Raw genomic sequence first — 144,179 nt, 5'->3', positions numbered from 1 at the left:
CATATTCGATCCTCTTTGGATGCAAAGGCTTGCATATTTAGCTGACATCTTTTCAAAATTAAATGAATTAAATCTATCCTTGCAAGGTGCAGTTGTTAATATTTTCGTTGTATATGATAAAATTGAAGCTATGGTAAAAAAATTGAATTTCTGGATCCAATGCCTGGAAATGGGTGAGTTTTCTTGTTTCACTTCTCTTAGTAGTTTTTTATCAGAAAACTCAATGAAACTTGATGAAAGCGTTAAAAGAAATGTATGTGAACATCTGCAACATCTTGAACTAACTTTTGACGAGTATTTTCCTAATAGGCGTAACGTTACTCTCTCAAACAACTGGATACGCAATCCTTTTGAAGGAAATCCATGCTTCCCTGACATTACCTGAAAAGGAAATGCTCATCGAGTTATCCTGTGATAATTCATTGAAAACTACCTTTAAAGAGCTCTCATTAATTGACTTCTGGCTCAGTGTAAGAAATGACAATACCGTTTTGTCCAAAAAAGCAATTCGAATTTTATTACCATTTTGTACAACATATCTGTGCGAGAAAGGATTTTCCTCCTATACTTATCTCAAAGATAAATACCGAAGCATATTGAATGCAGAGCCTGATTTAAGACTCAAACTGTCAGACATTGAACCAAACTTTCAGTTTCTTTGTTCCGTCAAACAGCCACAAATATCGCATTAAGGATTTTTTCCCCAATTTAAAGTATACTTAAAAAAATAGTTGGTTTATAAAACTTCTTGTTTATAATTTTTCTTGTAGATGTAGTTTTAACTTTTTATTAATGTTTGCACTTAATGATATTTTACAATTATATTTTTGTTTATTGCAATCAAATGCTGCAAAAAATGGAAAGCAAACATGCTGTTTTTTTTATTGTTTCTTACATGTTACTAATTTCAACATCAGGGGGTTCGCGAACTTTTTTGCCTGTTCCAAGGGGTCCGCAAAGAGAAAAAGGTTGGGAACCGCTGCTTTAGGCCAACGGTAGCATGCATTAAAATTAGTAAATTCAGGTCTATTAAAAAAACGTTATTCAGTTTGTTTATTTATTTTTTGGAATTATAATAAGTTATTTAAGCTATCTTACTAATTGCCTCATGCATTACATTTAAACTGCTGTACGGTTTACTAAAAGTAAATGATTCATTCGTACTTTAATTTTATATTTTCAGGAGAGAAATTTTTTTGTTAATATAAATGCTTGACCGCCCCTCCATTTTGCATTATAACAAATAAAAAATGTTTAAAAAACATCCTTACTCATAAATATTATTAGGGGTTTAAATACTTCTCAAAATGCAGTTTATCAAGATAATTAAAGTAAACTTTCAACATTTTATTTTGAATGTCTTTTTAGGGCAGGGTTTTTTTTTAAAATTTCAATTTGAAAATTAGACCTTTGGCCATTAAAAAGCAGATTACATATCTCTTAGTGTTAACATGGTATTTAAAATTGCAAAACACAAATTTTTAAAAATCTTCAATTGGGGCAAAGGCTATTATAAAATAAAGATAATTAAATCATTCTAAAATTTGCAGAACAGCCCAAGTTCTTGTTCATTGTTGTTGGTCAGATATTTTTTAAGATAAATAAGTGTTTGTGTTAAACATACGGTGAGATTATTGTAATCAAATGTTTTAGCCTTTGGTTTTTGAACAATTTGTTTATGTATGAAGGAAAAAGGAAATAAATATATTTTCACTATCAATAGTATTGTCCTGTATTTTTGCCTCATTTACATGCATATAACTTTCTAGCTATTTATTACTGAATGTGAGTTACTACAGAATACCATTAATTACGTGTATTTTTAATTAGTTTCAGAAAAAAATGGGTCAATATTCAAAGTTAACGTTTGTTTCTAAGATCATATCCATCTTCCATTATTATCATTCCGATTTGGAGGGGGGGGTGGCTCTGTTTAAATAACTTTTAGTATGCTAAAAATCACGAAATACAAGAGAATTCGCTAAGGCGAAGGAAAGTGACTGTAGAACAGCGGTTCCCAACCTTTTTCTCTTTGCGGACCCCTTGGAACAGGCAAAAAAGTTCGCGAACCCCCTGATGTTGAAATTAGTAACATGTAAGAAACAATAAAAAAAACAGCATGTTTGCTTTCCATTTTTTGCAGCATTTGATTGCAATAAACAAAAATATAATTGTAAAATATCATTAAGTGCAAACATTAATAAAAAGTTAAAACTACATCTACAAGAAAAATTATAAACAAGAAGTTTTATAAACCAACTATTTTTTTAAGTATACTTTAAATTGGGGAAAAAATCCTTAATGCGATATTTGTGGCTGTTTGACGGAACAAAGAAACTGAAAGTTTGGTTCAATGTCTGACAGTTTGAGTCTTAAATCAGGCTCTGCATTCAATCTGCTTCGGTATTTATCTTTGAGATAAGTATAGGAGGAAAATCCTTTCTCGCACAGATATGTTGTACAAAATGGTAATAAAATTCGAATTGCTTTTTTGGACAAAACGGTATTGTCATTTCTTACACTGAGCCAGAAGTCAATTAACGAGAGCTCTTTAAAGGTAGTTTTCAATGAATTATCACAGGATAACTCGATGAGCATTTCCTTTTCAGGTAATGTCAGGGAAGCATGGATTTCCTTCATAAGGATTGCGTATCCAGTTGTTTGAGAGAGTAACGTTACGCCTATTAGGAAAATACTCGTCAAAAGTTAGTTCAAGATGTTGCAGATGTTCACATACATTTCTTTTAACGCTTTCATCAAGTTTCATTGAGTTTTCTGATAAAAAACTACTAAGAGAAGTGAAACAAGAAAACTCACCCATTTCCAGGCATTGGATCCAGAAATTCAATTTTTTTACCATAGCTTCAATTTTATCATATACAACGAAAATATTAACAACTGCACCTTGCAAGGATAGATTTAATTCATTTAATTTTGAAAAGATGTCAGCTAAATATGCAAGCCTTTGCATCCAAAGAGGATCGAATATGCAAGTGGACAAGTGAAATGGATGATCAACAAAAAATGCTTGGACTTCTGACTTCAATTCAAATAAGCGTGTCAAAATTTTGCCACGGGAAAGCCATCTAACTTCTGGGTGAAGCAGAGCCTGATCACCCTGACATTGAACATGGGGCACATTTCTATTTCAGGGCCCCCCTAAGATTTTTGAAGACACTGGGAACGAAATTCATTTTGTGCCCCCCCCCCCCCATTCCAGCTTTTTTTACATGTTGAATCAATAAAATATTTCAATACTTGCGTTTTTACACAACCATACTAAATTTGGTGGTACCTCATATCACAATGTAATAAATACATTTAAAAAGTAGAAGAGATATAGTAGTATACGATAAATATAAAAATGTGGTTAAACTTTGCCCATTGCAGTAAACCGTAAATACCAAAATTATCTATGATATAAATGTACTACAGTAAACGTTGACTAAATTTGGAGTAGTTTTCTGATTTGCAAAGAGATCATATTTTTAAAGGGAATTTTTATCAACAAATAGATTTTTTCCTTGTTTTGACATTTGCAAAACTATCAATGATATCATTGTACTCTAGATTCTGATTTAAATCATCATTTATTTTTAATTAACATGATAAATTAAGGGGATTTTGGGCCCCCCTGAAATCTAAGAGGAGGGGCCTTTGCCCCACGTGCCCCTGCGGTAATCAGGGCTCTGGGGTGAAGAAGTAAAGTAACATGAAGGCTTCTCAATTCCTCACAAAGCGCGTGAAATAGACGGCAGTTTGTGGCACGTGATTGTATAAAATTTACAATTTTTACCGCATCATTCAAAGTAGCGGATAATTCTGCAGGAATACGCTTACATGCTAATGCTTGTCTATGAATGCAGCAATGAGTCCATTCAATTTTCTCGTTGATCTTCTTTACTCGCACCACAAAGCCAACAAATTTTCCTGTCATTGATTTTGCACCATCCGTGCCCACACCCACACACAAAGACCAATCTATTCAATTTTCTTCAAAGTAACTGTTGACCAGTTCGAAAATTGATTCTTCAGTTGTGTTGGTTTTCAAAGGTTTTGCAAATAGTACATCTTCTTTAATTGTATCGTTAAAAATATACCTAACATAGACAAGTAATATTGCAGCGTTTGCTACATCAGTCGACTCATCAAGCTGGATCGCAAAATTATTCTCTTTTATTCTATTCACAAGTTCTTTCTCCACATTACTTGCCAAATCAGTAATTCTGCGTGATACTGTGTTGTTTGATAGCGGAACCAGGTCAATTTTTTTTGCTGACTTTTCTCTCAGCATACACTTGGCAATATCTTTAGCACACGGTCCAATTAAATTTTCTGCAATTGTATGTGGCTGTCCAGATCTTGCAATTCTATAACTGACTCGATATGAAGCTTCAAGGGCCATTTTACTATCTTCGTTGGATTCTAACAGGAACGTAGAGACGCTACACTTTTTATTATATTCCAATTTTCTTTTAAAATATTCGATAGGTTTGTCCTTGTGTGTCGGATGCTTTGTTTCGAGGTGTCTTCTCAGAAGTGACGGTTTCAAACTGCTGTTCGCTAGAACTTCGTTGCAGAGAAGACAAAGCGGTCTAGGTTCAGACTCTTCTCCAGTAAAATAAAGCCCATTTGTAAATAGTCACTGTCATATTTTCGCTTTTTTTCTTTTTTCTCCCCTAGTTCACTTTTCTGTTTAGTCGGGGGAGGCGGCAGTTCATTACAGCTATCTATTTCAATATCCTGTGTTGATTCGAAAGTTACTGCTGATGTTGAGGGTTGATCGATTGACTGCTTGTCCATTTGTCGCTCAACCAAACTACCAGTTTTCAACCATCGATCCATAACAGCAGAAAGTCATTAAATCATAAAAATTACCAACACGATTATAGCTTCACAAACAGAGTAGCAAGTTCACGTAGCAAAACCAATTGCAAACAAAATCACTTGTTTTCAAGCATCTCTAAAGTATCTCTAAATACGTCTGTTAACAACTATTTCCCCAGAACTATGAGCATGCTGATGTTATATATTTTTGAAAACGAACAGATGGGTAAAATCCAGAAATAAATTTTAAGTTTGGAGCCTTTTGCTGTCATGTCTGCTATTCGATGACTGAATTCGACGGAAATTCCCGAGTTATATTTCAACCAGATTAGAAATAATACCCCTATGATGCATTGTTTGAGAATTCTTTATTTTTTTTCGACATATGTGTATTATGCATATTGTTTGATTGACTGCACGCGATGGCGCCTTTTTAAGGTCATCGTGATCCCCGCTACAGCTTAATACAACGTTTCTGCATGGCGCCTCGCAATAAAGAAGGAAGGATATCTCTTTTTGTTGGTCTATCGAAAAAAAAAAATGAGAAAATTTCTTTTTAACCAAGATTATAAAACCGCTGAATGATTTTTTTTTTTTTTTTTTTTTGAGCTTAATACAAGAGTCTGGCGCGTTTTCAAATTAAAAAAAAAAGGAACTATGTGTGCAAATTGAATATTTTATAATTTTTTACCAAACTAGGAAAAATCCGCCATTGCACCGAAATTTTCGCGAACCCCCTTCCTGCACCTCGCGAACCCCTGGGGGTTCGCGAACCACCGGTTGGGAACCTCTGCTGTAGAAGAAGCAGCTCTCCCCACTAGAGGTGACTTACCATCTAAGCAAGCAGGCCTTCCCTAGCGACGGTCACGGTCGAACCCACCGCCTCAAGTGTGAGAAGCAATCGCTTAGACCATTTGGCCACTGAAGCCTCAATTAGTAGACTTCTATTCTATTCTATTCTATTCAAGAGTCACAACTGACTTCAACTGTATTTATGTCGAGGACTGCATACTAAGTGCCTTGCCTCCATTATTTTATATACCGATAGATGGCAGCACCATCACCGGATCGAACAGTTAGTGAGAATTTTGAACTAGTCCAGGAGCTAATAGCTACCTAGTACTAGCACCCCCAGAGGTATCGTTTCACTTGGAGGACATTGAGACCACGAGCCTATTTAACGTCGCCCAGTCCCCATTAATGACGACGGTGGGTCTTCGACCAGCGAGGATCGAACCCGAGGCCCTCCGGTCCCGAGTCCAATGCCTTACCGATCAGGCTACCACGGCCCCATTAGTAGACTTAGTAAACAAAAAATTCAGGCAGCGAAAGCTACCTGCATTTGTCGCACGCTGTGTCGCACGCAGGTAGCGTGCGACACGATTCCGAACTGGCAAAACGGCAACTGGTTGTTCCTAAGGTTAGTTTTGATTACTTTCATGTGTTTAGTGACACTCCCAAGGTTAAGACAAATCGATTTACGTAAGAATGATTAAAATTGGCCAAGGCATTTAGCCTCTACAAAGCCACATAGGAACAAACATACATACATAGACTTATAAACTCATTACCTTCCTTTGCGTCGCGCACGCGCAGTTGAGTAAAAAGACAAATTTTATAGCTAGGCGGTATGCGTATTAGCTGAGAAAAATTTCCGAATCATTTTCCTAAACAATTCTCTAAAAAAGAGAGAGAGAGGGAGAAACTCAAGAAACTGGACAGTTTCCCGATTTTAGTCCAGACTTTTTAAATAAACGAAAAGTAAAGAAATAATTTTGACACGTTCTGATATCCTCATTTATATATATAATAACCAATGATCAAGCAACGCTCCTGACGTCATCAACAATGAAACCTGCGCCACGACATGATAATTTGATAATGTTTAACATGCAGGGAAAGGCTTTATTGGGACAAGGCTGATCCGGATCCCGTAACTTAAGTGTTTTGCTAGAAAGACTGTCATTTCAGGGGAATGAAGATACGAAAAAGGGGTCAACAATGAACGATATCTACTGGAGTTTAGGGTTAATCATAGAGTAAAGAAATATACATAGAGATGCCTCGTCTATGGTAAAAAGGAGATGAAATTGAAGCCGGAATTATGGGAAACAGCGGTGCAATGATGAGCGGGGTTATGATAACATGATTGCTTCGCGAGAATAGCGTTTACCAATCTCGCAAAGGGACCGTATTAAGTAGCTCGCGGATTGGTTTTCATTTTAATTCATGTTTTAATGCAATTTCGAAAACGTGCTTCATAAACTTGCAACGATATCTAAGATTAAATTAACAACCAATTGAGATTCAGTAATAGAGTGTTTTGAATCAACATGTATCTCAGAAAGCTAAGGATCTTGGGATACAGCGGTGCAACTTCCGGCTTCAATTTCTTAGTATAGCAGGGCCTCTCTATGTAATTTCTTTACTTTATGGGTTTAATACAGCGGATTTAGTGTTGAAATGTCAACTATAAAAATATCAATCGAACAAAAATCATGGCCTACTTAAAGCGTCAGTCTAACATCCCTGCAATTGAATTGTAAATGATTAAGAGCCATTGTCTGTAAGAATCAGGCAGTTTAAAGCATTTGTGATTGTTGACATTTTTAATTTTTTTTTATTTTTACATATGTTGTTCCTTATCATAAATGTAAAGTAAATCCGAAGTTTGAGCTTTGTCTGACTCACCATTTTTGAGAAAACAATTTTTTTTTGTTTAGGGGGCGCGGCACATTTTTGCCGGTTTTTCAAATTTGCAGATTTTAATGTGCTTGTTGCTTGAAGCGCCCTTATAATGACATGGAGTTTTTAATTCCATATTACTATATGGTCTTGTTAGATACTGTTACAGCTGTCAAATCGGTGACACTACGAGGGCGACGCCCACAAACTCCGTTTAAAAATGACCGAAAATGAATTTTTTTCCATATTCAAGGCCAATTTTCTCAAAGCGCCTTTATAATGACACCAACATTTTTAGATCATTTTCTAGCCACCCTTACATACATCAAAAATATGTATCAAAATCGGTGTCACTATAAGGGCGCCAGCAGATATTGGAACTTTTATTCAATAAATTTCACAAAAACACAAATATTTAAAATCTAACTACAGCTGTCGCCCTCATAGCAGAGATCTGATACTACATTAGGTTGATAACCAACATGTTTGTCTAACATTTGCACAAAAAAAATCGGTGTCACTCCTATTATTTTTGGAAATATAATCGTTTCAAGTTAGTACGTTATGGCGTTTTTTTTATATTTATTTATTTAATATTTTCACACCCAGATTTTTTTTTTTGTACATATTTATTTTTAATTTAATGCAAAGAAGTGTACCTTATAACATAAACAGCTTTGGGCAGCAAGAGAGTCTTTTTCTTGAATAGAAAATGCCCGTTTTGATATAGGTACCAGGTAGATCTATTGTGCATAACATGTCTAGACTATTATACCAATACTCGTCTTGTTTTTTCCGGCCAAACAAATTTATTTATTCCAATTGTTCTTGACATGCATTTGACATAAACTTGCAAATGGCCCACTTCTACTCTTTTTCTGGGATACCATGTTTTTCCATGCTTTAGTGCTACAAAATTAGCAGTTTTCAATAAGAGATGACCGTCTTTCTGAAATTGGTTTGACTTGATTCTTAATGTTTTCTTCGTTTTGGTCTACGTTATCCTCAAATTCAGTTTCAGACTCTGAATGTTCGCTTTCTTCAATATTCTCATTTGATGTATTGAGAATGCATTCGTTTTTTTTGTTTCTTCCATCGAAAAAAAAGATAGGATTTGTTTCATAGTACAATACTCTGAAGCAACGAACAGTTTTTCCCCCGTTACGAACTGCATTTCTCATCTAGTGTGAAACTTGACAGGGATGTTGTTTTTTCCCAGTATTTTCACCAATCGTACATTGTTCTTATAAATACTCCTTCTGCTTTGAAGTGAACTTGAACTGAGCTCGTAAAGATAGGGACCATCCAATTTCATTAAATTGAACTTTTGGCAATGCAGGGGTATTTATTAGTTGAAAATTTGAAGCATTTATATAAGATGTTTGTAAGAGCTTCTCTCTATACATCTTTCGTATAAAATCCATTTGCAAGTTGAGGTCAAATGTATGTCAAGAACAATTGGAATAAATAGATTTGTTTGGCCGAAAAAACAAGATGAGTATTGGTATGATACTCTAGACATATTATGCACAATACATCTGCCTGTACCTATGTCAAAACGGGCATTTTGTATTCAAAAAAAAGACACTCTTACTGCCCAAAGCTATTTATGTTAAAAGATACACATTTTTGTATTAAATTAAAAATAAATATGTTCAAAAAAACTATCTGGGGGTGAAAAGATTAAACAAATAAATATAAAAAAACGCCATAACGTACTAACTTCGAACGATTATATTTCCAAAAATAATAGGAGTGACACCGATTTTTTTTGTGCAAATGTTAGACAAACATGTTGGTTATCAACCTAATTTAGTATCAGATCTCTGCTATGAGGGCGACAGCTGTAGTTAGATTTTAAATATTTGTGTTTTTGTGAAATTTATCGAATAAAAGTTCCAATATCTTCTGGCGCCCTTATAGTGACATCGATTTTGATACATATTTTTGATGTATGTAAGTGTGGCTAGAAAATGATCTAAAAATGTTGGTGTCATCATGAAGGCGCTTTGAGAAAATTCGCCTTGAATATAGAAAAAAATTCATTTTCGGTCATTTTTAAACGGAGTTCGTGGCCGTCGCCCTCGTAGTGACACCGATTTGACAGCTGTAATAGTATCTAAGGAGACCATATAATAGTATAGAATTTAAAAATCCATGTCATTATAGGGGCGCTTAAAGCAACAAGAACTTTAAATCTGCAAATTTGAAAAACACGCAAAAATGTGCCACGCCCCCTAAATTTAAAAATTTAATTTCCCAAAAACGGTAAGGCAGACAAAGCTCATATTTTGCACAAACATTACATTCATGATAAGGAACAACATTTGCAAAAATGAAGAAAATTAAAAATGTCAACAATCACAACCTGCCTGATCCTTACAGACAATGGCTCTTAAGCGCTTGCGTGAAAAAATCCTAAGTAATTTTGTTACATAGCATTGTTTCTTTTGGGGTAATAAAAGGTACGCCTGTTTATTTTAGAATTTGATTTGCTTATTACCCACATTACCTGGATTTTTGTTTTTCTGGATTGCGTTTGGTCCTCGTTGGTCCGGATAAACGGATATTTATCTAAAATGATCTTTTGAAATAGGATATCCAATAAGTACTTGGAATCAAAGAAAATCGTCAGTATGAAGGATAATATCAAAATATAAGTTTAAAAATTACAAGAAAATCGAATTTTCAAATACAAAACTAATATGTGTTTGTGCATAAATCTTGAAATCTGTAAAATTTTTGAACTCCTATGCAATCTGAGATGTGCAGTTTGAACTGTGTGTATAAGTCAGTAGTTTCCAATCTGTGGGACGCTCTTCCTGGGGGCATAGAATTGCTGCAAGAACGTAACAGCTGCTATCAAAATTTTTGAACAAAAATAAATACGTAGAAATAAAAATAAGACTAAATAAAATAATAATAAAAATTAGTATCGAAAAAAAAAATCAGCAATATCATTGCTATTGCATTAGGGTTTGAGAACCCGAATCTTTTGGTGTAGAGTTGGAAGCTTTGTTATATGTAGTGAAACTATTAATCCAAATGATATAATACAGGGTATTCGAACAGTCCTTGACACATTTTTAAAAATTTATAGAAAAGCAACAAATTGTCTTATAAATATGCACCAAGCGTCATGTGAGGTATTTAATAATTTTATTAAACAGAAAGCAATATCTTTCATTACTAGAGTTCAATGTGTACACCGTATGTTGCTCGCACTATATCTAAACGGTACTCAAGTTTATCTCATGTCCACAAACGGTGCACACATTCAACTTCAGTCATGAAAGGTTTGGTTTCTGTTTAATGAAAGGACTAAACAGCTCACATAACGTTTGTTTTTATTAACACGCTTTTATTAGCTTCACCTGTATGTATGTATGTATGTATCTTGTAATGGAATCTTGCAGCTCATTGGATTCTTTTGAAATTTGGCCCGCGACATCAGACCCGATGACAATGCGATATTCTATAATCAAATTAATTAATTAACTCTTTTAATTGTGAGTTTCCTCCAATTTTAATCAATATTTTGGCATAAATCAAACAATGTGAAAAAGGAAAAATTTTTAAAAATATATTAAAAAATGCTTGCAAAAATTATTTAAAAATATCTATAAAAACCTTTAACTTTTCTGCACCAGATAAAATTTGTTCCTATGTTCCAAGGTAATTAGAACATGAACTATAATTGTTTTGATCTAATTTCACGCCAAAATTTAGGTGAGCCTTCAATTAGAAATTCATTGCTGATCAGATCATTGTTGAACAAAACTTTTATTCAAAAGCATCTCAAATTTTCAAAGTAATATAAATATGATTTCCACAAACATACATCGATGACTCACAATAGCTTTCCATCGGGGTGCCCTTGTCTTAATTTTAAGATATTGCCTCGCACTCGTTTTATAAATAATTTCAATTCAACTTTTACGAAAAAAAGTAATTGCAGTTTTGCCTGATAATTTTTCAACATAAGACTAAAAAACAGAAAAATAAAATAATAGTTTAAAAAACTAAAAAAACACCCTTTCGTAGCAAAATGAACTAAAAAGTGAAAAATAATCTTTGGATGATAGTAGTTGACCATTGACCAATCACTTAATTTTAATGTAATACAAAAAAGCGTGGGGTGCTTCTTATCAGTTGTCTTGAATTTCTGCCATTTGTTGTCCAAGCAAAAATGTAAATAGACAGCAAGCACCCCACGCTTTTTGTATTACATTAAAATTAAGTGATTGGCCAACTACCATCATCCAAAGACTATATTTCACTTTTAAGTTCATTTTGCTACGAAAGCGTGTTTTTTTAGTTTTTTAAACTATTATTTTATTTATTTCTTACTGTGACAAAACAGTCGTCAATGTAAATTACATATAATTACATTTTTTCTTCTTCTTCTTCTTTTTTTTTTTTTTTTTGTTACGATGTCATAAAAAAAATCTTGAACCTGTGAAGTGTTATGGCGTAAAACCACACATTCATAAGCCAATTTGTTGCTGTTTTAGGAATTTTTGAAATATGTCAAGGAATTAAAATGTGCCAATGTATGACTTTTCGGACACCCTGTATAATAATAAAGTATGCTTTGGTGCATAAAAATTACTGTATATAACAAATAGTAATTTTTTTTAACCCATTAAATGTACTGCAACACCAGGATAGCATTTACGAAATCGGATCATTACGATAGTTGAAGGGAAGGAGGAGCAGAACACTTTTTGTGCAATAAAAAGGAAGTGTAAAAAAGTTCGGGAACCACTGAGTGCAAGTTATGGCTTTTCAATAAATATTCTAAGACACGGATCACAAATGACTTACAAATAAATATACATCTTTATTAGTCAACAATATTTTACAGTAACTTTTCTATGACTGGGTGGGAAAGGTAAACATTCATTTCATGAATATTGAGTATGTGCGTACTGAAATACTGAATCAATTGTGGAATAGAATCAAACGACTGCGTTTGCTGTTTTATCACATATTTTCCGTTTGGCAATTGTACTATCTTCACATGCATCACTCCTCTGGAACTCCTGTGGGAATAATTGCATTTAGTCAACTCTAAAATATGTACTGTCATCAATAATATGTACATTCATTGCGGCAAAAATTTGGGAGGAAATACAAAGGCTGGTACTGTCTGACCACTGATTGCATGGAAAGACAAACATCCTTTTTACAGTCGGAAATGGACGAATCTATTATTTTTTACCGAAGTCAGCTTTTGCAGAAGCGGAGTCTCATTCAAATGAGCGGAATACGGGCATCAAATTTTTACTTTCCCCCCTTATTCACATTGATTCGTCTTATCTGGACGTTTGAAAATTCCATGCAACCCGTGGTTGGACAGTAACGCCGTAAATTCTCAGATGCAGTTACGTATATTTTTCAAGTGAAAAATAAAACTGAAATTCAAGATGCAGTGTTTTTATTTTCTCTGGGATGAAAACAACCTTCGAATTGATTTAAAATTTTACCAAGTGCAAGTTTACTTACACGTACAAGTATAAATTAAACATAAAAAAAGTTTTAAAAGAATTTTGTTAGCTTTATTCAGGATATTTTATCCATCCTGTTATGTAACTTATAGGCTGTAGAACGCAAGGCTCCCACTTCATGGGATCGAATTTCGAATTGGGTATACCTACATGTTAGTGATCAATATTATCTTTCGATCATATTCTATAACATTTTAAGAAATAAGTTCATGGGCCGTGGGCAGCCAAGTGGAAAAGATACTGAACTCAGAAACGAAAGTCTCTGCAGGGCCGTCTTTTCGGATGGTCAGGGCTCAATCCCCCCCCCCCCTTACGCCCCCCCGGCTTTGAGGAATTTGTGTATTTACTTACATGTTGGCACGGTTTTTTTGTTCTTTGATTTTATATGCATTTACCTTTTCTCCTTCCCTCCACCTTCGGGAAAATTTTTAAATGACGGGCCTGGGGCTCTGGTTGTGGAGTTCGAAGCAGAAAAATACCTATCGAGTACATGCGCAGTACGTACTCGTACAATCTGTGCGTTCGAAGTCCTGGGCTACCTTGGGTCCAGTAGACTCTACTTCCCCTTCAGTACTATTCCGAACTTGTGGAGGTCTCAGTGACCCACTTGCAATGGTTTGCCACCGCATTTAAACCCGATAAAAACAATTAAAATTCGTGAGTGCAGGGGGTCACTGGGACTTTATCCACAGATTGAGACAGACGCTGATAATTGATTATCACTTACTTACTTACTGCCAGGACTTAGTTTCTAACAGAAGAGCCCCAGCCTTATAGTCGCGTTGCCATTTGGCAACATACCCGTTAGTCCTCGAAAATACAAAAAGAGCAAATTGAAACTTTGCAGTTGCTGATGACCAAGAAAATACTCACTGAAGATGTTACTAAACCAATTTTAAACTTGTAAATGTACCCATCTGATGGAAAACAGAAATAGATTTCTTTTTTTTTTTTTTTTTTTGGCATTCGCAAATGTAAAACTTTTTTTTTTTTTTTTTTTTTTTCAGTTCGCTTAAAAACTGCTACTTCTTTTATTTCTATGACGAGTAAAGCTTTACTAACTCAAATAGTAAGGCAATTTTACAATATTTTGGGACATTTGATGGTACTTTTTTTTTTTTTTTTTTAAGTTAAAGCCCAATGTTGCCAAGAAGTTGTTTAACCACAAACCTTATCTAATTCAAACTCTGATATTTAAAAGTATTCTCATGATTTGAACAGGAGTTTAAAGCCAAAGAACATATTCTTATTGCTGTTGTTGTCTTGTGCGAGCAGAGCTGGCAATTTGGGAAGTGTTGCTTCACTTTTCCAGCTGAACCGTCATTTGGTAGGAAGTCTGGCTTCCACAATACAAACATGCCATGAGGACCCGTTTATAGGGTAGGCAATCATTCACATAAAGAAAGTACAAGGACAGGAGAGAGAAAGTACATCCATGCCCTAGCAGGGATTCGAATTCAGAACTTCCCCATCCGCAGTCAGACTTCTCCGACCACTACGACCTACCACTAGACAAGGCGTTCAACAAAGAACATATTTAAAGTGTTTTTAAAATATCAGGCATTTAAGGGTTAATGACACATACATTTAATATTTTTCGGAGATATTGTGAAATAATAAGAATAAAATAAAACCTTATTCAAATTTATTAACAGTTCCATTTGCCGCAAAATTAAAAAGTGAATTTGATTTTGCCCTTCCCTGAGGATGTTTGTGATGGTTGTGTGGAGGTCCTGGGTTAATAATCTTTTTTTTCCTTACTAAAATCTTACGAAGAATTTCGCTTTGGTTAAGGCCCCGATATATACGAGCCGACGCATCAGCAAGTTCAGCTATTTTGGATCGGAGAGCGTGTTTGAGTGGTTGTCTTTTCAAGTTATTGCGTTTTGTGAATTCTCACTGCGAGCAATTATTAGCGGCACGTGAATTGTTTATTAAATAAAGTATTGTTTTTGGCTAATTTGGCAAAACCCGAAACTTTGCTCTGGTAACCCTAGCTCCGCAACAATGAAAAATCCGATCCAAAATGGCTAAACTTAAGTTGATGCCTCGGGCTTTGGTTTACCTTCTGACGCACAGTAGCCTCAAACGAAGTCAAAATGCTTCAAATAGTTCACGAGTTTTGTTAGCATTGTGGCTGCGCTAGGATGAATGACCGTTATTAATCTAAGTACTACGTACAACGAACCATACGTACAGCTAATCACCTTGATACTTACTTGAGCGATAGTAGATACTGTCTTTTTAATTTCTCACTGCAGCGGACAAGAAAACTGCCTTTCGTCATCAATCGAAGAAGATTCTCAGCGTCAGCGCGGCTGATGGAACCATGATACCATCTACAAAACGTAAAGTAAATATGTTTATACTCGGCATGGGAATTTCATGAAAATTGAAAATATATTGTGAAATCAATAATTTCAAAAGTTTTGAAGGGTGCCCCCCCCCCCCTGAACGCAGCATTCTGAGCATTTTTTTTTTTTTTTTCAATGCTTTATTAATTGGAAAGAGTATTTATAATAGTAAAAAATCTAAGTACTTTCTACGGACTTAAGTTTTATTTTGAAATTGCTAGTTTAAAACTTAATGACTTTTAAAAGAAAATATGAATTGCAGTCAAAAAGTAAAGTACTTCAAAAATATGTTTATGAATGATTTGGTGTAAAAATTTCGTTAAAACTATCAATCAATAAAAATCTGTTAGCTCTTAAGCGTTTTATAAATCGTGGTTCTGCAGCATAATTGCAAGTTGATACACTGCAGCTTATAAAAAGATAAAATATTTTATTAATTTTGTAATTGAGAACCTGTTTTTGTTATAAAGATGTAAGTCAACACTGTTCGTAAGTTGATTTACGCCCTTTCAGCAAAAACTGATTAAATTTGTCATTGGCGGAAAGTGGTCGACTTCACTCGACGTTAAATCCCGGTTATCACAAATTTGCCATTTCAACTGCGCTTGCGCTCGGACTTAGCTGATTTCCAAAATATTGCTAAAATTAATTAAACATTTAAAATTTGTTAATAAATATGAGATAGCAACAGAAAAAAATTAGAAATCACAAAGCTTTCTCTGATTTAGTTTTTAGGTCTCGTTAAAGATTGAGTTTTGAGTCTTAATTATTAATGGATTTGGAGTCTGATTTTTCTATCAAAGGCCTTTTTCAGGGCCAAATTTTCAACCTCAGAAGAGCGTATTAGAATTGCAGCATCACTTCTAATACAAAGTCGAACCATCAACCTAAATAGAATGTATAATACTGCTGTTTACGCTAACATAAAATACCCGCAAAAGACAGACATCTGTACTCATATTCCAATCATTTTTGAAGTACACAACGTGTTTTACGTTTACGTTAAGTAAATATTTTCAAACCAATAAATATTGAAGTGTCATTTTTCCCTTTACATTATAAAGATTATCAGGTATTCATATCCGTAGTTTCATATAATATATCACGAAATCGCTGTGAAAATATTCTAATCGCATTCATTAATTTGTTGGGACTCTACCTAAATATAAGCAAGCAACACAAAATCTTAAAACAGAAAGCCCAAAAAGCCAAGTTCGCGCGTAAGCGCAGTTGAAATGGCAAATTTGTGAAAACCGGGATTTAACGTATACTGTCGACTTCTGCACACTTTGTGGTTGCTCACTTTGTTGCAGTGAAGCAGTATGTGCTGCTGTTTATATTAGAAATATAAAAATTTCTAAAAATGAAATGTTTATAATGTTTAAAGATAAGGTGCCCCCTTCTCCCTTGGATTAATGCTATATGGAAAAGTGGTCAAATTCTTCGCACTGAACTTCACAGAGCTGTAGTAATAATTTAAATATCACCCCGATCTGACTAATTTTTTCAACATCCGAAACATTATATCCAAAATATGCTTCACAAAGCATCTGATTAGTAACATTTTTTTTAAATAAATTTAGAAGGTTACAACTAAAAACTTGCATCACACAGAATTACCCTACCCAATCGGGTAATTCTATGCACCTCATCCTTGGAAGAAAATATATGAGACTGAAATGTAATTGCAATTATTAACTATGTGGAAAATCGCCCGATAAGGTATGACGGGTGAAAATTGCTTCTACATTTGAACGAAGCAATTGCCTGTTTGGTGATATTTTGATAGTGGAAATTTTAACCCTACCAAAAGTGGATTCACCCTTAAGTCCAGTAGATAGCGTTTATTATTGATTACTTTTTCGTTTCTTCATTCCCCTGAAATGAGTCTTACCATTAAAACAGTCAAGTTACCGGTTCCAGTTCAGCCTTGTTAAGTAAAGCATTTCTTTGCCTATCAAACATTACCAAAACATATTATCAAATTATCATGCCGTGGCGCAAGTTTCATTTTTGATGGCGTCAGGAGCGTTACTCGATCAGTGAAATCGCTATTATACATATGAGGATATAAATGCCGGAATTTACGTTTACTCTCTACTTTTAAAAACACAAAATACGTCTTTTAATTTATTGCAATTCATTAGTCTAGTTTATACTGAGTGATTCTATTTACTTCATTTGAGGTGAAGGCCTTCAGAGGACCAAAACGTTCAAATCTAGTAGATTGAGTTTATGATTTGTGCTTGGTGCCAGGTAGAAGAGCTAACAGGGTTATTCCTCTTACTAAGCATTTGTTAATTTTTACGGAAGTGTGGTTAGAGTGATTGTTCAAGATCAGTGGAATAGGATCATCTTTCTTTCACTAAGAATCTTACGACTATAATATATGCGAAAGTTTGTCTGAATGGATGTATGGATGTATGGATGTATAGATGTATGGATGTTTGTTACTCTTTCACGCAAAAACTACTGAATGGATTTTGATGAAACTTTACAATAATATAGCTTATGCATCAGAATAACACATAGAGTAGTTTTCGTCCCATTATGGGGGGCAAAACCCCCTTAGGGGGGCAATAAAACACAATTTTCGTATAAATTCTCTAATATGGGGGTGAAAAAATATTTGTACATATTAACATTATATGTCCATCGAAAGCTCTGATTTTTCTGCTGAAGATGACACCTGTTCGAAATTTCTAAGTAGAATAAAAAACGAGTTATGAGCTTTTTAGTTCCATGTTCGAAGGCTTTCCTTAACTCAATACAATATTTAGTGTATCATCTCAACTCCCTGTCGATAACGACTATTGTTGTATTGTTGACTATCTTTGCTTTTCGTGACTGTTCAAGGCTTTTCTCAAGTCAAATCTTGAAGTAAGATTTTTGCACAAGATTGGCAAATAATACATGGATTTGGCTGATTTTTTTCCATTTTAATGCAACTTTGAGGCAATTAATGTTTTTTTTTATTTATTTGTATTGACTGGGTCGATCAGCTGGAATCTAGCCAAACTTTTTTGTGGAATCATTTCAATAGCTAAGGCATTTGGCATTTTTTTCAACTGTCGCTGTTTTTGAAGCTTAAGACTACGCAATACTGTTTCTCGGTTTTCACCATGTAACCAAATATCGCCATTTCTTTGACATTTCTTTTTTTTAAATTGTTAACACGTAAAATAATTCGCCAACTAATTCGCAAATTCATAAACAGCACAAAAACTTCCATTACTTTGTCTTTGCACACACTTTCAAACAATTGCCAAATTTTTACTGTTTATTGGAAACATTTCGGGTAGCATCATTGTTGACCCTATTTTGGGACGATTTTTACAGTAAGAAGTTACACATTATACAATAATTTAGATTGCCGGTGTAGCGCTGGCGATTATGTATTTGATGGAGATCGGGATTATAAGGGAACTGTTTCACATTATTTAAGAATAGTTGACCTCACTCGAATTGGATTTTTTGGGAATTACCCAAACTGACTTCCTTACAACTCCTGAACGTTTTCGTGATTTATTTTTGTGATTTTTGGGTTTCTTCTCAGTTTTGCCAACATTTCATTTACTCCCTTTCCCCATAATTTTCAGTTTTAATCATACCTTTTGATGCATTTAAGGTGGCAGGCAATTTGAAATGTTGGCGAAACTAGAGACAAACAATGTTTTAGTAACTATTTGACCTCTGCCTGTAATGACCATTAACTTGAATCAGTTGAAAAAAAAACTACATCAACGTAAGCGAAGCCGCGGGCAAAAGCTAGTAGTTGCCATAATGTTGAAGCCAATCATAAATCAAACCTCATTTTACCATCCAATCTTGGTTAGAACAGCTATAAACTGCTACGATTTTATCTCTATGCTGAAGAGATGTTCTCAAGCTCAGACACAAGAACTTAGGAGAAACGAGTGATTGTGGAAACAAATTGTCATTTATTTAAATAAATGTCATTAACGGTTTTTGAAAATGTATGCAGTACATTAATTACCGATTCAATTATAAAACTCTTAATTAAAATATCAGTGTTACTAAAAAGTTAAATGTTTTGTGAATGGGGTTGTTTCCTTCAGCCAAAAGTAGTACTTTTAGTCACTAAAATTGATAGAATAAGCAAAAAAAAAATAATAATAATAATAATAATAACATGAACCCAGAAAATTCTTTCATTTTCCCAACAGTTACTTTTTAATTAATTTTTCAAAATGTCTTTTAAACAAGGCGTGGTCTAGATGACGTCAAAAATTATGCTTTTTGGTGTATCTTTGTACCACGTTTCCACGTTATGATAATCAAGAAGCGAATTAAAATTGCGCTCTACGCTTGCTCTCAACCATATCGTTGCCAATACACGTGAGTAAAGATGCGAATTAAATATTTTGCTCTGTGAATAGCATTTCATCATTCGTGATGTCATCGGCAAGAAATGTAAACAATGAAAGATCACCGATTTAAGTAATTTTTTAAAAATATTAAATTTAAATTATTTAAAAAATGGTTAGATCTAATGTTTTTAAGCATATTCTTTCAGAAAAAAATACTTTTAAAATATTGGAAACGACCCCATTATTTCTGCGCAGAATTACTCCACAAGGACTACGCAGAATTATCTGCAAGAAATTTTTCTATGCTGCTATTTGGTTGAAAATGCGTTTGGTTCGAGAATATTTGCTATGAAAATGCAAAACCGTCAATACCTAATTGCAACATTTAAAAAACCTTTTAAAATCCAAATTCTTAATGTATCTTATTATATAAATTTTCGAGGTTATGATTGCTCAAAAGTTATTTTATTTAGGTGGAATTATCAATTTCAGCGGAAAAGAATTTATACTCTTTCATAAACCACGAAAGCACGAATAAGGATGGTACTTTTGGTTTTTCGGTATATCACCGCTCTTGCCCAACTGATCAAAACAAAGCGTTTAGTGACAGGGCGTCTAGTGCACTTGTAGCTGGTTCATTAAATTTTCGTTCGTATTTTTTTTTTTTAACCCTAGAAATGCTATATGCCACAACAAAGTATCAAGCTTTAGCAGTAACTTTAATATGTATGGGATTAAGGAGGCTGGGGGAGGGACAGTGTCAATTCTGGCTGAAGATGGTGTAGGTATTTTTTCAATCCCCAAGAGATAATGTTTTTTTCTTCTAATTTTCATCGAATGTCTTAGCATGTATTATTCTCCAACCCCCCCCCCCCCCCCCCGTTCACTTTCTTGACTTCTCAATTCACTAAATGGCGTGTTAATAACTTTATTTTGGGGTTATCCCTTTAATTTTTTTTTAGTTATGTCTAAATTTATCATTTTTTATAAAAATTTTTGTGAAAGAAATGGAGGTTGTATAAATTTAATGCTCAACTTGGATCAAAGTCTTATTTTTGAAAAATCTTATTATAATAGGTACGTTTTCTAGCAGCAATTGCATTAAACTATAGAATATATCGTTTTGAAGAAACGATAGTTTTTTGGGAAGGTGCTCCAATCAGGTGTCATGTAGTCTACGATTTGTTTCAAGTTAAGAAAATGCCACTGGATGTTAGGGATAGCTTCCATCCATCATAGAAACCCTAATTATTTTTATTTAATCTTCATCAACTTGTTCTAAGAATGGGTAAGCTATTAACTAGTAAGTTATATAGATATTCAGTTTATCAAAATTTGCTATAAATTTACTCACAAACTGTTTAATTTTATGAACGTACAAACTTGGAAGATAAAAAGTCTTGGTAAATATAATGTGCTGGCATTGCCCCAAATAAAACGTAAAAAATCCCTCTTCCAAATCGGCACATGCATGGTTGTACCACAATGAGGTCGACAGGAATCTATAGTCGTAGTGGGTTGCAGAGGGGAAGGTCCAACACGGGGCGTCAGCCCAGCTTGGAGTTTACCTCTTAATGTGTGGATGAATAGGAGGAACTAGACTACTCTGGCTTGGTTAACCTCTGGCCATTTGAGGACTCTCATATTCTTAGGTGGCATTAAAACTTTCCCAGCTTATACCAAGTGTGGTAACAACGGAGCCACACAGTAGCGTACATAGACTTAGATGCATCCCCACCCTTCGCAAGACTTGTAAGTGCTTCCCCCCCCCCTTTCCGCAAATAAAAAGATTTATAAGTGCGCCCTATCTTAGATTTATCGCAAAAAATTAAAAGCTATACAATAAGAAACCGAAAGAATACGATGAAGAGTATTCTATGAAATTAATAATCATCAAGTTTTTGAATTGTAACATAGTGTTATTGTTACAAATTCTGTAAATAGTAATTATTTTTGTGATTAATTTGTCGTAATCTAGCTAAATTCGGCGTTTACTAAATTATCTCTCATCTAAAATTATTGTAGCAACGTAACCTGTCAATAGTTTCCTGTAATGAATATACAGCTCCTATACATTCGGCTGAAGTATACGGATCCCTCATTTCTGAATGATAAAATTTGTGAATGACAGAAATAAAATAACGGTCTACGATTTTCGGGAATCTTTTAGAATAGTGTTTAAACTGTTCGATGTGTATAAATAGCGGCCCGCATGATAAAAAGTTCAGTTTCTAGTTAGTTTTTGCTTGTGAATCGTTGCAGCGGAGAGCATTTATAGCTCTGTTTTGTGAAGCTTTTTGAGCTGTATTTTTGCGTATTTGGAAGTGAATATGTGTGTAACCGTTGAGTTAACGGTGTTGAGTGATATTTACTTAGTTGCTGATGATTAATTTAGCAGTTGTTGACGATCTTTCCTGTACATAGTGTAAATAAATATCCTGTGTGTTTCTCAAGAACTGTATCGTCCTTTCAAGAAAGTTGAAGTCACACCGGGTCCGTTACATTATTTTTCCAGAGCGACCACCCTCATACCTTTTGCGCACCCCCCTCCCCGCCCCCCAGTGCCGCGAGAGTTACGGGCGTGCTGTGTACTCTACTCTGAGTTACAGCACAACATCTTAGTTGTGTTAGTTTAAGCAGAGAGGACATGCTTTGAAAATATAAATGTGTTTTGGAGGTCATGAAGACGAATTAACACATGGATCTGATCTGATTCAGAACTGAACTGAAGGGTTAGTACGAAGAAGAAGAAAATAAATGATATTACTCTTTTATGAAGTACAGATATTGCAACTATCTATTGAAATATTCTATCAATTAAACTGATTATTACACCTAAAATCTTAACGGGATATATTTCACCACGATTCAAATGTAAATAGAAAAAAAAAATCTTTCGAATCCATTCAGACTCTTACCCTTGCTTCAGCAGGTGAGCCGTTGGTTCCAAATTGTCGTCATCTTGCTGGCCATTTATTTCTAGACGTAAGTGACGTCTTGGACGTTTGGGAGCTCTACTGAAATCGAGCCACAGGTTGTTCCTGGTAGCTAGAAGACACCACAGATTAACATTACAACTAGAAATGATGATCGTATATATAGGACGGAGACGGAGAGACATGAACATAGGAATTACCGTATACGCTGGCATAAAAGTGTTGAATTTTAGTACAAGAAATGAAGTTACTAGTATAATAGTTGAGGACAGAGCCGATCCTAGGGTGTCGGCCGCCCGTGTGCAAAGCCCTAATGTGCAGTCCCTCAAGAGTAATTTGCATATTTTGACTAATCTTAAATGTTTATATAAATCTTTCTTTAAATTTAAATGCCAAGTTCGAATTTAAAAAGGGGGGGGGGACAGAAGAATAATATTATAAAAAGGAAGAAATTTTTTATAGCAAGAAACTCCTTAGCTACAATTAATATCTTTGAAGAAAGTAATAGATAGCAAAATTTACTAGTCGTAAAAACGCATTTTATAGTCTTTCTTCGGTGACATCAGAGAAGGGACGGAGGAAGGGGAGGTGTCAGAGGTTCAGGGGAGGAGGATTGCTCCAAGAAAATTATCGAAATTGGCGTATGAAAAATATTTTTAGTTAATCTTTAGTTGTGTTTGGTTGCCAGAACAAAAGAGTCAAGTATGTTCAAGGTGCATGGAGAAATTTTCGAAATTGACGTCAAATATCGCAATTTTAGGAACTTTTTCGAGACTTTAGGTGAAAGTAATGTTGCAGTTCTTTCCTAAAGTTCTTTCAAAATTGAAATCAATTTGAAGCTATTTTTTAAGACCGTAGCTTAGCAAGGATCGGGGTTCTTCCCGAAAAATCTCCGAAACTGAAATTTTAAATCCGCAATTTTGGGTTACCTTTGTTGACGTTGCAAGAGGGAGGGAGATTCAATCGTCTCCCATCGAAAGATTTCGAAATATAAGTTTAAAACGCAAATTTAGGCCATCTTTGGTGACGGTAGGGGATCTGGCGGCTATCCTCCGAAAATTTCTCGGAACTATTTTTTCAAAACCCGTTTTTGGATAGATTTGAAAACAATAGGGGAAACGTGAAAATATTCTGAACCAAAATATTTTTCGGAACTGAAATCCATCATAGGCTATTTTTAAGAAGGAAGGATTTGGGGGCTCTTAAGCGGATATTTCTAAAATCGCAATTTTATATTATCTTTGGTGACGTTAACAAAACTGGGAAACTTCTACGGATCTTTCGGATATTTTTCAACATTAATATCTGAAAAATATAACTATAGACTTTTGTCCACCTCACCTCGACGATTGATGGATATGCTCTAGCGCCGTAAAAAGTTACATAAACCTGGCAGTTCTCCTCCGGAATTCTGTAGAAATATAAGTCCCAAAAACGTATTTTAAACATTGTTTGATAACGATGGGACTAAGAGCGGGTGGGGGTTCAATGTGCCTTCACGAACTATGTTTTTGAAACTGAAGTCAATTTCAGGCTAGTTTAGGCAGGAAGCTATATGGCGCCACGGAACCGTCTAAAAACGAAATTTTTAGGTATAGTGCTTGCGTTGGAGAAAAGGGGGATTCGGGGTCTTTCCCCAAAAGTTCCTGAAACTGTTGTTTGAAAAACGCAATTTTAGTTTGTTTTTCAATACGTTAAGTGAGAGGGGATGGAATTAGAGGCTTCTCTAAAGACGCTAATTGAGACTGTCTTTGGTAGTAATGTTTGCAAATGGATTTCGGGGTCCTCCACTGCAAACATTTCGAAAAATGTCAAAGCAATTTTATGACGTTTGATGATAGGAAGAGCTGTCGTCTGAAAACACGTTTTGGATTTTAGAGCCAACATTTTTAGGCTATGTTTGATTAAGTCAAGGTGGAAGAGGTGAATCAGAGACTTAATTGGGTCCTTAAGATCGATGGTTCAACCAGTGAAATTTTCCGAAAATAAAGTCCTAGAAACGCAATTTTAAACGTTCTTTAGTTTCGTCAAGGAGGTCATGGCATCCTTTTGGATCTTCGTTTTGGAGTTACATTTAAATTTGCTTCCCGGGGCAAGGGTCCTGTCCTCCTACGTAATTTGAAAACGGGCTGTTCATTCAAGATTTTAATCAGAAAAATTGTCGTAAAGGGGGAAAAGTACAACATTTTAGCTCGTCATTCATATATGTTACTCTCAAGGGAGTCGTAATTTTCCACTTTCTCTCCACGCATCCACGATTGTTAAAAGCAGAGTTTGTTACATAGTTTGTTGTTTGAAATGCTTGCGAGAGTATCTAATCAGTATAGCTTTTTTATAATAAATAAAATATGTCTTCATTGTTTAGGTCTATAAAAGCTTTGGGGGTAAACATTAGTGGCCGCCCTCGGTGCTCCTTTTAGACGGCACCATTTCATACATCAGAAGGGGGCCTTTCCCCTCCCCTGTATCCATGCCTGATTACCGGTTCTGTCACAAAATTTGCAACCAAATGAAGCATATGTGTTAAGAGTAGATATTAATGGACAATAAACCAACACAATGTTCTCTAACATTCTATTTTTCTTAAACTATGTATGCTATGCTGTCGGGAAATCGACATACTTTGACAATTGAACATTTAAAAATCAGCATATTTATTCTACTTATTATAAGTTATCTTGTGAGAAATTCTTGAGGAATTTTGCTTGATTATAATAATGATATGATGCGGCCTGCGGCCGCCCCTTGCTTTGGCCGCCCTTGTACGGCGCACACTCTGCACACCTGCTAGGATCGGCCCTGGTTGAGAATCGACGTGTACGCGGGGAAAATTTTCCGCAGATTTTCGCCGAAGAATTTTTCAAAAAGGCACCTGAAAACGAGAACATTTTCCGCTTTAAGTCACACTCTTTTAAATAAACGCTAAAAAAGTGAATACTCACACATTCTGTTATAATTTTCCATGGATTTCGTTCCATTGAGTGTGAAATGAGACTAAAAAATTACAGTAAAAGGTCGACTTTGCGAAAAGTTCGGGAACTGCCAACTGCCATATTCAAGAATTTCCCCAATAATTGGCTACGTGAAAATTAACACTCGTTTTTTTAAAATTATTATTTATATTTTATTTTTTTAAGAAGTTAATGTGACTACATCGCAAAACTTTTTTGATATCAATTCAAAATAAGAGCAACAAGTAACAAAAATCGTAACCGCGAGAACGAGCCCTTTAAAAAATCCCAATCGCAGAAATGAACACCTTTTGTATACAAAAAATCGCGCTTTATCCATCAGAAGCATGTTCATTACATTTTATTTTCCTTTTATTTAAAACGTTTATCTTCAAAAAATCGCTGCAGAAAGCTCACAATATTTTTCAGAAAATATCTTGTGTGCGGGTTTTCCATTTTCTCTATTCTAAGTAGAGGGGGTCATAAGTCGACCCCTCTACTTTATCTATCCACTTACTACGCGAGATCGACCAAAACGCGAGAAATATATACGACAGGTGCACAGCTTAAAAAGTCATGTATTACGTTCTTTAATATTTTTACATTTGTCTCAATCTCTTGTTTCTCTCGTTGCAAAATCGTTACATAAAATGATTGAGTAGTATGTAATAGCGTTTTTGGGGTAGTGCATTAATTCAAAGCATTTTTTAGACATAATTAAAATTTTATTTTATGTTAAAATGTTAATGCCATTTGCAAAAACAAAGATAGTCTTTCCGATAAGAATGTTTAACGATGACATTCATTAAACTGTATCAATGAAATTCCAAAACTCTTGAAAGCGTTTGAATTTAATATATGGTGGTTTTGTGGAGGTGACTTTGCCTCCTATAAATTCAATCATTTTGGGGTAACTTTAAATGTCTCCATTATTACGAGTAATTAATACTGATGTAGTTATAAAAAAATGATCCTGCAGTAAACTAGAGCAGCATTTGAGACCAAGAGTTCTGCATTCATGCTGGATGAATAATCACAAGAGATTCCAATTGCAACTTCAAGATCAGGACAGAAAAAGTTCTGCGTGATCAGGTGCTGATCCAGGATTTGGCTCAGGAGGGGGCAATTTTTTCTCCAATTTTGACACCCCTCTCCGCCTAGCACCCTTCCACCCGCTCCACCAAAATATGATAAATTCATAAAGAGGAAAAACCACATTTTTGCTATCCACATTGTCTTTTCTTTTGAACATTCAGCTATTTTTCCGTGTGGTAAAAAAAAAAAACTATATTAAGTAAAAATATATTGTTATTGGAAACGAAAAACAATTTGAATAAATTAATGTAGAACATAACGTGATTTTATAGTGGAGTTCCCAGAACGGGCAACACCTAGAACGTTAATTTGTGGTGAAACCCTCCCCCCAGCAGAAAAAAAAAATGTAGAACATCGTATTGTGATTCATTATTGCAATAAAAGTAATTGATGTGTATAACACTTTCAGTGTAAGAATTGTTTAAAAAATTGCTTTAATAACAAAATTCAAAATCAGAAAGGGCAAGCGCGGATGCAAGGGAGAAGCGATGGGCGTAATCCTTGAGAGACTCTCCGCCGGCCATCTTTCGAAATTGTAATTCAAAAAATGCAACTTGAGACGATCTTCGATGATGTTAGTTAGGGGAAGCAGGATGAGGACTTTCCAAAAATGTTTCGGAATTGTAGTCCTAAAAACGCGATTGTATTCCATCTTTTTTGACGTAAGGGGAAAATAGAGGGTTCAAAACTCTTTCCAGAAAATTTAAGTTCCGAGAAGAGCAGTGGCGCAACCTGAAAATAGTTTTTCTTTTTATTCCGGGGGGGGGGGGGGCGGAGCCTTTAAAAATTTTTCCCTCAGACATACACTGGTGTCCAAAAGTTAAGCATAATTGTTATTTATGTGAGTAATGTGAGAAATATACATCGAAATAGGGGGAAACGTGATATGCGAGTGCAACACGGTTACAAAATAAGTAAACTACTCAAAAAAAAGCGGTAATATTTACTTTTATCATCCCAAAAAATAGTTTTAATGAAAATTAGGCATATGAGGAGTTTACTCTTTGCACAAAAATTTTTCTTTAAAAGATGATGCTGCAGTTCAATAGTGTGTATGGCCACCGCTGACTGCCAGGCACGCTGCACAACGATTACTCATACTTTCTATGAGGTGGTGGATGAGTTGTGGGCTTAAAAAGTTCCAAGCATGCTGGAGAGCTCTTTTTAGCTCCGGAGCGGAGCTTGGCGGGTTCGAACGGGCTGCAAGTTGTCTCCCAAGCATATCCCAGACATGTTCGATAGGGTTCAGATCAGGGGAGTTCGCAGGCCACGTCATTCGCTGGATATTTTCTGATTCGCGGAAGTCATCGACCACATCTGTTCGGTGACATGGCGCGTTATTGTCCATGAATATGAACTCAGGACCAACAGCACCTCGAAACAAGCGAACATAAGGCTCAAGAACCTCGTCTCTGTATCTTTGACCAGTGACTGAGCCTGTTTCAAAAATATGGAGGTCGGTGCGGCCATCCAACATAATGCCCGCCCATACCATTACTCCTGCTGACGCAGTGATGTCTTTCTCTTATGCTTTGCGGTTGGAAACGAGTCCCCTTTTCTCTCCAGATTGTTACCTGACGAGAATCACTCTGTAGAGTAAAGCGGGACTCATCACTGAACATCACATTAGCCCACTGTCCCGGACTCCAATGCCGATGTTGCAAGCTTCAGTTTAAACGAGCGCGTTTATGCGCTGATGTGACAGGAATGCAAACTGCTGGTCTTCTGGAATACAGACCGACATGATTGAGTCTCTTGTGAACAGTTTGCCTCGAAATTGTTACTCCTGTGACGGCACTGAGCGCCGAACCCAGTTCTCTGGCACAGCTGTCCCTATGACGTCGTGCAGAAATTGCCAGAAAACGATCTTGACTTGCGATTGTGACTCTTGGTCGACCTGGCACTGGTCGGAGAGTAACATCTCCCGTATTTGAAAACCTCTGCCAGTCTCGAGATTACACACTGACGCACATTAAGAATACGAGACACTTCAGTTTGTGATCGTCCAGATTCTAGCATTCCAACGATTCTTCCTTTCGCAAACAGGTCCAATTGGCGTCTTTGTGCCATTATTAGTTCTGTTTCACCAGATTCAATGTTTCTTGGTACAGCAATTGCATGAAACGCGCTTGAACTCTCTAAAGCGTGCTAGCTGTTTTATCCACATTCCGAAACGCGCACCTAATTCGCGCATGACACCATCGACTATACTATTTTGCATAAACATATTGTGTCTTCTTCAACCAATGAATCGCCATAAGTTATATAATTTTACGAAAATTTAGATTTTTCTCGCATTTTATGAATTATGCTTAACTTTTGGACACCAGTGTATATATGAAGAAATACACACACATAGACACATACAAAAACTAACAGGAACGTTTTGAGGTTAAAACTGTTAGACGATCTTTGGTAATGTTAAGGGAAACAAAGGTTCTGCTCCCCCCCCCCGTAGAAATTTTTTAAAATTTATGTCTTGAAAAGGTGATTATAGACTGCGTTTGTTGACGATAAAGAAAAAAATGAAGCTTAGGAAATGTCCCCAATCAATTTTTTGAATCGATTTACCACCCGCACCCAATGCTTCAAAATTAAAGCTCCAGAAATTAAATTTTAGACAATCTGAAGACATAAGGAAAGGGGAGTTCCGGATGGGAGGAGGATTCTCCTCTGGAAGTTTTTCGAAATTGAAGTACTTAAAACAAAGTTTTTAGACGTTCTTCAATGGTGTTAGAGGGAGAAATTCAGAGGTTCTTCCCCTTAAAACTAACAAAATTGTAGTTTTAAAAACACAATTTTCGTCATTGTTTATTGATATTCAAGGAGACGGATTTCGAGATCCCCTGCCCAGGAATTTTTCGAAATTGAAGATTCAAAATCGCTACTTAGACGATCTTCCGTGTTGTTAGATGGCGGAGTGTTCGGGGGCTCTTTTCTCTTAAATAATCTACAAAATTCAAGACCAGGAAACAAAATTTGCGACTATCTGTAATGATTTTAGATGGGGGGCTTCGCCCACAGTATTCTTATTTTCATAAAGGAGGCGGAACAAATTAGCTGACCAAGAATCTACAACTGTTCAAGAATTTTAATTTAAATATTTCTTTTTAAAATAATGAAGGTTTTTTTCTTAACATTTCTTTTTTCTTTTCCTTGTTAAAATAACGTTGCTTTCTCCAAGACATGTTCATTTTTTCTCTTCAGTAAGAAAGAATACTTCTGGGAAAAAAATCAACTCAGCATGTAATTTTGAAGGAAAGAATGGGCTTTAGTGTTTTTTTTTTTTTTTTTTTTTAAGTTCCATGAACAATTTTAGACGATCTTCGATGACGCTTCGCAAAGAGATGTTAGGAGAAAGGAGACTCTCTCTTGGAAATCTTGTCAAAATTGATAATCTAAATACATAATTGCAGCATCTCTTTGATGACGTTAGGTCTTAGGGGAAGGGTTTGGATCTGAAAATTTCTCCCTGAAATTTTTCAACCTTAGGGAGACGCAGACACGCCCCACTTCACATTGGTTAAAAAACGGTGAATGAAACAAAACATTTTTTAAATGTCTTTCTTTTGTACCTAGTTCCAAAATTTTCTTTCAATTTAGAGAGAAACTCATAAGTTACAGATATTGTGCCCCCTAGGGGTCACGGGGGCGTCCCACAGATTGAGAATCGGTAAATGAATCAAATTTTCCGAATGACTTTCTTTCTTTTGCACGCAATTCAAAAACTTTCCCAGTAAATTCAGAGGGAAAACTTACGAGTTGCGGATATTGCGCTCTCTAGAGGAGTGCGAAAGCGGCCCACTTCCCACAGGTTGAGAACCGGTGAATGAGACAAATAAATTTTCCAAGTGTCTTTCTTTCTTTTGTACCTAATTCCAAAACTTCCCCCTAAATTTGAAAGGAAAACTAATTAGTTGCGGATATTGCACTCCACTCCCCACAGATTGAGAACTGGTGAATGAACCAAATAAATTTTCCAAATGTCTTTTTTTCTTTTGAACCTAATTCCAAAACTTTCCCCCTAAATTTAGAGAGAAAACTCAAAGGTTACAGATATTGCGCCCCCTTGAGGTGCACGGAAGCGCCCTACTCCATACAGGTTGAGAACTGGTGAATGAGACAAAGTTTCCAAATATCTTTATTTCTTTCTTTTTGATGTTTAATTATTCAGTTACAACTGTGAATAATGTTCTGAGTTTTTCAGGCTCCCCTGATTTGTCCAGGGAGGGGCAGTTGCCTCCATTGCCCCCTTCCCCTTTGGATCCACGCCTGTGCGTGATCGACATTACTAACTATATAAGGAAGATAACTATACATTCTGCCCAACACTTATGGACATAAGAAGCATTTTTCAACAATTATTTTGGACAAATTACTTTAATTTGGGTTCATCTCTTTTGTGTTCCAATTTTTCTACGTCGTTTACTTCGGTTACTTTTTAGTTGGTTAGTCCTACTATATTCCTTTAAAATTTTGCGTACCATAGATTATAAAAGGTTCATTTGTATTGAGTTGGATAGTTTTTTTCTAACTTTAAGAAATGATACACTATGTAACTTCGTTTTTTTCCTATTGATCACCTTGACGATTCATTTTGAGCAGTAAAAGACTTTTAAAAGAGCGTGAAATTATCCGAGCGCCAAACTCCATACTTGTGACAAACTATAGGGTAACAGGCATGCAAATATTTTCGCTACTTTTTAAAATTTACATTGAATGAATAGATTATTCTAATTTTTTGACCCATATAAAAAATCTATCAGTTTTTTTAATGTGTTAATGATCCATAAATTAATAAAATAATATCTGAAAAGTTGTTTAAATTGATTTACCCATTCATGAATAATGAGTTTTAGTCTTTTTAATTTGCATGCGTTCATTTTTCCCGACTCAGGGACAAGTGTCTCACAGTGAAGCGAAATCGATTGAAAAACATCAATGTTTTAAAACATTGATCTACAAAATTAAAAAAAAAAAAAAAAAACAATGGTGTCTATAAATTGACCCAAAAACATTGAACTTTCGGAAACATCGACATCACTTTCATACCCCTTATACCATATACAAAAAAAAAATTAATGCCTGACAAAAAAAAGAAAAAAGAAAAAAAACTGAATCCCTATAGTTCTCAAATGCAGACCTCATTTTCACATGTTTATTGCGAACTTATTCTTATTAAATTGTATTCATGGTTTGAGGTTCAGTATTTTCAATATATTCGTCGGGTACGTATTCTTTTGTATTGCTTAAATTAATATTTATATATATATATATATATATATATATATATATATATATATATATATATATATATATATATATAATTTATTATTGACTTTGCTTAGACATTTCTGAAATAATAGCTATAATTCAGCGAATTGACGCAATGCGAAAAGAATTCACAGATCCTCTAAGAAACATTCGTTAGAGATTATCATGTCTGTATGTATGTAAGTCTGTAGTGGTGTAGTATACTCGAAAATATATGAGATACCTGTATATTGATAAAAAAAATCGATGTTTTTAAACATCGATGTTTTTTGGTTGATGTATCAAACACATCGCTGTTTTAATTTCTTGCATCGATGTTTTGCTATCGATGTCACACCTCTACTTTTGACTGAAAGAAACAACCCATTGACGCGTCTATTAAAATGGAATTGCATATTCTAAAATAACCTACCAGCAGAACATTCAAAATTGCTGCGTTTCATATCTTCCCTGGAGATTCTGCTGGCCGGTTGAAAAGTACTCGTTGTTGTAGGGAAGTCTATGCCGTTCTCGTTTTCACGAGATAGTTTATTGTTCTCAAGGACAACTACTTCTGGACCTAAGTGAAAAGAAGAAATTTTAGCACATAGGGGTCAAAGGTACGTGACGCTGGTACTTGTAAGAATTTTATGCCTGAAAATGAAACAGCAAAATTTATAACAAAATAATGATTTAAAAAGAATCTTACTCGTATTTAAAACAACTGCTTCGATGAATATTGTTTGAATTATTTATGCAAATTAACTCTGCTCTTGAATATTTCTATGTAACTGTAACCGCTCTTGCTGCGATACAGTCTTTTCCATTCAAATGAGGAAGTTTTGAACCATGATTAGGGATGTAGGCTAAAATTTTAATGTTAAAAAATAACGAATCTTGAATTTAAAGACTTGTGATTTAACTTTATTGAAATTTGAATTCTGAACTATTGAAAGAAATTTATCAAATATGATCGATCATTTTCATCAATTTTGAAGTTTTATTAGATTTTCAAAAATTTAATAATGAACATTTTACCCAACTGGTGTTCTTGTTCGTGGGATTCAATATATCGAACATCTTAATTTCTTAATTCAGAGTTGCCTTTTCTTTTTTTTTTTTTTTTTGTTTGATAGGTTTGTTGGATATTTGATGAAACTAATGCTCGCATCGATGATGCGAGCATCCGTGATATGGGGAGAACGGGGGTCATATTTGGATTTATGGGATTATTTTACATAAGAATCAGCAAGCATGGCGTCAGAAGCCATTTGAGATTTATTCATTTATTTTATTATTATTAATTTATTTTATTATTTATTTATTTGCTGTGCAGTGCTATCAGTTCACTCCACATCATAGCTCTAACGCTTTGTAGATTTATCTTTTCTGCATCTGCATGGCAAATTTTAAGCCCGAAAGTTTTGTGAACTCCTTTATTTTTTCTTCTCGCTCTTTTTTAGGAATTGTTTTTCTTCTTTTCTTTTTCTTGGCAAATGAGTGTAAATAGGTGATCATAGTTGGGACAAAACTAACCTAGCAGTATTGTGAATGGTACGCAGATCTTTATCGCAGCATTACGTTGTTGTCAAGTTAAGTTTGCCCCAACTTAGAATATTCCAAACCGTATCTGTGAATGTAAAACGTTATTCTGCGCTGTAACACTGAAGATGTTTTTTTTTTTTTTTTCACCCTTTTCCCCTTGGATGTCTATGTATCACTACAGAACTTTTCTATAAGCTTGTCGATTTTTAGCGGTGACTAGCGGATACTCCTTGTTAAAAATACGTTAAGCTGATTCTGCCAGATTTAATGACGCAAGAGTTTTGATAGGTTACGCTGCACCTTAATACATTAGCTGAAAGTTTAGAAAGAGTAAAGACTGAACTAAGTAGGGTTTGAGTTGGAATGAAAGTTCGATCGCAAAGACGCACTACAACAAACTCAAAATCCTAGAAAATGGGTTTCGTTCTGGATAGCAACCGGCTAGGATCACAGACGGAGATCGTTCTCCTTTAGGTGCGGGAAGAACATTCTTTTTCTGTATTCTTTTCCCACAGGCACCAAACTGTGGTAATTAGCAATTTCATTGAAAATTTATCGCTATATAATGTTAAAAAAAATAACGTCAAATAAATTGGGAAGTTCTATCTGTGGCGGCCCTGCGTCCAGGAGATCCCATAACATCTACAGCCATGAAATTTTGTGTAAAACTAGGGGGTTCCGCCCCTGCTGTTGGGTTCGCGAAGATTTAAAGTGCCTAATAAGAAGAATCGGATTAAAACACACGTAACGATTAGAACAAAATAAAAATCTTGGTCCCTTTCCCGTAGAAAATAACGTTTCAATAATGAGCTCATCCAAGCCGAAGACAAAAAGAACTTGATAAGAATACGCATTAAAAAATTATTTTTTAAAGAACGCTTCAAACACTTCAACACACTTCAACACACACAAAACAACAGCACCCTTCTCAGGGTCCAATTTTGCTCTTTTGCTGCGGACTTGAATTGAGTTGAGCTTAGGACTTTCGCTTCCATCAATTTTAGAAATCCTCCTATCTGATGTTCTAACTAATTGAGAAAATTGGAACACGCTCAATCTAAAGTCCTAGATCGCAGCTTAAGTAGCGACACGTCCGCCATCTTGGGGCTAAACGATGCTTTCTTCTATGTCTGCTACGGTGAAGTAGCGCGTGTTTTGCTCCTTGAATGTGTTGTTTCTTAATTGTGAATTAACATGGAGTTAATAAGAAACGACAATTAAGAGGCAAAACACGCCACTTCACCATAGCAGACATAGAAGAAAGCATCGTTTAGCCCCAAGAAAGGCGGACGTGTCGCTACTTAAGCTGCTATTTAGGGCTTTAGCTCAATCTGATGCAGATAAAAAAGCTTTTTCGAATGACTTAGGATGTTAATGGGCGTGAGAAAATTTTCATCTCTTCGATAAGCAATTCATGTAAAATTTAGCTTAAAAAATAATTACAAGAAAACTAATTCGAAATTTAAAAAATAAAACGCCAGGTGAAAGCCCCTGGGTCTTGAAAAACATTTTGCACAAAATTTCAGGACTGAAGGTGCTATGGAGTCTCCTGGACCCAGGCCAATCACAGACATAATTTCACAATTTCTTGGATGTTATTTTGTTTCCATATATAGAGATTACTTCGAGCTTCGGGTTTTGCACCTGTTTTTTTTTTATTATTATTAGTATTATTATTTTAAATTTCGAATTAGTTTCTTTGTAATTAATTTTTTAAGCCAAAATTTCACTTTAATTGCCTATCAAAGGGATGAAAGGTTTCCCACATCCTTTAACATTCTATGTCATTTGAAAGAAATGTTATTTCTGCATCAAATAAAGCTTATTCCAAGTTTCGCAATTAATCAGAACATATATATAACGTTCGGATTTTTGCGAAAAGTCTTACCAGGAAACATCACGATCAAGGAAATTCAAAAAAATTCCAAATTGGTGGCATTCGAAAGAGCATTGGAAAACATATTTATGGCACTGAAACTACGTGCCCTCGTGACCACGTTATCGAAATATGATGTCTTAAAAATTGCCGAAATTTTTAGTAAAGTCGCCAAATTTAGCGAGTTTTGTTCAGAAATGGAAGGTACGGCGCGAATTCAACATCTGCATCTGACAAGACATTTCACTTCCATATTTGGTCACCACCAAAGCGCGTGAGAAATATCGCATTAATTCTTTTGACTACCATGGCGCGGGGTGTCGTGGCACAGATTGCGGCATTGAAATTTTTAGGGGCTTGTGTTCCGGGATATTAACGTGCAACTGTATAGGGGAAAACGCCACAGCCCGAAATATTTGTTTTATTTTATTGTAAAAAACAATGCAATTTTTTGTTATTCTTAAGACTGTCTGTTAAAAAACTGATGTTTAAAACTTTTATGCTTCTGCGGGTGAAATATTTCCACTGAAAGAGTTTATTCGATGATGAAGCTGTTTCGAAAAAAATATGATAACCGTAGAGAAACGGTAAACACACTTTAAAGTCTTTTTTTTTTTTTTTTTGAAAAGTCGTAAATCTGAAGTCTTCAACAGTATCTAAATACGAAGAAAACGACATTTTTAAAGATTTCAAACCATGTTCTCAAATTAAAGAAAAAAACGATTTCTGTCAGTTATTTCCAGTGTGTTTTTCGTTACGTGTATCGTTTTCAAGTTATGTGTAAACCCTCTAACAAGTCAAATAAAAAAAAGAAACTGTATTGATTTTTATTTTGCTCGTATTTGAATTCCCTTTTAACGTAAAACATAATTGGTAAAAGTGACTTCAGTATTTTTAAAAATGACTAAATAAAATGCAATATGATGTGCATTTACGTTATAGCGACTTTCAGTTGCAGTGACAGACTTTTTCGAACTACAGGGGTTGTTGTAATGAACGTCGACTAAAAAATTTTTGATAAGAATCTGTTATGAAGTAATTTCCGACATCGTTAGTTTTGCTGTGCAAATTTTTGACATTTACTATCCGTTGTTTTCTTTTTTTTAATTAATTTTTTTTTTCGATTTTAAATTAAACATTTTCGCTAGCAGTGGTCAGACAATAAAACTTCATGAATGATAATAACTTTTGAAAAAATAAATAAGAGCTGGGATACTACAATCCATGATCGTGTTCTTTCAACATCAAAAACTATCCATTTTATTTTCAATATATAAGCTTTAAAAAGCATGTTTTTTTTTTACTTATTCATATTAATTCTCGTACATAATTATTAATTACTTACAACACATTTCATTACAAGAGTACAAACTTAAATTAGTTAAGTAAAACACACTTGAAATGCACTTAAATTCTGAAATGCATTATTATCACGATTACAAAGTTAAATCCTACGTTCGATTTCGTTATAAAGTTGTAGCTCCTCTGGATAAAGCTCACTAGTTTCCATTTCACAGGCTTCATAGTTACTTTTTAATTTTACCCACAGAAGTAAAGGGTTAATTCGAAACATCGTTTACGCGCTTTGCAGATGACCAGAAATGGAAATGAGAGTCTTGCTAGACGCAGGCGATGAAATCACGTGGTATTTTCCATTTCTTGCCAAGTCTTTAAATTTGGCGAATTTTCGTAAGATTTCGACAGACTTTGACCCCCCATATCTCAAAAACAAAAGGACGAGGGCACACAATATTTGGGTCAAATTTTTTTCTAAAGATACTCTTTCGAATGCGACCATTTTTAACTTTTTTCATGATTACTGAACTCGTGATGTTTCCTGGTTAGACTCGATTCAATTCAAGCCCCGAGCTAAAGAGCAAAGTATATTACTAGAGACCGCGAATTTGAAAGCTACTTTCCTAGCGTACAAAACTATCCTTTTGCAATGCTCAGGAGCCCCTTAGAGCCAACAGCTGTGCAAGTTGGTACAAGCTAGTTTGGAACAAGGAAAATGGGTGCTCTTCAAAGTTTTTTCTTTTTTTTTTCTTTTGAATATCTCATGTATGCATTTTCCTTTCAAGTTCTTGTCTGCGGGTGGGAGCGGGATTGTACTCTAATTATGAGCTCTTCATTTAAATTCTATTTTCTACGGGAGGGAGAGGGGGATTTTCATTTCGTACGAAACGGAACTTATAACGTGTTTTTACTCGGATTCTTTCTAATGGACGACTTAAATCTTTGCAAATCAAATAAGATTTACGAAACAATCTTCTGGGATTGCTAAGCATCAGCGAGCAGGGTGCGAAGTAGTGTTGTGAACAGGGTCCGACTATGGTTTTGGCAGACACTGGGCACGAAATTTATTTGGTGATCCCCCTCCCCCTCCCCACTTATTCTATATAGCGAAGCAACAAAATATTTCGATATTCGCATGTTAATACAGCCATGCGAAATTTGGTGGTACAACATTTTACAATTCTATTCATTATAAAAAGTGGAAGTGTTATAGTATACGATAGTTACACATAATATAAGGTATCGTCAAACTTTGCCCATTGCTGTAAGCAGTAAATATCAAAATTATCTATGATATAACTATTTAAATATCGACTAAACTTGGAGTGGTTTTTTGATTTGCGAAAGAGATTAAAATTAAGGGGATTTTTTTTTTCAGACTTAATATTTACTTCTTGCTATAGTGCAAAATGAAATATCCAATTTCAAGTGCTAATGAAAACTTTGCTCACAGATTTGGTGCCCACCAAATGTTGGTGCCCTGGGCCCGTGCCTCATGTGCCCATGCCTTAATCTGGCCCTGGTTGTGAATTACATTTAGCGTGCATTATTATCAACATAGTTTTGTTTTTCTATGCTTGGATTTTGGCTTACTAGTACTAGCAAGCTTCAATTTTAACAGTGTATGTTTTGTGACACAGTGCATAATCAGTAAATTGGAATTTAAAACAATTTGGAAATTATGCTTACAGAAGGATGGATGGAATCCGTCTTCCTTTTTCTTCAAACTAAGTGCAAACGAAGGCAGGCTCTCTGGCAAAACATCTTCACTGTGCTGCGTGTTTTTGGAAGCCCTAACAATGGTATTGGCTGTAGAAGGGGAACGGTCATTAGTTGAAATAGTCTTTTTATTCTCATCGGCAACATCAAGCTTTTTGAATTCTACGGAGGGAGAGAAAGTTTTGGACTTTTCTTCTGCCGGATCTTTCTGGGCTGCAGGACTCTCAGTGGGTGGGTCTGGCTCCCTGTAAAAGATTCCAATGCGATGTATTGGTTACAGGATTTAACGATTTTTTCGAATTAGTTAAATATGTATTATTATGTATTCATATTGCCTTGAAGAACCATTTGCAAAAGCTTAAGTTGAAAAAAATAAATAAATAAAACAATACTATTTATTGAGAAATGACAGTCAGAGCAGTTATTTTGCCGAAGAATGTTTAATACTATTCACTTCTAATTTCACGAATGTTTTAACTTTTGTTTCAATTCAATTTGTATGTATGAATATTTTACAATAGAATTGTTTACAATTCTCATACATTCTATATTAATTTTATAAACCTTAATAATCTCTACGCTTGAATAATAACTATCAAGTGATGAAATTGCTGGCATACGTTTAAAAAAAAAAAATCTTGAATTTTCTTTCTTTTTTTTCGAAAATCAAAGAGGTCTTTTGAAAGTTGAGCATTTTGTTCCAGCATGCCAAAGCCTAGTAAGTGAATGGTAAGGGACTATACACAAATATTCTGTTTCATCTCAAATCACACCATAGCAACTCTGAAGAATTAAGAAAAAGTACAGTAGAAACTCTTTAATATGAACCCCCGTAGTCTGAACGTTCACTTATCCGAATGCTATGGAGATGAAATACATGTACAGTGATTTGCCGACTATTAGAGAATAATTGTTTTTTCTTTACTTAAAATGCTTGAAAAAATTTCCCTCGTCAATTAATAGTTTCCGTTCTTTTTCACCGTAGGTAGAAACTTTTCTAAAAGGGTATTTTTTCCACTCTTTCGAATAAAACCAAAATATAAAAGATGCAATATATTTTTCGAGTAGAAAGATCCATTTTGGGTCAAACAATGAAATTAAAAAAAAAAAGAACTATTCATCAAATTTTTTTTGAAATCTTTACTAATAAAATAAAGCTCAAAGTTTGTCTTCAAGGATGTCTGGATCTCTGTCCGGATCTCTGTCCGGATCTCTGTGACGCACATAACGCCAAAACCGTTCTGCCGATTTTCACGAAATTTGTCACAGAATTAGTTTTTAGCATGGGGGTGTGCACCTCGAAGCGATTTTTTGAAAATTCGATTTTTTTCTTTTTCTATTCCAATTTTAAGAAAATTTTACCGAGCAAACTATCATAACGTGGACTAGCGCCAATTAGCATAGCGTGTGACCGAGAAAATTATCATAACGTGGAACATGGGTGAGCAAATGAACATAACAAATTGGCGAGAAATTCATCATCTATTATTTATAAATATACAAGCTAACTAGCTAACCAAATGACCTCTTAATTTTCTACTACGGGCGGGTATCGCTAGTGGTCTATAAAGCTTCAGAGCATTCACTAACCTAGGCTACTGTGAAAATTTCAACGACGTCGGTCTGTTCGTTTCCGAGTTTTCCCCCGGACATTCAAATGTGGAGTTCGTGTTTTATTTATATAAAGGTAAGACATGGAACTGAATTTTTTCAATAAGTTGCCACATACACTTGGCCGCAAAATTATTTTCATTTTTGAATTCGATATCATGTTTTTCTTGTATACTGTCAGGTTTCCTGAACATTAGGTGAAATGTATGGGGAATCACCGTCTGGTAGTAAAACACTTGCAAATAAAATAGATATTTTTGAAAGAAATGATTATATTTTCGCGAATATAAGTGATACTTTTTCGAAACTTCATAGAATAATTGTACAATGTACGTAGTTATTGCAACTGAATTGTACAGCGTTTTTCCAGCATTCTACGATGCAGGATGACCAAAAAAACTTTTGTTCTTCAATTCAGCTGGTTCCTTAAAATGTGAGAGTGATTGAATTTTTACTGGAGAATGACAGATGAAGCATTTTCTTTATATGACAAAATTTACAGAATACTTCGTTAGGTATCTAAAAATGCGGAGAAAAAAAAATTTTAATTTCAAAAATGTCAGGAAAGTTTTGACTGTTTAATGTAGAGGCCGACAAGTAATTTTAGTATGGTTCAGATAATTTTGAATTTTATCAAGGACCAGAAAAAACTCTCATATTTTACAATCACCATTAAAAACTTAAAATAAGTCTCACAATTACACCCAAAATGATAGAAAACGTGATAAAAGTGGAGCCTAAAGATATTGGTTCTTACATAAAAATATTTTTAAATAGTTTATTTGAGTAATAATACTTTCAAAATATTTTTGGCTTTCCACGGTCCGAATCGATCTGGACCGCCGTCCGTCAGTTGCCAACCGCTGATACAGTGCACGAGGAATCATGAAGACATGTAAATAAATTTCTTACTTGGCTGCTTTCTTATCCACTCCACAGATCCAGGGGGAGAATATTTTTTTGAGCGGTAGGGCGGGGCTTCGGGGTGACGATTTCCAGATCACCCCTTTTCGGGAGCTGCTGCGGTCCGAGTCCGTGCTGGACCGCGAGGACGCTGGAGAGGGCTTGTACACTGTTGCGGGATCCGGACTGCAAAGTCGCCGGCTGGTTTCCAGAATTTCATCTTCCTGGTCTTCGTCGACTCCACTGGGGCTAGCCGTGCTGTCGAAGGCAGTTTCGTAAATCTGACGAACCGCCATCGCAGCATGGAAGACTCCCTGTTAATTTCGAAAGCTATTGAGCAGTTCACGATCTGAAATTGTGGAAATTCAATAATGAGTGCCGATTACACGAACTCCTATTAACCGAACAGTCTAATTATCCGAAATCGAAAAAAATTCTTTAATGCATTAGAGAAATCAAAGACAATTAAGTGCTCTATGTCTCAATAAAGAGTGAAGAAAAGTTGTACGAGTTGCCATTCCCAATATTTTAAAAACCTATTTGTTCAGTATCGACCTTTATTAAAATATTTACCTGCTACGTTGCAAATATATTTCACTCACATAGGCGGCTAGTGCTTCAGAAAAGAGGGAATCAGAGGAAATGACGTAGGGGGAGGGGGGATGTTAAGTTAGATAGGCTGCTCTCATAAAGTTATTCATGAATTGGTGCCAGTCCACCAAACGAGTGAATTAAGAAGCCTTGCACTAGTTTAATTTATAAAATTCGGTCTGATTGAGGGACCGGTCAAAGTTTTCCGAGGTTGAACCAGCGCTTGAGAATCTCTGCATTATTCCATTTTATAAAAATTAGCCTGCTTGTTATTAAAAGCTAAACGCTTCAGCTGATGGTATTGATGAAAAATAGAACGCATACAATAGGGGTACCTACGTAGGGGGGAGGGGTCATGGCGCAGACTGCGCCATTCAAATTTTTTGAGAGGGTGTTTTGAAGGGTATTTTTTACTTTTTTGGGGGGCTCTTGATTTGGGGGGTGCCCTTGCTCTTAGGGGGAGCACCCCTACATACAAAATATTTCCGATCAGGTCTATGTTGAAACTGAACATTCTAAAGTCAAATCAACAAATGTTTTTATCTTAATGTTTATTCGCCGGATCCTAAAACAAAGTATGTAACTAATTGTCCGCTTGAGTTGAAATTTCATACAACAAAATTAATAAAGGTATAATTCATGCCGAGTGAAATTGAGGGATATGCAGTTGCATGCTTCTGAAAAAGTTTAGTTATTTAATTAAAATGTTAGTGTGAAGTCTTACTATAACACGAAAGAAATTATATTTACCCAAGCGTATTTCAAAAGGAAAGTTTTTTAATTGAACGAGACAGTTCCGGTTGAGGACTGGCGTAGCTGGAAAACGTGTTGCATTTTACAAATAAAACATTCCAACCTATTTTTAGAAATACGCTCCTGAATTCTTCCACGCAAGTCTTTCATCATTTTCTTACAAATGAGAGCGAACTTAGAGCTTAAAATTTTTTCTTTCGATGACATTTCTTTTACATTTATGCATAGTTTTCCTCTTTTATATCATCTTGAAAAATCTCTCTGTTAAAAGTCTTCTTTTGATGAGTAATTTAGTTACTTGAATTTCCTTTAGAATTTTTATCGTGGAAAAAAAATCCTGCCTCTATGGAATCACTTCAAATAATGAGGCAGACAATTAATATTTTAAAAAAATATTAAAGATGAGCACTAAAAAGGAATAAAAGTTCATACATTTTTTATTCATTACTAAATCCTGTCATTCTCTATTCTTATAATTTTAATTTCCTTACAACAGTTAGAAAAAAAATTGTAAAAATATTAACTTTTATTCACATTGTGCGTATTAAATAAATGAATGAAATACAAAACCTGAAGACAATCGTCATATTAAAAAAAATTTCAGGTTGATTCAGTTCATTCAAACTATAAATCAGTTACTGAAACAGTAAAACTTTAATACATACTATTTTTTCTCTTTTTTTTTATTTTGATATTTGTTGCACTTTTTTTGGGGGGGGGGGGGGGAGTAATGTCTCTATATTGTGCAAATCTTAATATTTTTAAATATTAAACATTAAAATTATCAATTTATAAATGATTTATTATTAAAATGAATTAACCAGGCTGCACTGTATCGGCGAAATATGACCTGTCAACATGTCATCATATGAAACTACCTAAATTAAATGTTTTAGATGCTTCTAACCACACCTACACATATTCTTTTAGACAGGGGGTACTCAATTAGTAAAGAGAAAAATGATTTGTTAGATACGTATAAATTAGAACCTTTTTAAGCTGAAGAGGGAACTTTGTCATGGTATGATTTTCTATGATTTTTAAGGATGAGTACATTAAATGTCTGCAGTGAGCTTATAGAAATATTTGACGTGCTGTATCTCAGCCCAGAATTTTTTGGGAAAAACAAAAATATGACTTTTTTTTTCAGAGACTATGAAAGTAACCACCCACCTCCACCTCCCCCGGCCTGGATTGGAATGAACTATACTAAAGGAAAATTGAATAACATGCTTATGCACATATATTTACTGCGCTGTCAATAATCTGAAATTAAAAATAAATTAGAATGGTATTCTTAATGTATCAAACGTTGAGAAACAGGTTGTCGCTTCCCTCCACGAGCATCGAAACCGCGTCAGCCGCCAAAACTGAATATGAGACGTATTAATTGTTCTTTAATTATACATTTTATTAGTTTTGAATCCTACAGTAAACGCATAAAATTGTCTTAGTGTTTTGTTTATTGAATAAAAACCTGATTAGGGAGCAAACAAAGTTGCATTAAAAGACGTTCGTAAAGACGGTAACGATTCTCGGGTGATTTATTTTGTTCTTAGTAGATAGTTTAGGATATTTTGGATCGTATGAATAATTTTCTACAGGTATTACATATCGTAATTTTACTACGAATCGATGGTTAAAAATTTCGTATCAATATTCTGGACAAGCAGCCAATTAGTTGTTTATTTTTCAACTTAAGCATATAATTTTGAAACAGAGATCAGTGTTAAGTTTTTAATACGCTTGTTTGCCTATTTGAGTTGAAGTCTAAAGCTCAAGCACTTTTTTTTTTATTTTTATCATTTGTCGATGTATATTTAATAAAAACTTGGAGGCAAATAATTGTACTCTTAAAACTTAACACATCTCGTAAATTAAAAAAGTTAAAACTGTTGGTGTGGGTTTTACCACTTTCATTGCGCATGATCAAGTTCAAGATATGACAGAAAAAATTTTCAAACTTTGAATCCAATGTCAGCAGGTGAATATGTAGTAGGGCGCCTAGAACTATAAAATTTTTGGGAAAGCGGAAAGTCTCAATCTGCCGAATGGAACTCCAAATTTCGCCGACTGATGATAGTTTTGAAAATAACTCCAAATTCTGCAGAAGGGTGATAATTTTGCCGAACCATCAGACAAAATTTGCAGAATTAGAAAATTTCTGTTAGGGCACATCCGGTACGCCCCTGAATGAGTGCAATTATTTTGGTTTTCCTAGTAACTTTTCATCAAAAAATACAATTACACTTGGCGATATCATTACACGGAGTATATGGAAATGCCTGAAAAATCAATCGTTAACTTTTAATTCATTTTATTTAGAGACGCAATATATCCCTATCAATAAACTAAGTACGTGGTCAATTTCTAGAAGATTTAAATTTAGAAACTCCTCTAACTTTAATGGAGGAAGAAAACCTTATTTTATTATCCTGTGGTAGTTTTCCTAAAGTTGTCGCAATAAAATTTCTAATTTGTTCGAAAACATGACTTGTTCTCTAACTAAACTTGTATCCGTAATGCTTATACACTCCTCAACAATATACCACACTGACAGAATCATCAATGATACATAGAGTAACAAAAAATATGATTCCAGATTTCAAAATATGGTGGTAGGAGTTAAAAAAAAATAGTATCAAATTGCACAAAAACAAAAAAAGTAAAAACGCAATTTCGGGTATCTTAATACTACAGTTTTACTTTTAAATGTTTGACTCCTGGTGAAGTATCACAACTCATTGATGGTTTAAGCAAATTATAATTTGCTTTGTCAAAAAAAAAAAAAAAAAAACCATAACAGTGGCTCCATTACCAGTAAAGGAAGCTTATTCTGTTCAAGTCGCAATATGCTACTAAGAGAATGTCAGACATTAAGTAAGTGTTAAAAGACGTACCAAAAGATTTTTTTTTTGGGGGGGGGGGGCTTTATGAAGAATTTTGTTTTATAGATTAATGATCCAGCCGAGGATTTCTGAATTCATAGATTTTAGCATTTAATTTACTTCGTTATCTGTTAATACTCTTTCAGTGATAGAAATTCCATATCCATTTAATTTGAAGTTATATGTAATTCATTTTATTTCAAGTTTTCAATAAATAACACAGGCTTACATGTTTTTTGGTGTTTTGAACTTGATAAGTGTCCTTAGCTAATACGAGTGCGCTGATTTTGAATATGAATTTGGTGACCCCATCACATCAAGATTTTCAACAAAATTTTAAAAGCTTTTGAGATATTTTGTACTAATGCAAAGAAGTAGTTTATTGATATTTCCTAAATTGCATTAAAATTATTTCTTTAAAATGTTCTAATACCAAGAAAACCAAATGTCGGCCACCAACAAAACCAACTATCTACCGCCAAGAAAGACGAAAGAAAATAAACACACGACTAAGGACAGCCAACATGACAGAACAAGTTGGGTTTTTCACTCTTCTGTATCTCAGCCTCATGGCAGTTTCTATGAAAAATTTCAAACACACTTTTCTTGAAAACCTGACGTGTAGGGAAAAAAACTAAGCTCCGATTCGTGATCAGCACACCCCATTTACTATAGGGCACCTATTAAACTTGAAACACTTTTTCAGGAAGAAAAAAAAGATGTAACCCTGTGTAATCATTCATATTTTTCCTTGTTAAAGACGGAAAGTATGTTTCAGTTCTTTTGTCCGAAAAAAGTCATCCCCAGGTTTTTAATCATTTTAAAAAAAAATGAAACAAGATGTGTTGTAATCCCATACAGGTGATGGAATCTTAGGTTCTATTTTAGTTTAGCCATGTTCTTCTATAAAATAAAATTAAAAAAAAAAAGTGATTAAAAAAAATCCCTATATATCATATTAATATTGAATAATTTAGTTTTTTGTCTCTCCTATAAAATTAATTTTGATGGAGATAAATGGTTTTTGAACTCATCGATTCAAATTTATCTAATTAACAAGTCGCTTGATTTCCTTTTTTCTTTTTTTTTATGACATTGCTTAATTTTTTTTTATATACGTATAACCCTTTTATTATTTATTTTTAGTTTTTATTTATTCATTTTGTTCTTTTTCTTTCTTTTTTTTTTTAAATTTTTACTTTATTTATCTCGCATTCTTTATTTTCGTTAAAATTTGCCTAAAATTTTTTTCTAATTAAAGATTTGTTCTTTTTCATTTCTTTAAAGGCAGATAATTTAAAAATAACAGTAATCACGAGAAATGGATGACAATAAAAATAACAATATCAATAATAATAATTAACAATTAATAATATCAAAAAAAATTAATAATATCAAAAAAATCTTTCTCAATCTCTCTCCCTATGTCTTACTATAAATATGTCTTCAAAAACTTACTTTTCTCTCAAAAAAAGTACCCGTCTAAATCTATGACTTCATAAAAAAATATATTGATCAAAGATATTATCTAGAATGGTTTGGGGAAAGAAAAATTAAGTTTCAATCAAGAATTATTTTAATTAAATTACTGCTTTTAAAAAATATTATATAATATTTACCTTTCATCTTAAAGTTCTGGTCGTCGAATTTCAAGGTGAACAAAACCGTGGGAAAGACATGGGCCGGCTTGAAACAATATCGATTTTAGTTAAGAATCGATAGGTTTCGAGATGCATATTTCACACATGTTTTGCCTTTGAGAGGCCGAGTAGGTAGCTCAATCTCTGTGTCAAGTGTCGAGATGGATGATGTCATCAGAGATGAAGTCATTTACGATAACTGAAAACTGCCTGCGGACATCGTGGATGCAGGACTAGCATATGCGCGGATTTTGGGAAGCGTCCAATTTGGCTACTTTATCGCCGCACTTTCCTTTTTGGTTACAACATGTTCTCAGTAGCAGCCCTTTTCTTAATGTAAATTTATTTAAGTTATCGATTCCGATCTTAATAGAGCCTAATTACTGTAGAATAGTTGTTATGGTCTCTTATTAGATCCTCAAAATGTTCTCAAAAGGTGCATTTAATAGAAAAAAAGTTTTTAATTGGAAAGCAGTAAATTTTAAGTTGAGAATTGACAGTTTTGATGTGTAAGATATCGACTCGATTGTTAACAGAGTCTAATTTTTGCCGGATAGTTGTCCTAATCCTATATAAGATCCCCAAAATGTTCTCTAAAGATCTATTTAATGGAAAACAGAACGTTGTAAGTAGGCCCGTCATTTCGAATTTTTCTACGGCAAGCTGTGCAAATTTTATCGGAAAACAGCAAAAACCACTCCCACTTATGTATTTATATTTCCAAGCCCGGGGGGGGGGGGGGGGACATTAATCGCCCCTTGCCCAAAATGATGGGCCCTGGTTGTGAGGTGAGAATCGACAGTTGATTTTGTTCCGAGGCACTAAATAAAGTTATGATATATAGTGTTAAAGTCAGAAATAGGTTAATTCAGAAACAGTAGTCATAACAACGTATGTATGTTTTAGGGGTGCATTTGAAATGTTTTTAGAACCAGAACGCTAGTCAGAAATAATTAAATCCTAACAGTGGGTACATCCAATGTCAGGGGATCTAACCCCCTTGCCTCTTGCTAAGACTCTGATTTTATGCCATGTTGCCTATTTAAATATTCTAATTTAGAGGCAGTTCACAAATGATGTCACGCTTTTAGTAGGAGGGGTCTTCCTGTTATTGTGACAGGTTGTCACAGAGGGGGGTAACAAGCAGTGTGACATCAAGCCTTTTCATAATGCATTTATGAAAAATAGCTTGACATGTGACAAAAAAGGGGGGTAAGGTGAAATGTGACACTTTGTGACAAAGGTGCGAGGAGTCAAAAATGTTGAAAAACAGTTTGACATCATTTATGAACAGCCTCTTATCGAAATGTAAGAACTACCATGAATCGACTCTTACCCGACTGGAAGAAAATTCTAGTTGCTTCACTCAGTCTTTCGTCGGCAACGGTTAAATCTTGGGCGGTATTCAGGACCTAATTATAGCATGGACACTAGGGTGGGCCGAAAAAAGAAAATTTTCGAAAAGCAACTTCTAATAGCAAGAAAAAGTTGTGTATTGCCATCCTAAACATAGGAAAATTATTTTAAAAATTAATATTTATGTTTTCAAATCGCGCATTGGCAGCAAAATTTGAAAAAAATGTAAAAAATTGTCAATTTTCAAATATTTTTAAAAAATCTAAACTTTAAAATCTTTTGTTCTAATACCATTTAAATGCTTTCTTTTAATAATCTTTTCATATATCTTTCAAAATATTTGCATTCCTTTGCAGTTTCTAATTTGCGCATAAGCCTCAAATTTACGTGAAATTACCAGAAATCGACATTTTTAGCTTATTTTGTACATTGCAGTATTTATTCTTTTAGATCCCACTCCTTTTTTTTTTACTATATTGTACTGTACACATCTCTTTGCTGGAAATGTAATCATATTTTGTTCCATTAACAACTCAGAACTAACCCCAAGTGGGGGGTTGTACTTTGTTTCACCCTGCAATGCCTAAGAAGAGTAGTTACTACAGGACCTATATATTTGTAAAGTAACTTACACTCACAATAACTATGCTACTTTAAATACGTTTCTACATTTAAATCAAGGTTTGAAGTTGGACTGGTGACTAAATTTTCACATTGATGATTGCAAGCATAAAATTGTTCACATTAATAGATATCTTGTCTCATGCCAAAATACCCAACCTACCGACTCACTAACCAATATAATATCCCTTTCTGCAGCCAGAGTGTAAAAGAAGAACATTAACTGAATTATGCGTAAGACATCAACTGTTTTTGTATAATTATAGAGTATTAACTTCGATAGAACTCGGTTGGAAGAAATCGAACTTGTAAAAACTGTTTTAAAAAGCGAGCAAAAGTATATTTTACTAACATTGTCAATGTAATACAGAAATGCAAGCGCAAAATTGATCTCGCTCTACCAAAACCAAGACCATTCAGTCATTAGCATTCCTTAACACATGCTAACGGAGTACTAAAGCTGTACATTTTTCAAACTAAATTACAATCTACAAAGCTCGTAAATTATATCTTTACAAATTATGCTTCTATGGTTCGATAAAATTAAAATATAAAGAAGAGAACCAACTTCCGTGGACCCATGTACAGTTATTTAAAGTTACAAAATCTACAAGTCAGGCATCTGATGATCTTTTAAACATCGCGGGTCCAGTGATACAAAGAAATGCTTACTTTGCCATTTTTGAGGAATTTCTATTGGTTATGGCAGTGGACTAGAGACGAAATGCAAGGGAATTGGGATTGAACTACGATGTACAGTACAACGCAAAATATTATTTATTTGGAAACGCTTCTATAGCTGTGAGAGAATTTCTGCCACTAATATCAAGAGATAAAGCATAACTGTTTAACTTAACAGTTAAACAGTTAATTGATTGACCAACGTGTTTACTTACTTCCACTTCAGCGATGAAATTGAAAACAAGGATATTTTATCATTTTTAGGAACTATACATTTGCTTAAGTTTGCATTCTTAAAATTCCCATATCAAACTCGGGGAGTTGAAAGGACTGTGGAACTGAGTAGTGTATTTTCAGAAATTCACTTGAGACATTAAGACGCAAGAGATGGATGTATATATATATATATATATATATATATATATATATATATATATATATATATATATATATATATATATATATATATATATGAAAAACTTTATATTCGAAAGCATCAATGCATCAATGCCAAAGCTGAGTCTATGTCCAACTTCAAGTCTAAATCGAAATGTAGAAACTTGTTCAAAATAATATAGTTATTGTGATATTGTGAGAGTAAGTTGCGTTACAAATTTTATTACTTGACATTGCAAACATTGTATTACTTGAATATATTACCATTAAAGTTATATACGAGTAAATTTAATAATTGACATTACATATATGCTGACTCGTTTAATAATAAAAAGTAATATGTGACACACGCTCAATTATTATTTACTCGTGTGTAGTTGAGTTATTTCTTAGAATAACTAGGTATTTCATCAAATAAATAGACAAATCAGTTAAAGTAGTATATAACAGTGATACATTCCTAATTGAAAACGCATGAGATGTGCTAAAGCTGCAGCAAATATTGTCCCAAAGTTTTCTTTTTTTTAAATGAAAAGGATTTTTTTTCTCATTGGGAATGCAATAAGCGTAATATTGAAAACCAGAGATTTGATTTAAAAAAAAAAAAACTCGAAACTTTCGTGGGAAACAAAAGACAGCTAATGGGCTGACATTTCTGACAATAGCATATCTAGCAAAAAAAGCAGGAAAATTTCCCGCTAATATTCCGTAATCTTCCTAATATTAGCCTTTAAAGTTTCTGAAGAATTTGGAAACCTTCCTAATAAAAGCCGCTCATGTTTCTAAAATAAATCAGAAACCTCCAGAAAAAACTTAGGTATGTTTGCAGTAATAACTTGGCATTTAGATTTTTGTTGATTAATTTTGTCTCAAATGCATTTTTCATCCTGGAAACAAAGATATCGGTGTACTTACCGTAGTCACATAAGGTCTATTTACTGTCCGATAGTTGTTGTCGATTTCATTTTCCGCCAGCTTCTGGAATATTCATGTCAACTTAATGTTTTATATTCTTTTAACTCCCCAATTATAAGATCCTCGGCAGAAAAAAAAAAACAGGGGGGGGGGGAATAAGTATAAATGTCTAGCGATTTCGCAATTTACTTTAACACTATCCAACTAGATACGCATGAAACTTCTTTTTTCTAGAGCATGACTCAGGATAACTTCTGCATCGTGTGATTGCAGAACAGGATTTGAAGGGGAGAAACGATATGACTCATTGTATCTATCAATTCTGTGCTCAAGAGTTACAAAAATGTGTAATTTTTAATGATAGAAACGTTGTTCTGATGGGTTTTATTGACATTATGAGTGAAACATTTTCAATGAAATCTCTCTTTTCCTACTCTAAACATAGATTTTTTTTTTTTTTTTTTTTTTTTTTTTTTTTGTAGTTGAACTGAAAATTTATCGTCGATCAGAGAACATTCGAGTTCGAATCCTAAATTTATTTCTGGGAGACAGTAGTTACATCGTGAAATTGTAAACAATAGTTTGCAAAAACAGAAGCTGTGCCTTGATATTTTATAATTTAATGATGATTCTTAAATCCATAAAAAGCAGTATGCTTTCATTTAAAACCAACAGGGCTACTTCACTTTGGCAGAGCGCCAACGTTTGGCGCTTTGGCTGCCAACTTGGCGATCGTCCAAAAGTTGACCAACATCGGGAGCGGATCGTGACTCATCTTGGGCATCTCTGTCGGAATTCGAAACGATCGATCTCCAGTTCCACCCCCGCATCCTCTTCCCGCCACCTTCTTCCACCCCTTTCGTCACGGTTACTGTAGAGATCGTCAGGAGTGAAAGAAAAATGTGCCCATAACTTGCTCCGCTTTGCGACACGTCATTACGGGAATGACATTTTTTTTCCTTCTTTCTTATCGGAATCTCCCCCCCCCCCCCATCCTTTTTGAAAGGTTTGCCACAGTTTTCGCAGCCAACGAAAGTATGTGGATCGTACTCGACCAGAAAAGTAGAAGGAAAAGTTGTTACGGCTTCGTTTTTAAAATATCATTCTCAGTTCAACTTCATTTACAGTGAAGCATCGTTAATACGTTTTTTAAGGGACTGTATGGAAAAAAACGCACAATAGGTATTCGTTAGTATTTATAGAACTCTGTCGGAAGGATTTAAAAACGTGTAAGCGATAAAAACGTATTAACGGTGTTTCTTAAATGACGGTTCTAAGAAGAAATGCAACATAGCTTCAGATAGCCAGTATTTTTTACCGTAACTTTTCATGTTTTTTGTTTTTAAATCGGCGAATAGATAAAAGTAGTTTTTTTACTTTAAAAACTAAAATAAATAATTCGAAGTTGTCGAAAATGAAGTGTTTCTTATCTGAAAAAAAAAAAAAAAAAAAAAAAACAATGTTATGCTAGGCAGCGGTTCCTAACCTTTTCCTCTTTGTGAACCCCTTCCAAAATCCGAAAGAAGTTGGGGAACCACTTGGGTACAAAGTAATAAGTAACTAGCAAAAAAAAAAAAAAAACATACACAGACGCACTATAAAATTTGGGAGTTTTTTTTTTTTTTTTTTTTAGTTTGATGCTGCTCTATAGTTTATAACAAGAATGAAAACATAACTGCAAAATAAATATTTAAATATTGCTACGAATTAAAATGATAGCTAAGAAATGAATGCAAAACAAATTCACCACAAAATAAAAATACTTATTATTCTTTGTTGACCCTCAGTCAACTTTGGAAAAATTTTTATATTTGTGCAACAAAGAGGCTCGAAGTTTGGCTCAAATATCTGACAATTTCAACCTTACATTAGGTACAGTATTTAATAAGGTTCAGTATTTAATTTGCTTCGGTATTTAGAAAATTCTTCTTCACAAAAAAACGTAGTCCAAAGGGTAACAAAATTTAACGTGTTTTTTTTTTTTTTTTTAAGTGTACAGGGTTTTATTTATCTCTATCATTAAATCCGAAGTCAATTAAAGAATGACCTTTCAAAATAATACCTTTCAGGGTCTGGCTGTCTCCGATTAACTAAATTATCCTTTTTTTTTTTATTCTTGTAAAATGTGAAAAGTCTCAAAACTTATGTCTTCTTGAAAATCACTGCGAGTTCTGCTGTTTGATATGGATATACTGCCAACATTAATCGCTTGGTTGCTGAAGAATTTTCTTGTCCTTATGTTACGAGTTCGGAATAAAATACGTACACTTAAAAATAATGTAAACGCCTACAATTAGGTTTAAATTGAGGTGATTTGGTAGCAAAAGGTGATTGTTACTAAAACATACATTTTTAAGCTCACTTATTGCAAGAGAAATTTTCTGCACAAGTTTCATGAATTTTATATCTTACACTGCCAATCTTCACCCACGAAAATTTTCTGAAGTAATTTCTTTTTTTATATTTCCTGTGGTATTTTTGGGTTGCCAGCAATTCCTATTCTTTCTCGTGGACAAAAATCGAAATAAATTGAAGTCTACGTTGTGTGAAAATTATAGCAATAAACAGTGCGATCGCATTTCTACTCATTTTCTGCACACCACAAGGAAGTGCGATAGCTCTTCAATGCTCAGAAATGTTTAAGAAACTAAACGTTGATTAAAGATACTTGAGACGCTCGCATAGGCTCCATGTGATGTTTTGACAAATTTAATCGATTTTTCAGATTAAAATCTACTAGGAAAACCAACGCCTTCCTATTCTTTCATTTGAGGACATTGTATTCAAAAGTGGAGCTTTTTCGGCATGGCTTCAGTGCCATTCCCAATGAAAGTGGTACAGCCGGCACTTTGTAAAAATATATAGACTCAATTCTTTAAACGTAAAATATGTCCGCTATGTATGTTAAGATTTTCATGCTAAGAGCATCGAATGTGCGAGAGACAAATGAATAAATGATGAACAAAATTTGCTGGAAACCGCTTGAGCTTGAGACTTCATCGCAAAATTCTGCCATTACAATAATATTTTCGCGAACCACCAGTTGGGAATCAATGTGCTAGAGTTTGCTTTCAGTCATATTAGAAATTAGTTTTTTTTATTTTTTTAATGAATTAGTAAGTAGTTTTTTAATGAATTAGTAAGTTTGTGCTTTAAAAACTTCAAATGACGCCTCCTCCCCCCCCCCCCCCCGGATTTTGGACTCAAAGAGGAAAATCTTACAACGAGGAACTCAGGAAAACGACTTTTTGAAAAATTTAGACGTTAACGTTATTTAAATACAACTAGGGATCGACCAGCGGTCGAAATTCGACCATATTCATTACTGAATATTTGAGAAAACTTATATGAATTTCCCTGTTTCTAATAGTTTTATATTTACTCTTATACATTTGTTTAGTGTACATCTGGGAACATATAATTTTTGCATGGACTCACAATATATACCAAACAATAATAATTTATTTCGAGTTTACTTTCTGTATGTGGTTCAGCATAGCCTATTAATAACGCTTTTGCGCCAAAAAAAAAAAAAAAAAAAAAACAATCAAAGTTTTTTGTATGTTAATCTCTAGATAAATGAATGAAAGGAGGTATTTTGATGATTGAGAAATTGGTGTGGTCGTCAAATTCTTGACGTGAATAATTTCATCTCGGATAATATATGTTCCCTTGTGATAACAGTAAGCAACAGTGGCGTAGCCATGGGGGGATAGGGGGGTTAGAACCCCCCCATGAGCCCCAAAAAATTATATATATATATATATATATATGTGTGTGTGTGTGTGTGTGTGTGTGTGTGTGTGTGTGTGTGTGTATAAACTTGAGGGCATAGCTTTCCTTTAAACTTCAGAAAAAATTAACCCCCCCCCCCAAGGATTTTTTCTCGCTACGCCACTGGTAAGCAAATATATATTTCTCGACTCTTTGTTTACGTATGCGAAGGGAAAACATTTCTTGCTGTGGCATTGGTGCCAAAAAATTGACGGCAATGGATAAAGATTGCCAATATCCCAATTATCGAAATCTTCTCGCATGAAATGATACCGCAAAACTCAGTTTATACATAAAACTTCTGTACAAAAAAACTTCTTATAAAAAGTCGACTATCATTGAATAAAATACCTTGATCTTTGGCATTTGAGGTATAAAATTTCAAATGGTCAAATGAACCAACCTAACTTGCTGCATTAAAAATTGTCCATTCGAAAACACTGGACATCGCAATAATAATACAATTTTAAAAAGTTTGTCTTTGTGATTTTTTTTATGGTTAAGGGGTGTGCATAGCTAATGTCACAACTTTTTTTTCGACATATTTGACCCCCTTCCCCCTTTGTCACAAAGTTTCGCACTTCACCATACCACTCCTTTCTTTGTTTATGAAAAACAGCGTGACAAATGACATTTTCATTAAAAATTCTTGCGATGTCACATTCTCCCCACTGTATTTCTCTCTCATCGTTAATTTCTCTCTCTCTAATCTCCCTTGTCACAAACTTACAATTTCATGAATCCCACCTTAAAGCGTGACTTCATTCTTGAACAGCAACCTGCTTTGCGATAACCCTGTGCAAATAGATATTTCCCTACTATTTGTTTGCGTATGCAAAGGAAAAACAATTGTCGCGCTGACATTGCTGCCAAAAGTTTGACATCAATGGATAAAGATCGCCGAATTCCCAGAAAAACCAAAATCTTACTAAATGAAATGATACCGCAAAACTCAATTTATACGTGAAATTTTTGTATAAACGAATTTCATTTCTTAAAACTAAAGCAAGAAATGACAACACGTTATATTATCCAGCAATTTCTTCACCCTAACTATGTCGCGTGAAAAAGCAGATAAAAATAAATTATCACCAACTTTTAATTTCTTCTAGCGCTTGTAGCGGGCTGGTGTTTTCGCATTGTAAAACCGAGTGGAACGTGTTTCAAAAAAATTTTCACGAGCTTTCCAACAATACCAAGCTCGAAGCATTAAAATGCATTTTTCATGTAGAAAAAGCAGTTTAAAAAATGAATTAAAACTTAATGTTTTATTCTTCCAACAATGAACTTCTACAATGGAAAAGAGGTAAAATTATAATTTTTGAGTTTCGCTTGCTAAAAAACCTTATAACTTTTTTTTCTAGTGGATTTAGGTTATTGGACCTTGGGCGCCCTGAAAATTTCTTCGTTAGGAGTATTTTTTAAAGACCTTTCCAACCATATGAAATTCGAAAAAAATGGACCATCCGTTCGCGTAGAAAGAGCCCTTTAGGACGAAAATGCGTTTTCAATTAATATCTCCGTTAATTAGCGTTCGATTTCAAAAATTTTTCTTGATGCGGCAATAGCTACTGAACAAAAAAAAAAAAAAAGAGAGAGAGAGAGAGAGAGAGAAGGAAATCGGTTCACTGACAGAAGAGAAATCGGTACCGAAAGAAAACGGCTTGCCTATTAATATATAAAGATTTGTGCAAAGACCATGCAAATAAACCGAACGATACGGAAAAACAATAGATACCGGAACGATAGATTGGAGTTTCACCGTACCAACTAAAAGATATGTGATTAAAATAGTGACCAACTTTAGCTAGTAGCATATTTCTGTTTTTTTACAAGCTACTTCCATTCAGAACTAGCTCTCAATTTATTCCCCCCCCCCCCCCCGGTGTTTTTGATGCTCTCCGATTTAAGCCTTCCTTAGAATTTCTTCTTCTTTTGAAAATATGGAAGTTTCTGTTAGGAATTCACAGTAAATGTTTGCGTGTATGTTTATTAAACGTGAGTTTTAGTACTTAAATTAAACAATTATGTTCATGTTCACTAATTTTATGAATACTTGTTATATGAAATGAAGAAATTTTGTAGATAACAGGTAAATCTATCCTAATATTATAAAGATATAAAGAGAGAGGGCGGATTTTTGTGTGTTTATATGTTCGAGGTAATCTCCGGAACCAATGCACCTATTTGAAAAATTCACTCACTATATGAAAGGTGCTTTCTTATTGACTGACATAGGCTAGAATTCGAAAAATCCAATAAATAGTTCTTTTTTTATTCCAATTTAGGCCCAAATTTCACATTAATTCCCGAATATTGGAGTGAAAAACTACTTGAACATATTAATATTATGTATCATTGAAAAGGGTAGAATTTTCCGCGTTCTAAACAATTTGTTTCAATGCTCTAACTTAATTACGACGGGAGTAATTTGCGTTTTTAGCTCGAACTTTTTAGGCTTAGCTGAAATTTAGGCACTACTTTCTTCATTTATCTATCAATAAAAATGAAGAAATTGTCCCATAGTTTTCTTTTTGACACCATTGGAAAAAGCGACATTTTTACCTCCAGATCTCTCTTGACCTATGGTTGAAAAACTTAGCTTCTATTTTCAAAGGAAAAAAAGTTAGAAGCGTTTTTCAATCAAGTTCGGAAAATCATTTTGATTCAGGTTGTCAACCATTTTATTTTCGCGTTTCCACTAATACGCTTTTTGAATCCATTGTTTCTTTCCTTATTTTGCATTTAATTTCTTGAACTTATTTCATTTCGTGTTTCCATGGTTATGCTTTTAAAATCCATCTTTCGCATTTTAATTTCTTAATAGTATTTTAATATCTGTCGTCATTGTTTGAAAGGGTAATTTTGCATGGTGTTTTTTTTTTTTTTTTAAACCTGATTGTTGAATATATGTCACTTGACACAATTTTTATTCTCAAGGTAGACCGGGCAAAGCCGTTCAACGCAGCTCTTAATATATAAAGATTTGAAATACTGTTAATGTGATTTTATACTTTTTTGTTTGGCGAAACATTTATTATTGCCAAAGAAAAAATATCCGCTTCACTCGCAAAAGGGCTGGGTTCCGGTTGCGTAGTCGCTTGGCGCGTTAGGCGCTGAGCAGTTCAGTCTAGGATTATTGTTTTAAAGCAACCGTAAATGTAATTCATTGTTTTGGCGATTTGTTTTGAAAGAAAAGAAACTTTTGATTTGTTTTTATCCGAGTGAAATGTACGACATTTTTTTCTTTTTTTCTGTCGATGATTGTTGAATGTCCCACTGGATGTTTTTTTTTTTTTTTTTTTTTTCGTTAAACGGATGGAATATGATAGCGTGGTTGCTGGGCGAGTTTGGAGATAAAAAATAGAGTTGCGGAACTATTTTTAGATTTGAAACATATTATTTGATGACTTTTTTCGTTCATTTGGCAACATATTTTAAATTGCAGTAAAAACCGCTTCTCTCGCTGAATAGAATTTTAAAGCAACTGTGAATCTAATTTAATGATTTGACGAAAGGTTTTAAATTCCAAAGAAACTTTAATAGGATTTTTTTTTTTTGAAAAGGTGTGTACGCATTTTATACAAAGAAAGATTATCATTTCACATCAGAGTGGGAGTGGGCGTCAATATTTTTATTCAACGAACTTCCATTAAATTTTTAGCATGGGCAACGCTGTGCGGGTACTGCACAGCGTTGGATATAAGGAAGTTATAGATGGGCAATTCCACGAGTAACTGACTGATATTTTTAAAGCAAAACAGTAAGTATTTTGTAATGTTGAATGCAAAATATACGTTGCGCAAACAATCTTTTCTCTTGGATTATTGTATTTTTTAAGCTGAATTTAATGATTTAGTTGAATTCTTGAAATATATTTTGGCTGATTTTGAAAAATTCGCTAAAAACACAGTAACAGATTGACATTTTAAACAGTAGCATAATGATCAGTTACCATGCTCTTGATTTTTTTTTTAATCATCCAAAATGTGTTTCGAGAATTCCATTAAATACCATTAAATTCAGCTTAAAAAATACAATAATAAAGGAAAAAAGATGGTTTGCACAACGTATATTTTGCATTCAACATTACAAAATACTTCCTTTTTAGCCTACTTTCCCAGTAAAAGTCAGAAAAAGAAGAAAAAATCACGAAAGATGGCTTAATGCATCTTAAAAATATCGCGAAAAACAAAAAAAAAAAAAAAAAGTCAAAAATGAATATAATAATGAAATAAATATCGAAAAATTAAAAATTGGAAAGTAGGGTATTGAGATGGGGAAAAATGTCTGTCGGTCTGTCTGTCTGTCCCCCCCCCCCCCACTTTTTAATGAATAGTCCGATTCGAACAAGCTTTTTTTTTTGTTCGAAAGATCTCGGCGAGGACACTTCTTTCCCATATTTCACTTTTTGATTTGAACTATTTTTTGTTCAATTTTCAACAGTTCAAAAAAGTTTAAAATTAGTGCCTACGGGGAAATTCAAGGCAATTCCGAACTGTGAAGCGAATTCGCTTCAAACAAACTTTGTAGGAAAAAGCTTTCGATGAAAAATTTGTATATAAAATATCTTTTTGATTTGAACAATTTTCCGTTCAATTTTGAACAGTTCAAATCCCTTAACATTAGCGCCTACAGGGAAACTGAAAGTCAATGTAGATTCCGTACTTGAAGGCAGATTTATTTCAAACAAATTTTGTTAGAAATAGCTCTTGACGCCAAACTCTAGACCCCGACTCCGAAAATTTAGGGGCACCTGACTCCGACTCCGACTCTCCGACTTCGACTCTGACTTCGTAGCTTTGACAAAAATTTATACACGGAGGACAAATGACTGACTCCGATTCTTGGATATTCGTTTCCGACTCCTTTATCCCAAAATGAGATTGACTCCGACTCCGAATCCACAGCTATGGTTTTAACTGTGACATGATTATTGTTAATATGATTTGTTTTTATTTTCTCGCTAAAGTTTTAATTTAGGTATTCAGTTTTCGGCTTTTTTTTTATTTTTTGACAATGAAAAGTATTTCTTTAAGTTGACATTTTATTGTTTTTATTCATTTTGGCAAGTGCATTAATTCATTTAAAAAATTATTTTTGGCAACAGGGAAAAAAGAAACGATATATATATATTTTTTTTTTGATATGATGTATTTATTTTAATAAGCTTATTAATTTTAATTATTATTATTTCGCTTTGAAAGCTGTTAAAGATTTTTTTTAATGGAAAAAAAGTGCATTAGCTGCGTTGTTTAAAAGGTGCTGCTATTTTATTTGCATCTATTTTTTTAGATGAGTGAGGAATATTTTGTTCCAAGAAATTAGCTTAAAATATTAAAAATATGTTTGAAATAATTTGCGATTTTAGCTATTTTTGAGAATACTGATCAGGTACTAGAAAGTAGTATGGGTATACGGGAAAGTAGGCTCGTATAGTTCTAGACAGAACTTCTTGTTCGCTCTAAAAATGTCAGTCAGTTACCCGTGGAATTGCCCAGATACAGTTTATGAAAAGTGTTTTTTAAAATCAAGATAGCGCTAGTTTAAATAAAAATGCATCTCATACAGACTATCAACCTAATTTAAAGTTTTAACGTTATTAGCTTCTTTAAAAATGAAGCAAAGGATTTTGTATACGTGCCAGAAATAAATAATGTTTCTTCTTTTTTCCCTGTAAAACCCCGATTTTACGTTTGTCAAGGGACTGGGTTGAAAACGTAAAACACAGGAAAACGTAAAATGCGGGAAAACGTAGATTCGAAGGACATAAAATCAAGGTTTCAATGCATACACAGTACCTCAATTTTTCTATGTTTTACAGTTCCAATTTAAATGCCTTCCTTTTCCCATTCAGGAAAAAACGAGGTCATCTTGTAATGCAGGGGTTTCAACCCTATGCCGCGGGCACCACAGTGCTTGCCAAGCATTTCACGTGGGCTTGCCGCGTATGATCCGGAATTTAAAAAAATAATAATAATTTCAAATAAACTGTCATGCAAATTTTTCTTCATTTTTAATCAATCACAGTTATAAATTGAGTACTACGCAAATAAAAGCATAGATTTCAGAGCTCGTTTCTATAAGAACAGAAGAACTGGAAGTATAGAAAGAATGTGGAGCAAAGCTAAGATAACTTACTTTTTCAAAATGAACAAATTGGAAATTTGTTCTGAAAATTACGGTACATAAAGAAAAACAATATATTTTTTGATAAAACTTGCATTGAAACATTATTTTTTATTTTTGCAGTAAATTTGTACTTCCAAATAAAAGTGGAAAATTTTCACTTCTTTTCTTCATGGAGCAAAGCGAAAGATAAGATATTTTTTAATGGAATATCTTCCATTCGACTATTAAAGATATTTTTGATCAAAAAAAAAAAAAAAAAAAATGAGTAAATAAATGAATGAATAAATGAAAAAGATATGAAAAAATAAAGGAATAAATAAATAAATAAGTGAATATATGAGAAGAAATAAATGAGTGAGTAAAATAGTGAATGAATAATGAAATAAGTGAAAGAATGAAGAAACAGGGTATGTTTCAAAAGCAGGAATGCAAATGAAATAATTAATAAATGAATGCGTAAGTGATTCCATAAAGAATTCAATAAGTAAATGAACAATTTCACTTTGGCATTCGACTAACTGTACAAAACATTTAAAATACAAAAAAGCTTAATATTAAACAAATAATGAGCGAATATTAGTAGGTCTCAATTAATATTTCTTTATCATTTAATATCTAGAAAATCGCCCATCAAGATATGACGGGTGAAAATTGCTTTTATATTTGAATGAAGCAGTTGCCTGTTTGGTGATATTTTGATAGTTGAAATTTTAACCCTCACTCCAGTGGACCAACCCTAAACTTCAGTAGATAGATTTTGTTGATCATTTTTTCGTTTCCTCATTCCCCTGGGATGACAGTCTTACCAGCAAAACAATTAAGCTATCGGATCCAGTTCAGTCTTGTCACAATAAAGATTTTTCTTGAATTTTAAACATTACAAAGCATATTACCAAATTATCATGTCGTGGCGCGAGTTGCATTTTTGATGACGTCAGGAGCGTTACTCGATCATTGACTATTATATATATGAGGATAACAAAAGTAATTATTGATTTACATCGACATATTACAATATAAGTATCAATTTTTGAAAGTATTTTGCTTGTATTATCATATTCTTTGATTTATAGAGGGAACTTTTCTTTGACTAGAGTAAAATACATGTGTTACTACATAGTCAAAATATTACTAGATAGGTGGCGCTAAAAGCAGAGTAAATATTTTATTTTTTCACTTCGCCCCACATATCACGACTTACACTACCGTAGGAAGGAAAAGCGCAGCGTCTGCAATTTTTTTCATTAAAATGACCAATACATAGTACTGAAAATCATGTTGACTTTGAACTTCATAGATTTTATATTTCGAACTTAGTACAATTTGCTCTCATTATTTAGCATTTCTTTACTTTATATGTAAGATTTTTTTAAAATCATTTTGTTAAAATTACCCCATTCATTGATTTTTTTTCCCATTGTGTGTACGTATTTTTACTTTTTTCACCTCTTTAATAACATTTTAAGAAAATTATTGGTGCCACAAGATTAGGGCAAGGATGGTTAGGGACCGCTGTTGTAATGAAAATCTTTAAATGAGTTTTCACTACAAATATGTTACAAATGTAAAGAAACAAACTTACAGGCAGCGATAATGTTGGCGTTTTCGGCAACTTTTTTTGAGCAATCACGATCAGGGCTGCGGAGTCGAAAGGAAAATGGCCGACTCCGATTCCTGGATTTTGAAACTCCCGACTCCGACTCCCGATTTATTTTTATTTTTTTTAATTGTATTTTTCCAACTCCCTTTCTCCTTTCAGGGGAAGGGGGAAACCTCTAAATAGAGATTGAAATATTAATTCCTTTTTATGAAAATTTCGCACAACTGCAGTTTTGCAATGCGCAGGAGTCTCCTAACTAGAGAAGTGTCGGATCGTCAAAAAAGTAGATCCGCGGATCCGGATCATTAGTGTCAAGATCCACGGATACGGATCTCAATTTGTTTTACCCAATTCAACTATCCAAGTGCTTAATTTGTTACGGAAGGTATTCCCGTCAGAATAATAACACCGCTTCTTCAAAAAATGTCATCAAGGGCGAAAATATAATCAAGACTATGATTTACTCTTTAAAGAAATCTCCATTAAAATTGAGGGAGAGTTGGAAGGAACGGGTCAACGCTGCATTAATGCCTAAATAGAATGTGAAGAATTATTTCTAGCTTCCTCGGTAAATGTAGGATACAGGAGCAAGAGTGTAAAGCTGCTACTGGACAGGCTAGAAATAATTTTTTGCATTTTATTTCAGCATAAATGCAGCACTGATCCATTCCACTCAACTTACTCCGACTGACAGAATAACAGAGCCGAGAAAACCTTTACAAACAGTTAATAGAGAATTTAGTTTCACTTTTTTTGAAGAATGCCGAGAAAAACCAAAATGAAGAATAACAGAAACTAATGTTAAACTAAAAATTAAAAAAAAAAAACATTTCCTGTAGGGCCAACCCGATATTAAGATGGATTTTGCGAATCAAAACACACATTGTTAATAAGTATGAACTGACAGCGGATAGAAATTTTAAATCATTGAACTTTTTCTCCTTATCGACTATAAAATAGCTACCGATCACGCGTATAAAGGCTTTGAATTGCATTTAAAATTTCCTTAACAAGATTATAGCTTTTACTGTATATAACTTGGAAGTTTCAAACAAATATCAAGTGCAGAAAAACTTAGTTCTTTCAATTTGAGGCAAATATTTTTAACGTACGGGTAAGTTTTTACTACCATAATTCTGAAAAACGTTAAGTCGGTTTTTATAAATATCTCTGGTTTTGCAACGGGTGGTACAAATTGGCTTCTGAAATAATACCTTATAATTTAAAAAGGGAATAAAACCTAATTTTACCGGAATTTAAGAGTCTTTTATTCAAATATTTAAGAATTTTTAGAATAGAAAAGATGCGTCAAAAAGTAGCGGATACGGATACAGATCTTTACCTTCCCTTGGATATCCGCGGATACGGATATCCGGAACACCACTACTCCTAACCCTTATTGCTCTGCAATTTAGTACAAATTATTTTGAAACCCGGGGAAGGGATGCTTTTTGTTCCAAAGAGAGCTCATAATGCATTTTTAACCTGTTTCTTTATAACTGACGTTTTAAATCGTTGCGAATCAAATAAGATTGCGAAGCAACCTTCGGGGCTTGGTCAGCGTTATCGAGCGGGGGGGCAGAGCTCCCTAGTATATTGAAAAATAGTTAATGGTATTGTTAAATTATTCCCGGGAGGGGGAGGCTCGGAACCCTGTGCCCCCACCCTAAAGTCCCTAAATGTTATAAAGTTAAAGTTTTGTCAAAAACATTTCATTACTTATGGGTCATTTTAAAAATTTTAAATAATGCAGGTTTTCGAGCATTCTGTGATTTAGTTTATAAGCACTTTTGCAAGCTTTTTTCTTTTTCACTAGCATTTGAAATTCGAACACAAAAACTTTTAGAGCAGATAATGGTACACAATCTTCTCTTTAAGCGAAATTCTTTTATTCAAACAAAAATAGGATAAGTAGCAAGTAAATATGTTTTAAATTTCAAACAGTTTCATCTTAAATAGGTTAGACTGAATAAATGATACGTCCGTCATTTTGAAATCGTAGTAACTGAACACACGTGCTTTTTTTTTTCTCTCTTTTCTTTTCACACACCCCTGCTTAAGAGTGGGCAACCCTTTAAGACGCCAAGAATTTGCCAACTTCATTTTCAATAGTAGAAACTTTTTAAAGAGTGGGACTTAATGAGAAAAGAACAGCAAAAACAGCTTGGTATTTTCAAACTTCTTTCACCCCTCAAACCCCACAGGAGGTATGGCTGGAGCTCTTCGACTGCGATAAGCGCTATTATTTGCTCCCCCTAGTCCCTCGGGTATACCAGAAGTGTGGAAGAATTTGGACGACACCGGGCAGGCTGACCACCGTGGGGAGAGACATGTTTTCATAATCACTACAGTGCGTGAAACAATAATCAGAAATAATTTTGCATCAGGTTTTGCATGCATGCTCAAAACCTCCCCTTCAGATCCTAAACTATATTACGAATCGTGTTTGAGCTTGCTACTGTCACTTTGTTTTTCAACGTGTTAACAATACTTAAACAGTTTTAACAGACTGAATAACGATATTTAGGGTTTATGATTAAACAATTTTGATTCAGAATTTATCGTAATTGAAAGAAATAAGTTTGTTTTGCGTATTTCATTCAAAAAATTGACTTGTTTGCGAAAAATGGAATTTTACTCAGAAACCAACAAAGATAGGACCATAATCATATTTAGCTTTTATAAAGTCCTTGTTTTGTTGCGTCGATTGTCACTTTTTTCAGTGTTTTATCTCAAATAGTTTGCGAGTTATGAGAGTTTTAGCAAACGCCCCCCCCCCACTGCGTCCCCCCCGGGTTGTCGACCACCCAGGGGGCGATGACATGTGGTTTCATAATCACTATCGTGCCTGTAACAATAATCAGAAATAATATTGCCTCAGCCTTTTTCCATGCATACTCAACCCCCTTCAGATTCTGGACTGTATAGAGCACTGAACTGTTTTTCTCAAACAAGATTTTTTTTTGAAAGACTGATATCTATATTTTACTCCACTGTTGTAATTAAATGTAAGTTGGAAAGGATAATATGATAAGTTTATTTTTAAATGAAAAATTAAATAGCTTAAATCCTAACAGAAAAATATCCAATCTAATTTATTCTGCTTAAATTCATTGAAAAGAAACATTTTGTTTCATTTATCCTTTGCAAGTTCTTGTCTTACTAAATTTTATTACTTTTTTCTGATTTTTAAAATTTTTTCTTCAGCTTCAATTTACTTCATTCAACAACAAAATGAATCATTCTTTTTTCTTTAGGTAAGATTGTTAATAATGAATAGCTGTTTGTTTGTTTGTTTTTTGTAATAAAAAATACTCAGAACTTCATGCCTATCAAATTTATTTTTCTGAACTTTTAAAATTTTTATCTTTAAAAACCATGATTTAAATCAAGGTTCTTTTTCTTAAAATCAACTACAGTAAAATCCCTCCTAATGGACACCCTTCAAAGGCGGACACCCCTCTTATGCAGACAATTTTTAATTCCCCAGTTCCAATGCAATTAACAATATTAAACCCCTGTCCTGCGGACACCTCTCTATTGTGGACAACAAAATTTGTCCCGTTAGTGTCCACATTAGAAGGATCGCTCAACCCTGAACCTTTTCTAAGAAAAATTAAGCAATTATATCAAAAGGACTTTTTTGTTGTTTTTTTTTTGGTATTGCTTAGTTAAGTTTGAAGAAAAGAAAAGGCCACTAACTGAAAATTTGAACTTTCGGGTCTACCTGACAACAAATTTTAAGTTACGTACACGAAATGGTAACTCAAAATTTTTTATTCCATGGTGCAAAAAAATTAGAAAAGTTTTAAAAAACATTACATGAAATAACACTACAATTGCTATTCATCTTAATAATGTTCAAAACATTTTGATACATTTCTTGTATTCACAATTGTTCTCCCCAATTCTTTTCTCCATTTTCATAAAACAAGAGCAAAGCATGCAATTTAAAAGAACAAAATATTCCAAAAATAAAATATTTTTATTTAGCATAAAGCTACAACACATTAATGTATCTTCTGAGAGAGAATCCATGGCTTATACGCCTCAAAAGTTAAATCCAAATGACCCTGGTTTATATACTGATGTGGCATACACAATAAAAAAATAGTATTAAATATTTCATTTTTGATTAATTTTAAATGTCACTGAAGCAGAAAAAGAAAAATTTGACATTTTTTCATTCTTTTTTAATATGCATGGTGAAAATCGTTTACATTTAGAATAGTGTAGGAATAAAACTGAATGTATTTTTATTTAAAGTTTTGCAGTTTACTAATTATCGAAATTTGTCAAAAAAAAAAAGGTAAGTCTACATACAGTATAACTTTGATTTAACGATACCAGATTTCCTCAATTTAATGATACATGTTACTGGTCCAGATTTGAATGCATTGAATGTCTATGCTCCTCGATTTAACAATATCCCTGATTTAATGATAACTTTTTCCAGTCCCTCGACAATCGTTAAATCGGGGTTATACTGTATCAAAAAATCTATTTGTTTATTTGATTAAATTAACGTATTTAATTACATTACTTTAGAACAATGTTCAAATCTGAAGAGGAAAAAAAGGTTTTAATTCTGGTAGGCACCTTAATAAACCAGTGTCAGGTTTATCTCCCAGAAAATACAGTACTCCACTTTTGAAGAACTATTTTTAAAGGCTGGTTGTATGGTAACTGCAAACAATGTTTAAAGAGTTTTGCAAGTCTTTCTGGATGAATATGTAAACAACTGCTGGTTAATGCAACTTCTACACACATGGCAAATCTATCTAATGATGTGTCTAAACGATCTTTGGATAAGTAGCTCATTTTCTTTAAAGTCTCAGCAATAACAATTATGCTAGTGGCAGAAACAGCTTCACACCAAGAAGGATCTCGTATACTTGTCGATTTTGTCATGCACTGAAGTAATGCTAATAGTAACGAGGAAAACGTTTTTTCATTCGAATTGGCCTTCCCAGTGTTTTCAGAGTACTCTTTGTATAAAGGGGACAAAATACACCAAAACATTAGTCCAGGAATTGGTGTCTGAGGACCAGGAAAGTTAAAGGAACTTGGTATGCTAAGTTTGAATGGAGAAAAACACAAGAAAGGAGTAGTATTGATCCAATCCAATATTACTTTGATGATATGGTCAGGTGGACAAGTCGTTAGATGCATGTTTGTAATAGCCGATATTAAACTAGCGCAAAACACCGGAGATATACTAGGCAAATTTTTCATTCTATCACTTTTACAATTGGGTTTGATGTGTTCACGAACAACAGCTTTTGCGATAAACGCAGCATAGTCTGACACACATGTACACAATTGCATCCAAGTCCCAATATAAGTTAAGACATTACCATTTTCTGTGGCGATTGCTAAGGAAAGTAACTTTCCTAAAACTGGCAAACGATTTTCTAAAATTTTAGAGCCGAAAGGAAATAGGAATTGAAATGTAGCCATTTTTTGATCATTATCGGGTTGCTGAAAATAACAAGCGATCCTTTCAACAATTTGAAGCTCTTTGATAGGAGGTAGCTTTTGATTCCTTGTGTTTCCCCACTTGTCTACTTCAAAAAACACAAACTCTTCGGACAATTCTTTCATCAGTCCTACTTGTTGAGAAGAGCAATCTGGAAGCCAAAGTTTTTGAATATGTTCTAAAGCTTTGGGTAAAACGCTTGGAAAATCCATTTTTCGCAAGTAACATTTTACATCACCCATCTTGAATTCTTGATATCCTTAAAAATATTTAACAACAGTTTGCAGAAATTTCTGTTTAAAGTTCAGGACAGGTTCTCCGTGCTGATCATTTTTCAACAAAAATCAACAACAAAGTTGCTATCTCTCTATTCACTTCTGTTCAGAACAAAACCAACTTAAACACAGGGTAAAAATCGAAGCCATGGAAGAAGTTCCCCCTATTCAATATTTATCTATAAAATCTTTATTATTTTTTTTAATTTGAAAACTGCTCATTTTTAATGACAGTAAGAGAAGTAATTAGTTTTTGGCATCTCATCTAATAATTTCACAGGATTTAGTAAAATAGTTGGCAATACTTTCTTTTCCCATTGACAAGATGTAGTTTCGGTCTTGTGACTAAAAGCTTGAAAGCTTTATAATGGATTTTGTTTTCATTACTTATTGGCTGAGAAATTAAAAAACGTTAAAATTTTCATATCGTAGTATTTAAAAATGAAAACATTAGGTCAAAAATATAACGAAATGCGCAATTTGAAAAAAGGGTCTCGTATGACGCTGTCAGAAGGTAAACAAGTATCTTTTTTTCCTGATATTTGAAGAATAATTGACGGAGTTGGTGTGTTAAAATTTTTTAGATAAAATAAAGCTTCTCTTGTAATCTATTTACTTCATTTTAACTGTATGTGTTTTAATCTCTGGTTTCAGTCTTCGAACGTATGGCACTTGTTTGTAAAAAGCAATATTGTATACTTGAGTGCCTTTCTTCTCTTTGAGGAAGTGAAATAAATTTGAATTGCCTGTATATTTTCAGAATGTAAATTTTGTCGATTCTGGGTAAATATTTTTGATTGTTTCTTCACAGCATTATAATCTTCCCAAATTCTAATATGTTTTCTAAGAATGCAATCTCTTGTAGCTACTTGTAAATGTTAACAGCATAATTAATGTTAAGTACTACTGGAGTCGGATTGTTTCCTGATTCAAGCTCCTTGAGCTCATTTACCAGTTACATCATTATCATCTAGCAGATATTTGAGTTCAACATTATATTACACTCAGGGTCCCCTGTACCTACTACTATATGTGATTTAACTAGTTAAATAGGGCCCTGAAGAGAGCTCTGCTTTTTTTAATCCTAGCCAAGGAACCCCTGATTCAGCACCCCAGAGGCATAGGCGTGCGCACAGGGGTCACCAGAGGTACCATGGTACCCCCATTACTGGAGCTCTGTGCACGACTCTGCCCACATTTATTGATTTCGAATGGGAGCTTGGAGGACTTTGTGACCACTAACTTATTTAATATGCTCCAGTCACTGTTAAAAAACACGATCTTCGACCAGCTGGCATTGAAGCCAGGACCCTCCAGTTAAGAGTATAACGCCTTACCAAGTGGGCCATTGTGGGTTCAACAGGAATCATATATTGTGCTAAATTATCTGGCCTTAAGCATTCAGTACCTGGCCTACACACAAACTGACAACTTTAATTTCTTTGAAAATAAATCTATAACTTTTTAAGATCTATATTACACAATGAAAAGAAAAGAAAATCTATTGCAAAAGTGCATCTCGGGTCTTAAAAATTTTCTCCCTGCCCCCTCCAAAAAAAAAAAAAAAAGGAAAACTTTGTCCTCTTGAAAATTATTTTTAGTTGCAGGTAAACTGAATTGGCTTTAAATATAAATTCAAAATTGTCTTCGCTAAAAAGACGAATGGGCGTATCTCAAAAAAATAGAAAAATGAATTATGACCACCACAGAAATGTCCAAAGTCGATTTTATAATATGACCGATGGGCATATCTGTACAATAAATTGTCGAAAAGTTAGTCCCTCACACTGGTGGCAGTTCTCAAGCGATACAGTAAACTGGAAATCATTTAATCGGTTTTCTGAAAAATGCTTGAAAGTGAAATACCTTCATTCGTCTTTTTAGCTAGGTATAATAGTTCAATGTAAATTTTGCAATTGGCTGTCTCTTTTATTTTCACTAAACTTAATATATTCTTCTACCCTTGGCTAAAGTACGATAAGAAATTTTGCTACAATTAAATGATACAGTAAAACCTGTAAAGTTGACCACCCTTGTAAGTTGACCACCTGTCTATGTTGACCGCTTTTGTCAGGAACGGAATTAGTCCTATCTCATATAATGCAGGAAAACCTCTGTAACTTGACCACCTCTCTATCTTGACCACCTGTCTATCTTGACCACTAATGTTAATCAAATTTGGTTTGAACTACTCTAAAAAACCCTTTGTAAGTTGACCACTTGGTTTATTTTTTTTTTTTTTTTACTTTCTTCAGCAAATTATTTTATTTTATTATTTATTTATTTATTTTTTTTTTCATAGCTTTCCAAGAATGTTTTTAATACTTTGATGACAGAACAGTATTTTACTAACTAAACAGCAGCATAAAGCTTAATGCTGCTCTTTATTCTCCAAACTTGTTTTTCATTTGTTGTTCTATTTGAGATTGCTTTTTGTACTCTGTTCAATGAAAATAGGTGTCAGTAGAAAAGTTCAGTCTTTCCTTTCAGTTGCAATATGTTGTGACAAAACAGGAATTGTGCTAAAAAGAGATCTTGTACATTTTGATTCCCCTGCAACAAAATATGTAGGGCCTCTCCCTAGTGACCAGCAGTGTCTATTAGTAAAGTAAATAAGTCTTAGTGCTAGTTTTTTTTCTATTTTTTTCTTCAATTTCTAGGGCCGTTAGCCCCTTTAAGGACGCGGGCCTATCGCACTGCGGGTACGCAGATCTGGGCTTGCTAATGAGTAAAGTTACATGTTTCTGGTGCAAGGGATAAGAGACAGGATATTTTGATTTTGCCTTTATGAACTGGGAGAGTCGAGCTTGTTGCTCTCTGTGCTATAAGTTTTACATAAAAAAGCTTCAAAAAGAAAGTTAGCTGAACTTGAGATTAATAAAAAGTATGAAATATTAAAATTAACTGAAAATGGAAAAAGCCAGAGAATATTAGCTGGCATATATGGAATTTCTAAAACTAAAGTGTCTAATATAGTTACGAACAAGGAAAAACTAACAAAATTATTTGAATAGTATTTTTAATTATTGTTTCACTTTCAATAATGTTAAACAATGAAAGTGAGTTGAACAGAAAGAGTAAGGGTGAATTCCTCAAAAAATGAATACATGGTGCAAGAAATGACCAAAAAAAAAGTAAAATAAAATAAATTATTGCCGCCCTTTATAAGCTGACCACCTGTCTAAGTTGACCGCCAAAGTACTGCACCGCGAGTGGTCAACTTACACAGGTTTCACTGTACTAATATAATCCTATTACACATTAGATTTGCATTCACTTTCTTTTTTACAGCTGGTAGATTATTGCGTAAGAGGATATCGGTCTCTCGCCAACTTTTAGCTGCTGGACAGATATGGAAAAATAGTCTACCAAGCCATGATTGTGATGTTGTTGTTACGTTTCCTCAATCAACAACAGAAGAAACACTGGTTTGGTTATTGACTCAGTTGAAAACAAATGTTCCTGAGTTATTAGTAGAAGTTAGACATCACAGGCATACAAATGTATATGGATTTTATTTAACAACTTCATTTGAAAAGTAAGTATTTCAAGCTTTAAAAGTTTCGTGTATGTCAATCCCTTTTTATTTATTTTTTCTAATCAAGGAATTGTTTTTGAAATTATTGATGTAGTATGTTTATCATAACATTATATTTTAAAATAATACTTCTTCTTCTGTTTTTTTCCTCTCTCTCTCCACCCTTCCTCCATTATGATAGCTCTCATTTCAGCTGTTAGCAACAACTTTTTTTTGTTAAATTTATCTACCAACTTATACTTAGACAACAGAATAAACTTCACTATAAATTTCTACTCATGAACAGAAAATTTTGGTTAAAAGCTGGAAAAAAAAAAGAAAAAGAAAAACTATCAAATTATAAGCAAAGAAATTACTTCTTGTAAAGGGACACTTGTCCACATGCTTACCTCCAGGGCCATCATCATTTTTCTGACTCACACATTTCATGTCTTGCTATTTATATAATTCTGAATACAGTATTTTGGAAATTCTTTCGTTATTGTTTGCTTTTAGCTCACTTCTTCTGCATATTGTCAATCTGTTTATTGTGGGGCAAGGGCGGATCCAGAAACTTCTCAAGCGGAAGGGGGGGGGGGGCGATTGATTTTTATTATTTACCCCATATATATATAAAAACGAATACAAATGTGATAAAAATTGATCGAGTTGTTTTAATTCATTGATAATATTAGAACAAGCTGAATCTGATTCAGAAAAAAAATGTCTTTCGAACGACATCGAATGCTAAGGGGTATGGGAAATATTTCATCCCGGTAATAGGCAATTAATGTGAAATTTCTGCCTTAAAATTTAATTACAAAAAATCTAATTTGAAGTTTAAAACATAAAACCCCATGTGCAAACAATGGGGGGAGGGGCTCGAAGTAATTTTGTACAAAATTTCAAGGTTGTAGGTGCTATGGGGTCTCCTGGACGCAAGCCCACCTCAGACTTCCTTTCATTATTTCTTTGATCTAACTTTTTTTTAATACATAGAGAAAATATAAAACTGACCCCAACTAATGTGGCCCTAGTGAATTTATTCAATTTTATTTTTTCTAATTTATTAAATTTTTGATAAATATTATCATCCTGGAACTTAGGTTTTGTGTTTTCAAAGGCTACAACAAGGTTTTCAAAGGCTTAAAACAGAAACCGTCAATTACAATTCACAATATTTTTGAGCCGTCTTTTCTTTTTTAATGCATGTGTTTATGAGGCGTTAAAAATATCTATGCATGCACACTCACATACCGACCAAAACTTGTCAAATCAGAAAAAGAAAAAAACGAAAAGAAAATACAAAATACATAAACGTACCTTGTCTAACAACATCTGGTATCTCTCCAGTTTCATGGGTTTTATCTTTGTCTTCTTGAAAAATCCTAATAAATTGATTTGTTTTCTTTTGGACTTATAGTCGACTTTTGGAAGTTAGATGTAACCAGTATTCAAGAGAGACAATGACTGAACATTTCCCTGTTTCCTAGAGTGATGCTCTACAGACAGAATGACTGGCGTCATCAAAAAATCGGCGGCTCTGAATGTTTGATTGAGAAGGTTGTTTCCCCCTTTCCCCTTTATGATTTGCATTTTAGCCTGTTAGACTTTTTCTTTCTCAGTGAAGATCTTGAGGTTTCTGCTTCATCATATTTTCAAGCCAAAATTCAATCCCAACATAGAAGAAAAAAATGTTATAAATTCTTATTCCTATAAAGGCAAGAAATAATGTTCTTTTGCCTCTGAAGAATATTTTGTTTTGCGAATATTCTTTAGTTGTTTTTTTTTTTTTGGTTAATTTCGGTAGGTGCCCGGTTATTTATCTCTTGGCTCAAGGGGGGCGATCGCCCTCCCCCCCCCCCTTGTATCCGCCTTGCGGTGGGGGAAAAAAATACAATACCTCTATTCCTTTTCATTTTCTGCTCAACTTGCAACTGAAGACAAGTGGTTGTCATGAGAAATCTATAGTTTCCTTTTTCTTTTAAATTTAAAATAGCTGTTTCTTACAAAGTTAGAACAGGACAGTGAAATTTTACAATCAAGTACTAAAATATCAGACTGGAGAGTACAAATGAAGTGCGTTAACTCATTTTAACTGTTCTTGAGTTTTTGAAATAATTAGATAAGTCTTTGAAAATCCTTAGCAAAGTGGGCTCCAATTTTATTTATCAAGTGTATAAATTATGAATTGTTTAAATGGGCAGTATGTTACTCTCTTGTTACCTATTTTCTAAATATGTACACCATTTTTTTTTTTTTTTTTTTGAAGCAGTTTTTACTATTGATCATTTTACATTCAATTCATTGTTGTGTTTGTCCGTGGGTTGGAGGGGTGATTAAAAACTAATTGTACCGAAAAGCCAATGTGAGCAAGTAACAATGTGTTGTCCTTTCTTTTCCCGCGCTCTTTCTCTCTGATAACTGCTATCATTGATTTGTCGAACCAAAAACAATTTTTACTGTGTATTATCTTAATTTGCAAAAGAGTAGATAACTTTAAAGAAGTTTTGTTTGCCTATTTCTGTCCTGATATTTTTGTAGTTCCAACTACATCTTATAAGGCTTCTAAATGCAGAATTTTATTTCTATTTTTCGAAAATTTCTCCGGGGAAGAAATCTCCTGTCCCCCTACAATTTGGAATATTCTATACTCCACTTAAAGGGCTGTTTTGAGTCACTCTCTCGATACCATTCCTTCTCTTAAGGCCAATTCAAAAAGGACATCAGAAAAAAAATTAAACACTATTAAAAAAGTAAAAATATTGCTGTATGTATCAGAGGAGAGAGACAAACATAGTAAAGGGGAAAGAAAATTTTGTCTCTTGAACCACTGAGAGAAATGTTGTTCAAACTACAAAAGGGGCCCCATACCCAAATAGCTTAGGGCCCTAATTGGTCTAAATCCGGCCATGTATATATACATATATATATATATATATATATATATATATATATGTATATATACATGGCATGTGTGTGTGTGTGTGTGTGTGTGTGTGTGTGTGTGTGTGTGTGTGCTTGGGCATTGTGTGAAACCGGGCTCCTCCTAAAAAAAATTTCTGGATACAGCCTTGCTTACCTAGTTTGTGCTCATAACCATATATTGAAATTAGAGCAGTACTTTCCAAATCATTTGTCACAAGTTGCAAAAAATTACGTAACTTATGTTCAGGGGAATCTTTTGAAGCTGCATTGATGATATATTTGGATCAAGGTAGCCGGAGAGGTAATGCAATTTATATCTGAAGCAAAATCCACCTGTAGTGGTAATTCCAAACAATTTGTTTTAACAATAAAGCATGGAATTTCAATAAAAGTTTGAACAATTTTTTTCCATTGTTTTAATAACTCAAATCAAATAAAAATTATTCAACTCTTAGTCAGACAGATAACTGTCTAGAAAAAAGGAGTTGAATCTGATTCAGTATTTACTAGCATTGTCTGTTGTTGGGAGAAGTAGGTGAAAAGTAAAATGTATTTTGTTAATTATTATTAGTTTAAAAAAAAATTATTAGTTAAAAATTATCATAAATTCTACAGACTTTGAACATTTCCATGTGTAAGACTTCAACTCATTTTATTTCGCATTATTTTAATAATAAAGAAAATCACTAATTATTATTTATTTTCATTGTCAAGAAATGTGTGCCTTTAGGAGTGTGTTTCAATGTGTGATTTAGGTGGCTATGGATACTTAACTTTGCTTAATTAAACTTTGATAAAAACCATAATCTTTTGCTTGGAAACTTTTTGAATTTTGATACATGTTACCTTGTATTTAATACATTTCATAATTTAAGTTGAATTGTAATTAAAGTTTTGGCTATTTTTCCTAAATTGGCAAGTTTTCATGAATTGAGTAAACAGGGGTCGATCCAGCGCGAAATTAGGGTCGCTTTGCGGCCCCTTCACAAAATTCCGCATGGCAAAAGCGACCCCTTTCACAAAATTCTGCGTCGCAAAAGCGGCCCCATTCACAAAATTCCCCATCGCAAAAACGGCCCCATTCACAAAATTCCGCGTCGTAAAAGCAGCCCCTTCACAAAAATTTATAAAAAGGCAGCCTTTTCACAATATTTTTTAACCGCAAATGTGTACGCATCTACGCGGAAGCCTACCCCTCTTCCACCTTCCCCCATCTTATCTTTTTGCCTGCTGCGTGAGGTGTTTTTGCTTGAGAGCGTCAGAGGGGGGGGGGGGACGAGAGAGGGACGCTTGTGATTGGTGGCTAGCGAAAATCCAAGAAAAATAATGAGCACGTGATAAAGAATTGATTCGATGATTTTCTGCTGTTCCACGAGTGCGAATTGAAGACTGACTCATTTCACGCCACGGCAAATTAATCGCCTATATTCTGTTGGTTTGATTTGCTTCAATGACCAAATACTTCTGAATTAAATATTCCTTTAAATCATTGTAACTTTTAATTGTGTCTTAGTTACACGCATCCTTCCTTTATCCATATTATTTTGCCAAATTATGCACTTTTAATTCTCAAAAGTAGTTTCAAATTGAAACCTTGCCAGTTGCAGATCTTCTAGTTTTTTTCCTCTTTCTTTTTTTTTTTAAATTTTTTTAAAAACATTCACCCGTTTTTTTTCAATTTGTTCCTATTTTCTTCAGTTTATTTTGAAAAAGTTTAAGGTTCATACTTGGGGGGGGGGGGGGGTTATGTTACGGAACGAACGAGCAAAATTTCTGAAAATTATTCCCGAACGAAGGTTAAAAAGAACACTCGAAAATCTTATATTTTCCTTTATTAATCAATTGCATAGAAATTCGCATTGAATACTGACGCATGCTGATGCAAATCGTATTGTCTGGCAATTAATTAAATCCTGTTAGAGTATGAGTGACTACGCGGGAAACGCCGAACAACCGATTGGCGAAAATCCCTGTAGTTTGTAGTTGATACTGTTCGTTCTCGAAAGCTCATTTGACACGATTGCATTTAACGAAAAAAAAAGGTGTGATTAGGCCAGGGGTACCCACTTTTTCTCATATTCTTTAGTTTAAAGCAGCGTTTCTTGATCTTTTTTTGAATCTCGGACCGGTAGAACTTCGTCAAAAAATTTCACGGACCGGTAGAAATTTTTATTTTTTTTTCACTAAACTAATATGTTTTGTCTTTTTTTTTTTTTAAACAGAAAACCCAGAAAGAAAACCCTTCTACTTAAAGTAAACTTACAAAAGTTAATTGTAAGATTTTTTTAAATAACTTACACACTTTGAATGTAAAAATAAGCGCAGCTAATTTGTGTAAATTTTCATAAGCGAATGAATCTTATAGAGAAACCACAAAACGTATGCAAAGTAATGGATATATTAATGCATAAAATATCGTATAAAATTAGGAATAAAATTAAAATAAGGAAATTTTATTTTATTGGAAACGGGTATAATTCTTCGAAGACCGGTCAAATTTTTTCGCGGACCGGTGCCTACGGAGAATTGCTGGTTTAAAATGCATTATTCATTTTTTCTTTCCTGCTATTTTTCTTGTAGACTGTACGCGTAAGAGCAAAAGATAACTTCCAAAGTCATGCTAGTTTGAGCGTACAGCATACAGTAAACCAAAAGAATAACGGTATTATTTTTTTGTAGTTTAATTCCTAGATTCCTTCTTTTATTGATAAAATACAATGCCAGCTGAAAAATATCGTCGGTCATTCTATTTAATCTTGCTGTCTTCTTAAAATAAATATGAAACTTCCAGATGAGCAATTTCGCAATTTTTTAACGCATGTCCGCTAATGGTGAGCAACGGGAACAGCGCGCAAAGGAAGTTTTATTGAGTGGGATTTTATTAAAAAGTGGCGGGAATCCCGTAATCTGCAGACGATAAATTAAAAAAATGTGGTAATTGTATATTATTCCAGTTCGTTTTCTTTCTCGGTATTAATTTTTCTTTTGCAACAGATCGTCTGCGATCCTGGAGCGCAGACGATATTTTTCGTAGTTAGCTTGTTTGCGCCTTCGCGTGTTTAAGAGGACATTTTTTAGGCGCATCAAAGAATAAATTGATATTCTATTCAATTATAATTTGTGTGCGAGCGGATAATAGATAATTTTAGCGGATAATGGAGCGCTGGAGATAGCAGCCGCAATAATCTCAGTTTGGAGAGATTGCTTGTTCGTTGAAAATTATTCTTCAAGAAATTAAAATATGAAACGAGGACGTCTGCAACGGGAGGTACCTCCCGAAATTGTGCGTATTATGTTAAAAAATTTCGCTCTTCGAACGTTCGGTCCCAAAATATTGTGAATTTCTTCAAGTCAGCAATTAACAACCCCGATAAAATTGCTACCACCGCTTCATCATGCAGTAACAATAACGCAAATGTTCCCGTTTTGGAGGGCTCGGGAAATGCGGTAAAAGATAGTACATCAAATGACAGTGAGGCAGTTCGCGAAAGTATAACGATTTTTGAGCAGAAAATACTGGAAGTGAATCTGGAGCAACTTCAACTGATGATGATATTGAGATTGAGCCATCAAATAATGATTCAAGCATCATATTTGAGAGTACAAATGGAAATAAGAAGCATGCAATAAATAAAAAGTACATTGCAAATTATGAAAAGGTGTATAGCTGGCTTTACTATAGTTATTCAGCTAAGGGTTTTTTGTGCAAAATATGTTCATCTTTCATGAATGTTAGTGATTTGAACAAACCTTGAGTAAATATTGGAGTTGATATCAAGAAGAGCTGTCACCCTATAGAGTTTTAAAAAAAACATGAGTGCAGCAAAAATCACAGAGAGGCTGTCAATATACAAAAATCTAGTGCTAAAGAAGGAATTCTCAAAAAAATCTGAAAGTGAAGAGATTGGAAATGAAGCAAAAAAAAAAAACAAAACAGAAAATTGATTGGTAAGTTTATTCAAATTTTGTATTTATAATCATGAAGCAATGGGCCATTTTTGAGAATTTTGAATCTCTAGTTAGATTTTTGGGGGTAAATTTAGATGACAATGAAATGAAAAAACATTTGCTAACTTGTGGTAAGAATGCCACGTATTTATCCCACATTTCAGTTCAAAACATTTATCTTTGAAAATACCAAAATTCCGTTGTTTTCAGGAAAATCCTAAATTTTACTTTGATTACGCAATATATATTTAGTATTAATTTGTGTTGAGTTTCGAAATCCAATTCTAAAATAACTTTACTAAAAATAAAATTCTTTTATATGCTGTTTTTATATTTCTATTTCTTTCGAAGATCTTGATTTCCTTACATGCGCCATGGTAAATGAATTTTTCGCATTTTTGATGTTGACTGTACCTTGTTAAGTGGCAAACAAATAAAATTTCATTATATATTTATTAACATCATTAAATTGCAAAGTTTTAAACGAAATACCTACTCTGTAAGAACGTCAAATGTCAAAAAATTAAACGCTGAATGCTGGTGCAGTATTATTTTGGGTTTTAATTACTTTTAAGTTTTTCAAACACATACATTCTTCTGTGTTAAGAAATATGTGATATCTTTGAGTCTGTTCATATTGTATTTATTGGGAGTTATCATTACGTTCAGCAGCATGTGCAATTTTCATTGATCTAAAAGTATTTGAGAGGGGCAAACAGTAAATCTGTTATGAGACTTTCACCTTAAGAAAGTGTGCCTTGCATATGTATATTTGTAAAAAACAATAAATGTAATGTGCGTCAAATTACGAATAAAATGTTAAGGGTCTTACTTCCCCCCTCCCCCAGCGCATTTTTTCTAGACGGCTTTCAGGTATTCTTCAAGAACTTGCAATCACCCCTGAAACCTGTCTAATGCTTTTCTATAACGATACGACAGCTAAAAATGCTTTTATATAATCTTTTCCAAGAAAAAAATCACAAGAAGTTCTTTTTTACAAAAATAAAGAAAATTCACAAAAATATTTTGCTTTTTCACAAAATGGGGACCCAAAAAATAAAACCTGGATCGACCCCTGGTAAAATAAGCTTAAAATCTTTTCTTCTGAAACTTTTTTAAAATAAGATTTCCTATTATTTTTTTTTACTCAAAAGTAAAATATATGAATGCAGTGAACCCTCCCTGGGGGTTAGTTCTGTTAAATGATCAAAATTTGATGGAAAATGGTTCCTTCTCATGATTTTTTGTTAAATTTACCCTATATTAGGAAACCACTTCCCATCATGGGTGCTCATATGCAAAATCGTAAGGGGGGGGGGCTGAGATATTTTCCCCATGGTTTAGCAGGATATTTTCCTCATGAAAACCAATTTCAGTACAGAAACAGATTAGAGTTATTAAAGTTTGACATTTTCAACATTTTATTCATTAATGGCTGGAGAAGAAGTGTTTTTACATTTTTGCAAAGAAAAAAATACTAAAAGCACGGACATTCTAATTTCTGAGGGGGGCTTGAGCCCCTACTTACCTCCCTATATAGATGACCATGCTTCCCATATTCCCTCTTTCAACAACCATTTTCTTTGAACAGAAATATCCTAATTTCTGTCACTTTTATTCTTTACTACCATCACAAAATCTGTGCATTAATCTTGGTAGAAATAATACACTATAAGTAAAACCTTTTATTATCAAACTGATATTTAGCTAACATTTGTCTCACAAATTTAGCATATGTAATTTTCAAACTGCTTAGATTACAGTTAAATAATGTAGTAAACAATAAATCATAATTAACTGTTTATGAAAAAAATATTTTTGAGACCTGGTGTTAAGTTCTCTGCACAGTAAATCTGATGAGGAGCCTATTTTAAATAAAATTTTAGAAGTTTAAAAAGGTGTAAAGGAAAAAAATTTAAATAAAGCACAAACAATAAAGTTGACTGCTTTCCTTATTAATTAGTTGCTATGAATGTAAATTTAATTCTTAGTTCTTAAAAACTAAAAGGAAAAGTGTAATTAATTTCAAAGCCTTACTTGATATATGAGACAGTGAGAAACAAAGAGATGTAAGTGGCAAAATTAACAAGTTGTAGACAACTAGTACAAATGGTAGGTGACCTTCTCCTCTGTGGGAAGGGGGCAAGAGATAGTACTAGTAGCCCGAGTAGGTGCTGTTTTTCAGCATGATTTAGAAAAGCTTCCCAATGAAAGTCTACCTAGGACCTTATCTTTAACTCGTTTTACTCAAAACTGCAAAATGTCTACTTACATCCCTTTGCTTCTCACTTCCTCATATAACCATGTTACTCCACCAACCCCATGCATTAAAGGTATTTTCAAAATAAGAACCTGTATACAGTGATGCCAGTGTTTTATGAAAAATAGTGTTTTTATAAATTTTTTATTAATGTCCTCAGTTTAGTTCAGATTTTTAAGTATTGAAATCCTTAAGGAATGTTTTTCTGAAGTTTACTTAAAGGTGCCGAGGAGGAGAGATTGCGTAAACCATTAAAGCAACAATTTGGAGGTGGTATGAAAGAATTCGTTTATGAAGAAAGGGAATGTTTCGAACAGTCTGAAAATAAAGATGTATTTTTAAGCAGTCAAGAAAGACAGAGCATCATATTAAATTTATTATATGGATTGCGTGCCTCTGATAAAGATGAAGTGTTAAATATTAAGTTCATTGAAGGACAACCCATAGGTTGGTATAGTTTCATATAATATATTTGTTTATTTCTTGATTCATTTGAATATTTTAATGATATCTAAAAATTTCTTTAAATTTCAGTTCCGAAGTGTCTTGCTGAAGGCGTAATATCACAGGTTTTACCATTACATAGTTGTGATGATTTAAATAAGCTAAAAAGAACATGGATGCAAGCTTTCCTGAAACATCAGCCCTTGAGTAAATATTTTTATTTTTAGTTTGTTGTAATGAATGTCAGTAACAAGTACAATATAAGTTGGTGATGCTCAAAGGGTGATCCGGCAAACCGTCACCAGTCCACAGAAATATTTCATCGTTTCTCAGAGATATTTGCTCGTCTAGAAGTAAAATCCTCCACCCTAAAAAAAAAAGGGATTTCTTCTATTTTGTGAATAGTTTTTTTGCTTTTGTATAATTTTTAGCAATTTTTATTGCTTCTGTAGAATCCTTACTAATAGTATAAATGCAAAGAAGAGTTTAATTTTGTATTTGTTTGTTTCTTTATAATGTTCTCACACCTTAACTACTCATCAATCATCATGAAATTTTGTATACATGTTATCAGGGGTGCTGGGGGTACCATAGGGCACCTTTCATTTTGAAAAAAAAAATTCCATGATTTTTACTTCAATTTTAAAGAAAATCATAAATTTGCAAGTATCTCATCGAAAAAATCTTTGTTTGATTTTTTTTAGCATGTTAAAGCCCTTAAAAAGCTGCACGATGTGAACTTTAATTGAAATTCGAGGGATTAGAGCATCCTTTACTTTAAGTCTGTTTCATATTCTATAACAAGACTTATCTTTATTTTTGAAGCATCGTCTGTGGTTTCTGGACACAGATTTGAAACTAATTAAAATTCTATTTCTGTTTCATAGCAGACGATATTTTCATGAAAAAGGTAAGAAATAACAATCATAAAGGATTCAAAAAAAAGAGTGAAGGTTATCTCTCTTGTTAAAATATAGCATTTTTTGTAATTATAGTTATTTGGAAAAATTAATGAATTTTTTATATATATTTTTTAAAAAATGGTTTAGTTTTCATGGGTTTTTTAATTTTTTTAAAAAATGTCTGCGCTTTCTGCCAGTTTTAATAGCTTTTGTGGAACACAATAGATTGGCAAAGTTCGGTTATATTATGTTGATGTACGTTAGTTTTAGCATTACTTTTGTCTAGGTCTTTAAATATTTTTTCTGAAAATTTCAGAACTTAATTCATTATATACATACTACTGTCAACATTAAAAGATCGTGCCGGATGCTGGTTAATATATAAAAATCACAGAAGTTTTGGTATTTAAAAAAAATTCATTTACAATTTTTTTACAAGTATTTAATGGTCCTTGAGTCGAAAAAGTTTTTTTCTTTGCTATAAGAAATAATGAAAGAAAGGAAAAACCTCAGCAGTTCCTTTAAAAAAGTAGCGTGTTTTTAACAAACTGCAATGCAAGTTTTTTTTTTTTTTTTTTTTAATAGAAAAGATGAAGAAAAAAATCACTGGTTTGCAAATTCTTTTCTTAAGCTCTTGCCTCAATAGCAGTTTTTAATTACCAAAGCAGATTTTATTTTTTTTTAAAATTTATTATATAACCCACTTGTGGCTTCAATGAAATTTTCAAACCTCACAAAACAGTTATTATGCATCTTACATCAATTTAGACTTAGAGGCTTGAATTCAGCAATTTTTTAATGTTTGTGTTTTGTAATTACACGCATTTTTGCTTTTCAGATGATATATGTGATTACTTTGGAGTTAAGATAGCTATATATTTTGCTTGGCTAGGACATTACACTAAAGCATTAACTGTTCCTGCCTTCTTTGGACTTTTCATGTGGCTTTGTTACTATGGAAAGGATCAAGTATGTTCCTTTTTCTTCAACTTTGAAGCAGTGCGTCATATTTAAAATATGTTTTTATTGTTCTATTATTTAATGTGCCATTCAACCAGAGTATTTATGTGTAGATAAGTGTTATGGTAGTTTCAGTAATCCAGCAGTTTCGTGTATGTTCGATCTTATCAAAACTAATGTAATTATATCAGGGTGTGCAATACTTATCTTTTTTTGTATTAAAGCTACAAGCCGTTCCAAACATGAATAATTTTTAAATTTTTCCTCGTTTCAACATTTTAAAAATTTTCCAGGAATGTCATTACAGTTAAAATAAATCTCTATTTTTTAAATATTCTTTTGTATACATTTTGCTGAAATTAATTCTGGTTTGTGTGAAAAAAAAAATTTGTTCTTTTAAAAATGTGTATGAAGAATAATTGGCATTAAAAATTGCATGAGTTGTTTCACTGAACTCAATACCCAGCAGCCTTTGGAAACCATTTTGACAGTAGTTTTCAAACTTTTTTTAGTCTTCCTCCTTTTCTCATGTAGAAATTATTATGACTGCACTCTTCCCAACCTCCCCCTTGTGCCTGTTTATAGCGAAGACAAAGGTACTAAATAAAAGTTCATTGTAGCCATTTCGTTATGAACAGTTAAATGTTCCCAGTAATTCACAATAAAATATAAAGGGGGAATTTAAGCTATTAAATAGGCTATAAATTCGCTGTATACGTCTTCACCATAAGTGGGCATGACTGTATGTACTAACAGCAGGGGGGGGGGGCAAGAGGGGGTGGTTGCACCCCCAAATTTTTTGAGCAGAATGATAAAAAATGGGTAAAATCAATTTTTGCAAATTGCAAATCAATGTTCATTTAAAAAAAACTCTCTTGTTCTCAGTAATATTTGAGGAAACTCGACACATTTCCAGGCACAAGCAAGTGTTTTCCGTTACTGAAAAGCTGACTTAGGAATTCATGAAGCATTTTCTCGCCTTTTCACGACGGTGCTCACAGAAAACGAAGGTAAACTTAACCTGAAGAAGTAATTTTTGAAAAAGGCTAACTATTTCATTTTGTGTGTCCAGTGTAACGATCTGGCCAGGATCTATGAATTTTGGGCCCCCTGCAACAAAATCCATTGGGCCTCTCCCCAGAGGCCAGCAGTGTGTGTTTGCAACGTTAATAAACCTGAGTGCTAGTTCCCCCCGCCTTTTTTTTTTTTTTCAATTCTTGGACCGTTGGGCCCTTTAAGGACGAACCCACTGAAGGATTTATAGGAACTCAGATCCAGGCCAGAAACTGGAACAATGGTATCTACAGTATGAGAGGCCTGTGCAAGCAAGTGGTATGCATGATTTTCAAAAGAAAATTGCTTGGTACTTTACATTGATTGTTACGCCCATATGGTCTTCAATAGATAAAACTGGTAAAACCATAAAGCATTTCTTGACAATTTCAAAGCAGTGATTTGACACCAGGCAGAATTATTGCAAAACGATTCTTTTAACAGTGAAAAAGCTGGTGCCCTTTATGAATGGCTTCATTTGGATTTTATTTGATTTGTTTATATTGTGGAAAGTTTTTGAACCGTTTTGCTCAATCAAAACATCTTCAATCCGTTACCTTTATTTTTAGACTATTCAAGCTTTAGTTCAGTTTACAGTTGAAACTGTTAATGGTTTTAACTTGGATATTTATTTAAACCAAGCGTGCAACTTTCCAAAAAAAAAAAAAAAATCAATTTAGAATGTGACAGAAATTCACATGATGATGAAAAGTCAAACATTGATTTAATATCTTGTATAAAACAAAAGATTTAGTTTTTAATGAAATTAACCCAAGATTTGATGATGATATATTTCTGTATTGTGGCTTTATATTATCTGTATTGGATGTTGAAAATGAAAAATAAAATATTTCAATGAGACAGTAAGCATTGTTTTGTAGATAGTGACTAGATTATTCAATGATGAAAAATGAAGCTACTCACAATTTTTAAAGTTGTCCGGGTGATTTTGAAAAGCAAGATTTGAAAAGTGTATTTTCATGCGTAACTTTGTTTCCTCACTTATTTTTTTTTAATTATTCCAACCAGTTCAGATAGTCAAAAAAGATCATTTTTACACCTCAGGTGGTTAGAGAATTGTTTTTGAGGCACAATGTGTCAAAAATTTTTTAAGTCTTTAGCTGTACTGGCAATAGAGCAATGCCCTGGGCATTGATGGATTAGTGCATGATTTTCTGTTCTTCTGAATTCCGAAAAGCATGCATTAAAAAGTCACTAAAAAGTAAAAAGTGTAGTTTTAATGTGTTTAATATAAAATGAACTAAAATTTTGTCATAAATTTTGATTCATATTATAATAAATTATCATGTTTTTAAACATTGTTTTTTGTTAATATTAAGCCCGTTTTATGACCATCTCTTGTTAGCCAATGTGTATTTTGTACCATACTGAGTTAACTCATATTTAAGAAACTCAACACTCAACACCCAAATGAAATGCCGCCCCTGACTAACGGTTAGAGTAGTTACTTTTGAAATAATCAAGCTTACGTTTGAAATAGATTTTTTTCCCCACCTGTCTAGCTTTCATTTGACTACCTTGTATAATATGGAAAGTTTATGTTCGGACAAACTAATTGCCAATATTGGCAAATATTACATAGTTGGGGATTTCATTGGCATATGTATTTGTAACCCTGATTGGTTGATTTTCATATTTTATCTTTTCACAGAAACTTTTCTCTTTTCTATAGGCTACAGAAGATGTATGTTTTGTAGTATTTGCATTGTTTAATGTTTTGTGGGCTACACTGTACTTAGAATCTTGGAAACGGAATTGTGCTGAACTGGCATATCGATGGGGTACACTAGATATCCAGAATGAATTGCTAGCTGAACCAAGGCCTCTTTTTACCGTATGTTACCTTTTTATATGCAATAATTATGTATATGTATCATATATTCAGGTAAATATGAGTAAATATGAGTGAGAAGGGACATAAGTGGACATTTTCAAGTTTTGAGTAAAACGTGTTAAATGCTGCAGGGCTCGGTAGGCTTTCGTTGATTTTTTTTTAAAATCATGCTATACAGCACCTTTCAGAGCTATTATTACTATATCTTACCCTAAGACAAAGGAAGGGTTCACCTACCATTTGTACTGGTTATCTCCAAATTGTTAATTTTTTCACTTACATCCCTTTACTTTTTACTGCCTCATATGTATGTATGCAGTTCTGGTGGAAGACTTTTTTGCACTACGGGCATACTTGGAACAGCCACCTAAACATAATGTCAAAAAAGGAATCTGATTAGAAAATAGAAATCTCTATTAACATATTTTCTTGTAGAGTTGCTGGAATAGTGTGTTTTTAACGTTGTGATGCTTATGATTTTTTCTATTATTGTATGTAAAACTACTTTTTTTTTTAAAGTTCAGTTTATGATATTGCTTTCTATACAGGGTAAGTTAAAATGAATATAGCGGTTACAAACAGCTATAACTATTTAATGAAAAATAAATTGATCGGTAAGGTTTTTACAGAGTTTAGACGGAACTTCAAAATTTTGTATACATACGTCAGAGATTTTCTATGTGACTTCCTTTAGTTTCACAGACAACATCTAAGCGGTAGTCCATTTCACTCCATACATTCTGAGGCATTCGTTAAGTAATCGATGCAAGCACATTAAAAATGTGTACGTTCAGTTCTTCAATTGTGCTGAGCAAGGGAAGCACAAACAACTTGTCGAAAATAAATTTTGAAGTTCTGTCTACATTCTGTGAAAATCTTACTGATCAATTTTTTCTCATTAAATAGTTGTAGCCATTTGTAATTGCTATATTCATTTTGACTCGCCCTGTATTTTAAAATGCAATATTTCCATCAGAAAATTATAAATTCTGTATTAGCTTTAACTTTTAATTAACTAAACATATCAATTATAAATAGCAATAATGTATTCATGATTAAGAAGCAATGTATTCTGATTCATTGAAGCTGTTAGTTCAATTAATCAGAATGTCATCTCCAACTATTCTAGAAGAAAAATTTTAGGTGCATTTTTTAAAGATGATAATCTTTTATTGCATACAAATATGAACACATGAAAATTATTATTATTTGTTACTTAAACACAGGCAAACAATTCTATGAAATCTTTGAAATCAAATTTTTGTTTTACTCTTGAAGCAAATTAGAGCTGAAGAATTTCATTAGTCTAGGGGGTGTGATGATAGTGAAGATTCCTACCTTGCTTATATTATTCAAAATAGCTTGAGGCTTGCTGCAATTTCAAGGCATTTTAGAAATAAAATCAAATATTCTACTCTCATTTTTTTTCTTAACTTTCTTTCAAAGACTGGAGTGTCAATCTTAGTGAAAAACATGAAGTGCAATGAAGAATATACAAATGTGGTTCATTCTTTTAACATTAAATTGTCCTATTTTTGAATTTATGTTTTAAATAGGGACAGCTTTTGCACCTGCCTTGTCTAGTGGTCAGACAAGGTTCGTACGGGTCATGGAAATCCTGGAAAGTCACGGAAAAAAAATAAACAAATTTCAGACCTGGAAAAGTCATGGAAAATTAATATTTTCATGAAAGTCATGGAAATTTATTTCAAGTCATGGAAAAATGTCTTGGGCAGTAAGAAAGCAACAATTACCAAAAGAGCGCTAGAAAATTGAATGATTTAGTAATATTGCATATAAATTGAACGATCTCAAAAACAAATCCGAGTTTTGGAATCCAATTTCATCCGTTTTAAAATGAAGACTTTAGTCAGGCAATAGAACATAGAAATAGGGGAATTCTAATACTCTAAAACAGTAGTGCCCAACATATAGCTCACAAAACGGATCCTTTTAGCCAGCTGGAATAGCTGGTTTGGAAAAATGCATTTACTGTAAAAAGTGGCTTTACTTTAATGAACGAATAGGCTGTCCAGTTACATGAGTGATTAGATGCACTATTGACATCAAAGGGCAGTGATTTTATGAAGTAAATTTATTATTTTAAACTTATTCAATTTTTATCCCATTCATTACTATTCTGTCCTATTTATTAAATATTTATTAGACATTTAAACATCAGTGTATTGCATTCATTATATTTTTATTTTACTTAAATTTATATGATGAAGACAAATAAGAATAATTTATTACTTTCAGCAGTATGCACTGATATTTTTTTCAGTCACAAGTAAGTGCTCCAATTAGGTAATGGCACTCATGTAAAAGGTTTTCTAATGCCCATTTCCGAAAAAATTGGCAAGTTTGACATTAAATAGTACTATTGTCTTCATGTAACAAGGTCATGAAAATTTTTATGAAGTTATGAAAAAGTCTTGGAAAAGTCATGGAATTTTTTTTATCCAAATTGGGTATGAACCCTGTCAGAGAAGTCTGCCTGTGACAGGAAGGTCCAAGTTCGAATCCCGACTCAGACATACTTTCTCTCTCCTGTCCTTGTCCTTTCTTAGTGTGAATGTGTTATGCTATGAATGGTTGCCTACCCTATGAGCGGGTCCTTATGGCATGTGTGTACTGTGGACTTTACACCAAATTATGGTATAGTTGGGAAAGTGAAGCAGCACACTCCAAATTGCCAGCCTAGCTGGCACACAACAACAATTGATTTCTTCAATTTTTGGGACTGATTGTTAAACTGAAAACAACATTTCATGCTTCTGAACATATTAATTTAAGAAGAAAAAAAACCTTTGTGCATAAAAAGTAAAATAAAAAATAACGTCAAAAAGCACAAATTGCAGATTACTGCAGACAAGTGTTTCGGCGTTATAAGAAATGCCTTTTTCAATGCAAATGTAATGAGCTTATGGATGGAAAGACATCCAACAAAAGCTAAGAGCCTGATAAACAGCTTGAAAAGTAAAAATAGCAGATTAACCAAACAACAATGAGAAAATTATAAACCAATAAAGAACCTATAGGGATGCAAACAAATAGCGAGAGCTTTCTTACAGGTAGGATACGAGAGAAAGAAGAAATTCGATTGGACGTAGGTTAAACCTCAAAAAGTTGAAACAAAAAAAAGTTGACTGTGGGTAACCGTGAATAAGAGAAGAAAAAGCTGAATGGAAGAAAAAATACCAAGAAATGGAACAAACCAAAAACAAAAATGTTCAAAAAAAGAAAAAATAATAGAAGAGAAGGGGGAAATGTCACTGGCATTAGACAAACAAGGTTAAAATTTAAAAAAAAAAGCAAGGAAGATAGAATTGAGTGGGAAAAAAAATGTGCAAAATAAAAAAAATGAATGTGAAAGGGACAATACTATAAATATGGAAACCAGACAGTATAAAAAAATGGAATAGCTTTAATATCATTAACTAAGTTTGAAACTGTTCCTCAAACTTTGGAAGTATTCCGAAAATTCCAAAATAAGAATGAGTAATCATAGTTTGATAAAATTTTAAAATATAAATAATTAGTATTCTCTAAAATCAGTCTAAGAATTATTTATATGACTCAGGTATTTTTATTTATTTATTATAAACTGATTAAATGTTCCTAAATATTTCACTGTTTGTTAACTTTATTTTGGAAGTAACAGTATAATACTGTTCTGTGATTGTATGCATTGTTTTTTATTCTGTTCATATATAATTTTAGGGGCCATTGGCTATTAGTCCAATTACTGGAAGAATGGAGCCAACATATCCAGCTTGGAAACGTAATTTATTCAGATACTGTGTCAGCTTGCCTGTTATTGCTTTTTGTTTACTAATCGTTTTCCTAGTTATGTTTCTAATATTTGAGTTACAAGTAAGTAATGTTATTTGTTTGCTATTTTATATTTTCTTGGTTTTCTTATAAAAAATCAATCTATAAGTAATTTTTATATAACATTTTTAAAACAAAATAAGAGCTGAAAACAAAGTTTATCGACAACATCAGTTCTAAAGTATAGTAGAAAAGGAAAAGTTTTAAGCATGTAAAAAAATACTTTTTTTTTTTTCCAAAAAGAAATTCTTCTTTGTCCTTTAAATATAACCTACAAGTTGGAAATCATAGTAAAAGAAATTAACGTTATTTTATGAAACCATATCCTTGCCTCAGAGCAACAGTAAGATATCTCAGTGTTATTTCTGGGATTAGATATCTTACTGTTGCTCTGAGGCGATGATATGTGAATCATATTGTGCACAAGTTTATAGAGAAACTGGGCATAAGAAGGCATTGCTCTTTCAAAAGGTTTTTTTGTTTTTGGATGACTTTAAATAGCAATAATTAATATTACTCAAAACAAAAACTTATCCTCACAAGATCTCTGTTCTAAAACCCTCTGAATTAATTTTAATAATTTCCAACTACTAATTATATTTTTTAAATTGATTTACCATTTATTTGAGTAAAATAAAGCATCCATGTTTTGTACCTAAGAAACTCATGAAGGATTTATGTATACATTTTGACGCTTTCATGTAACAAGCCTTTAAAAAAGTTGTTCTAATCATAAAGAAAAGAAAAGTTACAATTACAGAACAAGAATAAAATTAAATATCTATTTTGAAACTTATTATGTCTACAATATAAAGAAAATAAAACCTTTCTTTGAATCATTAATATAAATAGAACTGAGTGGACACTCAACTATCAGTAGAAAAGAATGAGACACAACCTTTTTATCTACTGTAAAGATCAAATGACCAACCAAGCACAAACGTTATACTACTTAAACTTTTTGAAAATATTGTCATATTTAATATAATTGTTTATTTTTCAAATTGCTGTAACAGATCGCATGGATAGTATGAGCCCCTCCTCCCCCCCAAAAAAATGTTGGGGCACAAACAAAACACATTTTTTCATGAAAAGTTGAAATGGTATAATTATTTTTATGTGAAATATATCAATATAATGTGAAAGAGATATAATAATTTAACTGAAGTTATATATTTTTGTTAGATTTAAATTTTTTCTATTAAAGTGTTGGATGGTTAGGTGCACTATATGGCAGAAAAGTAAATTTTCAAAGTTTTCTTTTTTTTTTTTTTGTAGTTGTAAAAACATTAACCTTGCACGTTTCAAACTTTCTTAAATGTTTTCTGTAGACATGGTGGGATAGAATGATTGATTCCAGAGGCTTTCCATTTTGGATGACTCTATTTCCAAAGGTTCTTCTTGCTTTAGTCATCAATGTGTTCGATGGGGTGTATCATAGGATTGCTGTTTGGTTAAATGACAAAGGTAATTAATAAAAATATTTTTTGCTTTTAACTTAATCTTTTTTCTTTTTTTTTGCTTCCTTTTACAAAAAGGAAGTATTGTATTTGCGAGCAAATTTTCACCCCAAAATTGACCTTAATTTCCATTTTGCTCACCCCCAAATGAATGTTGAGTATTTTTTCAACCCGACCACACTGGATATGTGCCTAGGAACGTACAGACACCCGAAATATCCATTTTTTTCGGGTGTCTGTACGTTCCTAGGCACATATCCAGTGTGTTCGGAAGTCATGTGATGCACAACTTGTTTTTTTTTTCCAAGTTTCTAACTAACAGCATGGTAAACATAAAACTAAAGTTAACTTGCTGCAAGCTGTTAAGCCCAACTAGAACCAAAGTTAGTGTGTGTTTTTTAGTATTAGGTATGTATTTATGTTCTTTATTTATTTATTTATATTTTTTTATTTTATTTTATTTTATTTATTTCTTTGTAGTGATTAATTTTTGTTGAATTTTTTTAAGTTTAAATTGAAATGTTGGTGAATTGGACAGTGACAGCTTTAAATTAAATTTAAAGAAATAATACTATGTCTCATCTTAGTTTGAAAAAACAGGCTATTAATCATGTTTTTGTTTCTGCAACATTTATCTTATTAAAAAAGCGAAATGGAAAAAAAAAAGTTTTAATACCAAATTGCATCCACACTAGGGCTGAAGGATATACCGATATATCGTAATATATTGATACATATTTATTACCGTGGTAACAATATTCAGATTTCAATCTGTCTGATATAGCAAAGAACCGGAATTAACTAAGAACTAATTCAAATAGCGACTTAAATACATATTCATTCATTATTTTTTATTCTTAATGAATGAATAGAAGTTTTACGGATTTTCATGCCTTTTTGCGTTGAGCTGATCACGAGCAAAATTTTCGAGTATTTTCGTGCTTTGCAGAACAAAAAAATTGTATCTCACCAATTTTGGTTTTGTGGATCTGGAAAGCAGCACCGTGAGGTGTTGAAAGCCAACAGGGTTGCTGTTAGAGAATTCACTCGTTGCATTCAGATACTCAGAGAGAATCCAAAATAGACCTTTCTATGGGATGCATGGAGCTAAACTCGACCCTGAAGATTCTACAAGTACTTAATTTTTTTTTTTTTGGGAAGCTTGAACATAATAAAATTAATAACACTATCATAAATGTTTCTGAACACATAAATGCTTTTGAATGAAAATATCTGCAAATAATCCAGACCCACATGAAAGATGATTAAGTTTTTCTATATATTAATGTTTATGACTAACCAAACCTTTCTGAATGGTACAGAATTAATATATTAAAGAACAATATCACTTAATGTCAATAAAATATGTCAATCATGATATTAGCATGCTAACGTTCTTTTATTTTAAGTGTGCAAACAATTTTTTTTTTTTTTTTTTTGACATCTGCAACCTAGTCAAGAGAATGGATTTTTGAAATGTTTATGATATTTTATAATTTTTCTGCAATTTTTTCCCATAATTGATATCAATGAAAATAAATTTAGAGTAGTGTTTGTATGTTATTTGGAGTAGTGTTTATATGTTAAAAATAGGTTGGGAAAAGAAAGAACTCTTTTCCTTCTCACATTTTTAATGTTTTCAACTTAGACACGTAGTTGAAATTTTTCAAAAATTTTGTAATTTTTAGCGATTTAATTATTATTTTCTTTTTTCAATTTTTAAATCTTGTTTTTTACATTATTATTATGTTTTTTATATTATTCATTTCATATCTTCAAGATTGTATTTCGCCTAATACAGCAAAATTTGTTTTATCAGTTGAAATTATGGGGGGGGGGGAATCATGAATTAGTGTGGCAGATATTGCAAAGTTTAGGCCTCTTGCTGTTACTGTAGATGATGTAAAAAATAATAGGTTACAAGAGAATGTTTATAGAGGTTAGTCACAACTATTTAGATATATCCATTTTTGGTGCACTGGTTATCGCTCCAATGTAACTTACTGGTTTTCTGATGTTCAAGCGCTCATAGGACATTATTCTATCCAATCATGTAACACCATTCTAATTTTCTAGTTGTTTGTGAATCACCCGCCACAATTTTCATTTGTTGGGAAAGCTAATTGTGTGTTGCTTCATTCTGTATAATTTTTGCAAAAAAAAAATTATTTCTCCCAGCAAGTCATTCTAAAGTATTATTTTAAACATACAGTTGACTCTCTGAAAAATCGTCCTTAAGTAGAAATCGTCCTTAAATAGAATGCTTTTAAAACTAAAGTGGACCCTTTTGGACCTTGAAAAGCCGTTGTTTAATAGAGTGTCGTTAAACAGAGAGCCAACTGTAGTTGTGAAACTTCTTGTTTTTGAAACAACAAGTTATTTCTTTTGCAAACATAAATTTTCAGATATATTTGAAAGTTTTCTGTGGTAAGATAATGTTTTTGTTCTAAATATATGAATATTATTAGAACGAAAGTATTTGAAAAGTATGTATAAACTTTTTATTTTTTTAATGAATGACTACTATTTTAAAATGTATGTTTTGCATTTGTAATGGAATTAAATATATTATTGGATAAATTACAAGCCACAAATTAAGTCTTCATATCTTTTTTCTTGAAGAAAAAATACAAAGAAAGCAGAATATGATAAAAAATATATATATTTATATATAAGTTAACTAATTAAAATTTCCAATTTTACACGATTCTGAATTCCACTTTTAGCAGGTTAATTTTAATGCTTCTTTTATGTGTTAAGAAAGTCCCCCCCTCCCCCTTCTCATTCTAAAGATTATAAAACATTTCATTATTTCACTGTTATATATCTAAAACTGAAAATGCATTAAAATTTTTTTATTTCAATTAATTTCATTCATTACCTTGTTATATGCCAAGTAAATTAGGGGTATTTTTTATTGCTTCAATGTTTTCCTGCCCTTTCATTCATTATTCTCTTGACTGCAAATAAAATCAGTGTTGGTTGTAAAATTGTAAAAGGAATGCTCAAAACTGAATTATCTTGTTTTACAGAAAACTATAGACTGGAAGAAACTTTTCAAAATCACCTGATTATCAAATTAGTTCTGGTTGGTACTTAAGATAAAGCATTTATCAATTTTATCGCTTCTTAACGGTTAGCTAAACATTACTTTGAATTTTACCAGAATATTGCACTTTCCCCCCTATTATATATCTCTATATCCTCATCAAGCAAATAATAGAGCTTTCCTTCATGTACTGCTTTATTTTATACTGCATGTATTTATGCTTTCTGCTTTGGTGCATTTGGCTACATTTCCAATTCCTACTTTTGGTCTGAGCTGCAGCTTTAAGCATTTACATAATAGAATATATGTTTGCAACTAGCTGCCTACAGCGTCGGCCTCACACTGTGGTGCCGTCATGCTTACAGTCTATGAACTTGGCGAGCAATTGAAGAGATTCTGTTGCAATCAAGGCCTGATTACTGAATAGGCCAACTAGGCCTTGCCTAGGGGCCCCCAAATGGCTGAAATATTTTTAGTCAATGGCTAAAATTGTTTCAGTCAACGGAGGAAGTTAAAATGTGAATAAAGGGTTGCCCCAAAAAAGTATTTGGCCTAGGGTCCCTCGATATCTTAACTGGGCCCTGGGTGGCATCATTTTTGGCCAAGTTTGGTGAGAAGTTCTTCAATGATGCCAAGTTTCTGATATGTGGTGGAACTCAAGCCTTAGGTCAGGTGACATCTGTCATTTTTGGCCAAGTTTGGTGAGAAGTTCTTCAATGATGCCAAGTTTTTCTGATATGTGGTGGAACTCAAGCCTTAGGTCAGGTGACATCTGTGATGACATCATCCACCCAACAGCCAATCAAAACTAACCTATAGGCGGACATAGATGCACACACACATTACATACACATGATCAAATTTTAACTGTGTAGATATTAGTCATTGAGCAGAACTCTGTTTTAATTTATTTAATATTTTACATATTTTTTGCTTGACTGTAACATAAACATACATTTAAGTTAAAGTCACAAATAAAATAGTTATAAAACTCTCAATGTACATTTTTTATACAGTATAACTTTGATTTAATGATACCCAATTTAATGATTTTCTCAACGTAATGATACATTTCACTGGTCCGGGTTCGACTGTATTAAATGTTTATACTCCTTGATTTAATGATAACCTTTTCCAATCCCTTGACAGTTATACTGTACATGTATTTTTTGGCAAAATCTTTTATATTTACAGGGGGAAACTTTGGAACATATGTGCCATTCAAAAAGTAACCTTTTGAAATGAGTAATGTTTGATAAGCAAGCAAAAAATAACTATCTTTTAAATGTTAAACATTTCTGAGAAATTTAATTTAACTTAAAAAATATCTTTATAGATAAGCATTTTATGCTTGTACTGTTGCATGTGTTTCGCAGCTAAGCAAAATCAAAATTTATGTCCTTTTTTCTTTTTCACTATACTTTAATGTCAAAGAAGTTTTGAATGAAAGCTCTATCACTGCATAAAATGTTTCTTTTAATCAGCTAAAACCATTTTTTCAAGGTTTGGGTATTTTATTCACTATTTTGAGGCATGACTCTAAGCATTAAAGTCTTGCATTTTGGACCATATCTAGCAACAAAATCTTTCTATAAGTTTCTTTTTGCCTCTTTTTCTATGGCTTTCCAGAGAACTATAGGGGAGAAGAAGAATATGAAAACCATCTTGTAGCTAAAGAGTTATTGGTTAGTATCGTGTTTTAATTTTTGCTTGAGAACATATGTTTTGAACTGATGAATAGCTGCCTTGCTGCATGATTCCTGCAGTTTGAAGCCTTGGGTATAACCGTGCTTTTCTTTTTGTTCCTGGTTTTTTTCCTCCCATTTTTAAAGTTGATATTTCAGTACAGGAAAAGAGGGCACATATGAACTTTTTTTTAAAATTATTATTTCATTGTTTCACAAAAAGTATTTATTTCACTAAGTAAAAGTATCCAATTGTTTAAACAGTATTTTCTTCGTCTTATGCAGTTTCTTTTGAGATCATTTCTTTTCTTAATGGTATTTTTTAAAAACCTCTTCAATTGTTCACCTGTGCTCTCTTTAGGGGGCACATGTGAACTAGTTTGAAGAAAGTACAATCATCATATTTTCAAAGAAAAATAACTTTAATATGAAACAAATACATAGATACCAATTGCACATTGAAAGGTTTGTAGCATATGCTATGTAAATTCAAATTGTACGATAGTCAATAACAAAACAATTTTTCTCCAAATAACACTTCTGACAGAAAAGTTTTAAAGTTTGGCAACATTTTCTGATTTGCAGGGTATGGCGAAATAATTTTAGCAAAAAATTCAACATACACTATACAATACACTACATTGATGATATACAATAGAAAAAAGTAGACAGACAAAAAAAAAAAAAAAAAGCTACGCAGTACAGCAAATGTTTTTTTATATGAAAATCATCATTATTATTTACTGTTTTTAAGTTTTATTTCAAGTATAATTATGCTATTTTAAAAATGATTTTTAGCTTAAATTTTACTTAAAATAGTTTGCTTTTTTTATTTCATGTAATGTAACAATTCTATAATATAAAGTTGTTGACCAATCAAGGTAAAACACCAGTAGTGGCCAGTGCTTCAGTAGTGGCCACTTCAAGTTTACTTTTGTACTGGGGAGAAAAAAACGAACAATTATAATGTGTGTGTTTTTTTTGAAACTCAATGTAACTATCATATTGAATCCATTCTATTCATCAGTTATTTGAATTTAAAGTAAGTATTGTCAATACTTTGGATGGAGGAATGTCAGATGGCCACTACTGAAATTTTCAGATTTTGGAGTAGCCACTGCTGGATCAAATTGAGGTTTGAGGAAAAAAAGTAATTTAAATTGAACAAATTGAAATTCTGGTATTTTTAGAAATTGGGAAGATTTAGAAAGCTTTGAGCTATAAAACGCTCATTGAGTTTCAAGAGAGGCAATTAATATTGTAGACCGACAGTTTAAAAATAGACTTCAATGTGGCCACCTCTAGTGCGTTTTACGCCTTGAAGTGGCCACTACTGGTGTTTTACCTTATGTAGTTAAAAAAACTTTAAAAAATTATTTAAAGATTGACTATACAAAAAAGAAACTAGCAAAAATACTAGGGCTCGACCGATGGCATTTTTTGGCCGATGGGGCGATGCCGATTGTTGGCCGATTGTTCAAAGATGGCGGATGGCTGATTGCCCATTGTTTTTCTCCAAATGGCCGATGGCTAAAAAAAAAAATCTAACGAAAATAAATTGATAAGATTGTCAGGGATTTAAAGGATCATTTATTCATTTCACTTTACTTATTTTCTACGAATAAGGAATTGCAATCACAAAAAAAAAATCAGATTTCGACCTAAATTTCTATTTTACAATTACCCAATTTAAACTTCACAAGTTTTTTCGGCACATCTCTACATGCATATGTACCTAAGAACATATACATGATCGAAATATCCATTTTGAATACCTCCTCAGTTAATTATCGCCAGTTCTCTTGTGATGTCTTCATGCGCGTAAACTTGCGTCACTCAAAAACGTTATGAAATAGTAAGTTGAAAACTCATACGTACGTAGTATGATCTAAAAGTTCGAGAACAAGCTGTACGAAACCTTACCCTGAATAATTAACATTACCAAAACAGATCTATCTACAAAATAGTCACCTTGAACTACTATGTACTTCTGTCAACGTTCGTATAGCTCTTAGAAGCACTCTTGGCAGCCATTTTTCCTGACCTCCTGTAAGGCCTCTTGCGCTGTTGCTTTAACTTCATCGTGAGGAAGAAGGCGACTTTCATATTGAGGATGCACGGTTTGATTGGTCAATACCCTGATATGACAAACAAATAACATAATGTTTCGTCGGACGTCGCTCCGTGTGGCTTTTACCTGTTTACAGCAAAAGAGAAAAAAAACATTTCTGCATGGACGCCGCTTTCTTCCGTCAGTAGAAGATAAAGCTGCATCACAGATGGGTGCGAAAAATGGCTTCCAGGAGTGTTTCCAAAAGTTATATGAACACTGGCAGAAGTATATAGTCCCTCAAGTTGACAGTTTGAAGGTTGATGTGAATAAGTAATGTGAACTATCCTGGGTAAGGTTTTATACAGCTTGTCCCCGAACTTTTGGGCCGTACTACGTACAATCTGTATATGGTGTAGTTATACTTCTCCTTTTTTGACTGTTGTATGATGATAGAGAAAGAACAACAACCAAAAAAAAATGAAAGAAAGAAAAAAAAAGGAAGAAAAACAAAGACACTCTTTAATAACCTATTGATTTCTTTTTTAATTGAACATATAACTAAGATTTCAGTAACATTGTAATAATTTATGGCTTTAGGCACACTATACATAGTTAAAAAACTTTAAATCATGTTCTTTAATCACTCCAAAAAAAAAAAAATTAAGAATAAAGATATGAAACTGTCAACAAATTACGCAATTAATGTGGAAAGATTGCACATAGACATTTTTTAGTCAATAAAATTGAACAAAAAAGGTAACAGATAAACTACAATATTAAATCATACTAGGACTATTTTTATACTTATTTAAAATTTATGTATAGAAAATTTTGCATTTTTCATAAAAGTTATAACAGTGACATAAATTTTGCTGAAAAAAGAAATAGCCATGAAAAGAGTGAGATTCTTAAAACGCAGCTACAATAATCAAACTCAATATTTACTCCAAGTTAAAAATAACTGAATACATATACTACTTGATCTGATGTTTGCACTCATAATATTGAACAATTTGATTATTTATTCTTTTATTAAGCACTACAAACACGATCAAATTAATTTTTTTAATTTAATGATAATTTTAGGAAATTTTAAAAAATGCTTAATACAAAATCCATGATATTTTTCTATAACATATTATTAATAATGATGAAAACAAACACACACACTACTACTCACACATTCATGCCTGCACACAGACACAAACACGTATGCCTACACACACATACCCCCTACACACAAACTCCCCACACGCCTACATACAAACACTCGTGATTGCGGAAAAGCATAATTTGAATTCAAGAGGTCAAAATTCAAATTAATTTAATTTATTTATTTATTTATTTATTTTTTTGCTCATTCTATCCATTTCAATGACTAAAAGTAGTACTTTTGACTGAAGGAAACCACCCCATTGTGCGACAGGTCCCATAACCAAAGGGGCACCGTAGGAGTTACAAAAATGCTTATGATAAATGTTTTACAACTTCCGTGATAGAGAAATAGGACCCCAAAATGTTTTTCGACATCTTAAACTTGTAACTCCGCCGAAGTGATACAGAAAAGACTGCATTATTGTGATTCATATTACAAATATCGGAAATTTAAAAATTACCTCCAATTCAACGGGAATCTAACAAAATGACACAAAAACCGGTTTTGCCATCTCATATTTATTTCCATGGCCTCTATTTCGGCAATATATCACCAAATCATCGTAACTCTCATACGCTATTTTAGTTTTGCATTGAAAGAAGTAATTAATAGCCACAAAAAATGAGCAAATGGGCATTTTAGAACACCCGATCGAAAACAAAAAGGGAAGTGCACAACAGGAACGTACTCACACCCCACATGCGAAAATTTAACCTTAAACAGCTTACCATTTTTGAGTTATGACTTATGAGAGAGATATACGTACATCCAGCCGCAAGAAGCAACTCAATAATTAACTTGTTTGGTACCTGAATGCAGTATTAAAAACTCTTTCAGGGGTGACTAAAATAGAAATTCATACTGAAATTTAAGTAAATAATTTTATATAAAAGCAGTAACTTCCTTTACTTCGTGTTAAAAAGTAAATCAGCAAAGGTCTTTTTTTTTTTCGAAAACATCGGCCAGTTCCATTGGCTTTTCGATGTTTTTTAAGGCCGATGGGCCGATGTTTCTTGCAAGTTAGCATCGGCCGGCGATGCCGATGGCTAAATTGTTGAACCATTGGCGCCGATGCATCGGTCGAGTCCTAAAAAATACCCGGCGTTGCCTGGGTCGGTAATAATTGTGCAAAACAATCCTTACTTTCATTTGTTTTCTGTTTTAACTGAAAGAACTCAAAACACACCGCTTTGACGTGATTGAAAATCGAGCTTCTTCCTTACCCATAAAAGTAAAATAGCAATAAGTATAAAGAACGAAATAGTATTCAGTTAGAACCAAAAGAACGCCATTTAAGTATGTAAAAATTTGAAGAATTTCCAAAATATGATGTAACTAAAACAAAAATCACTAAAAAAACTGCACTTGATTTATTTAATTAAATAGTACACATACACCCAAAAAAACTCTCTACTATGTTTCAGTGTGCAAAAAATAGAGTTTCCAAATATTTAAAGGACTTTAAGTTCATGCTTGCTCCGTAGAAGCCTTGAAGCAAGGTATTGCAGTTGTAAGGCAACGAATTTTGGTAACAATGGGTTTTATATTTAATCATTTAATGGGGAAATTATGTGAAATTTACTGCTTTCTATCATACATAACGTTTTTAAACTAAGTTTTTTAGGAATAAATTATTGCCTAAGTTACTTCTTGATAATGTAGCTATCTGTGGTGAAAGAATTGTTAAAATCCGTCCAGTAGTTTTGAAGCTTACCCAGGACATCTTTACATACAGAAGTAGCCATTTATGTATATAGATTGAATGTTGACAAGGTTTTTTACTTTCCAAGTTGCAAGATCATACAGTAGAATTAATATTATGGACGGATGCATCTGAACTGTTCACATTTTTTACACTGTATGACTTATTTGCTAAAGTAAAGAATTTTTAATTGAATAATAAGAAAATATAGTCATCACTTACTCTTCATGTACATGCAATGGTTTGCATGTTGACAAGTTTTTTTGATAACTAAGTTGATTTTATTAGTTTAAGTTGTGCTTTTATTTAAAGAATTGGGTTAGGAAATTATATGCAACACATACTAACATAAAGAACTAGCTGTACCCGATGCGTATTGCTACGAAAACAAAAAAATACATCATTATACTGATTTTCATGACAATCGGTTGAACGGGGCAGAAGTTACTACTCTGCAGTGCCACCTGGTGGCGAGTGGCTTCAATGAGCATATTATGCACCTTCTCTGTGGAAAAATACATATATATAGCAATTTTCATAATAATCGGTCTAGGTATCAAGTGAAGCCGTGACTATACTCAAATTTTGTACTCACGCAGTTTGCAAGATCAATCAATCGCTAAAAATATCAAATAGAAAAAGTTTTAAACCCCCCGTTGCATGAAATGCCATAAAACAATAAAGAAAGAATTTATTCGCTAAACTCAAGAAAAATGGCAACAGCTAACTTCTTATCAATGAGATCTTTCACGCGAATTAATTTCTGCAGCCGATAATTTTATTCGTATTTATCCAATGGATTGTGACTTAAATTGGAATAAAAAAGGAACTATCGATCGGATTTTTTTCGAACTGGTCTATAAACATTCCCAGTACCAAAAATAACAAACGGTGAAAGTTTCAGCCAAATCTGCCGGGTAGTTTTTGAGTTCATGGATGACATACAGACAAACATTCATTTTTATATATAGATTTGCCACCCTAAAGATACAAAACAACTCTTTGCTCAAAAACATTTTACCAAGAAGTAGGACTAATACTACCATCAACTGAGATTTTGGCAAGATTTTTTACTTCAAATTATTGCACATAAACATATGTTCACATGTGCCTCCCTTTCCCTTGTATATAAATTTTTTAAAGTGATGTGTAATTAAAATGTTTTGAAGTTTAAAACTTATTTTATCCTTCTTACCTTATTTATGCTTGTTTATTACCAAATTCTGCCTTTGGGCCCAATTTTTTTTTTTTTTTTTTTTTTTTTCCTTTTTTGACAGTGTTTCAACAAATGCTTTTAGTTCTGCTTAAGTGTACTTAGCTGGTTTTTTTGTGTATCTGGTTCCTGGACAAGGCTTAATGTGTTTTTATTTTTTTTAATTCTAGCGTTAAACGCCACACTGAAACTTAATTTGAAATGAATAATATTTGTATTTAAAAAAAGAATTTAACAGGTTTTTTTTTTAACATTACATTTTTTGCAGCATAAAAACTAAAATACTTTATTTTTTTTTTCAGTTCCAGTTTGTAAATTCCTTTTTATCCTTGTTTTATATTGCATTTTATTTACAAGATATGGAAAAACTAAAAGAGGTATGTTATTAGTCTTTTTTCTGTCAATTCCATCCCCCCCCCCCCCCCTCAAATGTTTCATTCTAAAAAACAAATGCAGTGCATTTTACTAAAATTCTGGTGCATTAACGTAAAGAGTAACATTCTAGATGCAAATGTTACTTCAGTGCTTTTTGTAACTTTAAGATTCATTGTAGTACATAATAAAAATAATTAATTGAAATAGAATATTTCAGAACAGAAGGTCAGCTTTTTATTTATTTTTATTGTTTTTTTCTTGCAAAAAATTAAATTTAATTCTGTCTGTAGTTATTTTGTTTTTTTGTATACATGAAATGTAGTACTGATTAGTTGAGCTCAGTGTTTCTTTCAGACTTTTTACTCCGAAGAGGGAGGGAGGGAAAAGGGCGTGCTTAAGGGGGGCACTAAAAAGAGTTTGGAGGGGTCAAGGGTAAATTTAAGGAGTGGGACATGACCCCCCTCCTCTCCCCTCAAGAAATAAATTCCAAATTGGTAATTAACTTCAACTTGCGAAGTTACCTTCATGTTTGGCTTGCCTGCTCCTCCTCAAATAAATCCCTGTATGCATCCATGGGCTGGGGGAGGATATGATTTATAAAAAACACTCCTGGTTCTTATATCGTTCCCATAAAAATGTAACAGATCAAAGGACTGACAGTACTGCAATATCATGAAACAAGAAGTTCTGTCTAGAACTAGACGAGCCTACTTTCCCATATACCCATACTACTTTCTAGTACCTGATCAATATTCTCAAAAATAGCTAAAATCGCAAATTTTTTCAAACATATTTTTAAAATACTTTAAGCTGATTTCTAGGAATAAAATATTCCTCACTCATCTAAAATAATTAAATGCGTAAAAAAAAAGCAGAATCTTTTAAACAAAGCAGCTAATACACTTCTTTCCATTAAAAAAATCTTTAACAGCTTTCAAAACGAAAAATAATAATTAAAATTAATAAACTCATTAAAATTAATACATCATATCAAAAAAAAATCATTTCTTTTTCCCCTGTTGCCAAAAACAATTTTTAACTGAATTAATGCACTTACCAAAATAAATAAAAACAATAAAATGTCAACTTAAAGAAATAATTTTCATTGTCAAAAAAAAAAAAAAAATCGTCTGCGCATATCTTTATGTAGAAACATAAATGACTTCGAGTTTATTTGCCGAAAACTGATTACCTAAATTAAAACTTTAGCTTAAAAATAAAAACAAGTCAAATCAATAATAATTATTTCACAGTCAAAACCATAGCTGCGGAGTCAGAGTCAATCTCATTTTGGGGTAAAGGAGTCGGAGTCGAATATCTAAGAATCAGAGTCAGTCATTTGTCCTCCGTGTATAAATTTTTGCCAAAGCTACGAAGTCAGAGTCGAAGTCGGGGAGTCGGAGTCCGATTAATTGTCGGGCATATGAGTCGGAGTCGGATTTAAGTGTCCCTAAATTCTTGGAGTTGAAGTCTGGAGTTTGGCGTCAAGAGCTATTTCCAACAAAATTTGTTTGAAAAAAATCCGTCTTCAAGTACAGAATCTACATTGACTTTCAGTTTCCCTGTTGGCACTAATGTTAAGGGATTTGAACTGTTCAAAATTGAACGGAAAATTGTTCAAATCAAAAAGATATTTTATATACAAGTTTTTCATCAAAAGCTTTTTCCTACAAAGTTTGTTTGAAGCAAATTCGCCTCACAGATCGGAATTGCCTTGAATTTCCCCCGTAGGCGCTAATGTTAAGTTTTTTTGAACTGTTCAAAAGTGAACAAAAAATAGTTCAAATCAAAAAGTGAAATATGGGAATGAGGTGTCCTTGCCGAGATCTTTCGAACAAAAAAAAGTTTTTGAATCGGACTATTCATTCAAAAGTTATTAGGGGGAGACAGACAGACAGACAGGCCGACAGACATTTTTCCCCATCTCAATACCCTACTTTCCAATTTTTATTTTTTCAATATTTATTTAATTATTTTATTTATTTTTGATTTTTTTTTTGTTTTTTGCGATATTTTTAAGATGCATTAAGCCTTCTTTCATGCTTTTTTCTTTTTTTCTGACTTTTACTGGGAAAGTAGGCTAAAACGAAAATTTTTATTGGAAAATACGGGAAAAAAAATTTAATGAAAACATTTCTTAATCAATAAAATAAACACAAAATCACTCTAAGCAAGAAAAATATCAAGTTACATATTGACGGTCCTCCGTCACACTGTAAATGCATAAGAAACTTCTAAATTTTTAAAACATGCAACGAATCATAAATATTAGGGTGGGTCGAAAAACACTTTTTTTTAATTGTCAAATAAGCATGCAATGAGAAACTTTCTAGGGTGTTTTCTTTTATCTAAAATTTGAAAAATTGTTATGAGGGTAATGTAATGAGATCCCAAATTAGTTTCAGTTTATGATTTTGATTGCATGGTAAACAAAGACGTTGTGTAAGGACTGTTTAGTATTAAGTACATAGAGGTTTTTATTTAAAAAAACATATCATGTATGAAAGTTTTTTTTTTAAACAACTTCATTAAAATTTTGACAATGCTGTCAGGCTACGAAAACTTGGAGAATTACTTCTGGACACCCTTGTATATTACATATTTGAGTTAATTCTTTTATACAATTTTTAAAATGAACAGTACAATATTATCACGAGTGATTATTGTAAATAAATTTTTGAACTAAAGAAAAAAAATACATTAAACAAAATTTTTCCTCAATATTTTATTTTTGACTTTGATTTCGAAGATGATCACTAAAGACAGTAAAGACTTCTGTAGGGAGACTTAAACAAGTTCACATGTTAGAGTGCTTTAAGTTCTAGAGTGATTACAAAATAAATCTGTTCTTCAGAGAAAATCCGTGTGGATTTTCAAAAGTTTTCTAATTGGCTAAAAGTCTTATCGGCCTAAAAACTGTGAGATGACATAAAGGGGGGGGGGGGAGAGTAGCAAAATATGCTGAATTTTCAGATACTTTGGAAAAGAAGACATTTATGACACCATGTTATTTTCATATAAAAGAGAAACAAACATAGGCATTTCCATTACAACCCGCCAAAGATAACTCACAGCCCAATATCCCTTCCCTTCCGAAATATGCTGAATTTTCAGATACTTTCGAAAAGAAAACATTAATGACACCATGTTATTTTCATATAAAAGAGAAACAAACATAGGCATTTCCATTACAACCCGCCAAAGATAACTCACAGCCCAATATCCCTTCCTCTCCGTACAATGATCCTTATCCAGGACACTTTTGATTCCAGCGAAATGTACCATGACTCCATGAGTGCCCACAGAGTGACAGAGTACATGTCCTAAGGTTCTGATATGAACCTCACCAATGCATTGTGTGAATTAACAACTAGATAGATAATAGATAATATAGTTCAAACCACCTCATACCTACAACAACAGAAAGAAGTGGACAACAAACAAAAGAGGGTAAAAAAAGGGGGACACATATCTCAGCAAGGGTTTTTCCTTTCCTTCGACAATGACAAAATGAAGGCCACAGAAGCTGATGCTCTCCCCCCCTCCCTGCCCCTCACCGAATGATAAAGTTCTGAATTTTCTGTAATTTCCTTTTTTTTAAAAAAAAATCTTTACATAGTAAAGCAAGTGTAATTAAAATTTTCCCCGTGGGGAGGGGGCAGTTGGCCTCCCCCCCCCCCCCAGAGAGATGCCTGAAAGAAACAGTGGTTGAGCTATGACCTTGACATTGTTTTTCTGGACCTAGGAAATTTAGTGAAAAAGAAACATGTTACAGGCGCAGATTTGAGTCGGAATATTTTTGCAAAATCATTACAAAAGTAACCCAACTTAACTCAGCTTTAATTACCCTTCCTTATTACCCAAAACAGAGATAAACCGTCAAAGTCGTAGCTCAACTTTTGAAAGCCACACTCTTATCTTCTTATTCTTCTATATTTCACATAAAAACAGTACATTAAAGTTTAATCAGAGGTAAAAATTATTAAAGTCCTTGGATCGCAAGAGTCTTATCCTTCATTACCATATACATAAAAGTTAAATCAACAAAAAAAAAATTTAGCTTCAGTTTAGTTATTGTACAGAATATACTAATTGGTTAACATACATTGGGGATACATTACAATAGCATTACAGTCGACTCCCGCTACAACAAGATCCGACTTGCTCGAAATGGCTATAATGTGAGTTTTTTCACCAGTGAAGAATTTTAGACATAACGCGAATTCCTAGCCAGCAACACGAAAATCTTCGGAAGGGAATCACGGTTTACGTATCGGCTTCGTTATTGGCTACTAAAAATGTTTTTTCATTAATGGACTTTCATCTCGTTAGCATCACTGAGAGCGGAAATTCCCACACCGTACAAGTCTGATACATCACTTATACAAATAATTACTCCTCATTTTCCTCTTTTTTTCATTCTAAATGTGAAAGTTGTTGAAATATAATGACACCTAAGAGCACTGTTTCATCTTGTGAATATAGAGAGAGAAGAAGCGAAAGTTTCTGACAGTTAAAGAAAAGCTTTAGATTATGTGCTTGAACAAATGCGTTGAAAGGTAGCACAACAATTAGGTATAAGTGAATCTTCCATATGGGCATTTAAAAGTCAAGAAAATGAAGCCCATAAAAGTTCATCGAGTAGTACCTAAGTAAAATGTAAAAATTATGAAAATGGAAACTGTTCTTGTATTGTGAATTTAAGAAACCAGGAAGAGAGGTGTTGCATTGTCATAGATGAAAGGTTATAAAAGAACTAGGGAAGCAACTGTATTGTGTATTTAAAAATATATAAGAATAACGGTTTGATCATGTAGCATAAATCATCATATTCACTTTTTGAAGTTACAAACATCATTACTGGATACACTGTACAGTAAAACTATAGTGCATTTACATGAAATACACTGCCAGCTCAATCAATTCCAGCCGAGGACTGCAGTTTCATGCTTATTAGCACTCATCTGCCCTGCATAGGAGTGATTGAGCTGGAGGTGGAAAACCTCACCTCCACCTTTTCTACAGCTCAATCACTCCTATGCCGGGCGGTTGAGTGCTAATAAACATGAAACTGCAGTCCTCGGCTGGAATTGACTGAGCTGGCGGTGTATTTCAGGTATTTCTGCCTTAGCCCTGGCTATAGGACGGTAACTTACTGAATATAGTGCATTTATTTTTCTTACTACATGCTGTATGCTCTGTTCTGGTTTATTGTATGTCTTTCTTGTCCATTGATAATTGATTTTGTGCATCATAGCAGCATTTTATGTTGAATAAAACATTCTTTTTAAATTTAACATACAAACAAAAATTATATTGTATAGTTAAGAAATGGTTTTTTAGCAATTTGAGGTGGTGTTTACAAGTGTCTAAAATAATTGGGTATGTTTATAAAAGTTTTTACGCATACCCTTTTCCATAACGCGAAATTTTGACTTACGCGAGGGGTCTTGAAACGCATCCCTCGCGTAAGTTGTGACTCGACTGTAGTTGGTTTTTATAAAATGCTGTCACTTTTTGTTAAATATCTGAGTCAGTTCAAGTCATTTGTTTTGTGTAACTTATATTTTGTAGAGTCTGAAGCTCAGTTTTGAAACATTAATAGGGTTTGCAAAAGATGGGATTGCGCGATTTTCCCAATATTTCCCAAAATCCCTCTAAACATTTTGGTCATAATGGAAAATTTGACTCCAGATCTATCCCTAGTGTGAACCTATTCCACTATTTCTTATTTTACTTAAAAATGTCATTGTTAAAAATAATCCTATAGATCAACTTTTAACTCGGGGGAGGGGGGGCCTCAACCTTTCAGGCTCTGCGGCCTCCTTTGAACAGGCTCAGTCCCCTCTCATTTTCTGACCATCATATAAGATCAATACACAAGTACAATCAAAATTTGAAATTGAAGACAGTTGAAATTGCTGAAACTGATTATTGAATAAAAGTAGATAATTTCATAAACAAGGTTTAATGTTACATAGAATACACTAAAGCAGCCCTGCTTTAGCCCTGGCTAATGGGCGGTAATTTACTGAATATACCTTGCCTCGCGTTCAGTCTTCGAGTTGAACCGAACCATTGCTTCGGTCACTCGACTGGTCTGCTAATCCTGTATTAGCTACCAGTTTGTTTCGCACTCTTGGCTTCCTTAAGAGGTTTTCCATCTCCAGCTCAGTCACTTCCCTATACCGGGCTGATGGGTGCTAATAAGCACGAAACTGCAGTCCTCGGCTGGAAATGACTGAGCTGCCGGTGTATTCTATGTATTTCTGCTTTAGCCCTGGCTAATGGGCGGTAATTTACTGAATAAGGTTTAATGTTACTATACATAACTTAATTTTTAACATATTCTTATTAAAACACGTGAAATCAAAGGACTAAATACAAATAAATTCAATGTAAACTAGAACCTATGTGAGGTTGGCATAAGATACTAGTCACTTTCACCACAACAACAGGAGGATTACCACTGTTTGCTCTTGCAAAGTTTTCAAATATTAGGTTCTAACTTTTGAAAAGGCATATCTCAGGGCACTTTTAAGGTCTATTCTTTTTCAATCAGGGCTCGTATGCTCCTTCAAAACTCCTCCAATACTCCTTCATTCAGGAAATTTTCCTAAAGGGCCCTTCAAACTCCTTCATTTTTGTTTTAATTCCTTCAAAACTCCTTCTTTTTCAGTTCAAGACGACTTAATTTTCCTCTATGACAGTAACTTAAGATACTTCAATCGACAACTTAACATCGTCACTAGGGCAAAGGTATATTTACGATTTGATGTAGTAATTTCGTATATTTATTTTTTTCATAAAAATGTGATTTACAAATTGAGCATAGGAGTCGTAAAAGTTGAAGGTGAAAATATTATTAGATGACTAAGACATTTCATAAGTGAAGTAAAACATGGTTAAATGGTGCTTAGCTATTTTTTTCAAGTTTTATAACTATTGCTTTTCCCTCCACCACACTCTCAGCAGCAAAAGTCAGTTTTTCTAATTATTATTTAAATATTTAAAAATACATTAGTAGATATACTATATTAAGCAATTGTGTTAAAGAAAACAATTGTTTAGTAAATCGCAGTTCTGACAATGTAAAAAGGGTCATCCATGAGTGATGTTATAACTTGAGGGGGAGCCAGGTCCATGAAATTATGACAAGGGTAAGAGAGAGGGTGATAAAAAGTGACATCACACAGTTGTTACAACAATATGTTATGAGATGTGACGAGGAGTAATAAGGTGAAGTGTGACACTTTGTGACAAAGGGGAAGAGGGTCAAATACAATGAATAAAAGTGCAACACCATCTAAGGACAGCTCATTAGTACTCCTTCAAAATCTCATTGTACTCCTTCAAAACTCCTCCAAAAATCCTTCATTTTATTTCTGAAAGTGAGTACGAACCCTGTCAATGTTTTGACTTTATGTCTACTAATGCTGCAAATACAGAATCATAGGGATGTGTTAATAAAAACTTCAAAAAAAGCGAGAATGTCGAAAATATTTACATGTGACCTCAAAACTGAGTAAATTATAGCTAGCTTTACTTCGTTACTTTATTTTTGGACTACATTCCCCCGCCTCCCTTGAAATTCTTCTACTCCTCCCTGGGAGGCCCGCCCCTCAGACTGAAAACCTCTATTTTAACTGAATTAAAATTACTTCTGGCCTTTTATGTAGTGTGAGCTTTTTCACAAGCAGTAGTGTAACTAGGGGTTGGCAGGAGTGGCTCTCGCCAGGGGCGCAGTAGCTGGGGGGGGGGGGGCGGAATTTCGACTAATTTAAAAATAAAAAAAAATTGAAACAAAAAAAGATCATATTTGTAGAAAAAAATATCTCGCAAGAAAAAGTTTAGAGGGAAAAATAAACCAGTCCTTAATTCTAAAAAAAGGGGGAGGGGATTTTGCCTGAGGTGTGAAATTCTATTCCGATTCATTAACGCTAAAAACTTATATACACAGTTTCAGTGGCGCACACAGGAATTTTGCAAGGGGAGGGTCCAAGATCGAAAGCCTCAGTCTCATATCATATCCCCAATACGCCGTCAAACATATTGATTTGATTTTTTTTTTATTCTCGAGAACGAAAAACAGTAAAAAATAAACTATTGAATAAACAATTAGTGTTATTTAATGAAATATACTTAAATAAATTACCAGACAGCAAAATAATATACGCATTAACTTTTCTCATAATTAAAAAATGGATACAACAAATCAAATTCATCGTTGCAAAAGCACCATATGATTTAGAAGTTCATAGAATCTCATTTGGTGTAATCTGTAATTACAGAACTAAAACATGGTTTTTTAGTGTATTCATTTATAATCACCATTCTGCTTGTAGGAGGCAATTCGTTACAGGAAAAGTGCACAATATTTAAAAAAAATCTTTTATCATGAGAATTTTTTTTTCACTTATTAGAACTGAAATTAATGTTACCTTTGTTTGAATTTATTTTACGTACAAAATACACAGAATCGTAATCAATCGGGGAAAAAAAGCAAGACCTTTGGGAGGGGTCCGGACCCCTTGGACCTCTCCCTTGTGTGCGCCACTGCACAATTTACATACCAGGGAGCGGTGGTGGGGGGGCGTTCTATGCCGGATGATTCCTTTTTTTTTCGGAGAGGGGGCGACATTTTGACGTACATAGTTCGAAATGTATAGTTTTTCTTATGCTAAGTATTTATTCTCATAATAATAAATAATATAGGCATGAAAAGTCTTATTTGAACAAATTATTGGGAGGCCTAAATTAGCAAATATATAGTAGGGGAATGTGGGTTAAAATGAAATGGTTAAGATCACTTACTTTTTTCAAAATGAATAAAATAGAAATTTGTTTTGAAAACTACGATACATAAAGAAAGAACAATATATTTTATTATTAAACTTGCCCTGAAACATTTTTTATTTTTAACAGTAAATTTGTACCTTTAAAAAAATGTCGAAATCCCCTCCCCCTTTTTTTTCATAGGGCAAAGTGAAATATAAAATATTTTTCTAATGAAATAATTTCTCTTTGATTGTTAGAGATATTTTTGATTGAATAAATGAGTAAATAAAAGAATGAATGAAGAAATGAAAATAAAATGAAGCAATAAACAAATAAATACATATACTGGCTGCTCCTCTTAATCGAATATCGTTGATTCCAAGAAATATTATTTGATTAAGCGGGGAAATTTTCGTTACCTTTCTAAATTGTCTTAAAGCGTAATAATTATAAATCAATAAGAAGAAATACCTAATATTATTTGTAAAAAGTTTTAGAAATAAGCTAAGTAAACAACAAAATAATTTACTAATTTATTCATATATTACAGTACGTATGAAATTATAAAAAAGTAACTTTCAACTTGAGTCATGAAATTATTTATTTCAGTACAATACTTTTTCAAAAAAAATAATCTAATAATGGATTGCTTGCTCCAAGGTCTTTTGTGAATACTTTTTCAAGTCTTTTTCTCCCTTCTCATCTCCCGTTTTTCACATTTAATATTTTTCAATTTATTATCGTCTGAAATGTGTATATTTCTTTGTGTTATTAACTTTAATTATCGACTGTTAATTTTTTTTGTAATGGCAAGCACAAAAGAAATTATATAAAATGAAGGAAATGTTTTGATGAAAAATAGAAATTTTTTTCAAGCCCGTTGAAGACAAAAAATATTGTTTTATTTTTTAACTTCAACAGTTGTTTTTACTTAACTTATTTCTAGTTTATTCAAAAAAAAATTTAACAAAAAAAATTGCAAGAGCTGACAAATATTATTTGATTATCCGGGGAAATTATTCGATAAAGCAGGGATCTTTAACAATGCGTCTGTGGGGAAATATTCGGTTCCGGGAGGTTTTATTCATATAAGTGGTGTATTTGTTTATCCATTATCGGATTAAGCGGTGCTCAGGGCCGGATTTAGGGGAGGGCAGGTGGGGCTACTGCCCCGAGGCCTCCACAACAAAGGGGCCCCACAATAAAATTTTTACAAAATATCCTAACTTTCACTGGTCAAAAATATCGGATATATACATATATATATCAAAATATTTGGATATATATCAAAGTGTCGGATATTTTAGGAAATATGATCTTTCCGAATCCTGATTAGGGGCCTCCACACTTCTAAATCCGGCCCTGGCGGGGCTGACAGTATAAATAAGTTAATATATGAGAAAAATTAAATGAATGAATAAAATAGCAAATGAAGAAGAAAATGAATGAATGAACAAATACATAAAGGAATTTTTAAATGAAAGAATGTGAATGGAACAAGTAATTAACTAAGAAGTAAGTGATTTATATTAAATGATTCAATGAGTAGATGAAACAAACTATTTCACTTTGCCCTGTATGTAGTTGACTGACTGTACAGATTTTTTTAAATACAAATAAAATTAATAGTAATTAAATTAATACCGCATTGAAAATTAGGAGGTCTCAATTAATATTTAAAATGTTAATAAAAGAACTTTATCATTTAATAATTACAAAACTAATTTTTGACTTACAACAAAATATTACAGTATGAGTATCAATTTTTGAAAATTGTTTGTATTATATTTTTTAATTTTCAGAGGTAAATTTTTCTTGTCTAGAATAGACTTCATGTGTTATTACATAGTTAAAATATTACTAGACAGGTGGCGCTAAAAGCAGAGTAAATATTTGAACATTTTACTTTGCCCCATATTCCCCTACTTTTATTTTCCCTGTATGTAAACAATCGTACTTTTTAGTCAATGTCAGATTAGCAATGGTTTTTGCATTTGCTTTTCTTTCCTAATTATAATAGAATTTTTTAAATGCTTTGATTTTTATTTAAAAAAAAAAGGTTTTTTTCTTTCTTTTAGTAAATGTGTAAATTATGTTTATTGTACATTCTCCTAGTGGTTTCAAACAAATTGTATTAACAGTTGAAACTGTTTAAATATATATATATTGCTATAAACAGAACTGAAAAATGTTAATTCTCATTTGGTTCAAGAAAGTACATTATTTAAACGAATTGCAAATATTATTGGCTTTATTTAATTTATGTGAAATGGGGGGGGGGAGAGCTGAAATTATTGGGAAGGGGAAAATTTTCAATTTGCCGAATGAAATCCTAATTTTGCCGAATATTAAAATTTGAGCATGCACACATATACTTACATAACATTAAAGTTGCGATACTGTCTCCTAATTTGTTGAATCAATTAGTCGAATGCTCCCCAAAAAAAACTTTTTGGGAGGTCACAGTGACCTCCGGTGACTACCATCGGGACGATGCTGTGGGGGGGGGGGGCAATTTCTCATGTTCGCCAGGGGCGCCAGACCCCCTAGTTACGCTGCTTTCACAAGTACTGAAAAACTGATGATGGAGGTCTAGGTTACATCTTCTAGTGTTTATATAAGACTCATGTATTAATTAAATTGTACAACATTTATCTACAAAATGTCACTTTACATTACACCACACAATTCGATAGTTGCATCATGTATCAATCACTCAACAGCTTTTTATTTGTCTCTACTGTCACAGCCCTGCCCTGTGCCTACCGAGATTGGACATTGCGTTGTGATTTTGAATTAAAAGGCGGATAAGTTTAACAATTTAGAATATCATTTTATTCAACAAGGGGCAAGGGCACATGACATAAATGGGGGAACATGGCATAATCAAAACATTTTGAACATTGGAACTTTAAAAAGGGGGGGAGGGGACTTTAAAAAGGGGGAAGGGTAAAATGGAAGATGGAGACTACTCACCACGCATCTTGAAGAAGATCCTGTTCTCTTGTTTTTATGCTTTATTTTATGCCTTTATTTTAAGCTTCTATTTTATGCTATCTTGATCTGAAAATGTGAAGGTTTTATACTTCACAGATTTGGGACTTTTGCCCCATGTTCCGATACGCAAGTTTAGTTTTCACACGACCCTTATGCTTTCCCCCAATTACAAGCGTGGGGAGCTGGAAGGGTTGATTGTACAATCCTGGATAACTTAAACATTCCTTAACTGATTACAAGAGGCGCAAACTTCGACTTTGACTTTGTTATTCCATGTTAATTATTTGCATTTGAATTCCAAGCATCAACGGCTAGAAATAATCTTATCGTTTGGAATTGGAAAATTCCTCCGGATGCTGAGAAAAGTAATAGCAGTTTTATTTTATGAATTTCAAAACTAATGATTCTCCCTATACTTCTTTGCTTTCTAATGAGAGGCGTGACATCTCCGCCATAAACATGGAAAAAAAAGAGAGAAAAAAAAAACAAATAATAATAATGCATTGTTACAAATAATATATATTGTTACTGAAATAATTATGCTGTATTAATTACAATATATAATGATAATGTAGATGCTTGTATAACAATTAATGTTAGTAATGTTAAGTGTCTTCAGTCATTAATATTTTATTATTTATTTATTTTTGTGAATGTATTTAATATTTATAATCAAGTAGCAAGTATTTTTGAAATTATGTTTTTTAATACTTTGAAATTGATTTTCAGCAATTGGCCGCACTTTTAATCACACGCCAAGTAGTGGGCAACATAAAGGAATCCCTCATACCTTTTTTAACAGAGACTTTCAAACTTGCTCATCTAGGAGCCGATCATACCACTCATTCTCCTTCTGGGTCTGAAAATGAGCAGAAAGATTTGAGCTCTGATCAAGATAGTGAACCCATGTCATCTGCTTCTTCAACACCTGTTCATGATAGCAGCAATAAAAGGAAACATAACAATTTGACCCAAGCTGAAGTTGAAAGTGCTATGTATAAAGTATGTAAATTGATTCAATACTGTTTTAGATCAAGGTGCTGGTTTAATTATTAGGAAAAATTATTTCGATTTTGTAAAAAGACGCTTTTGTTACATTTATCCCCAAAAAATTATATGGTAGTACTTCCAACAGAGATCGTCAAAATGGATATTTATGGCATCCATACATTCTTAGGTGCATATGCACATCCGGTTGGGTAGAAAAAGCAACTCAACATTCATTAGGGGATGTGCAAAATGTAAATTTTAGCCGATATTTGACTGAATTTTTTTTCAAATACAATTCTTCCTGTACTATGTAAAAGGATGTAATAAAAATTCAGACAGGCAGCAAAAATTAATTTTTATAAAACTAAATGGGCTTGAAATAAATAAATAGAGAAATTTTGTTTAACAAAAAATTGGATATGCAAAACTTAGTTTTGCAAATGGAAGAAAACATTTTTAGCAGAAAATATTATTTTTTATAGGAAAATATCAGAAGATATCATCCTCATGGCACAATAAAGCATTGTTTATATATCTTTCTAGGCGTGGGGGATAAATCAAGAGACTTATGATGGAAATTTCAAAGAATTTTGACTATCACAGAATTAATCCTTTTCATGTAAAATTATGATCTATTAATAATTTAAAGTTTTAAAGAATAGTATTAGTATATTACTATATATAGTACAATACAATATATTGTATTAAAATGAAAATGTTAGTAAAAGAACTTACAGTTTCTGTAAACTTCTGCTTCGAACCTTTATCCCCCCCCCCCTCCTTGCCCCCTTTAGTCATAGACAATTTCTAGAGCAGAAAATGAATATATGCACAAATGCGCAAGTTTCAATTATAATTTTGTTGATCTTAGCTTTTTATCAAAATCTTCTATAATTTTCAGCTTGAGTTCTTTGTGTTTCCAAAGTATTTAGTTTTTTTTTTTTTTTTTTGAAATTTTTTTTCTGAAACACATAGGACAGCATTGTAAAAAAACTAGAGGTATTTAAAAACAGAGAATGTACTCTTTGTTAGTCAAATCAGTAATAAATCTTTGGATATTACCTCCCATTGTCTGTTTTCCTCCCTCCTGTTTCCCTCATCCATCTATCCTGCTTTCTAGGAAATGTTTCCCTCATAATGGGAGAGATAAGAATACAGAAAAAAATGAGTGAGGTGAAAATTTGGAAGATATTTTGATGTTATCGAATATGTTAACCTAATTCATAACACATTCAAGCGATTTAAAAGCATAAACAAGAAGTTTTAAAATATTCAATGATTAAAAATGACTTTTGTTGTATTATACTAATTATTATTGAAATAAGCAGTAAATTGTAAGTTATTTTCAGTATGAAGGAACATTTGAAGATTATCTTGAGATGTTTATACAGTTTGGCTACGTCATTCTTTTTTCATCTGCTTTTCCCATGGCTGCTATGTGTGCATTGTTAAACAACGTGATTGAAATAAGAAGTGATGCTTTTAAATTGTGCATGATATTCCAAAGACCATTTAGTCAAAGAGCTGAAAACATAGGCACATGGCAGGTAAATGCTTATCAATATGTCAGTAAGTTTTATTGACAGTTTTGTTTCATTATGTGTTCTTTATTATAACATATATACATATTATTTTGCTTCAGAACTGTTTTTCAAAACATAGGAACTAGTATTGAACTAAGCTTTGTCTGTGTGATGAAGATCAAATGCTTGATCGATTAATATTTGTTAAAATTCCATTATTCCACTGCGAAATTGGGCTTAAGAATAGTTTTAAATTTTAGCTTTTTTTTTTTTTTTTACAAAACAATATGAGGCATCCATAGTTCTTTGCTGATGTCTGTCTGAGAATCGATAGCAAAATTAGGGAGTGTGTATGGAACATCAAGTTGTGTAAAAAATGCTATGAAAATCCATAGTCAAACTCAAAATTTAAGTGCTCCCATACATGTACTCTTACTCCATTCATGCTGTGACTTAGTTATGTCTTTCCTTGAAATCACTATCAGTTGTGCTTTCAGACCTATTGCTCAACATCCCAAAACAAAAGGTTGAAAATTCTTAATTTAGAATAGAAAGTAAATTTAAGGTCTTTAAAAAATGTCATATGGGTCATTCTCCAGAAAGTGTAACTTTTAAACGAAAATATTTTTCAATTTGAAAACCTTTTTTTCCCCATTCTTTCATGCAAGTGTTACTTACTGGAAGTCACCATGAACAATGGCCCAGCTAAATTCCAATTATTTTACTCATAAATAGAAAAAATAGAAAAATACCTTGTTCACAGAAATTTAAAAAAAAAAAAGTGTTTGAAAATAGAGACCAATTTAATATTAAAGTAGTAATTTTGTTAATTGTGCAAACAATGAGCTATTTTACCGATTAGTGTGAATCTAATACTAAGCTTTCTTAATTAAAGTATGGCAAAGTTTTCGTTATCCTTTTAGTTCAAATTTGTGTTGAAAAATGGTATAGTAATATATTTCCAAATTAGTAAATTTGAGAACATACTGGTAATTTATAATTTTGGTAGACTGTCTAAAATTGATGTTTTCCCCTCCATCATTTATTACCACTTCAGAAATAATGACATTGATAAGGTCTGTCACGGAGGTGAGATTCACGGAGCTGAGGAATTTTCCAGTAATATAGGCCTAATGAATACTTTTTTCAGGGGAAATTTTGTTTTCTTCGGTTCTACAATCTGTACATATGCAGTATATGAAAACATGCCCACTTCTTATTTTACATTAAGTTACATCCCTGAAATTCAAGTTTACAAAATGGCATTTTGTGTTTGGATAACGGAAGTAAGAATTTATTGTGTGACATAATTCCTTATCCTTCTAAAACGAACTAAAACATAATATTAAAAAAACCTAAACAATTAGTATTTGAGACATTTCTGAAAGAAATAATAAATAAATATATACTTTTAATTAAACAAGTTATTAAGCAGCATAAACAGTCACATCAGGTGTGTGATAAGCCACGAAAGTGGGAATTCACATGTTGTGAACCAAAAATATATTAAAATAAAAATTATCAAAAAATTGTTGGTAGGTTTGAGTAGATATATTTTTGATGAAATTAAAAAAAATTGTTTAATGAATTGTTCCTTAAAGTAAATTTTAATTGTAAAAGGCATATGACTGAGAAGTTACTCTTTTTGAAGAATGACCCATATATCTATATGTATACATACACTGGCTTTTTACCCGCAGTTTCACTCGCATTGACATAGATTTTGTCAACCAATTCATTTTAATGGTCAACACAGGCAGAGGTGAAATATTTACCGAAAACTACACAATGTAAATCAGGCAAACATATAGAAGTAGAAAAGAAGTTAGCACGGGCAATTCTAAAAAATTCCTATTCAAGTAAGGTCAACAGTTCTTAAATGTATGTGTGTATGTATGCATCTCGCATAACTCAAAAATGGTGTGCTGTAAAAGGTTGAAATTTTGCATGTCGACTCTGAGTGGGGTCTAGCTGTACACCTTTCTTTTTGGTTGTATTTGAATGTTCCAAAAGGGGCCTTCAACACCCTTTTTGAGGCAAATCTCTGTTGATTCCAATGCAGATTTAAGTGAGGTTATAATTTGGCGACCATTTAGTGATATAATGCAAAGTTTTCGTCACCAACTTGACTATTTTCAATTTAGCACTATTGGCAGTATTAAGCTGGTAATCCATTGAATCAAATTAAATTTGTCAATATTTGCAAAATAATTCTATGTAAAATACTTTTTTCATCTATTCTCAATAAACAAGGGCTGTAATTATTGAAAGTGTTTTCTTGCACACTCTAATATATTGTATTTTTGTTTCTTAATATACGTTCCATGCAGTTTTCTGCACTAACTTATAACCCCCTCTCTTTTTGCATTTGTCATTAAAAATAACTGAAAAATATCTTTTTCATATTTCCTGTGTAGTAGTTTGATGCTAAAAAAAATTTTTCACATTTGTTACTATGATTGGTAAAAAACTTTTGCATGAAAATACTAAAAACTACCATATTATTCTAACTTTTTACTGTGAAATATTTTAGGATGCCATGGAAGTAATGGGAGTTATTGCTGTCATTGTGAATTGTGCTCTAATAGGCATGTCGGGCCAAGTTCAGAGAATGTTTCCAAATTTATCTACTCAAGGAACTATTGTTCTAATCGTCATACTTGAGGTGAAGGGTTTGCTTTTAAATTTGCATCATATGTGATGCTTATGTCTTTATTTCTTATACAATGAAACCCCAATTTTACGTTCCCCAAAACTACGTTTTCCCCACATTTCAGGTCTTTTTCATTTCCCATTTTTCCACATAATAATAATAATGTTAATTTAACCTGGATGGAAAGTTTGTAATTTATGAATTTCCTGCATTTTACGTTATCCCTGGGAAATTAAAAAAAAGAAAAAAATATTCTAAAATACACCATGTTTCCTTTGTGCTCTTTTAAAGCTAATCCGCACTGTTTAAACTGTGTAAACATAAATGCTACTGCTACATCCATTCAATACTGCATTAAAGAACTGAAAAGTAATGAAACACTATTTTCTACCTCATTAAGACCAGGGGGGAAAACCTTGCAAAGTATTTTAATCTTGAATGATGCTGCATTTATTTTGAAATCAATAACTAAAAAAGCCCACTGTTACGAACTATTTTTAACCTAAACACTCGGATTCGCAACTAAATGTGTTAAAATGAACAAAAATGGTATGTGTAAAAATGTTCTTTTTGTAAAATATCGATATTCTAGTGTTTAAAAGAGTCATCTTTATTACTTTTAGTTTTTTTTTCTATTTGATTTTTGCTTTCTGTATATTCTCCATATTTTGGGTTTTTTTTTTTTTTTTTGACGTTCCCTTGACAAACTTAAAATTGGGCTTTCACTGTATTTAGTATCATATACAGGGGGACCAGTGATTAGTGTGCTGATGTTAAAAATTAATTTTTCAAACTACTGGTTCAAAAACTTCTATTTAAATTTTAAAAGAAAACAATTACAACACAATTATTACAATACACAGGAAATAGTTTAATACAGATTGGATGTGCCTTCCATCTCTAGCTATAATACGCCGCAAACAAATAACAAAATTCTGCATCAATGGTTGAAGGGTCAAAGTTTCAGTGCTTTCAATAACTGGCTGAATAGCAGTTTTCAGGTCTTCGATGTTCTTGGGGTTTCCAGGGTAAACTTTCTCTTTGGTATAAGCCCATAAAAATGAATCGCAGGGGTTCAGGTCTGGAAAATAGGATGCCCAATCAAGTCCCATACTTTTCGATTTTGGTTACCCTAAAGCCACAATCTGCTCATTGAAGTGCTCCTCAATCAGATCATTCACTTCATTTATACGATGAGGTAGTGTACAGTCTTACATGAACCACATGCTCTCGAAATCCTGCTCACTTTGCATTGCTGGAATGAACTGATTTCTCAACATATCCACATATCACTCAGAAGCGAGTCTGTTCATTGTCTTAAGCTTAAACTCATTTGAAAATTTTATTTGAGTCACAATTGCGCTGCTGTTGTTCGAATAATACGTCCAAACCATTAAAATAGGCAAAAAAAATGCTATATTTCGACATTTTCACTGAAAAATAAATACCAAAAGCCTACTAAATGAGACTGCACAAAAGAAAAAAAAATCCGCCGACAAATTGAATCTACCCGCCAAGTTTGAACTTGATACGCAAATCTGTTTTCGAGAAATTGACATTTCTTTTCAAGGGTTTCTACTGGTCACCCTGTATTTATAAATAGCTTGTTGTGAATATTTTATTCGTTTGTTTCTTCTTACAATGGTTTGATGTGGTTTTTAAACTTATATATTAAATTCTCTGTACTACATGGTGAAAGGGAACTTTTGCAATCCTTGAATGTTATTAAGAAAACGGATTGCTAGTTTGGCATTTCTATTAATAAAATGCACATAATTGCTTGCATATTTTCAGTATGTGAATTAAAATATCTATGCATTCAACTTGTGTTATTGCACAAAAAGTGATTGCCTTTGGGTTTGAAAATTAGCCAATTACCAGTAAGGTCTCATCATCTTTTATGTTAATGAGAAGAAAACATTTTTTTTGTGTTTTGTAATAATATTCACTGTACTGTTAATGTTTATAGTTTTTCTTAATGATTTTTCGGGACTATTTTTCGTGAAAATGTATAAATATGTTCGATTTTTTTTTTTTTTTTAATTTTTGATTTAGTTTTCTTAAACAGCATTATTTTAATCTGTTACCACTTTTTCCAATACTTACATTGAACTTTTTCGAAAATATACTTTTAAAATCTTAAATTGGATTTTCTTACTGTTTAGCATCTTATTTTGTCCATAAAATTTGGAATTGCCTATGCTATTCCTGATGTTCCACAATGGGTGGCTACAAAAATGGCCAAAGTTGAATTTCAACGTCGAGAAGCAGTTAAAGTGAGTATTAAAAACTGAAACAAAAGGTAAAAAACCTCTTTTATGATAGTGAAGCCCCCTCTCCCAGTTTTTCTTTTCCAAACCAAAGGTCTCCAAACTATGACCCGCAGGCCGAAAGTGACTCTTTTTATTCTAACAACTGGCCTGACTTAAAGGTATAAGGGTCATTCCATATAAAATCAACAAATTTTCAAAAAATTTCGTGCCACACCCTTTTTGATTTTGATGAAATTTGGTAGGTAATATGTACCAATATTTTGTACTCCTAAACTGTTATATTTTTTCTTCGAAAAATTTTATTTCTGAGATATAGCTTTTTTTTGTTTCGCAGATGAGTAAAATTAGGCATTTTTTATCCTTTTTCTAAAAGCTCTAGCAAATTTATTTAAACTAGTAGGAAGATCAAACAAGTCTTATTGTAAAGTAGAAAGAATGAACTTTTATTTGTGCATAAAAAGAAAAAAATTAATTTAAACCTAACTAGAAAATTTCTGTTGTCAAATCAAGGTTGAAAAAGTGCCGTTTTTGACATTTCGAGCCTGTTCAAGTCGGTGAGGGACTTACAGTAGGAAGCTAATTTTTTTTTTCTGTGATAGTTAGGGATGCATACTAGAAGCACAGAAAAAAATAGGTTGGTATTAGTAATCCTTCATGATGAAAAAATTGCTTCAACTTAAGAAAAAATGAAAAATGGGCTTTTTCACTCCCATAAAACGGGATTTTTTTAGGTGATAAAAATTTTAAAATGCTAAGGTATGAAGCTGTTACATAACCCTTTAAAATGAAACAAAAACTCGTTTTTTTTTATTATTATTTCATAGAAGAGATGTAAACCTTTAAATAAAACGCTTGTTTTTGGTGAAAAATCATGTTTCGTAAATATAGTTAATAAAAAGTGAAAGCTATTGGTTGTTTAAAGTTACATTTTGCAGATGTATTTCAATGAAATTTCGTTAAATGGTATTTTTAAGGTATTTATCAAGTCTACTTGGCCTTTTTAAAGTAATGTGTGAAAGTTATTGTATTACTTTAAAGGTTTATATCTTTTTAACGCCCCCAAAAGAAGAGTTTTTGTTTTGTGTTAAAGGGCAATGTAGTGGCTTTATACCCTAGCATTTTTAAATTTTTATCACCTAACAAACATCCCGTTTTTTGGGAATGAAAAAGCCCATTTTCCATTTTTTCTTAAGTTTAAGCAATTTTTTCATCATGAAGGATTACTAGTATCAACCTTTTTTTTTTTTTTTTTTCTAGGCTTCTAGTATGTATAACTAATTATAACTGAAAAGAAACTTAGTTTCCTAGTGCAAGTCCCTCACCGACTTTTTTAGGCTCTAACTGTTGAAAACGGCACTTTTTCAACCTTGATTTGACAACAGAAATTTTCTAGTTAGATTTAAATTATTTTTTTTTCTTTTTATGCACAAATAAAAGTTCATTCTTTCACATTTACAACAAGACTTATTTGATCTTTCTACTAGTTTAAATGAATTCGCTAGAGCTTTTAGAAAAAGGATCAAAAATGCCTAATTTTACTCATCCGTGAAACAAAAAAATAACAATCTCAGAAAGAAAATTTTTTGTAGAAAAAAATATAAAAATTTGGGGGGAGTACAAAATATTGCTACATATTACTACCAAATTTCATTGAAATCAAAAATGGTGTGGCACGGCCCATTTCTTGATTTAATGTGGAATGACACATAAATCAAACAAATTATAACTACTCTGTATGTATAATTCACTGTGAGTTTTTTCTGTATTAATATTTTGTGAGTTTCTAATAGCACTAAAATCAAAGTAATATTCTAAATGCAACATCAATCGCTCAAACATTCAATACTTTGTTTCAGTAGAAATTAAGTATAGTAAGACCCTTAAAAAAAATAAAACTAGATACATAGGTACAGGAAGAAATACAAATAAAAACGTGACGACCAGCAACAAATGTACTGAAGAACATTCCTAAGTCAATCAGGGACTTTATAAACTTATACAAAATACTCCCAACAGGTAATGAATGAAATTTTTTTCATAAATTATAACTAATGATGATTAATAAGAAAATTTCAATGTCATGGAGTTGGTAGCCACTAGTAGTGAATCTTCTATTTTTCTGAACCATGGCAAATATCAGGTAGATCTAAACACAAATCTGCCTAAAATTCTGAACTTCATTTTGTATGATGAGCTATCTCTATCTGGGCTGCGAGTCTCGAGAAATTTTCAAATTTTCCTTTGGCTAAAAAGTTTGGAGACCCATGTTCTAAACCAGTGGTTCCCAACCTTTTTTGACCCATTGCCCCTTTCCTGCAGTTAAATTACACCTATCGCCCCCCCCACGTTCTTCCCTTAAAAACACAAATTAGATGGCGCTGATTTTAGTGAAGATTAATGTTACTAAATGCCTAATTTTAGTTTAAAGTTTCAAAAAGTGGATAATAAAGCAATAATTAGCTTTAAAACTGAATTTTTTATTCTTAACCCCTTCCCTCACCCCCAAAAAAAAGAGAAAAAAAGAAAAAAAATGTAATTTGAAGTGCTTTAATTAACCAACGTCATTTACATACTTAGCAAAAATAAGAATACTACATTTTTCAGTAACATGCTTTTTTTTTTAATTGAAATCCGGGAAAAATTGAAAATTTTAACTGTTAAGATTTGTTCTTTTTTACCTTTTTAATGGCTGCCTTGTGCTTGATGGAACTCCGTTAAAGCTTTGATGTCTGGCTTTATATTAGTGAGATTTAGTCTGAGGTCCCCTTTGAGGCAGATGTCCAATCTATTTCTTTGCTTCGTGAGAACCTGCACTACAGAGCTAAATCCTCTTTCAACTAAATATGTTGAGGGGAATGAGATGAGGAGCTGTTCAATTTTTTTCCAAAGTTGTGGGTAAGTACCCATAAGCTTCACCCAGGCAAGTTCGTAATAGCATTGCTTGAAAGTAATTTTTGATTCACAATCAAATTTCAAATCCATAAACTCTGTCTGCAAAGAGTTTTCCAGTTCATCCACATCTGCAAAACTAAATGGGTCTAAAATCCAGTCAGGAATTTGTAAGTTGATCAAATCTGCAAACCTTGATTCCATGTTCATTTTTAACTGATCAAGGTGATCAATAAAAATTAAAATTTTTTCTTCAGGAAGTTTATCATCCACGATTAAACTTTTTTTAGAGTCTGAAACAGGTTAAATTCTTTACGGCCAATATTTGCCTTGTGGATTTCGAATTTGGCAATGAATGCTGAAATTATGCTTTTGGCCTTGATAAGGTTCATCTTGTTTCCTTGAAGTTTAATGTTTACTTCGTTCATTTTTTCAAAAATATCTGTAAGATACGCAAGTTCCAATTTGCGCTGTTTCAAATTCTCACTGAAAGCAGGATCATGCAAGTCATGCACTCAGCTACAGAGTCGAATAATTCAAAGAAACAGCGCAAACGGTTTCCTTTGGAAAGTCATCTCACAGACGTATGTAAAAGCAAGTGTTCGAATTTTTCATCATTTTCATGGCAAAGCTCTCGATACAGGCAATCATTTAGAGAATTAGCTTTGATCTTGTTAATACCACTAATGACTAATTGTAAGGTTTCATGTAAAACACCACTCAATTTTTTTGTAGCCAACTGTTGACGATGAATGACACAATGGATGGTAATCACTTCTGACACTTCTTTTTTAAGGTGTGCAAAAATTCCAATATGACGACCTGCCATGGCGGGGCACCATCTGCTGCGCAAGCACTCACATTTGTCAATGGAATTTCTTTTTCTTCAAAATAATCCTTCACCACTTTAAAAATCGACGATCCCTTTGTATCAGTAATCAAAGTTCTGGCGAACAACATTTCCTCAATTACCTCTTTCAGCTCATTAATAAACCTCACGTAAGCTAATAAAATAGCTCTGTTATCTGTCACAGTTGACTCATCAATCTGTAGTGCAAATTTACTTTGTTTAAAAAAATTTATGAGTTAGCCCTCCACGTTAGCAGCCATTTCATCTATTCTACTGGAAACTGTGTTGTTACTCAGGAGGAGAGATTGACTTATCTTTTTACTGGAGCCCTCACCAAGCAAAATTTCAACTATTTTTTTATTCGCCAATCGTATGAGGCTTACCACATTTTGCTATCAAAAGAGACACTTCGTAAAAAGCAAGAAGCCCTTTGTCAAGATCTGTTGCTTGTCTAAGTAATTCACCCACCTTTGGCCGTTTATCCGCTTTTGTTTTGAGGTCTTGAAAATAACTAAGAGGTTTATTTACTTTGTCACCATGTACTCTTGACAAATGCTCTTTCATTTGCGAGGGCTTCATCACTTCATTGCTACAAAATGATTTATCGCACAAAAGACAATGCGGAAACTGCACATTTTGCGGTGACGTGACAAAACCAAATTTTAAATACTCTGCTGAATACTGCCGGCACTTCTTTTTCGAATTCATATCGAACTTCCACACTACGAAACATGCACAATTAAACAGATATTCACTAAATTAAATCAAACAATAGAAACTACGTAAGGAGGTTTATGCGCTGATTGCAAGATTCTGAATGACAACTGATAAGTAAATGCAAAAATCCATTCCTACACATATCCATCCACTTTTCATCAGGCGTTAAATATATGCTGGCGCCAACGGTCAGACAGTGCTTACAAATTTTTTTTCTTCCTCGTGAAAACGGCAATGAAACAAAATGGGATATTTTTTTATCCGAACAGATTTGATTGAGCTGTAAATCATACATGCCTTATTTTCTGGGAACGACTTTCTTTGATCTGACGTGCCATATGCTTGGTTCGGTATTACACAACATAGGTATTCTGAAAGATATTTCTGAATTGTGTACCGATTTGTTTTAATAAATATAGTTTTTGAAATGTCAAGAATTTTCCATTACCAGGTATCCGAATACCGGTCGGCCCCCTATCGCCCCCTAGAAGAGTTCGATCGCCCCTTTGGGGGCGATCGCCCCCAGGTTGAGAATCACTGTTCTAAACCATTTGAGTGGTTTGGTCTTCCATAGTGAAATTTTCAATAATAGGACTGCCACCGAATTCTGCTACTAAAATAAGTTGCTTTAGTAGACTGAAGTTTAAAAAATACGTAGTCGCCAGATACAGAAATTTTTTTTAATTGTCCCCGTTTTTTTTTGGAATTAGCATTAATGTCATATTAAGGCAATGAACATGGGCAGCAAATAGGGGAGGGCGAGAGGGGGTTGTCACACCCCCTAATTTTTTGAGCAGAGTGATGTAAATTCAATTTATGCAAAGCGCAAATCAATGTTTATTAAAAATATCACGCTGGTTTTCAGTAATAGTTGATGAAACTCGCCACATTTCCAGGCAAGAACCAAGTGTTTCTTGTTATTTGGGTGATGACTTTGAAACTGGTGAAACATATGCCAACCTTTACAGAAAAAGAAAACTGATGTAGAATCATCATTCATAGTTCATTTTAACTTCCTAATATTAATATAATAAATACTTCATATCTGTGTGCCCTGTTAACGATGGTATATCCAATATGTGAGGGCGTGCAAGAGGTGTGGCTGCATGATTTTTCGCAAGAAAATTCCTTGGCATTTTAAATTCATTGTTACGCTCATATTTTAAGTGTATGTTTATTCAATAACTAGTGGTACCTGCACGGCTTTGCTTGTAGTAGAAAATTTAAAGGTCTTTTGCTTCGCCTGTATATTTACAAATAATGTATGGTGAATTTCTTGCCAACTGGCTTGCCCATGTTACGGTTCCACGTTGTGATAACTCAGTAATTTACTTGTCCATCTTATGATAATTTTTCTCAGGAAAATATTCTTAAAATTGGAATAAAAAAAGAACAAAATTGAATTTTCAAAAAAATCACTTCGGGTGCACACCCCCCATGCTACAAACTAACTTTGTGCGAAATTTCATGAAAATTGGTTGAATGGTCTAGGCGCTATAACGTGTCACAGGGATACAGACAGAGAGACTTTCAGATTTTTTATTTGTAAAAGATGAAGCTTATTTTTGAAATTAGATTGTTCATCACTTTATTATTTTTTTTCTCAACTTTCACGTTCAAACTACTCAATGCACAATGTGCTTTCATAGAAACTTCTTGAAAATACATGCTATTTTTGAAAAAATATTGCACATCAACAAATACCTTCTCTGGGCCTCTATTAATTATGCCTTCTTGAATTGACACCAGATTTCAAAAGTTCAACCCATAAAAACCTTTCTCGATAATTTTAAAGCAGTGATTTGACGCCTGGAAAAAAAATCACACTTTTGAAAACGACTCTTTCAATACTGAAAAAGTGGATGCCCTTTAATATGTATGACATTAAATGTTTATTAAATGTTTTTTTATTGTAGAGTTTTCGAACAATGCTTTACACAATCGAAACGTCTTCAATATGCAGACCTTATTTTCCGGTCTGTTCAACCTTCAGTTCAATCTACAAACTGTTACATAAATTTCACACAGATGTATTATATCTTTCAATCAAGTTGGCCAACCGAGCGTGGAACTTCTCAAAAAAAGTTCGCTCCTAGCCAATTTTCAAAAAGCGCAGAAAAAATACTAGAAAAGGTGAAAAAAATTGATAGGATGATATAAAGTCAAAGAATGATTTGATATTTTGTATGAAAAAATAGATGAAGTTTCTAATAAAATCAACACAAGATTTGATGATAAATATTTTTCTCTATTTTTGGCTCTACATTATCTGGATTGGATATTGAAAATGAAAAATAAAATTTTCCAATTACGAGTAAAATTTATAGTATGAGGCAAGAAAACGATGAGGCTATTCAATGATGAAAAATGAAGCCCCACGCAATTTTTAAAGTTGCCTGGGTGGTTTTGAAGTTCAAGGTCTGAAATGTATGTTTTCATGCATAACTTCATTAATTCAATTATTTTTTTAATTTCTCAATCAGCTCAGCTGGTCACGAAAGATCATTTTCATGTATGTCTCAGGAGGTTAGATAATTATTTTCGAAGCATAACGGGCGAAAAAAAAAACTTTTAGGTTTAGCTGTAGTGGCAAAAGAATACGACAATAGACACTGATGGATTAGTAACATGATTTCCTGTCCTTCCGGATTCCAAAAATAATGCATTAAAACTTTATTAAAAGATAAAAACTATACAATCAAGACGTTTTGTATGCTAATTATAATAAAATTAAATAATTTTTGGCATAAAAATTTAAATTGTTTATAAACACTAATTTTTATTAATATTAAACCCATTTTACGACCATTTTCTGTTAGCCATGTGTGCTTCGTTCCATACTCAGGTAATTTAAAAAACTCGACCCCCCCCTCCCCCAAATGAAATGCTGAAATGCCGCCCCTGGCAATGCTACTTCAATAGCAGTAGTCAACACCAAAAATGCATCCGGCTCAAAAATAGCTATTTCCGAAATATTTTGCCTTGCTAAACACAAAAATCACTGTTTTTGAAAAAAAAAATTGCAAAGGGGAGAAAAAAAAATCCAGGAAGTCTTTAAGGGTGTATTACAAGTATTTCTAAGCAGCAGAGAAGAAAAGAACTAAAAACATTTGGTCAAACAATCCTTACGGAAGTTCTATGACCATTGATGAATGATGTGTCTCTGAAACTCTACTTTGTTCACTACTTCCAGAATATTTTGTTTAAAAACTAAAGCTGTGAGCATGAGGAAAGGTTTCACCTGGATATTTTTACAATGGAACACAGACATCAGGGTTTTTGGAATGAGTTAATGCTCACCAAATGCTGCTGAACTATTGCAAGAGATGGTCCTTCTTTGATGTACAAAAGCAGTCGAAAATGAAGAGTTTACAGGAATAAGCCTAAAGCAACCACTGTTTTTCGAAAAAAAAAAGATTTATAAAACAGGACCTATTTAATACATTTATTGCACACGATTTTTTCTTTCTCCTTTTTTAACATTACCTTCAAATCAATGTGTGGTTGCTATGCATTTTTCTCCAGTGGACTTTTGTGTACCTTGAAAACAATAGCTAATAAAAAAATCCACTAACATATTCGTTTTTCTCAATCCAAAATTAGTAGGGATTGATTATTTAAAACCAGGATGCAAATAAAAAGGTCTATTTTGTTGACTAGTGTAATTAGACATATCTCGGCTGTGTGGTATGTAAGCAGGACCACACGCAACAGGGCATACATGCAGCACATGTACAGGAAGTTTTCACCAAAAATCCCTTTAAAAAAAAAAACTTCAAAAATCACTTTACAGACTTAGATAAATTGTATATAGAATCTTAGCTGTTCTTAAGTTTTTCAAAGGTTGCATTTTCCTCTAAACTTTTGCAGACAAAATACTTTATGTCCAATTTATTTTAATTTTTCATCTATTAAGACCATTTCAATTTTTTAAGACTGCACAGGTTTTTTTTCTTCCACATCTAAAATTGGCGGCCTCATTTTTAAAAAAACTGGGGAAAAGAAGTGTAGCCCTCCTTAGCAATGTCCCTGTGCACTTATTAACTCTTATTACTTCATATGTTTTTAAGCTATTTTTGCAAGAAATATGTTAGCCTGTATGATTTTAATCATTCAAATATTTTTTGTATGAATAATCTAATACTGCATATATTTGAACAAATGTTCTAGAGATTGTTGCTGTTCTTCGATTTATTTACCTTTATTTTGTTTCAGCACTTTCACCGAAGTTCTCTGTCTAAAAAGAAGAGGAAAATGGAGTATAAAAATTCAAGCTTTGATTCCTCTCCAAGCAAACCTAAAAACAGAAAGCCCATGAATATTTTGAAAAAAAAGGACAGCTTTAGTCAGACAGAGCCATGCGAATCTCTTAGTAAACAAAATTCTGAGTCTAATTTAAGTATAGGGTCTTCGCCATCTTCTAATAAATTTTTCTTAGCTTCTGAGAGCAATAACACTGCCGACAATGTGCCTCAACCCGACGACGGCTCTATTACATATCTGTATGCTGCAGAATCCTTACACACAGAACCCAGCTTGAACATCCCATCAAACAACTGTGAACTCCCATCTGAAAACATTCCCGTCATTAGAAAAGATCTTGATGCAATGAGCATCAATTTTGAAACTCCATATTTATCGAACCAGAAACGAGTTCAGAGAAAATTAAGCCTGCCACAGATCAAAATTTTAAAGAAGAATTCTTCCCAGGAATCGGATTCTCCACCGGATGGGACGCCTAGTGGTAGTGGTCCCAGAAAAATTTCCAACTCTAGCAGTAGTTCTCGTTTCTTCTCTTCCTTGAAAAAAAGGAAGCATGCTCTGAAACGAGCACTTTCTTTTCAAAATTCCTCAACCAGCAGTGAAGATAAGTTACAGGCCGTGGAACCGCCAAATAATGATGGGCAGCAAGTGCCTGCAGATAAACAAAAAACAGTATAATTTTTTAAATATTTAAATCTCAAATTGTTGTAATATTTCTATTTTGATTTCAATTTAATACATTGTTTTCTATTTTCTAATGAAAAGAATTTTGTACAAAACATTTTTTTAATTGGTTTCAGTTTTTCTAAAATGTTCTCTATATAAATATGTTACCGTGAAAGTTCAAAATCTGGTAAATGTTGACATTAGCCAGTGAATGTCATGTAACAAAGACATCAGCGAAGGACTGAATAATTCTGGTGAACCTCTCGTGAATGATGACATTCGCCAATTTTGATCTTTTACAGTAACATATATATAATGTTATCTATGTGCTTAATATTTTGCTGTTGTAGCTAAGTACAAAAAATTTGCAATGTGTCCAGCTTCATATTTTACCTACATGCTTAACTTGAATTATTTTTTCTCTTTGGAAATACATACTATCATAGCTTTGAGAAGAATAGTGAAGTATTTATTTAATAGCTAAATTAATTTATAAAGTAATCTAAACTCATGAAAAACTTTTTAATGAGTTATAATACCTTTATGTCACAAATTAGTTTTGTGGGTAATTTTGCTATTGGTAAATTCTTAGTCATTTTAACATCTATTATTATCTTAACATCTGTTATTTTCCAATGTAAAATAATCTATCACAACACCAAATCTTTTTTAACAGTTTACTTTGTGCAAACATTCTTTTTTCATTATAATTTATTTTAGTGAATGCCAAAATGTGTATAGCTACTGTTCTTTAAATTACCTAACAGTTCATGCTGTAAGCATAGGATTAACATTATATAAATGTTTGGTGCATTTTGAGTTCAAAAATGTAATTATTTCAGTGCTATCAAAAAGTTCTGGTAAATATGTTTTAATGTATTCGAATTAGCTTTAAATTGGATTTTGGTTTCAAATAATTCTTGGATTTTGGTTTCAAACAATGGTTTGTCATTTTTGGACATAAACTTATTTTAAACTTTGCTTACAGCATTTTAATGATAAAATCTATAAAAGTGTGTAATTTTAAAATTTAATTGAGATATTTTAATAAGATTTTTTTCATGGCAGTTCATTATGTTTTACCTTTCTTGCAGCAGTCATCTCACAAGTTTAACAACTGGCAAAATTGAAAACCAGATGTTTATCCTTAGTGTATCATTGAATTCCGTATCAGGACATATATTTTATCTCCATAACACTTTTAATTTTGAAAGCAATTAATGATTTTTTTAATGGAAAAAATTATATTAGCTGCTTTGTTTAAAAGGTGCTACTACTTGATTTGTTCGTTTATTTATTTTTTATGCATCTGTTTCTTTAGATGAGTAAGGTATATTCTGTTTCTAGAAATCAGCTTAAAATATTAAAAAGGTGTGTTTCACATAATTTGCATCCTTAACTAATTTAGAGAATATTAATATAAGGGAAAGTAGGCTCGTTTAGTTCTGGATGGAGCTTTTTGTTATTTCATGCGTACAACAGAAAAAGAAGATAATGGAAGATTTTGAATAAACGATTGACTGGCAATAATTGTCCGTTAAGAAATGTCATTGAAGTAGTTCTATGCATTAAAGGTATGCCATAAGTTGTAGAAAAACATTAATTAGTTTATTATAGAAGTTAATTTTCATTGGAAATTGATTTGCAGTCTAATGATGTGATAAATAAATTTTCAGGATTTACATTTCAAACTGTAAGTTTTATCCTGCAGCAAAAAAAAAAAAAGAATTGCCACTTGGTAAGAAAGGAAAATGATTGATGTATAAAGTAAACAAAAGATTTAATTTATTGATATTAACTTAGGAATGTTTTATGGCCAAACATATTATTAAATTTGTAAAACATTTTGGTATCAAATATTGTCATATTTTTCATTCTACTAAGTATTATGGGGATAGTTTAAATCCCTGTTGCGTTGCATTTAAAATATATGTATATTATTTCGGATAGTTTTTATAATGTTTGATTTTAAACCTATTAAGTTTTCATTGTTATGCTCAATGTTTCCAAGTGAAAATATATTTATTTTGTTATGATATTTTATCTTTATATTTTTTGATGTGCTTTTCAGGGTCTGAATGTACTTAAAATTGTTTTTACAGTGTATATAAAATCGTTCTCATACCTAGTACATACTTTGCTATGATTAAATTACTAAAGTCTAAGTTATAATAATGCATTCTTTATATGAACTATGTTTCAAGTAAAACTTAAATTCCACTGCCAAAACTGGAAGCAAAGCAACAAAAAAAGATAGATTTATTTTTACTATAACATTGTTGTTTATGAAATAATTTAATTTGATCAACAGTTTAAATTATTTTTATCGTTTTAGAATTTTCTTCAAAAAAGTGTATTTAGTTGATAATTTAACTTGACAAAAACTTTTATGACTAACTGTATTTTAAAGAACAAATTTTGCTGATTATCAAAACATTTAAGCCATAAAAAGTAGCTTTAGCAATAAAATATTCAAAATAAATTCTTTGTAAAATTAATGTTCGGAATAAATAATTAAAAAAAAAAAAAACAATAATAAAAATAATAAAAGTTTTGAAAAATGTATTAAGTAAATAAGATATAAAAAGATATTAAAGTAAAAGTTTTAAAAGGCTATAAAAGTTTTAATGTTGCAAGTACATTTTTCTGCCTAATGAGTAGATTATCTGTAACATGGAGTGAGCTCCATGTGGATTATTGCATTTGAAAATTTATTTTATATCAGTGTTATTCATTAGAGTCCATTCACTGGTCATTAATGACAAGTTAATTTAGCACTAATGAATCAGCTTCCTTTTTATAATTTCTTGCAATAGGTCTGTGCAGTAGCGTACCTAGGGGGTCTGGTGCCCCTGGCAAACTTAAAAAATTGCCTCCCCCACCCACACCAGCGTTGTCCTGATAGTAAGTCACTGGACGTCGCTGTGACCTCCCAAAATATTTTTGGAGAGCACATTTGACTAATTGATTCAATAAATTAAGAGACAGTATTGCAACTTTTATTTTCTATTTTTAAATTTTTTTTCCAATGATGCCCAGTTTTCCTTCGCAGTAGATGTTATGTATGTAACGTGTGCATGCTCGAATTTTATCATTTGGTAAAATTGGGATTTCACTCGGCATATTCAGAACTCTCCCCTTCCCAAAAATTTTAGTTCTCCCCCCACCATTCCATATATATTCAAGAAAACCAATAATATTTGCAATTCGTTGATAAATATGAATAATGCATGCTCTTGAACCAAATGAAAATTAACATTTTTCAGTTTTGTTTATAACAATGTATTTATAATTTTTTTAAAAACAGCTTCAAGTTTTAATAGAATTTGTTTCAAACCACTAGGAGAATGTACAATAAACATAATTTACACATCTACTAAAAGAAATAAAGAAACCGCAATTTTTTTCAAACATAAAAATCAAAGCACTTAGGAAAGCAAAGAAAATACAAAACACATTGATAATCTGAAATTGATAAAATAAAAAAAAATAAAAAACACGACCGTTTACATACAGGAAAAATAAAAGTTCTATCAACTAAGACTTTTTATGCTTATATTACTTATTTTAATGATAATAAATACTTAGCTGAAGAAAAACGATAAACTTCAAACTGTACACGACAGTTGCCCCCTCCCCGAAAACAAAATGGAATCTTCCGGCATAAAACGCTAACCACCACCACTTCCTGGTATGCAAATTATGTGTATAAGTTTTTAGCTAACTAAATGCATCGGAATACAATTTCATGCAATAGGTAACCCCCCCCCCCCCCCCTTTTTTACTTCCATTTACAAAAAGTATTTTATTCGCGAAAAAAATTACCGTCAAAAATCAGCCTTAATTTCCATTTTGCTCATCCACGAATGAATTTTGAGAATTTATTTTCGACCCAACCACACTTGCCTTTATACCTAGGAACATAAGGCACCTGAACTATCCATTTTGATGATTCCCAGGTTAATAACAACGAGTTTTCTCGTGATGTCTGTATGTATGTGCGTATGTATCTCGCATAACTCAAGAAGGGTATGTCCTAAAAAGTTGAAATTTGGTATGTAGACTCCTAGTGGGGTCTAGTTGTGCACCTCTTTTTTTGGTTGCATTCGGATGTTCTAAAGGGGGTCTGTTACACCTTTTTGGAGTGAGATCATTGTTAATGTCAATGCAAACTCGTGATGTTATAATTTGGCAAACACTTGGTGATATATCACCAAGCTTTTGGTGGGCAACTTTTGTTGCCAACTTGGCAACAAATTTGGCGTTTTTTTTAATTTTTTAATCTAGTTTCATTATAGCCACTACTGGCGATATTTAGAAAGTTAACCATTGAATCACATTAAAATTGCCAATATCGCGAAAAAATTTCCACTCAAAAATCGGTCTTAATTTCCATTTTGCTCAACCCCAACTGAATGTTGAGTTTTTCCCACCCCACGTGCACATATACTTAAGATCGTATAGACACCCAAAATATCCATTTTGACGATTCCCAAGTTAATTACAATGAGTTTTCTCGTGAAGTCTGTATGTATGTCTGTACATATGTGCATATGTATCTTGCATAACTCAAAAATGGCATTTGTTAGAATGTTGAAATTTGGTAGGTAGACTCCTAGTGGGGTCTAGGTGTGCACCTCCCCTTTTGGTTGCATTTGTATGTTCCAAAAGGGGTCTTTTACACCTTTTGGGGGGAAATTAATGTTAATATCAATGCAAGCTCAAGTGATGTTATAATTTGGCGAACACTTGGTGATATATCGCCAAGATTTTGGTCACCAGCTTGCCAATATATTGCCAAGTCAGCGACAAATTTAGTGAAAAAATTATTTTAATACAAATTTAAACCTTTTATTTTCTGTTTTTTCATTAAATTAGTGAAGTGCTTGTCAAACTTACATGGAAAAAACATTTTAATATTCATATAAACCTTTTATTTTCTGTTTTTTCATCAAATTAGTGAACTGAATGCCATACTTGACTTTATCAAACATCATCCAGAAATTAAGACGCAGTGATGCGGAAGGATGGCGCATTGTTCTGATAAGTAGGGCGTAAGTTCGAATTAGGGCAGAACTGGGGGAAAAAAACAATTTAAGTCCCAATTAAACTTTAAAAATTAACTTACAAAGTAAAAGCATAAATTTTTAAATTTTTTTAAAAAATTATTTGCTTTATTACAGATTGCATTCTAACTTCCTCAATGATTCATCATATTTCTTTGAATCATCATATATTTATATTATTTGCTATGGATGAAAATATTTAAAGTGTTTCTTTACTCATTACAAGGCACTATTAGTATTAAAAGGGTGTAAAAGGAAGGGGGGGGGGCGTGTAATGCACACATCACTCAAGAAGGGTATGTCCTACATCAGCTCGTTTTTTTCTCTTTTTTTTTGGAAGAATTTTTGGTTTTTTTTTTCTTCTTTGGCTCTTTTTCTTGCGAGACTTTTTTTTTTATTTACAAAAGTATTTTTTCACTAATATGATAAAATTTTTCAAAAATTTCAAGAAAAAAAATTTTATTATTATTTTATTTTATTTTTTTTAATCAGTTGAAATGCCGCCTTAGCTTCTGCACCCCTGGCGAGAGCCACTCCTACCAACCCCTTGTTACGCTATTGGGTCTGAATTATGTAAATATCTTTAAGCATTAATGTTTGATTGTATTCTAAAGGAAAATTAATCGAGTAATTTAATTTATTTAGGCCAAACTTAAAATAGAAACTGGTGATGGCAAAAATAAACGTTATTTTTTTCTGTTTTAAGGTTAGCCCTAAAAAATTAATTTACTTGATTAATTTCCTGTAGAATACTATTTCAATTCATATGCCACATTGAAAAAAAAAGTGTGTTGACTTTTTACTAATCCATTTTTTGTAATTCTTTAATTGATTGTATTCTTTGCATACACATCTTGTACTCTAAACTCCTGTTATGTGGGTAAAGAATATATCTCTCAATATAAAATTACCAAATTCTAGTTTGTCTATTATTCTTATGCATACTTCTCTGTGCAGCATATGTTAAAGCTAAGTTGTTCCAAGATTTTCTATAAATAATGAGATAGTATATTTTACTACTTTAGTATGTATATGTATTACAGAAAATATGTATATTTATTTCAGTAGGACATAATGTCTGTGTATTGTAAAACAAGTATATTTTTTTTAATTATGAAATATTTTTTATATTTCTATAAATTCTTACATTTGCATACTGATGCATTGCTGAGCATCACAGCTGAAACTTTTATTTGAATCAGCTTTGCAAACCTTTGAATGCTTCATAAAAATTCAAAAATAAATGAAGAAAAAAGTACAGTGGACTCTCTATTCTGAACAATCATAGGACCGAACAAAAGTGTTAGTTTAGATTATGGGGGTGTTCATTATAGAGGGAGACTGGATAATGCATGTATATGTATTCTATTGTGTTAGTGGACTATGTATGTTATGTTCAGTATAACTATGTTCAGTACTTTGCCCAGTGAGCTTACCAGTTACTGAGAAAGAGGTGCTGAATTTTGGATAAGTGGGGGGCAAGTACAATGTCTAATTCAAATCAGTAGGACCTAAACTCTTGCATTTATTCATTAGTTTTTTTTAATTTAAAAGTTTAACGTAACATTCAATAATAAAATATCACAATACAGCTCTCAGTACAATACCTGGGGGAAAAAGTTATCTTTAATGTTTTTGCATTGTGTATTCTCATGCAAGATATGTTTCTGGGTGATTCTCAGCCGCATTTTGGTTGAAGGTCATAATACTTTAAAGGTCTTGAATCAGGGGCGGCATTTCAACGTTTCATTTGGGGGCTCGAGTTTTTTAAATGTGAGTTATCTCAGTTTGGATTAAAATACATGTTGGTTAACAAGATAGGATCATAAAATGGATTAAGTATTTATAAAAATAAGGCTATTAAGAGAGCTTAAATATTAATTAATGTAGTTTTATTTGATCATAAATTATTCCTGAAAATATTTTGATATTAGTTTTTACCTTTCAGAAAGTTTTAATGTACGATTTTTAGGATCTGGAAATCGTGTTACTTTATTCCATCAATATGCAATGTCGTATTTTTTTGCCAATATAACTAAAGATGAAAGTCTTTTTTGTCCCATTGTGCTCCGAAGATAATTTTCTAACCTCCTAATGCACAAAAATGATCTTTCACAACTAGCTGAGCCAATTGGAATGGTTGAAAAACAGTTGAAGCTACAAAGTTAGAAAACACATCTCTTAGATTTTTCTCTTGAAAATAACCCAGGTAACTTTGAATATTGTGCTATTCTTCGTTTTTCATCATTCAATAGTGTAGTGGCTATTTGCAAAACAATTCTTCTTGCTCAGTGCTATAAATTTTACTTATAATTGAAACATTTTATTTCTCCTTTTCAATAACCTATCAATATAACATTGAGCTTAAGGCCAACAATACAGATAAATCTTTACCATCAAATCTTATTTAAATTTTATTAGAAACAATCTATTATCTGATACAAAATACTAATTCAATTTTGTGACTTTATATCATCATGTTGATTTTTGTCACCTTCTAAACTCATTTGGATTTTTTTCCGCCTTTTTAAAATTGGCGCGAATTAAGATTTTTTTAAAAGTTTTGCTCTTGGTTGAAATATACATCCAAGCAAAATTTATTAACTGTTTCGACTGTAGATTTAGCTGAAGCATGGACAGTCCGAAAATTAAGGTTAGCGGATTGAAGATGTTTTGATAAAGTAAAAAATTTTTTTAAACTCTCCACAATACAAACAAAGCGAATAAACATTCAAACTAAGTCATACGCATGTAAAAGGTCGTCGGCTTTTCCTTGAAAGAGTCGCTTTCAAACAGTCCAAAATTAACAAGGAGGGTTTTTATAAATTTAACTTTTGAAGAATATCTTGTGTCACTCAGAAATGACAAAGTTAAAGAGTAACCAGAAAAAGCATTTGTTGATGAATGACTTTTTTCAAAAATAGTGTGTCTTTTGTAAGAATTTTTTATGAATGTATACAAAGCATTGGGTTGCTGAAATGTTTTTCTACCAAAAGGAATCGGTGTTCTCTCACTAACTAAATATACATTTAAAATATGAGCGTAACAACGTACGCAAAATACTAAGGAATTTCTTGTAAAATCGTGCAGCCACACCCCTGGTCCTCTCATAACACTAAACACACAAGTATGAAATATTTAGTCCACATGAGGAGATTACTTTTTTAGTTGAAACAAACTGTGATTCTCCATCACTTTTTTCTGCTCTGAAAAGGGCTGCAAATGATTTACAATTTTCTAAGTTACATCCAAATAGCAAAATCCGCTTGTGTAGTAGAAATGTCTCAAGATTCATTGACTATTATAGAATCAGTGGGCGTGTTTTGTACAAAAAAAAAACTTTGGCATATCGTCGCTTCAGGGCAACAGTAGGATATCTTAGTGTTATTTCTGGGATTAAATGTCTTAGTGTTGCTCTGAGGCGACGATATGGTCGCTGACTTGCAATTTACGTAAACTAAATTTGCCCATTTCTTATCATTCCGTGCAAAAAATTTGGGGGTTCAACTGCCCCCTCTCGCTCCCCCTATTTGCCGCCCCTGTCTTGAATACAACTTGGTACAATGGTTGGATTCTTGAAATATAGTTCAGTGGTAGAAACTTCAGGCTCTCTCATATTGCTCAGTTGAAGGATTTCATGTGAGGCAGCAATATCCAGGAAAATAACTTTTCTTCTTCCTCTCTCCATTTGCTTTTAATGCCAATCAATCGTTGTAATAAAATCGTGAATGTATTTCAGGCATTTCAATTCGATTCATAGGAATTCCCCAGCACTGATTGTGAGCATGTTTAATGTATAGAGAGATAATAATTGAACATGGTTAAAAATAGCATTTATAATACTAGGTTGTTCATATTATAGTAGGGTATAGGTTGTATAGGTTGTTCATATTATATTTAGTGTTCTGAGTACAGAGAGTAACACGATCAAAATGTGTTCAGAATATCAGGGTGTTCACATTAGAGAATGTTCAGATAGAGGGAGTCTACTGTATATAAATAAATTTAATACCTTAAAGCCTTTAAAAAATTCTAGTGTAACTTGGCGTTTTTAATGTTTAAAACTTCTGTAAAAATATAAAATTTGAATCTTTTAAAAGAATCGTATTTTACCTGTAAAAAATTGTTCAATATGTATAAAATAATCCTTATAGATATGGTAATCTAATATATATATATATAGAGAGAGAGAGAGATGAATTTCACGTTTTGAAATTTTTCCATGTGGGAAATTGACAGTTTAAGTGTGTCACCTCACATGTAACAGCAATTAATCTGTGATAAAAATAAAATTTTCTTTTTAAATTCACTTTAATTGTTGTAGATTTATAACAATATTTATCTCCAAAAATTAGTTTTTCAAAAATCTTAGCATTATATTGATTTTTTTTCTAATCCCAGTTATTGTTCCACTGGGAGTAAAAGTACATAAAAATTTCTAGTATTCAGCATATAATCACTTCTAAGTTTTTAATTAAATTTTTCATATATATTTTTTAATGTTATTAATTTCGTTTGGAACTTACGACTATTCTTCTTCTACACTTTTGCTTACTTATACTACTTTACTTATCAACAAACATTTATTCTACTTTTTATCATTAGCAGAATTTGTATGTGATAAAACTATTTTGAGGAAAGCAAAAGAATGTATGGTTAGTACATATTGCGTACATAAAAAATATATGTTCCAATATTTGTGTCCAGTATTGGTGCAATATTAGATGTTGCCTGGGGCTTTACTGAGTTAAGAGAAACCTAACTGCAGCATTGTGAAGGCTACACATTTCTTAATTAGAGCATTATGAAGTTGCCAGGTTAGGTTTGCCCCAACTGTAAAAGCTTTGTTTTTTTTTTATTATTCATTTTAAAATTTGCTTTCTGATCATATACAAGTAAAGGAGTTTTTGTAAAAGGTATGTAAGATTCTGGTTCAGTACTTATTTATTCACATTACAGATCTTCATTACAGTAGTAAAAGTTGACTTCTGAAGTAAATCTTTTTGTTAAGTTTTATTTTTTTATTTTATTTCGGAATTATTTCTTTTTTTCCCCAATCCCCAATATGTATTACTATATTGATTCTGTATTACAAAATGGTGATGCTTTATGAACTTAACACTTTGTTGAAGAAATTTGTTTTGAATTATTATCTTATTTTGCTTTTGTTCATGTTTTCAGTAGTTAAAAATATAGCATAGGTAGCCCTCCTGCACAGTACAGTACCTTACAATCCCATTTTCCTTCTAACACAATATAATAACCAAATACATACGTCCTCTTCTAACACTGCAACCTGTAACAGTTTTTCCCTAACACAATAAGGAAACAGCCCTAAATAACATGTTTATAACACATTTAAAAATGAATTTAATTGAAATAATGAAAAGTATTAACATTGACCTACAATGGTTTCACAGGAAAAGGTATAAATAAATTAAAATTTATTCATTTCTAACTTAACTTCTATGTGATGTTGGAGATTGTCTTACTTGGTTTATGCACAATCCTCAGTAGGGTGGGCGGAAAAAACTTTTTTTGGAAATCTGGTTTTGGATAGTGTGGAAAAGTTGCTAGATGGGTCTCAAAAAATTTCCCTAAATTTGCTTAATATTTAGCCGGCCCTATTTGGCCTTGAAAAATTGAAAAAAAAAAGTGCAAAAATGTACTTTTTTTCAAAAAAAAAAGGGGGTTCTAAAAGATAAATTAATTTTAAACTAGTTCCAGCAAACAGTAGAAGTATCAGTCAGTGAATCAGCTGTAACACTCAAAGATGTTTATACATTTTGTAGAATACTTAGCTGCCACCCTTTAAGACTGAAACATGGAGAAAATGAAAAAAAAATAATAATAATAAGGATTTTTTAAAACGTAGTTTCGAAAAAAGTACTAATACTGAAATGTTGCATTACTTAGAATATACATTGAAAATTCAATCAATTTTATGCGACATTTGTTCGTCAATTTTAAAAAAATGCACGCATTCAAATAAAAATAGCTATACAAGATGCTAATTTTCTAATCTGGCGGTTTCAATTGTTTCTTTTTGTTAATAAACGGCGCTCAACTGCTTTTATTACTCCTAAGATTATTTTACTACTAGTTTAGACATATATTGCTAACAGCTGGTGAAAGTGCAAAAGAAATTTCGCAAGGTATTATAGGCTTTGCGAAAAAGTATGAGCTTGCTCAACTTATCGGTTATTGGATGCGACGGAACAGCTGTAAATACGGATGGAAAGGTGAAGTATGATTCGTTTACTTGAGACAAATGTCAAAAGACTTTTACAGTGGAACATATGTTTGCTGCATACTTATGAGTTACCAATGAGGCATCTGTTTCTGGAAATGAATGGTTGCACAAATGACCACATTCATATTCTGGAGCTATCGAACAGCTCCTCAGAGATTGTGAAAAAAATCCTGTGGTCAAATTTAATAAAATTGACTGCAATCTTTGGGTATGGAAGATATACAAAATTTAAGTACTGAATAACAGTATTTGTATCGAATCTGTCTTGCCGTAAAAAATGGTAGTTGCCCTTCCAGCATGGCTGACAGAAGCCCAGGCAAACTCGTCATGCACGATGACAGACAACTATAAACCTTTCGTTACACTTCTATTTTTGCGCGCACTCCAAGTCCATCAGACACTGCTTGTAAAGTATGTAATTCTCGTTTATGCTTAATGTGGTTTGAACTAAAAATGAAATCAATCTGCGGGTATGGTGCCCAACATTTTTGCAAAATGATTTCTCTTGCAAGGCAGTTTCCAGACAAAATTAAGCAGATAATTTTCAAAGTTTTCTCAAATAATGCATATTTCGCTCATCCCGAACCACTACTGTTGACAATGTTGTTTGACTCTAGAAAATACATACGGGAATTAGCAGTTAGGCACATTCTCAACTCTAGAAATAAGACGAAAAGCTCGGATTGTGTACGATTTTTTAAGCTTCCTAAACTCAATTTTGAAGCCGTTGTTTTAGTTGATCGAAGCAAACTGTGTTGTAAGAGAGAACCCTCTTACAATGCATCTAAAAGACCAAGACTTGAAAGAAATGTGCAAAGAATAGCCAACAGAGCTAACTTTCGAGAAATTTCCCTGTTACAACCAGGCTGTGGAATATTGTGTGAAACTAATAACCGAAGCTGCGATAAGAGATTGAGGTGAAATTGAACGAGATGGATGGATTCCTGCCAAATTTCAAGTTAGGAAAAGAACTTCCATTCTTTGACAGCAAGGGACAATATTATTCGAAAAGATAATATTCATTATGCATGAGGTGTATAAATCAAATTTGTTGATTTTTTTTTTTTTCAAAATTTTATTTTCTCTATATGTAATCCTTGAAAATGGTATGATACTATCGGGTGATAATAATTGCTATGATTAATAGTGCTATTTAATTAATCAGTCTATGAATAAATTTTGAAAAATAATTTTCATATTGGTTTTTGAAGAAATCCAATATTTTTTCATTTTTCTCTAATTTTTAATGTCAAGAAAGGTGCGGTTAAATATTCATTAAAATTAATAAAATATTTTATGGGCTCAAACTAGCTCATTATATAACATTTTTGTTGCATTCCAGCAAAATATTTGAAATTTATTTTTTAAAAAAATTTGAGTAAAATTCATTTCTCTTTTTTTTTTCAGTGTAAAATAGGGCCGGCTAGATATTTTTTAATTTCCAAGAAATTTTTTGTGACTCCTAACTAGCTCACTATGCAACTTTTGTGCGCTATCCAAAAATGGATTTCGAAAAAAAAAATTCGGCCCACTCAGTGAAGGTGCAGAAAATCAACAAGAATTTTTTAAGAACAAGCAAACTAAAATTAGATTTTCTTTTAGAGAATTAAGAGGAGGCCAAATAATTGAATGAAGAAAAAGGTTTAGAAAGTGAAGTGAATATCATTCAGCCGAAAAAAGTGCTTCTTGTTTGATTTTAATGAGAAAAATATGTGTTAGATTGAGGTTGAATTTAAATGAAAGTACTTTTTATTCCTTTTGATTTTGTGCAGTTTATTTTTACTTTTTAACTATTTTTTGGAACGTAATTTTTAATCTACCATAAAGAGGGTCACCTGTATTGCAAAAATACAGAACTCAAAAACCTTTGCAAA

At 32.8% G+C, this 144,179-nt stretch overlaps 3 protein-coding genes across 4 annotated transcripts; 1 reads left to right on the top strand and 2 right to left on the bottom strand.

Annotated features, from left to right (window-relative positions):
- Positions 1-12,356: 12,356 nt before the first annotated feature.
- LOC129230140 (uncharacterized) lies at positions 12,357-50,783 on the bottom strand. 2 transcript variants are annotated; one of them, XM_054864553.1, is made up of 7 exons: positions 50,734-50,783; positions 40,902-41,241; positions 38,349-38,623; positions 32,376-32,522; positions 22,626-22,755; positions 15,242-15,361; positions 12,357-12,557 (listed from the first exon to the last, which is right to left on the bottom strand). In XM_054864553.1, the coding sequence occupies exons 2-7, from the start codon at positions 41,186-41,188 to the stop codon at positions 12,374-12,376; spliced, it is 1,143 nt and encodes a 380-aa protein (XP_054720528.1). In that variant the 5' UTR covers positions 41,189-41,241; positions 50,734-50,783; the 3' UTR covers positions 12,357-12,373. The 2 variants fall into 2 exon arrangements, with proteins under 2 accessions (XP_054720528.1, XP_054720522.1); XM_054864547.1 differs by lacking the exon at positions 50,734-50,783 and adding an exon at positions 46,744-46,990.
- Positions 50,784-66,259: 15,476 nt separating this feature from the next.
- On the bottom strand, positions 66,260-68,072 carry LOC129230157 (integrator complex subunit 15-like). Its single transcript, XM_054864561.1, has one exon. It carries the CDS (start codon positions 67,958-67,960, stop codon positions 66,860-66,862), a length of 1,101 nt encoding a protein of 366 aa, XP_054720536.1. The 5' UTR covers positions 67,961-68,072; the 3' UTR covers positions 66,260-66,859.
- A 362-nt stretch (positions 68,073-68,434) lies between these two features.
- Positions 68,435-132,714, top strand: LOC129223410 (anoctamin-8-like). The gene is made up of 15 exons (XM_054858046.1): positions 68,435-68,507; positions 71,285-71,531; positions 80,858-81,093; positions 81,181-81,297; positions 82,831-82,961; positions 85,699-85,860; positions 89,584-89,736; positions 91,026-91,161; positions 95,833-95,888; positions 102,315-102,389; positions 114,892-115,164; positions 116,502-116,699; positions 119,209-119,340; positions 121,494-121,604; positions 130,273-132,714. Exons 1-15 carry the CDS (start codon positions 68,435-68,437, stop codon positions 130,996-130,998), a joined length of 2,826 nt encoding a protein of 941 aa, XP_054714021.1. The 3' UTR covers positions 130,999-132,714.
- Positions 132,715-144,179: the final 11,465 nt, after the last annotated feature.

Source organism: Uloborus diversus, chromosome 1, assembly GCF_026930045.1.
Source record: "Uloborus diversus isolate 005 chromosome 1, Udiv.v.3.1, whole genome shotgun sequence".
NCBI lineage: Eukaryota > Metazoa > Arthropoda > Arachnida > Araneae > Uloboridae > Uloborus > Uloborus diversus.
Note: the sequence above shows the minus strand (reverse complement) of the source record. Positions and strands in the feature narration are given on the sequence as shown.

Coding starts and splice junctions, on each gene's coding strand:
- LOC129230140 (XM_054864553.1), bottom strand. CDS start 41,188: ATGGCGGTTCGTCAGATTTACGAAACTGCCTTCGACAGCACGGCTAGC. Junction 32,523..38,348: donor CGGATTCCATCCATCCTTCT/GTAAGCATAATT, acceptor CTTTTCACTTAG/GTCCAGAAGTAGTTGTCCTT. Junction 22,756..32,375: donor CAATTTTGAATGTTCTGCTG/GTAGGTTATTTT, acceptor GGTGTCTTCTAG/CTACCAGGAACAACCTGTGG.
- LOC129230157 (XM_054864561.1), bottom strand. CDS start 67,960: ATGGGTGATGTAAAATGTTACTTGCGAAAAATGGATTTTCCAAGCGTT.
- LOC129223410 (XM_054858046.1), top strand. CDS start 68,435: ATGAAAACATTAGGTCAAAAATATAACGAAATGCGCAATTTGAAAAAA. Junction 95,889..102,314: donor TTGTAGCTAAAGAGTTATTG/GTTAGTATCGTG, acceptor TTTTTTTTTCAG/TTCCAGTTTGTAAATTCCTT. Junction 115,165..116,501: donor TTGAAAGTGCTATGTATAAA/GTATGTAAATTG, acceptor AGTTATTTTCAG/TATGAAGGAACATTTGAAGA.